This window comes from Pithys albifrons, chromosome 4, assembly GCF_047495875.1.
Source record: "Pithys albifrons albifrons isolate INPA30051 chromosome 4, PitAlb_v1, whole genome shotgun sequence".
Taxonomy (NCBI): Eukaryota; Metazoa; Chordata; class Aves; order Passeriformes; family Thamnophilidae; genus Pithys; species Pithys albifrons.
The window spans coordinates 26924454-27068632 of NC_092461.1; the positions used below are offsets into that span (position 1 = coordinate 26924454).

Sequence of the window (144179 nt, forward strand, 5' to 3'; positions counted from 1 at the left end):
CAGGCTGCTTGGAAAGGACAGTGGAGCTGGAAGCCAAGAGCCACAGCAGGGTGGGCAGGGCATGGCTCTCCCTGACAAGGACACAGTCCTGTGGCCCCTGAACAAAAAAGCAGAGCAGGTCCATGACAGCAACCATAGCCAACTAACATAACAGAGGCTGCCAGATAGGCTGTAATACCAGGGTAGATCTGAGGACATGCCAGAAAGACAGGTCAGCAAGGCAGACCCTTAAGTGATGAGGTTAACCAGATTGACAGGTCAGGGACTCTCAGGCAAGTCTGTAGTAATGAGGCAGGTCCAATTCGAGCTGCACAGTGTTCTTTCAGCCCAGACCCCAAAACTTCTGGGAGAGCAGGGTTATGCACTCTGGGCCCTGACATGATGCCAGAGTTCTTACAAAACAGAGCTAGAACAACAGAAATACCAGTGATGGCCAACATCAATTGCTTCACTAACCGTAATTGGTGTAACTAGAATCACCAGTGTAGAGAACTGTCCTTTTCCCCACTACCCTCATAGAAAATCACAATCTGAAAAACTGTGCATAGTTCACTCACTGAGAATTACCATCAGGTTTGACATCTCCACTGTGTCTGCAGCAATGATGGTACAACAAATCCACTGTTTGAAAAGTGATATTTGAAGTACATCTGGCTTAATTCTTAGTGTGAATGACTTGCACAAGTATGAAGGATGTGCACTTCCTTCGGAGAGGAAGGTCTTGGTGAAAGACACGAGTCCACAGCAACTTAGAACTCCAATGAGCATCTGGAGAATCTCCTGGAAGCTGGAGCATGGTGCTTCCATGTTCAATAAAGAACACTTGAACCTTTCTCTTACTAATTTATTATCATGACTAAATTAAAAGTATTTCCTAGAGAAGATTTCCACATATTTAATTTGTTTCACTATGAGTTATTTAAAAGTAAATAATTCCAAGAGAAAAAGACCTCTACAACTAGATTTCCTTTTTCTTTTTTTTTGACAGAAACAAGATTCCACCTGTTTTATAACTGGTGATATAGATACAGATGGAGATAGAGATTAGATATAAATATGGCTTTGCGAACGAAAGTTTGGGAAGGGCTCTACCCTTGTGGGTGTGCCCTTCCAGCCTGTGCAATGGATTTTTTAGGTGAGGCACAGCATGCACAGAACTGGCCCCACCCTTTAACTCCTAAGGTTCATCTGCCATGGCCGAGTGAGCTTGGATGGTGACAGTGAAGTCCTTGGGACTAGAACCTACAGCCCCTGGTATTCCCAGGAGGTCTCCCATCCAAGCACTAACCGGCCTGACCCTGCTGAGCTTCCGAGATCTGACAGGATTGGGCGTCAGGGTGGAATTTAACTGCATAACTGGTTTTACTGTAGGAATAAATGCTGAAGTCTCCCTGCATTCATTTGTCAGAGAATTGAAAACAGCTTCTCCATTGCAGCATTTATGAATGACAGATGCACCAGGAAAGCTGCCTCCCCTTCTGCAGTAGTCATTATTGGGAATGACTAATGGACCACTAAGATCCACAACCTACTGAACTCAGCAACAAACATACACTGATTTTTGATGAATAAATAAGTGTGCTTGATGTGTGAAGCCAATAATCTCCAACTAAATGGAGCTTCTATTTCTCTTTTAAGATGGATTTATACATGAAAATTTTTCTATCTAGCTGAGACAACAAAAAGACTGCAGCATATAAGTAAAAAAAGGAGAAAGGAAAAAAAAATCACAAACCCCATCCACTAATACCTTGATGAAGAATGACTCAAATCTGGTATACTGGTACACAAAAAAAAATTATGTCATAAAAAAGATAATAAGAAATTCTGGCAGCTGTCAAATGCTTGTTTTCCTATGTAATAACACAATGAAATTGTTCTCCAAGTAGTGAAACAGGTGTGACATTTTTCCAGTCTCACCTTCCTTATTTAGATATCAAGCAAGCTAGAAACTATCAGCTAGGAAATAAATTTTGGAACACCATCTTGAGGAATTTTACCTAATATGAATGAACAACTGGGCTTAGCTTTCCATTGACATGCACACACAAAATTTAAAAAAAAAACTTTGCATTTATCTACTTGGAGGTAAGTCCTGAGATAAGAATATTTCCTACCAAAAATTAACAGCATTCAAATCAATTAGTCTTTATTTAAGGTAAAATTAAGCACAAAGGAGGAATGCTTATGCACACATAGGAGATAATAACACTAAATAGTTGTCATGATTTGATGAAGCCATCAAACAATACCACTCTAAGATACAGCATTCATAAGCTTATTGAGTAGAGTTTTATTGAGAATAATTTTCTAAAAATACCATAATGGAGTCTATGCCTTAGAAATAATATTTTTAGAAGTGTTCAGTTGTATACCTAACTATGTATTGATCTTTATGCTTAAAAATGGAACTCTTGGAAACTTTTTTTCTTTAACATTACTTGACATCACACAGAAGAGCCACTCCACGCAGTATCCAGTGCTCTGGAGGCTGACGAGTTTTCAGATCTATAGCAGCAATGTAATTCATGTCTGTTCTACTGGTCTTTTTGTAGATTGGACATGAATAGAGACGTGGATCTTTTGCAGCTGAAAAGACAGATGAGACATAAAAAGCAATTAAACTAGGTTAACAAAACAGAACCCTATGGGACTGGTCATAAGGCAAATGGAAAACTGAATCAAAGGTCAGTAGACACTGCTCTCTATCAGCAACAAGAAACACTTTTACTTGATTCTCACACTGTTCATTTTTGCGCTATTGCCAGTTGAAGGCCATATGGAGCTTGATATTTCTGTAGGTTTAAGGTTTAACGTCATCAGATTGAAACTGAATGCAGCAAGAAATGTAAATGGACTCTGCAGAGTAATTAGTGTTCTTATTAGTTCAGTCTTCCCACTGAACATTACTTCTTATCAATGAATTATGTCCAAAAAAAGTCCTATTTTGAAATGCATTTAGTTTTTGAGAGTACAAGTCATCCATTACTTCACTGCAGAATTAGAACAGTGGTCTGGTCATGGTCAATACTTCAGTGTTCATTATTTTGTATCCTGGATCCTGGTTATGCCTTTTATAAAAGATCAGTTATTCAAAATATCATGTAAGCAAGCTTTGCTTTTAGAGGTAGAATGCTTTTCAACAGACTTTTCCAATTTTATGTTCTACAGTGGACAGTTCTATCTTATTTTATCTCCTTATTCAACAGCATTTCGTATTCTATATGCAAAAAGCACCACATTAAAACAAACCACACATTTTCACATAATAGGACTGTCCTTCAGCCCCACAAATTTCCTTTCCATCCTTACATTCCTTTTTTGCCTCAAAGACAAATCATTTTCGACCATCTCACTCTACCTCCTGCTTGCTTCTATTAACTCCAAACCTATCTTGTCCAGGAAAAAATGCATTTTTATAAATATACACGTTACATATATAACATGTTTTCTATAAAAATCTTATAAATATAAATACTACCACATTTATCTCTTATACGTTGTCCATGCATGGTTATATGGTTTTTTATATACATTTATAAATTACATTCATTTTTGGCATGTAGGAAAGGAGTTATTTTGGTTTAGGTTACAGAGGCTACAGAGGTTACAGAGTTTATTCATATTAATGCTGATGCTTTAAATCTAGGGCACATATTGTCAATATGTCTCATGTGCCAATATGTACAACTCACTTGTAAGTGGGTTAAAAAATTATTAAAAGTATTAAGACTAGAAAGTAGAGACCTATCTAAATATTAAGGAGAAAAGTGCCCATTATCAATTATCAAGGAAGTTTGCAAGCATATTCTAAACGGAAGACTGGGAAGTCTTTCTCATCAGAAAAGATTTGATATGTACACAATGAATAGCAATAGCATCTTGAAATCCCTACAGTGCAGTTCAGTAAAACGTTACATGGAATTCTATCAAAATAACATCCTTTACAATACAATTACTTACTGTTATTCTCTGCATATATCCTTATAACTGGCATCATCTCAAAGAGCACCTTCGGCTTAGATTCAGTCAGTCTCATGTTTCTTCTGTCCCAGCCAGCTCCTTCCAAATACAGTCCATACACGTAGACACCTTCCAAAGGAGGGCTTGTGATATCATCCTTCATCCATTTAGTGACTTCATTGCACAGCACTACGCTGTCAAGAGCCCATCCTTTGTTAGCCCTTGTTATTTCCTGCACAAATCAGACAAAAGTTGGGAGGTTAGATTTTCACATGTGCACAGAGCCATTTTTCCCAGTAAATATTAGCAATAAATCTGTATGGCCAAAAAATATCCTCTTCAGTACAAAACCCCTCAACTTTTTATTATATCCATTTTTACAGTAGTTTGACTTCTCTCTAAGGCAGTGATGGCATGGCACTACAAGAAAGCTTTCAATACTTTATCCACTATATTTGACTTTCAGTCTTTCTATTGTATACAATACCTTAAGATTGTACCAAGTAACACAACCACTGAATGCCAATGGTAATCAGATCTTGGAATTGGAAAATTTCACAGATTTGATGAGATGAGAACACATTAACTGCATGTGCTATTTTCCGGAGTTAACTTCCTTTTCCTGCACCTATACTCTTCATAATCATTGTATTCTTATTAATGAGTAAGAACTCACTCAGCTCTAGAGCTAGGTAAAGAGACTGGCAAAAAAACAAACAACAACAACAAAAACAGAGAACACTTGAAGATAAAAATGCTTAAGATTCATCATCTACTTCAAATTTAGTCTGTTAGTTAATACATTGGACAACACTCAGTTCCCAGTTGCCCAGATCCTTCCTATCCCAGGTCATTAAGTTATGGAAAACCAAATTTTTATCCCAGTCTTGCAAATGTTTTCCAAGATCTTTGTTTGAAGTCATTGGATTCAATGTTTGCCCCATACTGCAATTAATTAGATACTTTAAAAGAACAAAAGGGTTATGGTTCAATGATCATTCTGGTTCTTCATCTTTCTCACTTCTTTTTGTTTCACCACATAGCAAAGCCCAGAAAGTCACTTTGGTATTTACTTGGGATATTAGGTCTTTGTGTATCCACAGTCTCTTTTTATGGAACCAGAAAGTTATGTAGATTCCAACTCTTTTGGATCCTCCTTAAACCTTTTCCACAAGCTTAGTTGCAAAAGAAAATCCGGGGTTAGGACTATTTACTCAAAAGAAATATCTTGTTACATAATTTCCACTTGGTGAAGAGACTGAATCAGCTACTGAACTGTAGAAATGAAATTATAAGACTAATTCAGAATATTTTTTCAGGCCAGTCTCCAGACAGGTAAGTACTGAACATAGAGCAAAAGAAAAGGGGAGAAAAAAAAAAAGAAAGAAAGAAATTCATGGTCTTAACAGCCACTGTCAGGGATATCTCAATGGAAACATGAGACAGTAAGTCAACACAAGAAATGTATTTTAACATGTTAGTGGTTGATATACTGAAAAAAATACATGAAAAGGAAGAACAGTTCACTCAGGAAATGTTAGACAGTCACACATCTTTCCTGCTGACACAATGGAGTCATGGGTATAGACTTCATTACACAATATATTTTAATTTTAAAAGCATGTCAAAAAATAAGCAGAGACTTCAAACACACTTTACCTGCCTCATTGCAGTTAAAAATCCTTGAGGATTAAAAAACCCTGCCATCCAGAAACAGTTTGGTCGACTTTCAAAAATCCACTTGTAGAACTGGTGGTTTCTTTCCAGAAGTTCAGTAAACCAGAAACCAAGAGTACTGGAAGCCCAAGATGCCTGGATAGAGTAAACATATTTAAAATAGCTTATTCCTATCAAGAAAAGGTAACTCCTCACATCGTAGTAAACAACACAGTATTAGCAAAGTATATTAAAGGTCATCTTTCATATCTTAACTTTTAACCTGATGCTTAAACACTGCATATTGAAACATGAAGCAAATTCTTTCTCTCTTCAAATTCATGCTTACTGTTCCATTTATATTTGCTTAATGCTGTCTGTGATAATTGTCCATTTTATGACATTTTTTCAAAGTTAAATACCTGTTTAAACCAGGAAGAAAAATTGTATACATGTCATTTTAATTGCAAGGTTAATACATCAAGATAACATGGCTTCTGTCAAAACTATTCAACTTTTTTATTCCTCTGGAAAAAAGCTAAGGAAGATTGAGCTCAGAGTATGTGAAGATATATTGTGATTTGCCTCCTGGAATAGTTGCACTGTGAGGCATCTGCTTTGGTCTAGTAAAAACAAACAACAAAAACCCTTCTCATTTTCCATTCCATCAGTTGCCATTAACAGCTTTAGTTGTCCCTGAAACAACTTCTGTGGGGAGAGGTTGAGAGCTGGCATTGTTTAGCCTGGAGAAGAGAAGTCTCAAAGGAGAAATAAATATTTATACCTTGTGTGTAGAGAATGGCAGATGAAGCCAGATCTTTTGTCAGTAACAGGAGAAAAGGCAGTGAGCACAACACGAAATGATAGCAATTCCATTTAAACCTAAGAGGTTTTTTTTATTTCATTGTCTGCTGGTTGATTGGTTGTTTTTTACTGTGAAAGTGATCAAACACTGAAATGGGTTGCCCAGAAAGGTTGGGGACTCTTGATTCTGGAGACTCCTGGTAAACCTCCTTTAATTGACGCCGCTTTCACAAGTGTGGTTAAACTAGGCTATGTCCAAAGGTCCTTTCCAGCATCTACTATTCTGTGATGATGTGATTGCAAGTCTTATAGAATAGCACCACTGTATTAATCAGTTCTCTCCAGCTTTTTATCCTGCCAACATGCAATAGGCCATTAAAATGGGAAATACCTGCAACCCCCACATTTATTTCTATTTTTGTAAATGAAAGAAGGCTTGTTTTGACTGTGTTTATTTTAGCACAAAATCTATTCCAGCAGCTGCACACTTCTGGTTAACACTTTTGAAACAGCGATTGAAGCACAGTATTTGCTCCAAGTCTAGCAGTTTAATCTATCTCTTCAGAAATAATTTTTATTTCTTTCCACAACAAGTGATGTACACCTACTTTTTTCCAGCTAGCAGGAATCCTTCCATCATACATGCAGTCTAAAGCATCCCTCAGATTTTCACTCATAACTATGGTCCCATCAATGGCAAGTTTTAGATCAGTCAGAGTGCTTCTCACCAAAGAAATAACTCTCTGCATTTGTTCAATCTCCTGTCGCAAAAATATGTTCATAGGTTGAAAAGGTCCCATGTTCATAAGTTTTTCTTTTACCTGTAGGTAGAAAACCAAAGATTCTTCAATAGAAGTGAAAAAACAAGATTGTCTTTATGTCAAGGTTAGGCCTCAATATGATTTTTAGGACATAACACTTTTATTTATGAACTTAAACAGTCAGTTTGGCACCTCCCTTGAATCCTCTGCAAGACAGAAACATGGGATTTTTTCCAAGAGAAATCTATGATGCTGAGACTGGCTGTGTTTTTAGTCCAACTCATGATTTAGTCTGTACATTATTCTATGAGCTAATGCCATTTAAAGAGCATGTGGGCTGTTTACCCTCTTTCAAGGGATTTAGCTTTTACAGTTCCAAGGTTCACTTTGCACAAATCAATCATGAGAAATTGCCTCAGCTACTTTGCCTCAACATAGTAGCATTATTTATCAGCAATGCTTGGGAACTATCACTTTACCAGGCAGTCTAGTACTCTAACCAAACTCACAGATAAATTTTTAATTAAAAGTGTAAAGTTAACAAACTAACAACTGTACAAACATAACCAGAAATTTTATAGTGTCAATAACCTCAGTTAAAAACTGATGATCCTACAAATAGTACAAATGATCTCTTAAGCATTAAGTAGTTTAATATTTTTGAAAAAGTTCTTACAAAAGATTTCAGCCCACATTTAGTGACTTCATTATAAACATTAAGAGTCTGGTCAGACTTCTATAAAATATGTTTTGGAACTGTTGCCTGTATGAATGAATTCAAATATGCTTTTAGAAAAGTTTTTTGGGTTTTTGTTTGGTTTATATATATACACACACACATAAAAAGCAAGTCGGAACAAATGTTTTTGACAGATTTTCATTAACTCACTTGAAATGGTGCATAATCAGCTGGAAGCTTTTCCAGCATATCATCAGCCAGTCTGGCTACAATTGCCTCTCGGGTTTCACCTCCTCCAGCAGAGCTATCTTTAGGCTGAATACTGAGGATGATGTCCAATACATCTTTGGAAACTTTACTTTGGTAAGTGATGTCTGCATTGGGGTGCAAACCAAACACCTCTGGTGTGTCATAAGCAGGAAGGCTCTACATAGTAAAATATAAAAAGAGCACAATTTGAGATGGATTTATAAGCTAATCATAAAAAAATCTCCCCCAAAAACCCCGACACACAACAAAACTAAATACCAAAAAAATAGCAAAAAACCCTTATATTGTAAAGTAAGAAGCTAGATTACTTCAGTCTTAGGCAAATAACTCACTATGTCTTATTTGTTGTGTCACAGCCCAAATCACACTAAACAAAAGGAAAAATAAAGGCAATCAGGAACTTTGAGAAACAAGTGATTAGGTTTCATTCACCAACCTGTATGTACTGAAGGTATTCATCTACCATGGTACACTTGGGTATGCTGTATCCTTTGTAGAAGCTGAATTCTTGACTGAATGTATTTTCACTGAACCAAACCTTTACAAAGGTGTTCATAAGTCTTTTGTCGTAGTCATCTGTCACGCGACCACCATACTGGATCTCACCTATCATGTAACAAACAGTATTCCAGGAGACCCCCTGAAACCAAGCAGAAAGCACTGACTTCAGCTAACCCTCCTTCTCCTCTGTTTAGATCTCCTTTAGTAAGAACAGCTAATGTACCAAGTCCTGCATGTCTATATCTTTCTGAAGGAAGTTATTTTCTTACTACTCTTTTTTTTTCCTATAGTCCTGCATTCCCAGAACACCTTCAAGGCTTTCTCAAAATACGATTAATTGACAATAAATTCAAGGGCATCTTAAAGACAGCAAGAGGGGTAAAGTTAGATTCCAATCCTTCTTTCAAATTCACTCAAAATGCCAATCACAAATTGACCTGCCACAGACCTCTATATGACAACTCACTATATGAAAGGGAGGAACATAAGAGAAATTCTTACATAATCAATTAAAGCCACTCTTAAATTCATCATGCTGCCAAGATAGATTGGAAGAGACAAATCTTACTGATTTTACTCAAAATAGATCTAAACAAAGAGCCATTTTTAAATAACTGATATAATTAGCATTGAAAAGAAGGTCTGTATATCTAAGATCTATAATTCTGAGATGGCTGGGAGGTTTTTTGGGTTTTTTTTTAATGAACAGGTTAATATAGAAATTTAACATGCACAGGGTTCAAAATCTAATTTAAGTACTGCTCTATAAACATGCATACTTGTAATATTGAATGCTTGAGGGGGAAAAAAAGTAAGTTAAAATCATGCTTGTATTTCAGTTATTCCACTACTAGAAAGATCCATCACCTTAACCCACCTTCCCCACAAAGGCAGTGATTACCTTCTTGGTATCCATGCGATTCAGGTGGTTTTGAATGAACCGCACGGTAGCATTGAAATCAGCTTGGTTAAACTCGTAGGGTATATTCCAGCCCAGAGATCCAAACTTGCGTCTTTCTTGAACGGTGGAGTGCAGAAAGGCTACAGCATACAACATGGGTTTCCACTGCACCATTTTACTGGCATCTAGTAAATCCTGGCTGACACCTATTGATTGCAAATGGACTTAATAAAAATCACAGTGATAGTCTTTTTTAAAATCAATTCTGTGCTAAAATATCATCCTAGAGATATTCAGCTCGCTCTCTGCCTCTCCCAAGAGTTTAATTATTGTCCCACAAAGTGTTCTATGCTGGAGACACTTTATAGCATGTTATAAAGTTGTTCAAATTAAAGGAGCAAACTTCAGGGGAAAAAAATCCCACAATTTACTAATAGCTGAATTCACAAAAAGTTGCTTTCTCCAGACTCTTTGTCCTTTATTTTATGTAATATAAAGAGCACTTGACAGCTAACAAATATTAACAAGCAATTTTTCTGCCAAAAGACAAAAGATTGAAAATGCAAACACTTTGAACTAAGATACTAGAAGTCAACTTTTGAGAAAAGAAAAAGCATTTCCTGTTTGGCAACAGAACTTCAGAAGATCTTCTCTTCTTTATAATTTTCACAACTTCTATCTCAAAACAAGGACCAAGACATGTCCTGGCATCATTGTGATCAGTCATTTAAACTAACTTGTGGCTGTAACATGACCATATAATAACACCAAAGTCCAAAATTTAGTTTTAAATCACTGCCATTCTAGCACTCACCACTATATGTTCTCTTTAGTCCAGCTCTGAGCCCTTGTGGTGGTTCATTGGTAAACTTAATAGACATTTGAAGAAGGGAGATGGGGAACTGTTTGTGAATGTCAGTTGTCATCCACAGCCGAAAGCTTTCATGGACATTCTCTGTCTCTATTATAGTGTCCATCAACTCATTCAAAAAGTCAAGTCCAAGGTGGCAATTTTGCAGAAGTGCCCAACCTCCCTAGTTTAAAACAACAGAAAATAAAGTTATCAATACTGCTAACAAATTGAAAACACTCTTTAAGGTCAGCTAAGCTGTGGTCTGTTCCTTCTGGAGGTGGTGGTAGCTTATTTGCTTTTTTCATGTAAATAAGTGGTCCTTACTTGTCCCATCTGGTTTTCTCCAGAAGTGACTACCTTTTGCATTCCAGTATATTTAAAATATACCTTGTCATGACCGTAGCGCTGATAAACAATGATAAATTTTGGCTTACATAAGGGTGCTCAGGAGTAGCTCTATAGAGCAAACTCTATAGAGCAAGCTCTTCACAAGGGTTCCAGGCTTGGGAAATAGTGAAATATACATACTTCATTAATCTCTTGTTATCAATCAATAGGTATCAAAGTTTCTCATATGAATTACCATGCTACATATAGACATATCATCATCATCATGGTTAGGCTTTGCCAGTGAAGATTTGGGAAGGGTTCTACACACATGGGTGTGTCCTTCACGCCTGCACAGTGGATATTTTAGGGGAGGCACAGTGTGAGTGGAATTGGCCCCCCCCTTTAACTCCTAAGGTTCATCTGCCATGACTGAGCGAGCCTGGACAGTGACAATGAAGTCCTCATGACTAGAACCTACAGCCCCTGGTATTCCCAGGAGGTCTCCTATCCAAGTACTGACCGGGACTGACCCTGCTGAGCTTCCGAGATCTAATGAAATCAGGTATCAGAGTGGCATGGACATAGTTCAGACATCTCATACACCTCTTCATTAAGAGGATATGTGAGACAGTGAGTGAAAGTAACTGCATTTCTCTTAACTAAATAAAGAGTGCTCCTTTTCCCTATTTTAGAATGAGTTTCTTCTCATCTGATCTGCTAATTAGCTCTTTATGAGAAGGTGTTAAAGAAGAATCTGAGGCGGAAGTCAAAGAAAAACAGGTTTTACAGACAAAGATAAAGCTCATAACACAGGAGTGTAAGAAACAACCTTTTCACATCAGCCTGCATAGCAGTACTATCACCCGATGGGCAGAGCATGCTAATTTGGATCATTGCACCTTTTCTTCCCATACAGGTAATTTTGTTCTTTAATTCCTCCAGGTTTCACTTGTAAAAGGCCTGTGCTACCAGATTGTGCCTCCCAAGTCCAAATTCAGAGTACAGCAATACAAAATAGTGTGCTATACAACCTTGTTTTTCCTCAAGTTTATGCAGCTATCAATAGCATATTTGGAATTAATTTTCTTCATTTAACAAAACGTGTTTGCATTACTAAAAATACAAAACCAAAAAAATGTTCTGAAATGCTTGCTGAAGAATGTTATCTAGTCATGTAATCCAGAAAAGAAAAAAATCATTCCACTAAGTTTATCAGTCAGAAAGCTACAACAAAAGCTCCATTTTATATCACCCACTTCATACCGCCTGTAACACATCAAAAAGTTTGTTATAGCCAGTTAACTGTGAAAAAAACAGTTCAATTGTTTAGGACACTCATTTATATAAATAAATATATGTTCTTGCCTTAGCATTAACTGCCCACCAAAGAACTTTATTTCATGACAGGATTTTTGATTCCAAGTGTGTAATATAGCTACAAAGAGCACTCAGGTTTTTGTTGCTTACATGAGCCATTTTCTGCTGTAGAAGTTTACGAGCATGGATTTCTTGTCCCTGGCCCATGGAAACACAGCATGTTTCTGTCTTTAGTCTTTTTCCCAAAGCAATAATTGAGTCCGTAGGATCAGAGCCCATGGAAAGAAAGCATATGAGGGGAGTACGTGGATCTGACTCTTCCCACGTTTTCTCCAAGTCCAAGATGACTCCCTCTGTGTATTTCTCCCCCATAGTATCAGTGATGTATTTTCTTGCCTATATTAAAAATGGTAAATATAAACCATGACTTAACCATTTAATACTTTTCTTCCCACCATAAAAACAACCCAGAAGAGCAAAGGCTGCTAAAAATTTGTACCAGAAATACAACTACACAACAAGTTTATTTTTACATGTCAACACATAATATTGCCTCTGAAGGTGTTATTTCTTACAGCCTTATAAGACCAGTCAAAATTTTTAAAATAATTATTCTATTACATATATCTGCATATACTCATATATAATACCTATAATTTCAGTATAATAAAAATAATAACCTCTAAAACTTCAGACATTAATTATTTAATTATTTAATTCTTTTTTTCTAAGAAATAGAAAGGGCTCTTTCAAACAGTCTGAGATGATGCTTCTTGTACTCTCTCCTGGTACAATGCTTTCATCTGAGATAAATCTTCCCCTTAATATCTCTGGGTTATTTCCCAGAGACAAAAGATATTCAGCATTAAGCATATGATGAACTACCAGTTTTCATAAAACCATCGTAAGATGTAAGTGTCTCTTGCCCCTATTAACAGCAGTGAGAAACTAATTTTGCATCTGTTTCAGACATTAGCACACATCTCAGCTACATTCTTTATACTGTTTAACTTATTGAGTTCTCTTCCTATTTTATTTCTCTGAATCCAATCAAAATGTCTAAAGATGTGCATCCATGAAATTATTACCATGCTTTTAGTGATACATTTCAATTTCAGTAAATTGTCATTAATTTATCTGAATTGCCAGCAATTCAATCATTTTTATTCTTTTGCAGTGGAGAAGAATATAAATATTAAAAATAGGCTCCTAGAAGTTTTTTTTTTTTAAAAAATAGGTCTAACCATTTCATAACCTTCAATTTTATACTTTTCTCCTTTTTAAATAGATGACTAAATTAAAACTTTTGCACAGACTTTAACATAGATTTTTCTAAAGTGGGTCCAATGCTTCCATGCAGGAAACAATTCCTCAATTAAATCGTTTTCATGTTTCCTTTTGTCTCAGACAATAGATTTCACTAAAATATTCACTAAAATGAAGACACTTCTAAAATTCCAGTGAGTAAGCAAGGACAGTCTAAAGTACCTTCTGAAAGCAGCTGTGGACAAAAACATATGATTCCAGGAGAACTCCTATCTCCAAAATGAAATTATTGGATAATATTTGTTCAGTATATTGCAATAACTTTGCTAACATTCCCCTTGTAACAAATGCATAAATTTTCAGAAAATGTAATGCATGGTCCATTACAGGAAGGTGTTTAGCATTCCATAAAATAGCATTGAATTGAAACTTGGTAACAGTTCTAGTGATACGTAAATAGACCATGTTGGATATATAACAGTACCTGAGCTATGGTCCTGTCAGGACACCAAGATCTGATAAGAAGAAGATGTCTGAAGCAGTCTAGAGATTGGCCATAGCCACAAGGAACCAACTCTTCTTCAGGATTTTTACTATCAAACCAGATTTTCCACTGCTTCTCTTCACTGGAAATCTGCAGTTATACCATCAAAGCAATAAATCTCACCAAACCAAGAAGTCATATTTGCACTCTCACTAGGTCATAAACTTTTAATGAGTCAGAGACATGCAATCCACACACAGGCATTTGTTTAGCAATATTTAGCAATATACAGATTTAATATGGCTATTAAAAAACAATTGGATAAACTCTCAGATTTTAAGTATGGCATTGTAGAATGCAACAACACCCTTATGCATTCATATTCTGAAACAGAGGCTACTACTCACTATTTTCCATTGATGACATAATAGCATAGCAGTATCAGAAGACAGACACATAGGCACAGACACAGCTTTGAGAATGCTGGGTACCTAACTGCTCCACACACAAATGTACAGAATGTTATCTTCATATACATCAAATGCTATTTACTTACTTAGCTCCAATACACTTAGCATCCACTACAACTGTTCACACATGCCTTAATTTACTGAACACTCTTTCCCTACGTGTTACTCCATGTAATCAGAAAAATATTGGAACAGGCAACAAAATACATAGTGTAAGAAAGTACAACAGGGAAGCAAGAAAATCTAAAAACCAAAAGAAGATTCAAACTACAATACATAAATTGGATACTACCAAGTTGCATCCCAATCTGAAGATATTTTAATTCTATACAGTGTGAACATTCTACTTTCTTCTTATTTTCACAGGGAGGTTTAAGTTCTTTTACCAACACAGGTTGTTAAGAAGTCAGGGCCACAACTATGGGTATCAGTTTCATTCTGTTCTAGAAAATAAACCAGTTTTTCACCACATAGTTTGATCACTATCGAACAATCACTGTCAAATAAGAAATTAATTTCAAAAATCTCTTACATACTTGATCAAGAATATCTGAAAATTGTTCATGTTTACTGAGCTCCACCAAGTTCAGCCACGTCATATCCAGAATCCATTTAGCTGGCTTAGGAGGACAAGCTTTGAGGTCTAGGGAAGCACCACCTGCAAGAAATTGAACTTAGTTACAATTAGAACTGTTGGAGATGCACAAATACAAACAAACAAACAAAAACCCCAAAATAAATAAACTATGACCTATTTGGAAAATACAAACTAGATACTTCAAAACTATTTCACATTATTAAGTCTTCTCAACCTGGAAAATGATTTAATAACTAAGAAAGGTCATAAAGAAATTTCTGAGTTAGGTAATGTGCAAAATTTACTTTCAAATCTTATGTTTCATCTTTATTTAAAACATTTTTATTCATAATAGCTTCTCATTACAAAAGAAAATCTATTTTTTACTGCAAAAGATTAAGCTTGAGTTTATGGAGAAAAAATAGAAGTAGTTTCATTTGAATGTTTTTCTCTTTGATTTTTTTGTTGATAATGCAACAACTTGGCCAGTATATACCCTTACCTTCCTTGAAATTCAACTGAAACTATAAGAAAGGAAAAAGAAAATATGAGATATAAGATCCAGATTTTTCAGTCATGAGGTTACAAGGATTTTCTGCTTTATAAAGTCATGTCATATTTGATGAAATAGAGATTTTAGTTTGGTTAGTTTATTATATTTATATTATGTACCTTAAATATAGTCTTTCTTAACCGATTTATCTTTCAAGGTTTTAATGGGGTTTTTTATGCAGTGTGCCTGGAACTAAATGTTTTTTGGGGAAAGATATTTGGAAGATTTCAAATGGGAAAACTCACAGTTATAAGCCATAAATAAATGTTACCTGGAAAATGAAGTCTCTCAGAAATGTAATAAGAAAAAAATCCAAACTTTCAAGTGAACAGAGTGTCTGTATACAGTTAAGAGCAAAGCCATGAACTTGTCACATTCGGCTAAGATTCCAATACTCTTTTTCAACTGTTAGCATCACTTTTTGTTCCTGTTTGCTGCAGTTACCAGACAAACTAAAATATGTTTATTGCAATAATAATTTTTCTAAGTCAAACACATACCTGGTGGTATTTCAGCAACAGATACAAACTGTGAAAAGATACTTCACAATATTCTTTTTAAATTCTCATGATTCAAAAGATATATTTACCACTATTCAGTGTGCTGCTATAAATTACAACTACCATACAATGTTGGCTGTCACCAGATCAGAATGATAAGCACATATTTTTACCATTGACTGGCTTCTAATGAACAAAAGAAAGGACCATGTTGGCTTGGAGATACAACTACATATATTTTCTATAATAATATATATGCTTTACTTAAAATTGTTCCATAGTTCCAACCTTTAATAAGCATCAGAAATTCTTCATGCTTCACTCTGTTTCTTTGCATATCAATCTTCAATGTAAGCAATAACGTGAAAAGAAATTTGTGCTCCTCATAGAGTCCTCGGGCAGCATATTTGAACACTTCATATGTCATATGTTCAATAATATTGGTAATCCTCTTGCTGGTTACAGGGCTCTTCGTAGACCTGTCAGAAGAAAGGTCTGCAGTTGAATGTTGATTTGCATAGGCTTTGTAAAAAAGGAATACTATGCAAAGGACAAAAAGCCATAGCTCTGTATTTTCAAAACATGAAAGATAACAGATCACAAGCACAGAATAACAGACTGCAAGCCAGCAATAACTTTCAGATGGAAGAAGCAACAAAAGAAAAAAAGCCCTTTCTCATCAAGCCTTTTTGCAACACTGAAAATCAATGCAGTAATGGTTTTTAATTATCTAATACCCAATTTTGAAGGACTGTATGTACATTAGAAAATTCTTTGCCTTTGTAACTAGCAGACAAAGTCTTATGTGTATTTAAACTGACAATTCATGATCAAGATTGCAAGAAGCAACAGCCTTCTTTCTGAAATTAGCTTACAACACATCTTTACTGTACTACAAGCATCTACAGGATTGGGTAAATACAACTTATTGTTAGCTGAATTACCTGGCTAGGGAACGGTCAAAAAGCCCCAAAAACTGCCGAAGTGAAGTCTGATACATGACATTGACCATGCTCATCTCAGTAATAAGGAAGTACAAGATGCTTCCTCGGGTGGCAACTGAAGAACAGGAAACAAGAATGTGCTCAAAGTAGAAATGCAAAGCAGAAAACTTTAGATCTCTATAACATTTACAGTGAATACTAATGATAAGTGAAGTTCCTTGAGTTGTTCTATTCTTTACTGCCCAGAAAAATAATGAAGTCATTCACTGAATCCTCATTTATACATCAGAAAAAAAATCTTTTATTCAAATAATGCATATTATGCAAAGTCTAGTTCTCAAATATGAGTATATGTGGAGAGCAACTGAACTGTACACTGCAATATTCAGATCATCAGTAGAACACATAAAAATTACAGTTGTTTGAAGTACTGAGTGTCCAAGCAAATTTCTCTTTATAGACTTTTACAGGACTCACATAAAAGTCAAATGAACTATATTGATTTAACTTACCCAGCACTGATTTAAATTACTTCAGCAGTCATTAAATACAAAGGTTTGACAAAATCTGCTAAGCTTTCTAATACACCAACTGTACCATTTTATACGATTCCTAAACTGCAGGTAATTCCAGAGAGCTTTCTTTTTTTTTCTCCACTCTTTTCACATTTTCACCTGTCAGTTAAAAGCCAAAAGGCAGATGAAATGTGCTGACTGTAATAACCTAAGGATAAATGATGAAGCATTCATTGGAACAGCTATAAAGAGGATTTACCAATATACTGGCCCTGTATAAGAATGTCAACATGCTGAACTCAAACATACAGTTACCTAAACACCCTAACTGGTACACGTGTTTATAAAGCAATGGGAAGTCTACAAACAGAACAGATGATTCCATTTTATAAATTCCACATGAACCATAACATTGACTGTTTTCTCCATAGCTGCTCAGTGTGACATTTCCTAGATACATTTGACTCATGGGAAAAGAAAGATTCTTCCCACAAGTTATGGTCTTCCTGATCTTATCCTACTATTTCTCCTACTTTAAATATTGATGTTTTACATATATGGTCCAGTCATTTGTCTTTCATCACTACACCTTCACTCACCAGGTCTATACTCTTCACGGGCTGAGTTGATCTGTACTTCAGTTTCAGCAGAAGTTTGCAGTTTTTCTGTTACTTCTTCAGCAGTTTTCTTAGTGTTACTCAATACAATTAGTAGACTCTCATCATCTGCCAGAGAACTCTTAGTGCTTGTAAGTCGGAATAAAAGGTTATCTTCTAGGTCCTTAATCCTCCTTTTGTTCATAGTCACATCTTGAATAAGATCAGTTCTTTCTTTCTCTAATTCCTATTGGAATACACGGTAATATTTTAAAAACAGAAGAGCAATCAAAAATAAAAACAGTTTAATAAAACACTGATCCTACAAAAACAGTGTAGGTCAAGAGTAACTGCAATGATTTGGAGAAAGAATTCCAGTAGTATTTCTGACACAAGGTCTATTATCAAGTTTCTGAACCTGCTACATAAGAAGGCAGTAACAAATCATCTCAATTAATACTACGAAACATGCTCATATAATGCCCTACAAGAAAAAGACATTCAGAACAGTAATTGCTTTTCTTTACTTTCTGTTTCAGAAAAGACAAGTGCAAACACTTTTCCAGACATGGAATTTTTTTTACTTCATCTAATATTACCCTTATTTATGCTTTGTTTTTCAATTTCCCTACTGAAAATTTAGTCTGTTACAATGGCCATTCTTAGTCATCAAATCAAGCAACAAACATTTCAAGAAGTGCCTCTGAAAATACTCCATCAAACAGGGATATAAAATGTTTCATTGATTAAGAATGTATGTAGAACTTGAGTTCCTTCACTATAAGTATTTATTTGATTAGTGTTAGTAATAAAATCTGGGTGTTTTATGTACCTAGTTTGCTTTCCAAGATGGATAACTGATTATCAATATTAGATTAAAAAAAAAAGCAAACCCGTTTGAAATATCTAGAAAAATGTTCTTCAGCGATAACAATCCTTTCAGTTCATTCTTATAAATATTTTTAAAATTAACCTTTAAAAATTTAGTGCAAATTAATCAAAGATAAAAATCCTCTATGTTTTTCAATACGGCAAAGTAAAAAGTAAGAAAAAGGAGATGATGACTTAAGAGTCTTTCATAAAATAAGGATAATATGACTGTTATGAAACAGCAGTTAAGTGAGACAATCCATAGAAATATTTCATATGCCTACAGAAATATTCCTTCTTTGTTTACAAAGGTCTGGTGAATACTTTAACAATGTCTCTCCAAACTTGGAAGTTGTGTGTTCACTCCAGCCTTGCCAAGACCATTTCTGCACTGCTGACTGGCTGCTAATATTCCAAAGAAACAAGGATAATGCCAAGAAATACATGACCTCTTATATAGCACTAGAGGCCTAATAGATCTATGACGTTAGCAAGGCTTAAGGAAAGGGTTTACCCCCATATTGAGTAGCCTTCATTTATACAGATTGCAACACTGTTACAAGTTTGGAACTTGCTATTTGCTTTTCCTATATGCTAAACTTGTGGTCCTCTCAACCCTACGATCTCCTTACATTCCTTAGTAATTCAAGCATTTATTTCTTTTAAAGCATGCCCTTTTATCTTAAAAAGGAAATTAAAAAAAATCATCTTACTAGTATCAGATTTAGGGTTTTTCTTGTCACTTGTACAAAAGGTATATTGAAACATCATAATCATCATCAGGTAAAAAAGATTATTTTGCAATCATTATAGAATAATGTAGATGCCACAAAACTTAGAAGATGTGCATACAGATTCAAAAGATTCTGACAAAAACTGATGAAAACAGACAAGAAAACTACAGTTAACTGCATTTTAATCAACTGATGCCTCATGAAACTAAAGAAAAACAGGGAGTAATTTTATGAAGCAAGAAAAAAATAATGCAAGTTTGATGAATCAGAAATATTTTTGTAAAAGAACAGCCTTAAAAGAAGGTTAGTATTCCATTAAGTATAATAATTAACATGCTGAGCCAAATTAAATTTCATGTCTTGCTGAGTTCAGTTTAAAAGGTTAAACATACTTTGGAGTGCAATGCATTTTAAAAATGGAAAACTGTTTTCCTCACAGGAAGAGCCTGGGATACAAGTCGGAAACAGAATTACCAAACTAAAGTTTCGACCTTAGATGAAAATCTTAGTGGGGGAAAAAAAAACCCCATCTATTAAGCTATTAAGCTCTTATAATACCTTTTTCAGATCAGAAAGTGTACACAGTTGAAAGTTTTCTTCATATCTTCAAAATTTTCCAGTCAGAACAGTAAGGATAAAGAAAAACTAAGCTAAGTTACCATGTACAGAAATTCAAGAAACTTACATGAAAGAGGCTATTTCAAATCCAGCTTTATGGAATTCTTTTCACAAGCAGATGACATTTTACAGTCTATACCAAAGAACACTAGTTCTTGTTAATATTCATAAAATATGAAAGCTCCTACATAGCTTATATCATTCTGTCACAAAATGATTCACAATTACAAGAATTTGCATCAACTGTTCCTTACAAAACCTGAACCTTTTTCCAGCACAGATCTTGAAATATGAATGTGAAAATTCAAAAACCCATGAACAGTTCTTGCATATTATAACTCCACTACTAATCTGACATATCCATGACACTAAATAAACAAGTTTTTTGACAAATTATTTAAAGCAAATACATCAAAATAATGGTATCATTAAAACATCATAAATTACACTACATTCAGACATATATCAAGCCTCTCAAATCCATTTATTTCATGAAATAGAGTAGAATTAAATTTATTCTGATACACCAGCTACTCTTTGACCTTCTTATGCTTTACTCACATCTTGGAATTGCTTTAACATTCTGATGGAAAAGAAGAAATCAGTACCAGCATTTTTAACAGCAATCAATTCAGTTTTGTAAGATGCAGCTCCTACTAATGGGCACACCAGACAACACAGTAACAGAGAGTTAGACGTCGCAGAAACTTCAAACAACATGCTGTAAACATTCCTTTCCTTTCTTGCATGTCTAAATCTCATTCATTCTAAACCCAGAACCATATCAGAGACAGTGGAATAGCTGCAAGGATAGAAATGTGCGTACAAACCTTGAAGAAAACTAATTTCAGACAAATAATCCGTTTTTGTGACAGACATATACCTTCTAACATTGCATATCACCAAGCAGTGATACTGCTCAAATCACAAGGCAAACTGTCTCACAGCTAAACAATTCCACCACCTCCCTACCAAAGGGTACAAAAGGTAGCAAAAATCCAGACACTTAAGAGAGGAATATCCAAATTCCCAAAGATGAGTAATTAGATATCATAGAAAAAAAAGGTTTTGGATGGCAGGATATGTTTAAATTGACTCTTCAGGAAACCTTAAACCACAGGATGCATAAACAGAGGTCAAGTAAACTGCAAAGTGGTAAAGTATATTCTATGGTACTCCTCCTACCTGTCAAGTGGTCAACTTGTTATTTACCTGGCAGATATATCCCCAAGTGGTCTCAAAAAAAACCCACAGTAGTGAGAATCTGGTTCAAAAACCACAGTATACCCACTCATTAGGCACTCCCTGCTAGTGGCAAAGAGACCATCAAATAGTATAACAATTTTAATTTGGAAGGCATCTACAGAAATTAACTAATTCAATCCCCTGCTCAAAGCAGGTCTAAGTAGTTCAATTGCTCAGGGCAACGTCCAGTTGAGTCTTGAACCCTTTCAAGAATTTAATTCCACAAAATCACAGGGTAATTTGTTCCTGGGTCCCTGAATAATCTGTTCCTCTGTTTGACCACTCTCAATGTAATTATTTTTTCATAATACCTAATCAGAACTCCCTGTGTTCCAACTTGAGTCTGTTACTTCTCAAACTATTGCTTCACACCTCCGACAAAAGTCAAGATCCTCTCTGTGTCCTCCAAGCAAGCACACAGAAACCACAATGACTGGAGGAATTTGTTGATAAACTGACTGTCATCTGAAGGAATGTGCTGTGTTACATGCCCAGAAAGCGAAGTTTGGCATAAGGCTTTGTGAATACACACATTGTAGCATGTTTCAGATAAACAGGGATCATTTCATTACATAGCGGGTTGAAGCAAAGCTGATGGTGCAATGAATCTATTTGACAAAATATGGACCTTCACAGAGTAAGTGTGGCTTCTCTCATGAGAGCCGTGGACTGTTTGGGAATGACACGCAACCACTCGACAACATGAACAAGATGACTGAGGCCACTAATGAGAAACATCTTATATTTTGGGGCAGGAGGAAGGGGATGGTGTTGAAAGGATGGGAGAACCTCCACAGATGCTAAAACAAAGGAACAAAGACATTCCTCTCATTCCTCTCAAGTAAAGGTAAGGTGGAACTGTTGCCAAAATCTTTGTAAATACACACTCTTAGATGCATCGTATCTCTTAAGACATCAACATTGCATGACCTCATAGCTACGGGGATTAGGTGTTAAATAGTTTAAAAAATACCAATCAGCCTCCCTCCAGAACTTCTGGTGGCATTTTGATTGGGATTATCATTCTGAACTTAAGACTTCCTCAATGAATATATCTGTAATGTCAAAGTAAGTAGGTAGCCCATTTCCCCTTGGAGCAAGGAAATAACTAAGTCTGAATCCTTTACACCTAGTTATGTTGCCATGAACTCCATACCATATAGACAGAAGAACATCAGTTTTATTCCAAGCTATCTTCCTTTTCACAGGCCATTCTCATGAGGTTATAACTCATTGAGATAGAAAAAAATAAGGTGAACATGTTAAGCTTGCAAAAATAAAGAGAAATACAAACCTCCACATGAATGAGTCAATTGCTTCTGTGCCAGCTTTTAAATCATCACAAATTGGTTATATTAAGAATAATCACAACAGAGAAAGTCAGAAAGTTACCTTGCAATATGGGAATAGAAAGAAATTAATTAAAGTAAAACATTCTACAGGTAAATGTAAGAAGTACAGGCAGGAAAACAGATACAATTCCCTCTTTTACCTGTTTCTCTGTGAGAATGACTCTGCCTAAGAGTTGATTTTCAAGACCTTTCACGGTCACAGTAAAATCAATGATGGAGGTTCGAGCACTAATTTCAGGAGAGTAACGCGGATTTGACAGTTTTGTAGTAATGTAAAGTCTGAAGCCATCCATAACATCTACTTCCTTATCACCAATTTTCACCTTACGAAAAGAATTTTAAAAAAGAGTCTTGAGATATCAAGAACCAGTACACACTCTTTCAGATACTGCATATAAGAAAAAAGATCATATTTTTCTCTTTAAAGGCATAAAAATACAGTTTTAAATTATACATCTGATGCAAACAATTTGCTGAAAATACCTATGGATCACTTAAATGGTCCACTCACAAATTATTTTGATTTTTAAAAGTTGTCCTAAGCAAAAGGATAAGGAACTTTATATGTTAAGTATATTAAGCATTTATGATCTTAAACCTAAACTCTATATTTTTTGTATGAGTATTAGTCAAATTTAAATGACTTAAATCTTCTATATTCCTATATTTATCAGGAGTTATTTTGTTAAGGCCAAGGGCAGGGGGAGAGGAGAGAAGGAATATTTCCACTTGTTTGCCCATTTGATTTATTTTACCTTGTTAGCTGAGTCTGTTTTAATGATGTTTCTTTCCAAAACATTATCAAGTGCTGGGTCAAGCTCTTCTCCAACATCTTCTACTAAAAGAGGTCTGCCCAAAGAAAGGCTGTCTTCTAAGTGATTTCTAAAATACTTGTGATTCAAAGAAGTGATCTAAAATATAAAGATAGACCTATATATTATGACCAGTTACCAAGGTTTTATTTATTTCATATTTATAAATTATTTAATTTTATTCAAAGTACTGCCAAAACCAATGATCCAATTAGTAGACTAGTATTAAGGCAAAGATTGTGACCACAAGAAAAGGTAGCATCAACTGACCATATTCTTCCTCAGCTCTCACGGAATGTGAACTTTTATTTTTCCACTGCAAAAGTACAAGCAAATCAGCACTTGCAATGCTGATATCCTAAAAGTGCAACTACTCAAGAATTTCACAGCAAAAATTCACAGGAAACTTTGAGCAACTTCCATTTTATCTTGGATAACAAATCCAAGTCAAAATGCATCAGGGTCAATTCCAAGATCAGGACTCTCCTGGGTTTTTCTTTTCCTCCTTGAAAATTAGGGGGTCACATCAAACAAGACCTTAAATAGTCTTTGCTTTAAAAAGTAGTCCTCAGTATAACTGATTAATTTTCAACAAATGCACATAACACATTCAGCTTAGACTTTAATAAAGCTATAAACAAACTAGTAATAATTTTTAACATTACTAGCTGGGCAGCTAGTTCCACACCTAGATAAAATCAACATGAAAGTAGTAGCAATACTCTCAGAGGCTCTCTATTATCACCCCACAAACTCTACTTTATGGTTTTCAGGGATTTTTCTATCTAAGGTGGTTTATGGATGTCATCATAGCGAGTAAAGAGTTTCTATCTCATATTTTCATGTTTGCACTGAATTGATGTTTCTTGCCTGAAACTGTACGCTATGGTAATATTGTCTTCCCTTTTACTTGCAGAGTACTTAGTACCTGACTTCCATAGTAAGACAAAACAAATTGACAATGATTTCTGATTGAAAGCTGATAAAAATACCATGCCATGAAACCTTCATTTTAAACATTTACCTGAAATTGTATTAATCAACTAGTTGGTGTTTTCTTCCTAACACTTACAGTATCTGGTAAACATGTCCATCCAGCCTATTTTCCAACAGTTTATGTTTCAGTGAAATAAATTCATTAAACAAATGGACTCACTGGTTCTAACAGGCTTCAAATGTACACTTGCATATTTAACCAAATCTAAAATCTACCAAAATATATCTGTGATGCCATTTATATCCAGACTAGACATTTTATATAAATGGCATTTGCTAAGCATTATGTGAATCACTGAATTGCAATGTTTTGTAAGCTAAGAGTTTCTATCGATTATGAAAGCACCACCATTCCTATTACCTGAAGTTCATTTCTGCCTTCCTTATTTTTAATCCAAATTTTACCCTGTGCTTGTGGATCAATTAATAAAGGATAACGAGACGCCTTAGTGACAATTATTCCATTCTGTATGGATAAGTCATCATTTGGCAATCCTTGCAGGTTCCATTCACTTATAGTTGGAGCATCAGTCAACATTTCTATGAGGTTTAAGTTGTCACAAAAGGGTATTTTTCGGGTTTTCATTTCTTTTTGCCAGTCATTCAACAGCAGACTGCGGAACTCTTGGTTAAAAGGACCAGAATAGGACAGAAAAGCTGTAGCCAAGAGTACATCACCTTAAAAAGAAAAAAAAAAAAAAACAGAAACAAAACCCAAAGCATTACCACTTTGTGAATTCCATTAATGAATGAGCTGTTCCCTTCTCTAGTTGTTACATATTTTAGCTGGCAACTGAAGAACATACTTTGACTCCTAAAGAAGGCAAAACAACCTTTTTTCCCAAGGGTTATTACATAACAAGACAATGTTACATTTCAGTAGATGCCACATGAAGTCTACCCTTACAGTGCAGCTGTAGGGATCAAGAGATGGACATCTGGAAGCCTGTCAGAATCAACCCAAAACACACGGACACACCTGTATTGCAAACACCAGATCCTGCACAAGCAAGACACGGAAGCATAAACTTACTCATAAACTTCCAATTCTATAATTTCCTTGCACAATCATGAGAACATGCTTAAATAATAATTTTGGGGTGAGAAAAGAACCCTTATTTATAAGTACTAATTCAACTAAATTAATTGTAAATCAATCACAAGTACTAACAATAAAAATTGTAATAGACATCATTATGGAGGGACTAAGTGTCACAGGTTTTAATTTTCTCTTCTGCTTCAAAATTGTCCCTAGCGTTTCATGACACCATAGCTTGGGGGGGGTTGTACCTCTGAAGTAAAAATGCAAGATTCAAATTGGAGAAGATATTATACTTTTATACGGAGCCCCAATACTTTTTAGACAGTTTCAAGTTATTTGTAAAAAAAACATGATGAGTTTGTGGGGAAGGTAACATGCATTTTAATAAGTTACTATACATATACATATTACACCAGCAAATAAAATACAATCTAGCTATTGTAATACAACCTATACAACAATATCTGATTTTTACCAGAAAAGAAACTTCAACCCACAATAAAGAGCAAGACAAATTTAACTTATTGACCTAACTAATAAACTAAATATTTATTACAAAGTACTTTAGTTTACAAGTACAAATTTATAAAATAAAAATGAACTTCTAAGAAACACAGATTTTATGAACCACAGTTAAAAAGATTAATTTCTATCTATCAATGTCAGTGCCTGAATACCAGTCTTCCTCTCCTTCATATGTATTCTCAGTTATACACATTTTATTGGCACTTGTTAGCATATCACTCTGTTCGGACTGTTGCCTAGAAGCACCAGTATGTCCCACCACATTCACAAAGTCCATTACCTTTTCTTTTTAAATATGAACTTTATCCTTATATTGTATTTTTCACACAACAGTGCCTTAGCAAGGAAATTAAAACAACTACCCTCATTTTAGAAACGGGATCTAAACTACAAAAGGAAAGCTTTAAATTTTAAATGTTTTCAGTTCCACTACCCATCACAAGTCAAGCAACTCACTTCCAAGTTCAAAGATGAGGGCAAAAACTTACCAACTAGCCTCTTGGTTTGCATGGCAAATTCTTTACTCTGTTCTGTCCACCTCTCTTTTTCACCAGCTAAACCACTTATAAGACTCGAGGCAGTTTGCATTTTATGCCGACAACGCTCAGCATCTTCCAGCAAAGTCTAGAGAAAACCATACAGTAAGAAATATGGCTTATAGTCATGTATCTGACAGGCTAGGAAAATATCTATATCTAATTAAACCAATAGATAAATGACACCTTAAAAATATATTCTCAAACATTTATATCCCTATGCAGAGAAGGAGAGAAAGTCAAATGGAAAAAGTGTATCAGGATAAACTATCAACATTTGTCAGAAACACGATTGAACTTTCTAATATTTCTGTTCTTAACTCTCATTTTGGCATAGTCATTAAATAATATGTAAAATTTATGATACCTTTTAATTCTGGAGTATTCTACCCTGAGTTTCAAATACATTATACACCTTTTGAGGAGGTAGGGGGGAAGAGGAGAAAGGATCAGTGGCAAAGGAGAGAGAGAGGAACCAAAGATGCAGTATCCAAAAAATATCTCTTGTCTGTAGTCCATCAACACCCTTTCCAAAGAATAATAGTGAAACTGAAAGAATTTGTTAAGCATTCCTTAAAATAAGGGTAGAAACTTCTTTCCATGAGGAGCAGTTCACCTGTTTTTCTCTCATTGCATTTTCATACTCTGCCTGCACAATATCTAATTCTTCTTGCTTGGCTCCCAGTTCTTCTTGAGCTTTCTGCAGATCCAGCATAGCAGTGGTCAGGCGATTCTCCTGAATTGCTAAATTAGCCTACAGATCACACAAACATAAAAGTGTATTCATAGATAGAGAATCCCAAAGCTCTTGCTATAATGTATTTCAAAGAGTTGTCCTGTACTATATTTCAAAATAAAACTGTTCTTTAAAGACTTCATCACTCAGCAAAACCTTCTGTTTGAATTTTACAACAGACTAACTTCTCTTGCAAATAGCTGCAGCTAAGCAGTTGGTTTAACATCAATTAGAAAAAAAATAATTAGAAACACTTCCAGGAATACCAGTGATTCTTCATCTGACACAAAAGTTAGTCTGACCTAGCTTGCAGAAGAGATGGATGCCACTAGAAGTCTATTTGATATCTTCAACCAATATGCCTTATCTAACTACCAATCTTGCTTCTCTCTTGGTCTTTGCTGTTCTAACTACAAGCTATTCTGTAATAGAGCTATGCTTGACCATGTTCTTCCTGACTTCATTCTAACTATTAGGCCTGTTTTTCTCTAAATAACACTGATGAACAGAAGGTCTGTGCAGTCTTTTTATGAATAGAGATCTGGAACATTAAAGGAAACAGATCTCGAGGCTTTTTTTTCCCTACTTAATCCTTAATTAAGATAAAACAATTGCAATAGCAAATTTAACTAGATGACAAATTTTCCAGCCCCCTTCATAAGGAGTCCAGAGGCATAAAACTCCACAATCTCTTTCATAATTTTGACAACTTACAAGTGTAAATACATTTGAAATATATTTTATTGTAGAATTACAATGTTCAAAACAATGAATGCCTATAGAGGCAAGCACCAGCTCAAATAAAGCAGATGAGGTTTCCATCAGATTAAACCCTGAGAAGAAGGAAAAAAGGGTGCTTGTGACTGGCTGTAGACATACCTTTAAAGGTAATACTTCTTTGTTGATGGAAAAAAATACAGCCATAGCTTTGGTCCATGAGCAAAGGCCAGCAACATTCCCACATACTCTCTTAGCTGTCTCAATATTGTAGTCTGCCATTTCAAAATAAGGGCTCAAAAGTTCTACCACTTCCTCATTAATTGTGTCCTTTGGAAATTGCTGGAAAAAATGTTTAAAAGTGCAATATATATAAAGTGTGTAATAAATGTAAAACATACACACATGCATTTCAGAACACATGGAACACTATGAAGATCACAAGTGTTACTGACAAACAATTAATATGAAATTCTTTGTCTCATACATCTTTGAGAGCTTTACAAAGTCATTTGACTCTTCTACACTCTTACAAAATGGAAAAGTTTGCCTTCATTTATGATCTTTGCTATCTTACACTCACTATTACCATTATACAGCTATTTATTGATACCAAATTTCACTAATTTCCTGCTTGAAGTTCCATTTTCCTTAGGGCAGAATAAGTGCTTAGCAATCTTCAAAAAAAAAAAAAGGAAAAGCTTAGTTCTGCTTCATAAATACACATTCTACAAGACAGTCCTTTCAAAGGGCAAGTCAGCTGTCTTATCCTTAAATTACTTTATCTCATTACTGGAATGTATTTTAATTTAAAGAATTTATTTCAACTCTGCCTTTTCTCAAATAAAACCCCATATTTTCCATTTTTCCTCCTCAAAAGCTCTCAATTTTCTCCCTCAAATTTATTTACAAGGTCTAATGAAAGTCTATTGCTGACGAACTTGAAAAATAGCTGTTCCCTGAAGCACAAATAGGTTTAGTTATGTACAAGCAAAATGAAAGGTTGAAGCCCTTCAATAAATTAAAAACCCTTACAAGTAGTTGCAATGTGAATACTACATAAATAACATTGATGGCACAACCATACAAATCTGGCCAAGCCTGCAACATGTGATTTCCCGCTAGACTAGCAACAGGTTAAGTAAACTCAAAATGTAAAAATCAGTGATGTAACATCCAGTAGGGCAGGACAAGGCATCATTTATTCCAACTAAATGAATTGTCATTGTAGTTTAAGTAATGAAAAGAATTTGTTTATTAATCACTTTTTCCATTTCCCTAGACACATGTTGTGAACCTGAAAATCCCAATATTTAAAAAATTCTGCTTGTATTCACCCAAATAATCACCTATTCTTTTGCAAGCAAGTGTGTGAGTTGCAATGTTGAAAATTAACAAAAAGTTAGATAACAGAAAAAACATGTTTTCTATCAGCTTTAGTGAAACAGATAAGTAATGGCTATTCAAACCAAATGCTTAAAGATTTCATTGCCTTACTTAGGAAAAGACATTATTGATTTATGGTATGAGTTTCCCAGAAGGATTCAAATTTGTTTCATTATGATATACTTATTTTTAAGCTGTTAACATTTCAGATCTTTTGTGTGTCTGATTCCCTTTGCACAGCTGTCCTTCTGGACATCAGAGAAAACATCATGCCTTATTTTCCTATATTAAAAGTAAATGGAAAAGAAGGTTGCAGAAGCACCTGTAGGTTCTGTAAGAAGTTCCCTGCTGTCATCAGTTTCAAGGATTCTTGCCAGGATGGGACAGCACAGCATTTTTCCTTGTCAATTTTCACACTGCTGAGTTTTCGCTGGAAGAGCAGTAACACACAGTCCATGATGCGCATGATGAGGTGAGGAGGCCGTCCCAGTGTGCGGACAGTGGCAATATCCGTAGGTTTTATTGTCTACGCAAAGCAAAGGGCAAAGCAATTACCTTTATTGTTTATTTAATAAGACATAGAGCACAAGTTAAGCAACAGTATTAATATATGATAGAAAAAAAAATTTTATATTATTTTTACCTCTAAAAAATCTGAAGCTAGAAGGACCTTCCAACCAGATTTTACCTACTAACTCCTATCAACTACTAGGAAACCTCAGCCCAGCACCCCCACAGCAGCACCTAAAAGCTTAAAACTATCACGCACAGTTTTGACAAAGTGAAGAGCAAAACAGAAACCTCTTGATATTTTACCCTTTTATTTTTTTTAAATGCAAATGTATTGACCAAGAACTGAGTCTAGAAAGGAAAATACGTTCTGCTGGCATCTGGCAAATAAAGGTGAATTAAGGAAAACAGTGAGAAGGCCTGATATGCATACAGATTTTCACCTTTTCATCCATCTTACTGGGAGTAATTCCTGGTGCAGAAGCAAGTCTGTGAGAAAAATAAATTATGTGTGAAAGCCTAGACCCTACTAAGTAAGGCCAAGTAAGCCCAAAGTACAAGTCTAATACTATATCTCATAACTCTATCATAGTCATAAATGAGAAAGCCTATCAGAAAAGTCTACTAGAGATGTCTCCTTAGGGAAGAATTGAGTGGAGCAGTAGTGCTCATTGCACCACATACAGAGCAAAAAACACTGAACAGTGGTAAGTGCTGATGGACAGACCCACTCCTATAACAGACACAACTCCGATCTGAAGCTTTGCTTACTCACAGGCAGTTTAATTAGTTCAAGTACATGACAGTGAGAAACAGTAAGCAACAGGTTACTGCAAGTGTTATGACATCTTGCTTCTAGCCTAACACATGCCTCATGGGGAATTCATGAAGGAAAATTTAAATTACTTGTCTCTATACTTCAATAAAGGGACTGTAAATTATTGCAGATTATCCTAATCATTTTCCTTCTGACAACCTTTTGTTTCCCTTGAATGTTTTGGTGCTTGTTGAGTTCAGTGCATACCAAATAACTCATCAGAGGTTTTCCAGATATCTGTGTGGAAGCTTTAACTTGTGTTTATTAGAGACTGTTAGGAAATTTAGCCTAGCCTTTTTTTGCTAACATCTAAACTGTGGCAATTTTTTTTATTTAATTTCTATTTATTTACTTACTTATAGTTATGTATTTAATGCGCTATTTTTATTGCAGGACAATGTGCATCTAAGTTTTACTGAACTTTGACAATTCTTCCTCAAACTTTAAAAAATAATCTCACTATAAGTTTAAAAATGCTCATAAACTGTTCTGTACCTACCTGTCTCTTCATGTAGCATTTGCCCATTCTAAAATATGCAGAAAATGGAATGCAACAACTAATCGCAGATTTATTTATTTCATCTGGGTAGTGACCTTTGTATTTATCAAATGTTTGAATAGGCCTTTGTCTACACTGCAAGCAGAATTCTACTATGGGAATCCCTAGATGGAAATTTGCAAACCTGTAATGATTATGAGATTCATTTTTTGAAAGATGCAGACTCATGCAGAGAATTTGCTTGCTTAAGGGAGCTAATGAATGAAGGAACGAATGAACGCATACTGAGAATACACATATACATGCTGATAGGCTTGCTTTCATGATAGTTTGCTGCTCCCCTTTAAACATAATCAAAGAAAAGGCAAGAATGACAAGATTAAGTCCAAATACCTTTCACCATTGTGAAGTTTCAAAATAATACTAGTGTATCTTGTTCTTAAAATTGGGTTTTCGTTTGTTTGCAACCTACATTTCAAGAAGAGCAGTATTGTTTTGGTTCAGCAGTTTTAGTCAAAAACAGAAAGCTGGAACAAGATGCAGGACCAGACACAGAACACTGGTGTTATCTTTAAACATCAAAAGTTGACCATTGCTTGTTTTATCACTTGTCAGAATGCTTGCCCACCACTAGGTTAGTTGTTTTGTTGTTGTCTTTTTAACGTTTTCCTGTAGCTAAATATCAGGATCTTATGATACAGACCCACTCTCTTATTCCACCCTTACCAGCTGTCATGTCATCAGCCTGCATTTAGACTTCTCCACTCTGCCCCTTAAGAATCACAGTAGTCATTGTTAAACTTCTCTCCCTCAAAGTGAATTCATACATTCAGAAGATCCAAGAAAACTTTTCTATACTAGATTTCAAAGACTATCCCAGCATTCCTTCATATCAGTCTTTAATCATCACAACTGCTGGCAGCCTCTTAAGTGGAAAGGAAAACCTTCCAGTAAGCCTACATAAAAACTTTTATCTATTGTTTTGAGGCTTTTATTTCTGGGTCTTCCCCTTTATTCTTTTCAGGTTTTTGAGATGCCAGCTCCCTGCTACTCTCTAATAGGTGTACTTCAGATTCCACTGCTGCTGCTCATGGCAAAATGCCTTGAGAAACATTCAGCTAAACAGACATTAAAAAAATACTATGCAAGATCAACTAATAGCAATCTTTTTTCCATCTTAAAGATAGGGCAAAGTGCTATCATTCTATTAAACAAGTTTTACAGAAAGAATATGTTGAAGGAAATGAAGTCCCACGGTAAATGCTAGAGATCTTGGTAATGCCACAATTCGTAAGAAAAAATAATTTATTTTTCTTTTAAGACAGAAAATAGTGGACCAGAAAACTTAGTCAAAATGCAATTTAATTGTGAAAAGTTAAAATAGGAACTTTTAATTTGGATTGAATTATAACAGGTTATATACATGGAAAGCACTTCTTTACTCATTGCACACAAGCTGTTTAGTATCAACATTCAGTTACTGGTCTAATATTGTAGTAGTTTTGGCTTTAGTTTCAGTATGGGTCCCATTTAGGCCTCAGTTTTTAGCAGGCCTCAAAGGATGTGACATAGATTAGAAGGGACAAACATCACCTGACTTAAGCAACCAAAGAGGTGTTTCATATCATCTGACATCATAGAGAAGTGTCAAGGGGTATAATAAGAGAGGGAGGAGGATTTTCTTCTCTTTCGGTCCCTGCTCCTGACCTGAGAGGATCCTGCTGCCCTGACTGCTGAAATTAGGCCGTTTCATGCTGTTGTTTATCTAGGGAGGTGAACGTTTTCCTGTTAATGTCTCTCTCTCTTGCTGGGAGGTTTCTCAGGAAGAGTTTTTTGGGAGGTTTTCTGGGGTTTGGGTGGTTGGAATCTGGGTTATTAACTTGGCAACTCGGTGGAGGTGTTGTTATTTCTTTTCAATATGTGTTATATCATATTCTGCTTTAAATTTTCTTTTTTTCTGTGTAAATATAAAACCCACCATTTCAAAGCTTCATTTCTGTTTTTTTTTTTCCCTCACTCCTTTTCCCTGGGAGGGGACCCTTCGAGACTCTGTACTAGGCAGTTGGCATTTTGCCAGCTCAAACCATAACAAATATCAACCTGCAATACATCATATATCAATTACAGTTTCTAATGAAAGTTAAAACTTCCCCTTACTGAAAACTTCCTATTTGGAGTTTGATACTCATATGAAAAAAAAACCACAAAACTGAACCTAAAAGCCTCAAAATATATATTTATATATTATATATTTATTTATTTGCATACACCTTCCGTCAAGTGACGAGTTATGCACCCGCAGTCTTTGATTTCAAAGATATCCATCTTCTTAGTAGTAAAATAATGTACATGTTTCAAGTACTAACCTGTAAGGCTGCTTCTGCCTCTTTCAAAGCAGGCTTAGCAGCTTCCAACTTCTCTTCAGCGATGGCTTTGTCAACTGAGATACGGTCTACAATAGCTTGAGCTTTGTCTTTCACTTTCTGAACTTCACCCTTCACGTTCTCAGCAGCCTGTGCTTTTATTGTAACTTCTTTCAATACCTAGAATGTGAGTAAACCCACACGCCAAATATTAAACACCTTGTTAAAAGAATGCATTAACTTCTATTGTAAAATTATCAGTTCAATTCCTAAACCAGAAAACTCAAAGAGGATTACTTTCTCCAAGATTCCTTTTTCCCCAAACACTTAACTTCATTTTACTTGATTAGTCTTTTCAAAATACAAGAAATAAAAGGAGGGGGGAGGAAAATCAAACAGCAACACACATTGAAGGCTGTACATACCATGTCAGCTTTTTCATTGGCAATCTGAAGTTCCTTTTCTTTTACCTCCAGCTCTCTGCTTAGAGCAGCCACTGACTCAGAGGCCTCTTTCAATTTTTCCAGTCCAGTGTTTATTCTGGAGTTAAAAAAAATAAGAAGCATCTAATCCTCTATGTAATTTACATTCCATTTTCCAAATTATTTCATGTATAGAATGAATGCCATCAATCAGAATGAACAGGAGCAAGTTTTACACCGAAAAAGAAAGACAGGAACATTCACGCAAGTGTCTGATGTATTCAGGATCAATAAAATGAACAATAAAGTACATGAATAAGGTCTGTGGCTTAAAATTTTACCCACTTCTAACTCAAGCTGTATGTCTTTATCATTGCAAAAAAATCCTATATGTTGGTTCCATGTCTGTCACTGTCCCTGCGGAGCTCCAAGCTGGCCCTCAAAGGACTGAGTTCTATACAACAGAAAGCATTTTCCCATCACTAAAATTCTGAGAAATATGTCAAATCACTGTTTCTTCTTTGAAGGGGATACTGAAAAGAAACCAAAACAACCAAAAGAGAGTAACAGAAAACAGTATTGCAGTAAGACTTCTCTAACTCAGCATTAAAATGCCTCTTCAGCAGTGCTTTTTTTTCTGTCAAAGGATAAGTCTTCACTCAGGACTTTTCAGACAACTTTAAGTGGCCTCTACAGAGGCTGCTATTGCAAAGGATAAGCAGTACTTGGAGAGCTAAACAAATACAGGAGAACAGACAAAGTGCAGCACCTACCAAAGGAATTCACACTGTGCAACCAAGGTACTAAGGTTAAGTGAATCAAATTGCCATTCATGAACTAACCTGGTGCCTTTGAAGATAGAAAGCAGGACCAGATTCCTCTGTTTTATAAGTCTTCACCCATAAGGTAACTACAGATTTCTAACTCAAACTGACATTGAAGTCAAAGAATGTTTCAAAGTTAAATAAATGAGTTTGAGCCTTTCTTAAAGGTTTCCAGCTCTTTCTGACAATCTTCCAAAATTGAGAAGACAGTTTTTCTTAAGGGTGGTACCAGTTGATACACTAAATGCTAATTTCACATTATAATTGTTTCTGACATGAAGATATATCTGTATATAGATCCCACTAGTTTAATAAAGCATCTGAAAAGAGCAATGAGTATATCAAAACCACTTTAATAATCTACAATTATTTAAAAAAGAAGCTCAGCAGTCTACGTGAGGCTCTATGATCACACAACCAAAACCACCAAGGGTATTTCTTACATGTTCATATCAGAAGGATAAAATGGTTCAGCAAAAACCCCAAAGTTTCTGTCTGGTTAATTAAACGCTATTGTGAATACATTATGAAATTACATGCAGATGTTTTCTTTTACTCACTAAAAGTATGTCAGAATAATTTATATTCACCTCTTTTCCCACAACCTTAATTTTTTATATATCACTACTCTTTTTCCGCCTCCAAATATATATAGGTTTTAACTTAAATGACAAGAGCAACTTTATGGTTGACCAAGTTATAGTTTTACACAAACAAAAACCTTTTGCTGTGCAAAGAGACAAGCCATGCATTGAAATGAGGCGTATCAGAATACACCTACTTGGAGAAGAAAACCACAGAAAGACAGTCAGACTACTGAGTAGTTTACCTGTTTGCTAATGTTTGCACTTCAGCTTGCTTTTCTTTGTATGTGGCTTTATATCCCTGAATAAAGGACAGGTAGGATTTGGGAGTCACATGTGTAGAACGTCTGTATCTTTGAAAGTAATCAGAACATTTCTCTGCCACTCCATCCTGGAATGAGCCCATACACTGCACAATTTCTCTCTTTGTATCAGCAGTGCAGTCCATATCAAATGAGGACAGGAAATGTTCAGATACTAAGGAAAGAAAACTTAAATGTAAGCAAATATTCAGGAAAATGCCTTAGCTCATAAAAAAGGCAATATAAAACAAGTCAGTATGTATTATGTCAGCTTTCACTCAGCTTCTGAATGCCCAGTCTTCTTTACTCTTCACCATCAGATCCTGAATGTCATTCCACATTTCTTGGTAAAAACTATAGTCAAGGATCTGTCATTCTTTCACCTCCAAAGTGTGCAACTGGTTTTTCACTCTGAATCTGTCCAACTGCTAGCTACCAGGGACTGGGTAAACACAGCCTTCCTCTGTATGCCCTATCACAGGCACAGTCTCAAATAGTCTCTTCCCCTAGTAGCATTTTTGCCTTCTTTACTAACACCCTAAAGCCATCTTCACAGAAAATATTCCTTCAAACTGTGTTCTACATCTTTCTTCTGTTAGAAATATTTCAACAGCTTAATAAAGCAAGCTTCAGAGGAAACATCTATATAACATTTATAACAAAATAATTTTCTTCTGGCAAAATTCAGCACTATTAAAACAACTACATGACCACCAATCAGAAAATTATGTCTATAAAGATAAAACCTACGTGTACCTGCCACTAGAGCATCCTTAGGCCATCGGCTGAACCAATCAATAGTGCATCCAGAAATGAGAGCAGGGAACTTGAGGGCCCTATTTCGGAATTTTTCACCTACTGGTGAAAAGCAAAGAACTACATGAAGGTTCTGACGGACTCTGGCCATGAAGTAGTCATACAGAGCCTCACTGGTTGGAGGTCTACGTGGATGCTCCTTTCTGAAGGAGGGTATGAGGTCACTAATTATCTCATCAACTTCATCCCGTGCAAATAAGTTTGACACCTTTGAGAAAAAGGAAGATTTTTCAAGCTTTATGAGATGATTCAAAATAGAGTACGTAGCATAAGGCTCATAATACATAGCATTGCAGAAAGTGACATATGTCTCAGACCCTGATGTTATTAAGACCTACCCACTCCTTTAAACCACAACTTTTGCTGAAATGATTCCATTAAACACACTGAAAACTATCCTGCTGTAACTGTAAAGCCTCCTTCCCAATGGACTTGATTTCTTCTCTTTATATTCTAATAACTAGCAGTAATTACTGTGAAATATAACCCTGAAATAATAAATAAATTAATAAAATCAATAAAACCCATCCCATCCATTCTGAGCATAACTTGACCATGTAAAAATTAAATGTTCACTAATGAGACAGTTAATTTGACAGACGACTTTTTAAAAAGTCAGTGATGTTCCCCAAGTCTCAATATGTTTTTTAAAACTATTCTCATGTCCCTGACAGCTTGTCTTTCTTTAACCTAGTATAATGGATTGTCTCCATTATTAAAAACACTCTAATGATAAAAAGCACTTGAGTTTTAGTTTTTGAAAGTGTGCCCCTTGATATACAAAATAATCAAATAAATTGAGTTATTTTACTTTAGAATTATACATTTTAAAAAGCAGAAAAATGATCACTGGAAGGCATTATACCTCTCCTGATGATAAAACGTTGTTCAAGTATTCCAAGAAAGACTCATCTTTGACATCATTGTCTGTAAAAAGAAAACAGATGCCTTTGCCTTGAAGTCCTGCTGTTCTGTATAAGAGTTTCAGATCTTCCATCAAGTTTAAAGTGTTGTATGACCTAGAAAAAAAGAGTTGAATATTCACTCCTTTTTTAAAGAAAGTCTTCTGATTAAAAGGAAAAAAACAACTAACCAAACAAGCAAATTTAAGTAAGAAATGATCTTTTGCAATTTAAGGCCAAAAGACACTTATTTCAGATAGATCCTCTCATGAGATCCTCACTAATATGCCATTCCCACCTGTGAATCTACAATTTCTTCTGTCATCAACATAGCTGCAAAAGATTTAAAATCATTTAGCTTCTCTAGAATGTCATCTGATTTGAGTGCCAAAAGTATTTCCTGATCATTGATTTGTCCTACAGATACTTTGGAAGGCACTCATTCTAAGACACACAGAGAAGAACTAATAATTTTTTTTTACTTTATCTTTTATGAATTATTTGAAAAGAAACCACATTGGGTAAAACAATATGAAATAAGGCAAAATATACTGGGAAAAGACAATCAAAATACTGATATATACATAAGATCTACCAAGTTAATGGACAGAGATGAGGATTCAGCCTCCTCACATAGACAGCATTACAAATATTACAAGACAAACTCATAAAGGCATTATGGATAGATACCACCTACAAATACTTTCAGTACAGTTTTATATACTGTGTAAAGACACAAAGATAACTTGGCACTACCAATATTCCTTCTCATTCTGTGAAACACATGAAAGAGTTTACTACTCCAATGGTGGTAAAAGTTCATAATTTTGTAGAAAATCAAGCATATTTAATAAGTCTAAAGGGCTCTTTGCGTCTTTCCACTCTACATAACAGTGCTTAGACTATATTAAACTTGTTTCTCTCACTGCAGAGACTGGGAACCTGTTTCATTTATCGAAAGAGGTTAAACACAAAGTACTTATTTACTTAAATTTCAGCTAATGCTCACCTTGTTAACATTATCTGGAAGGTATCATAGCCAGCTATGAAGGATGCCAGTCTTGTCAAGCTCTGCTTTCCTGAGCCACCAACTCCAACTAAAAGAGCATTTCCACGAGGAGTGCGAATCACACGAGAAATCTGAGTAATATACCAGTAATTTATTGCTGCAATGTGTAAAAGTTACACATCCAAAAATCCTATGCTACTGCATTAATAGAGTGACATCATAAATTAAGCAAAACCAAAAATGTTAAGGTTTAATTAAGGGATTCTACATTATTATTGATATATTCTTTGGACATTTGTACTTTGCAGTATTTTCTGTAAACCTTCCAAATAGTATTGCAACCACTTGATTCCATCGCTGTGAATGTTCAGTTTTACATCTTACACTCCCACAAAGTACAAGTAAATCTCAACTGTGATTTCTTAGTGATGTGTTATCACAGCATGACAGATTATTAAAATTGGGAAAGAAATAATAACTTCCTCAATGCCATGACCTCTGGATAACTTTGGTAAGACTCAAGTCTCCCGGTCCTTTAATCGTGACCAGAAAGACAAGATGTCCCAGGCATGTTAAATTCAGGACAGTCTTCAGAATTCTCTGCAGCAGGTAATAATACTGCCTTTATAATCAAACTTGTTAAGCTTCTCATTTACTTGACTGTAAAAAAGCACAGTATCAGTATGAATATTTGATCGCAGTGAAACATCTCCCAATTAGACCTCCATTTCTTTCCCACTTCATTATTTATGTTTTAAATTAAAAGGCAGTAGCTACCAACTATTTCTCATTTACCTTCAATTCAGGACCATGCAATGTAAATAGACCCTTTATAATTCAGAGCAAAAAGATTTTCAGCATTAACTGTGAACTGCATACAGTACCTGTCCCACTGTCCACAAGCAAAACAAAATGCCATGAAACACAGAAACAGGCAGAAGATGCTACCTGATGCTGAGAAATTACATCTTTACGCACAGGAGACAAACGTGCTCCACAGCCCAGCAGTTGCAAGTGGACAGATACTCACAGTACCCAGAAGAAACTACATTAATACCCAGAGTAGCACAGAGCCAACTGCCTCTCAAAGGCACAAAAATACCAACCAGCTGGTTAGCAGCTGGACCCCTCTGTCTGAGCAATGATTCAGGGTATTGGCTTCTGTTCTCCATTATGCTGAACATTGCTTTGATAACCCTAGAAATCCATCATGTCAACAAGCAAACTGGCATACCTATTTACTTGCCTTTACTCTAAATTACTTCTTTTCAAGCTATCAAAAATAGTCAGGACAATTGCCTTCAATTTTAAATCCTTTTATTATTTTATACTGAGTGTAATGTACTTGTTATTTTTCATAGGTTAATGCTTTATAAGCAAAGACAAAATCAAGCATGGAAGGTTACTATAAGCATACTTAGTATTTAACTGGAGAAAGAAAATTTAATTTGCACATCTCCCTTGGAATATTGATGATCATTTCAATTATGGCTATTAGATCTTTTCCAGGCAGAGGCACACAAACCATAAATTGAAAGCTTTGTTCTTTATTTAAGATGTCCCTAAGCTTTGGCTCCTTCAAGCTCAGATTAAGTATTAGCTTAACTGTGCTTATCTGGCTTTCTCTTAGAGGCCGTCTCAAGTCTACACAGTTCTTGCTGCTTTCAAGAATATAGAATCACAGAAGCACAACCTATTTACTTGATTCAAATGAAGACTAACATAATATTTCAGGTATTTACCACTTAGCTACCCAAAGAAGAGATTCCTGATAACAGAGGGGGCTGGAAAGCAGAACTTTTTCCATTTTGCAGAGAAGAGCTTAGAAAGAAAGAGACTGATTTTGTGAAACAAGAATCCAAGCCAAAAATTTTGAAAACTGTAAATGTAATGGATTTGTCAACTATAATTAAACTGATATTGTTTTGATATTTAATACTTTTTTATCTATAATTTCATGTTCAGTTATTAATAATTTAGGAAATACAGATAACCTCACTGTACAACAGAGACAATAGGAGGTATAGTTAAATAAAGGAGAGAAAGGCTCTCTATTGTATGAGGCCTATTCTGTGTGGATAATTCTATCAAGCTGTGCTGTGCTAAAAGTTATGGTCAGGTCCAATCCATATTCAAAGGAATTTTAAAAGGAGTGAGCATACTGTGGATCTACAAAAGAAGTTTGGACTACATTTATTCCTACTCTGCTGCATATACTCCTTCAGCAGCAACCAATTATGTCTTCACCTGAATTTCACTTGACTCATTCCAAAGAGAGGAAGGGCTCTCAGAAGAATTAACAAGAAAGGTTGAAATAGAGTTACAATAGCTAGCACCATGATCCCACCAGACACAAAAGATAGATATAACAGAATAGTTCCATCCAGAGCATTTTCACTAAAGTTTTTAATAGGTTTTAACACCTAGTCAGAGAGAGACAGATCAAATATTTTTTAGCAATAAATTAGTTGCTTCAGTTTTAGAGGTAATTTACCTTGACTCATGCATACCTCTACTCATAGGAAGCAAGGGCAAGCAAATAACAACAACAAATGGCAATCCAGTAAGACTGTACCTTAACTAAATGAATCATAGCATCCTCAAAGAAAACCATGTCCATTCCAGAACCACGAACATTCTCATTGTACATTTCTAAAAACTTATTTAAATGATTCCGTAGCTGATGGAATGAGGAAATTGGCTCATAGATTTTGGGAGTATCTAAATTAACTTCCTCTGGTTTTTCACCTAGAACAAATAGCAAGTAACAAAACATTAGCAGTTTAAATAATTGAAAAAGGCTGTCTTGGGGATAAGTAAGTGAAGATAATTAGAAGTCTCACCTCATAGAATCAGGTTTATTATACATAATATTATATATCTGATGTAATATAAGAGCACTGAGTACACCCTGCCTACAAGGCATCAATGTAGAAAAGACAGAAATATAAGTCCGAATACATACTCAGAGGGTAAAGAGTGACCTTTAATATGAAGATTTAAATCCACACAGAAACCATCATGTTGAATTGAAATATAAATGCAAAATGGAGAATGTATTTCTTAAAATGACTTGCCTTCCTGGTGACTGTTTAAACGTACCTGCCCTGTAATGTGCCTTTTAGCATGATACTTCATCTAAATACAGAGCAGGATGTTTGAGCTATTTAATCTTGAGTTATCATATATTTATCTCAGGGGAAAATATGCTGTGATTTTACAATCCAGAGATAATAGAGGAGTATATGAAAACATATCACTAACCTGAGCAAAGGGCTGTTTGAAAGTGCAGTCAAATGTAACTTTTTCATATTTAAGAGCTCAGAAATCCAGATCCTGCTCTTACACTTCCAATATAATGGGCAAGACTTTGGTCCATTATAAGGACAATTAAAACAGAATTCCACTTGTTATTCTGTACACTTAAAGCCAAAAAATAAGTGGGTTCTCAAGTCTATGACAAACATATTGTGGACAAAGCATACCCTTTCTACGTGAGGGCCTCCTACATTGCAGTTAGATGAAGTTTCATGCTAAAACACATATTATAGGGCAGGTACATTTAAACTGTCACCAGGAAAGCAAGCATTTTGAGAAATATATTCTTCATTTTGCTTTTTTTTTCAAATTCAACATGATGATTTCTGTGTGTATTTCAATTTTCACATTAAAGGTCACTCTCAACCTTCTCAGTAGGTATTGTTACTTATATTTAAGTCTTCTCTACATTGCTGTAGTCTAGTAAGTTATTTAAGAAAGTAATTGTTTACTTTCTCAGACAACTTTGTTTTCTATTTGATTCCTTCCAATCAAGTGTTTCCTACCCTTTACTCTCTTTTTCTCACTGCATTCTTACTACTTCAATTTTCCAAGACAAGATACAGTGACTGCCTCCACTATCCATCATTACAGTGATACAAACACAGATAATTGAATCATCCAATGGCTTTAATAATGATCTTCCCTAAACTCAAATAACTGTCTTCTGTTCTTTTGCATCAAATAACAAATATTCTCGGGTCATTTAGTGAAGTCAGTGATAACGTGCTTTTGTTTGTAAGACGTAAAGATGTTGGTATAAGCCATAGGGGTTATTCAAGAGATATAACTAGCACTCAGGAAAAATTGGATTAATAGCCATTCATTATAAAATGATGTAACAGTTATTTCCCAAGAATTATTGGATTAGCCCAGAGCCAGTACGTTTTACCAGTTTCTAGGGCATGGTAGCTACATTGCTATCCCTTATCTAGTACTGCAACTCCTCCACTTCAAGTCATTCATACCACAATTCTTTGATCACTATTTGTCAATCTTGTCTATCTGCCACATAAATGTAACTGGAAGTAAGGCTCTCCTAAACAGATAACCTGGATATAAATATGGACTTAGAAATCCCATTAATATAAAGAGGTGCCACAGCTGGTAACACAGACTATGTTCAATGTCACTGGACAAAACAGGCACCCTTGATGCAGAAAATTATTCTGCATTTTTAAAAAATACTTTTCTTAGCAGCTATGATTTTCATATCCCTTCCCAGTTCTTGTCATCTCCATGGTTATCTGAGTCCATCCTTACCAGTTTTTGCAGGTGTATCTCTCAGGAAGTCAACAAAGAATGCATCTGTTTCATGATCCAGCAAAGCTATTGTCCCTTCAAATTCCTTCTCAATGAGTTTTGCCACAGCTGCATGAAACCAATTAACATCCTCAGAGGTTGTGAAACGATCAGCAATAACACATTTACATTCATGCCTCCACAGTTTTATCAGCACCTATATATAAAAAAAAAAATCAAACCAAAATATATATATTTTTGCCTGAGTAAGATTTCCAACATTTCTCTCAGTTTCTTTCACAGAATCACAGAATTGGTCAGGTTGGAACGCACCACAGTCAGTCATCTGGTCCAGCCTCCCTGCTCAAGCAGGGTCATCGTTGAGCACATGGGAAAGGATTGCATCCAGATGGTTCTTGATGACCTCCAGTGAGAGAAATTTCACAATTTCTCTAGGCAATCTGTTCCAGTGTGTAATCATCCATACAGTAAAGTCTTCCTCATATTCATATGGAAGTTCATGTGCATCAGTTTCTGCCTCTTGTCCTATTGCTTGGCACCACCAAGAAGAGCCTGGCTTCATCCTCCTGACAGCCCCTTTTTAGATATTTATACAAAATAATGAAATTCCCTCTCAGGTTTCACTCTCAAGGCTGAACAGGCCCAGCTCCCTCAGCCTTTCCATGTAAGAGAGATGTTCCAGCCCATTCATCATCTTTGTTGCCCTCTGCTGGATCCACTCCAGGAACTCTATGTCTCTTGTACTGAGAAGGCCATTAGACTTGCAAACAAGCTGTACCAGCTTAAAAGCCCTGCTTAATTTCTTTATCTAAAAATCATGTCAACATTAGAAAAGAAACCATTTTGTGGTTTCTTCAGAAGACATACCTTGAGCTTCTTATTCTGCCCAATAGCAATTTCAACTTACATTCATTGCGGAAGAAACCTTAATCTAGCATTCCAAACTGAAGTGTATTTACCAATAAAGATTTTTTTTTTCCCATACTCACACCTGCTAACACATATTTTTGTCCTGATAAACTTTTCTAACAGGTCCTTAAGTGGAAGATGAGTGGAAATAATTTCATGCCAAACACAGATGTCACTACTAATACTACAGCCAAAGTAGTTAGAGAATTAAAAAAAAAAAAAAAAAAAAAAAAAAAACAAAAGTGTAAGTGTTTATAATGATCCTTCTCTAAATTCAACATACCTTTCAAGTCCTTCAGTTTGGTCATAGGATGGAGAAGGAAAGCCTGTCAGGTTCTCAATACCAGCAGCACTGTTTCAAAAAATTCCACCTACTCCTTTAAGACTTTTCATTTCAGCCTACAGCACTTTGTGCAAATGACACATACTGTGTCAAGTCTCAGAACTAATATGTAAATTTATACAGTCATATTTTGGGCAAGTGTTTGTTATACTTCAAAAGATATTAATTGAGATTATATATACATATAATCATCTCAGTGTTCTATATTTTTAGCTTCAGAAATTAAAATCCATTCAAAAATTTAAATTTTAAATGCAGTAGAATTCAGGAGCTTATCCAACAAGCAGGGATGTACACTGAAGAAGTGATTCTATAACCCAAAGGTATAACAAATTTTCCATGATTGTCATAAACATTGTTCTTCCAGCACTTCATGTTTGAGAGCCCAAAACTCTAAATTACTTAACCTTAAAACAATTAAAAAATAAAATATGTTTTTCTGAAAGAAAGATGGATTACAGAAAAAAATACATCACTATGACTTGTTCCTACTTCTGCCTTTTAAACCATAAGCCAGAAATCTTTTGTTAGACAGATACAAGGTAGTGACTGAAAGCCTCAAGACAATAATTGGGAGAAAGAACTGTTTAATTTTTTATCAATATATAAGCATTTTCATTGGATTAAAAGAAATTCTTTTGTTCTCAAAATTTTATCTGCTCACTTGTTTCAAACAAACCAGCATTTGTCAGCAATAGAACAAGTAGAAAGATACAAAGTCTCTGTGTCAAAACAATCAGGTTTGTTATAGTTTTGAAACAAAGTTGTCATTTCAATTAGTACTATGAAAGCTAGACTAACACATCTTTGCATCAACAAAACACTGAAATTGCATTTTTTTAAAGCAAACTCAAATGCCAAGATTGACTCTTCATTCTCTTTCCTACAGTAATTATACACTAATTATAGCAGTGTCACTGATGTGCTGCACGTACCTTTGGTTCATTGATCACTTCTGATGTAGTGTTCAGCATTCCTTGCCAAATCCTTGAGAGGTCTCGAAGGTTGAAGACATAATGAAACTTGGCTGGTGTGGGCAACATTTTTAGCTTGGTAATTTGCCACAGTCTGCGTGTCAATGGAACCAATTTGGCTACTGTTTTCTTCACATCATCTGAAAAGCCCCGCTCACTGCAGTAGTGCCCTTCTCCAATTACACCTGTGAAAAAAAAGAAAATTGCCAATTTAAAACCACACTAGAACAATACCAAGAGCAATAATCATCTGAAATTCCTTTTTCCTTTATTTTTTTTTTTTGCAATCCTCAAAAACTTTTCCAATCTGTTGAAATGGCTTTCCAGTCCTTCTTTAAACCTTGCTTCACCCGTTCTTAATACTATTCTGCCACCAGAATGCTCACTGGTTATTTACTTTTTAATTAACTGTGCATTAAATTGTGGGGGGTTCTCCCAAAATAGCTCCTACAGACTTCAAAAAGTTAATCCCTTCTCAGAAACCAATATAAGCCTCCCCTTTGAGAAAATCTAGTCACTAGTCACTCATTCTTAGCACCACTAACACCTGAGCAATTTTCAGCAATGTCAGTAAAACAATGATACCTTCATGTCATTCTTACTAACACTTAGCATATCGATTGATTCAGAGATGTGACTGGGCCTGAAAAATTTACATGAGGTTGCATGTAGAGAGTGATTAGTGAACAAAAATACGCTGGTAACCAAATCAGAGGTGGATTAAGCCTTGATTTTAACCATAATGTTTATAAGTAGAAGGGTTAAAAAAATAAACTACTATTTTCAAAAATGGGATTGGATACAAAGCTAATTTCTCTTTACCAAAAATTTTGTCAATGGAAGAATTAGAAGGCAAAGTACAGTTGAACACAGAAAATTGTCTCTTCAGCCTCTGTGGAATATCATTGCGACCTCCTCCAGGATGGATCATGGCAGCCAAAAACTGAATGTCCTCAATGTTGGTAAATTCACCAGGTTTTTCCAGGTTATACAGTCCTTTCTGTTCCATCAGTTGCCTAACTATCTCATTAGTGGCCTGTGAAATAACCAGGTTTTATACAACAGAATATTATGCATACAACTAAATGAAATACAAAACATACTTATACACTTTACAGACCTAATAAAGAGTGCATCATTATTTTTCCCCAAAGCCCCTGCTTATTTGCTTCAGAATACAAATGCATTGCTAGGAATAAGCACATTTCAATTGTCCTTTTCATTGGTAACATCTACAGACGAAAATCCTGGAAGTAGAGGGGAATCCCTAGTTTAAAATGAATCATTCATACTATAATTTACTCTCACTTGAATGCTGCATGATTTCCATTTATGCTGGAAATACTTCTCCCTCATAACACAAATTTTCCAGTTCGTTCTAATCAAGCCCAAACTGATGTATCTTCACCGTGTTGCATATGATACAAAATATTTTTATTAAATTTCCATCTGTAACAATCACAACTGTGGTTTTCAAGCTACAAGCATAGAATTAGTTCCACATAAAAGAATGTTAGATCCATTTTTTTAGCCATAAATTAACACCGCGCTTTGCTGTGTGAGCAGCTGAAACCCCCACTGTTAGTACATTCTAAAACTATACTTGTATAGAAATTGCAACATTAGTTTCCAAAGCAATATACTTCAAAACATTCTTGCCAGTGTAATAAAGATTACTTCCATTCTTTCTAAAGAAGAGAAGACACTCCTTACCTCTCAGGTTTCACAGTATTTTAATTATTGTTCACAATGCCAATTTGCTATCACAATTTGTATGCCAAAGGCTTTTTTTTTTCCTTAATTAAAAAATGAGCTTTCGTAAAAACATTAAAATTACATAGGTGTGTTTTAAGGAGTACTCAAACTGCTTCTTGTAGTCAGCATATTTATTTTTCATTAATTCATGACAATGTAATGTAGATGCATCCTTTAAAATGACTGTTTAAAGATAAAATACTACATATCAAATTTACCCTCTTCCGACTGATTGAGAAGCCAATTTTATGGTGTAGCAAGAAAAAAAAATAAAAGATTTTTGTCTTCTTTTACAAACTAACCTGATCTCCCCACTCATTTACTGTGGGCATGTTCACATCATCAATGAAGACAGTCATCTTTTTGCCTGCAGGTGGCCCATAAGTTGTGCCCATGCGCTTATCCACATAACTTTCTATTGTACGCTGTTAAAAGGCAATTAGCAGCATAGTTACAAAGAGCACTTCCTTTCATACATGTTTCAATCATTTCAACATATTGTTGGTTCTGTTACATAGACATTGCACAAGACATCTGCTGGAGGTAATTGCACTAGTTGAACTAGAATGTCTGAAATCCCCACTATATAGCACTAGGCTGCTATTAAATATGACAAATGTCTAGAATAGACAACCATGCCTAACAGTTTCACAAATTTGAATACATTAGAAAATATTCTTTCATTTATCAGCAAAATTGATCATTACTAGCAATAAAGATTAAATTAAAGATGTGATTTTAGGAGACCTTTCCAGTGGGTATCAATGACAATTCATAAAAGCAAACCATGTTAATTAAGCTGGCATACATAAATAGATTTGATGCAATTATTTTACCTAATAGTAAACTTACCAGTACTGTTTTTCTCATCATCTTTCCATTTCTCTGTTCTTCTTAAGGTCCAAATGAAAGCTCACTTAACCATACATAATTATTCTTCAGTACAAACCTAAATATATCCATTATTTCACTGTGCCCAGGCTCCTGTCTTCTTACAGAAGTGGCATCATTTACACCAAAATTTTAAAAAGTCTGAGTAATAAAGCACATGTGTCATAACAGACAATGTTTTGGTTTAGATTGTCAGCAGAGACTTGACTGTAAGTCTTGCACATCTATTTCAGATGTCTTGATGATCAGACTCTCACCTATCAACAATGAAATCTACATTTATTTTTTAAAAATATGTTACTTTTTGCTTATAGCCCAATCAATAGAAGGAAAAATACTAAAGAAATTTAGACCAAAATTATATACTTGTATATTAAATAGGTTAATAGTTTCTACTATACTACAGAGCCAGATGACAGGTGATGTATCAAGCTTATTGACAGCACTTCTGATTACAGTACAGACAGTACTTTTGCTTGGCATACCAGACTGCTTTAAAAATATTTCCCATATATATTGCCAGCAGGTTAAAGACACTTGGAATAATTGAAATTAGCTCAGTAGAAATTTGGATGGGCAGTATAGTTCAGGATTTAAATATTCATAATTGCATTTAGAGAAGCCGCATTGCATGTGTCGCTTTTTAATGAGTAACTGAATTTACTGAAATTTAAATTGCAGACAGCACAATTTTTATGACAGATTGTTGTGGGTAGCACTTATTTTACCCATGGTGTTTAGTGAATTATGACAGTTCTCCTCAGTTAGTGAGAACTGATACATTTGACATAAAAACACTCCATGTGATGAAGAAAATAATAAGCATGGTGTTTCACTAATCCAAGAACAGCTCAATAATTGTGGAAGAAATTGAAGAGAGCATGTTTTTTCACAGAAGTCTTGAATCATGTGTTAGGACACTCAGACCATTTGAGCAGATGCTTTTTTGTTCTTCACAATCACTTTCAAGAACCATCCTCCTGGAAAATTCTCAGAATTTTATCTGAATCCAGGCACATTGTATTAGATTAATGACTACTATACCTGGAAAATTAATGGGGTAGTTGCAGATGAAAAATTCAAACTCTTAGCCACGTGACTTTCAGGGTTATATTTGGACATAAAACCTTTGATGATAACAGTCTTTGCAGTTCCTTGCTCACCAATTAGTAGGACAGCCTGGACAAAGATAACATTGAAATAAGATGAAACACAAGAGCTGAGAACCTTGGCAAAGGCTCAAAAATCCTATTTATCTTCTAAAGTGAAAATAAAGTGAGTTCTCAACAAGAGTTCAGAAGCAAAACAGTTAATGTCTCAGACTTTTGCAGTCCTGACAAGTTAAAAAATATTTGCAATTAATGATCATGTCAGTCAGCCCAACCAAACAAACAAGGAATGGAGTCATAAAGGAGATGACTATTTGAAAAAGGGTGTATTGTCTAGAGACTCAGTATCTGAAAGACTTCAATTCCTTATGTAACACAGTTTTGGTGAAGAACAGGGTTGCATAACTTAAAGCTACATAAACTCTGCAACTGCCCTGGGCTGGCAGAGTTTGTATCAGCAGAGGCTGAAATGAGTCTGCTGCCTTACGTGCTCCTCTTTCTCCAACAGGTACATGAAAATTTGATTCTGCACTGACCTGATCTCAGTTGTAAATACAGTTATTTCCACTACAGAAAGAATGAGTGAAAGGAAGACAAAATGTCTGGAAGAAGTATTCAAGAATTAAAGCGTATTTACATGAATGCAGCTTCTGGAAGGACCATTTTCAATTACAAAAAAAAAAGTAGTTCTTCCTTTCAATAACATAATATTTTCACTTCTAATTGAAAAACATTATTATGTGTGCTGTTGGCACTATTTTGATGTGAAATATAGAAAAGGTACCTTGCCCTGCTTTGCGATGGTTTTGATAAGGAAATCCATTCTCACATTGTCAACATTAGGTACAAGAATGGAGCCGTACTCTGGCATACCACTACTGGGATATACATATTCCTCAACCTGTGTATTCCAGTGCATCCATTTACCTAATAAGAAAGAAATTAGATTAATGTTTTAGAAATACAAGGCTTCACCACTTCCTTTATTTTCCACTGAGTTGACTGATCACTCAGTGCTTCTGTCTCACATACAGCAATCCCACTCTGTATACTGAGACCAAAATTACAGAATCATATAATCATAGAATATCTCCAATTGTATCTAAGAGGCTTAATCCTCTTTATTACATAAATTAGAACAAAGATAAGGACTGTCTGCTTTTGTTGACTTGACAATTCATCATCACAAAGTCCACCCAGCTTTCTGTAGCAACATATCCACATTCCGACTTCTCACTGCAAACAAGGAAAAAGCTTAACACAACATCACTGATAAAGCATAGCTGTAAACCTAAACTTGCTAAGGGACACAAAAGAAAATAAGCTACAAAATACTTCTGAATTAATTCTTTAAAAGAAGCACAATTTGAAAATAACTTTTAAATTTTATCCCACATGACCCAGCTGGGTTACTAACCATCAGATGCCACATAATAATCAAACATTGTATCTTCACTGCCTTCTGGGATACAGGGAAGATCAAGCTTTATTGTTGCATGGTTTCGAAGCCAGTACTCCATTTTGCATCTGTCCTCCAGTTCTAGCAATGCTCCTACACTCCACATGAGAGAGAAGATGTACAGCCTTTCCAAGTATTTTGGAGTCAATTCTCCACTTTGCTCCTGAAGGATTGAATTAGGGTTTTATTTCAGTAGCCTGAAAATTCTACTTGATATTGCCATTAGTAACATCAGGTTAAAAGCCTTCAGCCATATTTAAATTTCCAGACGTTTTCAATGAACAGACAGAGTGAATAAAAATGGATAGCAATCCACAAGAAAAAAAAAAAAAGAAAAAGAAAATTGCTCAAGCATGCTATATTCTAAGCCATCAAAGAATCTCCTGTCTACAAAACTCCATGACTTAAAATTATCTACAAGAGATTAAGCAGATATAAAAAGTTACACACTACTTACTTTAGGTGGGATAAGGCCCTGCAGAATATTAATGCTCTGCATAATCACAAAGGCTTCCAGCATCTCAGTCTTGCAATGCAGAGACTGAATGCTGAAGCGGTATAAGTCTGGGAAGGATGATGAATACAGCTGACGTAGAACTTCAGCTTCTTGGGAGGAACATCTTTTCAAAAATCCCTGTTGCAAAGTATGTCAAGAAAGCAAATTTAGTTCCCACTGGATTCAAATATAGTAATTCAATAGGTTCAACAAGTGGGGGGAAGCAGAAGGAGGTGCAGGGGTATGTCTCAGATTCCCCGCCTGTTGGGCAGGGTTTAACTAGCTGAAGGTAAAATTTTACCCAGGTATGCATAATTCCTACTGGATGTTAAAGATGGACACTGAAGAGTAAAAGCATTTCATCTCAAAACTCAACAGGAGGCAGATCTCAGCAACCTGCTCTGATTCTGCTTTGAGTGAGCTATATTCAACCACACCATCTCTAAAGAACCCTTCCAACTTACACTGTTTTTTGTTTCTCATTCTTTTCTACACTTTCTACTACCTTAATAATATTCTCAAATTCTACATTTACCTTTTCAAATTAAATAAACTCTGGGACTGGTTACAAATAGGTGTGTATAGATATGAAAAATTTTCTAGAAACAGGTAGGTAGAAAGCAAAGTGCTAAAGATTAACTGACAGAAATACTCAAACCAGCCAGAATTTCACTGATTGTTTAAAAAAAAATATTAGGGGTAAGCATAAAATCTGATTAAATGGTTTTTTCTTTGGAGAAGGTTGATAAGTAATGGATTAAATACCTTTGACCACTTCGCAAAATCTGCTTAAGAAGCACATTACACAATATTACAAGTTGGAGAGCTATTTCACTGAACTTGGAAGTTGCACATGTCATAATAATGCATCCCAAGAGGCAGCTATATTTAGTTGTTTAAAAGCCATAAGGATTAAAAATCTAAGTATATACAACACCTTCCATAGTTACCCATACTTGGCTCTAATTTTTTCCAAAGTTTTTCACATATACCAACAAATATATTTCATTCAGCATCTGAGAATTATGGAACTAAATAAATAAAACTCCATTTAATTTTATTACAAAATTAAAGAAATCCTCTACTAAACAATGTGGGATTAACATCTACCCTAACCTGCTGGAATATATTGCATTACAAAATAGATTTAAAGGGAGGTACACTGAAAGAGCCATCAAGATACTTTATTTGTGAAGTAAGAACAAATGAAATAAACAAATAAATGTTATTGGATCAAATTATAAATAACTACAGGCTGCAATTTTAAAACAAATTTTTTCAAGGAGCAAGGAAACAAGGTTGGAAGGGTGGTTTCATGGTGAAATGAACAAAATTTGTTTCTGTTACCCAAAGACAAAATCAAATAAATAAAAAGTTTGTTTTCCTTTATACTCTTGCTACCACCAAAATAAGTTAAAAGTAAAAGGTTATGGATTAAGGGAAACTGCTTTCATACAACACTTACTTCAACATAACTAAACATAGTCTGCATATCACTTGAAAATGAGGAGATAACTCACGACTGATAATTCAAAATAAAACGTTTTTCTTTGTTTCTGCTATCTTTACAGATAAATTTGTAGCACAATTTAAACTGAAACATTAAAAAAGTGGTTTTCTGCAAATATTGGCATAGACAAAATACAAGGAGGCAGAGCTGTGAGAACTTAACATCAGTAGGCCCCTATGCAGTGTTGTAGACAAAGAAACAGCAAAAGTGGAATCTCATGGCAGCCACTGTCCTAGATGCATAATTTACACTTACACTTTCCCAAGTATCCATATCAATAAAAAAAAAAAAAAGATAAAGCCTGGCAGTAATATACATAAGGCATTTGTGTTGACTGCATGTATTTGCATTGGTAAAAGTGAAGTTTTACCAGTCAAATTTCCAGGAAACCTATTGAGTGTGCCTTTTCATAAAAGAATTACAAACATCTTGGACTTGGAAAAGTAACTTACCAAATGAATTAGTGATGATTCTAAAGTATTGCTAGGAGCTATCACTGAGCAGACAGTTCCATGTGATTTAATATCATTCTGAAAATGAAAAGCTCCAGACACTACTAGGGAAGTATAGCAACAACCCTCTGCAGCAACCATCAGCACTTCACATCAACAAACCTCCACAGGCAGCCAGTCACAGAACACAGGTGCTTCTGGCACAGGAAGGAGTCTCTTATGACGAACTCCACTTCTTTTCCTCTTTATTGGTTAAGTTAAACTGGCTTCTGATGCCTTCCCTAGTGGGACTTGTTGCTCCTCACCAATTTTCAGGGTGTTATACCTGACCTGCCATTTCAGATCTGCACACGGAAAAATAAACCTTGTCTCTGTTGCCAGAAATCACAAGTTTACATCTTATTTGCTCCAAACGCCATGTTCTGGGCACACTTTCCCCAGTGGGCTTCCACTGTGTCCAAGCCTGAAAATGTACCAGGCACTGCCTGGCACTGAAGCCTTGGACAGCAGCATGCTGTTTCTTCTGATTTATGCCTGTGGTGAAACCTCTAATACACTGAGAGTGGTTATAGGCAGAGCCACAGACTATGACCTGTGGCAAGTCAACTTTTTCTCCAATCATAGAATCACAGAATCAGTTGGGTTGGAAGAGACCTCTGAGATCATCAAGTCCAACCCTTAATCCAACTCCACTTTGATTACTAGATCATGGCACTCTGTGCCACATCCAGTCTCACCTTAAAAACCTCCAGGGTCAGAGAATCCACCACCTCCCTGGGCAGGCCATTCCAATGCCTGACCACTCTCTCTGTAAAGAACTTCTTCCTGATATCCAACCTAAACCTTCCCCAGCAGAGCTTAAGCCCATGCCCTCTTGTCCTACTGTTGGTTGCCTGAGAGGAGAGACCAATCCTCCCCTGGCTACAACATCCTTTCAAGTAGTTGTAAAGAGTAATAAGGTCTCCCCTGAGCTTCCTCTTCTCCAGGCTAAACAACCCCAGGTCCCTCAGCCTTTCCTCACAGGACTTGTGCTCAAGTCCTTTCACCAGCCTCAAGGATTTATGGACAAGGAATCTGGTTATAAACACACAAGCTATATAAAACTTACAAGCATGAGAACCTTTATGGGTTAAACAATAAAAAAGCTGAGAATAACACAGACTATCCATTATAAAAAAGCAGACTTCTGAAAGTCAATATGTATAGGGGAGCCCCCATACTGAGCTGGGACTGATGGCCAGAAGAGCTCCAGCACAGCAGTCATCAGAAGGCTTGATCAGAAGGCTCACAACTTGGAGAGTTTATTCAAGATAGATTAACAGACAGTTCTTCACAGCTCATAGTAGAAGTTAGTTCCTAGAAGTTCCTATTACACCATCTCACATCCTAGTAGATCTAACTCTTACACAGTAATATCCACACCTTTTATGCACTCTCACATCCAACATGCTACCACATAATTGGTTAACCAATTCACCTTGCATACACCACAGGCTCTCGTTGGTCACAAGCCACCACACATACTCCAGGTAGCCCTATTCTCTTTAAGGTAGAACACCAAACAGCTTTCCTTAAGGGATGCACTTAGACTCACCCCTACAAATATGAAGCTGAATTTTCATAGGGCTAGTTAAGCAACACTATCTAGGTAAGGATCGGTTACATTTACCACAATTTTTCTATTTGGTTTGGAAAGTGAAATGACAGAATGAGATTGTGAAACATTAATCTTAAAAAATTATTTATAAAAACTTGCTAATGTGATAACTGCTAGAAAAAAGGACAGCAAAATTTAGTTTGTTAGCTCATAATAACCTATAAAGCTTTATTCTCTTGAGTCTGAAAAGTAGGGGGATAAATACACTACAAGGGGCTGGATGGTGTTCTAATTTCATAAACAGGAAATTATTGCTAGCTTAAAATTAAAGTTTAAAACCCATATAAAGGAATTTAATTTGGGATTATACTGAAGAAAGCTATATTAACTTGGTTTACAGGGGAAAATTAAGTAATTATCTACACGATCACAGGAATCAGTGTCTTAACCACACAGAAGAAAGTTTTCACTTTTGATACTCTTGAGACAGTTCGTGTTTTATGAAAGCAAAATAATGTCAACGAGAGGGACTAGACAAGAAAAAGATACAGAGAAAATAAATTGATATTTCTTTTAAATTCATTTTTTAAAAAAGTGTTAATCCCAAGAAGTCTCCTTCACTGATAAAGTTCTAAAGCAATATAGGGCTTAAGAAAAAAAAATCAGAAACAATTTTTTTTTTACTGGTATTGTCTCTGTTGTTTTCTTAAAAGCTAAGAAAACTGTAAGTAAATGCTGCAAGTGTTGTTGAAAGATATTACGTTAGGTAGATTCTTGGGAACTCATATTTCATCTTTACTGAGATTTTTGCTACATGGCAAAAAAATAGTATGCTCAAGTCTCAAAATGTATCATTCACTATATCATTACCAGCATTCAATCAAGATTAGGATTGATTTTCACTGGTTTTTGCAAGATGATATATAAAAGAAAAAGACTATAAATCACTCTGATAGTTCAATATGTTATATGCTGGGTTTGACTCCAAAACACACCAAGAACATGTTCTAGTGTTCTTAGTTATTCATTCTACGCCAAAGAGGCAGCAACTATTGCTTGGTTCTTCAGCTATGTTGCTTCCAGAAATTTTAACAGATAACCAAGTAAGAACATCATTTTAAAAATTACCTACTTCAGTGCTGCATTGACTTTATTTCTGGTTCTAAATCCCAAATGCAATTAATTTTAAGAAATATCAAGAGAGTTTATATTTTCTTGGGGATTTAAAGATTCTTGAATCAGTTTACTCTTTTTTCTTCCTTGGTTTGAAGTCTTACTAGGGGCCACCAGGTAGCTGATATTTTGACAACTGAGTTGTTCTTCAACTGCATAAGTACTTCAAATTACAAATCTGTCCCAAAGTGAGTCATGCTTTTTACTATGTTCTGTGTTGACAATGTTCTGTAAAAAATTATTCACTCTTGTATAAACTACGAGAAACATTGTATTTTAAGTACTCATCTATGTTTATACAGTGTAAAAGCTATTTCATAGCAAAAGGCACAAAAATAGAAATACATCCTAAAGTAACAACTGTGAAGTGTTGAATAAGAAACCAGTAAAACTTTAAATACATAAACAATCACTTAGGTATTGTACCTCAAGGATAGGACTCCAGTTGAGAACTGATGAGCTCATGAATACCATCCCATTTCTTGAAACTGTTGCTGGAGAAGCATTATCAATATTATGAGGTTCAAAGACTATTTTGCAATTTGGCGCCATAGGTATCCGATCACCATTTGCCAGGGTTAGAGTTCTGTTGTCATCCAAGACAGAATTAAGGTTCTCAATCCAAATAGCATCAACTGGACCATCAAGAACTATCCAGATGTGGTCACCTATAATCCAGAATAACAGAGGAAAAAGTCAATGGAGGAAATTCTAGTTTCCTTCAGGGGCCAGTTTCGTGTCTCTGCAAAGAAATTTTGAACTAATTCTGAATTTATGCACGCAGCTAGAATCTCAGATTTTAATACAATTACTATTTCCATCACTCAATTTCAATTAAGTACTTCATGTTGTCATCTACTGATAATAATTATCCATTGTTCAGTATCTAAAGTGCTATCAGCATAAGTCACCAGTTTTTAATAGTCTGGAAGAGTTTTATAGAGCCAGTCTTCAAGACAGTAATAAATTAGGTTTATTTCAAGTTACATAAAACCACATAAAGAAGACAACAGCTATAGAAATATTTAAATTTAAGCACCATTCATTTGTTTCCAAAGAGTTCAAATACATGTAGAGGAATTAAATGAAAGGAACACTTGAAACATTCTTTCAAACAGTATACTCACTGTCATAAGTAACAGAGGTCCATTAGGGAAAGATTCTCATTGTTTTTTCTGCTCGTAAACTTGATCCAGCTCCCTTTTAAGATTTTCCTTCGCTTTCCTTTTAGTGACAAAAATTGATCTTAAAGCCTATCTCTATCTCCTAGGAGCATCTGGGTCTGTTCTGCTCACCTCACTTGAGCACTGAGTAACAGGCCCTGGCTGGAAGGAAATCCCACCTTGGCTTCTGGCTCCCATCAGTCCTGCTGTGCATTGCTAGATAGCCCTTTAATCAGAGTGAATCCTTACTATCTAGGCCTAGATGACTTGGAGCATTGCCAGGTATGAACCAAGGAGGTTCCAGATGATAAACTTTTTCTATTTAGAGGCTTTTTAGAGCTACAGTTCAGGCATCTCAAGCATGAGATGGTCTGGAGTGTGATTTATAGAGACATGACAGAATTTTTGCCAAGAGCGAATCTGAGGAATTCATAAGTGTGCTCATTTATATTTCATCTTGAAATGAAAAATCAACAGTTAGTCCTATACTACATCCTCTGGGGTGCTACATTCCTAGATTTGAGGCAATCCCCAGCAAAACTAAATTTAAAAGTATTTTCTATTTTAAAAGTATCTGTATTCTTGAAAACTAAGAATTTCTGTGCAAAAATAGCGCAACAAATGTTAGGGTTTTCTTTTTCCCTTTTTTTTTCTTTTCCCCTTTACTGCTTAAGACCTCATAATAAGATCCCATACTAATTTTCAGACAAAACAAGGAAGAATCTGTCTAATATCAAACTACCAAGGTCACTCTTTTACTTAATATAGCACTCTAAGAATATATGTCAGTATTATTAAAATAATACTCAAGGCCTAAAGGCAGAAATTGGTTGCCACAATCAAATTCTCTAGTGCCAGTTGAGATAGCCTATGACATGTGCAGGGCTAGCTGGTATGACCAACTAATGGGACTCACTGCCTTTCATTGTGGCAGCTAGAGAATAGGTAGAAACCAAACAGCACCAAAATTTTTTATAGACTATAACAGCACTGGGGGAACTGACTCTTAACTTCCACTTTTCTTCCATACAAGGGCTTAACATTCAAAAGAGAGGATTCAGCAAATTCAGTGAAGTAGTATTTGTTACACTACACTCTTTGAACACAAAGCATTTAGAAGAGAGGCTATACAAGGGACAGAAGTTTTTGCAGCAATTTTGCAATGCTTCCATGTAATAAAGAAAAAAAGTCTGCTAATGCTTTACAGAGATGTCCTGCACCTTGTTTTTTTCTTGTTTTATTTTGTAGGGAAGTGCTTTTCATTGTACCTTTCTTGGCTCTTAAAGTTTTTCTCCAGAGAGCTGAAAATATTCCATCTGTCCAATCATTTGTTGCCACATCAAGACGCCCAAACATTTGTGAAGCAGTTATAGCTTTAGGATTCATTCTCATTTCACGATGTGGCTGTCCACAATCTATGAAGGCAGATCATCAGTTAGGTTTTTGTATTTCTTTTCAGCAGTCAGGGAATTTTGACAAATTCAAAATCATTACACCCAAATGTATGCTTTAATATGTATCCACAATTATGAGATAAAGGGTATTTACTTGGAAAACTTATCTCTTGCTATACACCAACATTTGTTAATTGGAGCCATCAAAACAAAGTAGAACAAAGTCCTGAAACTTTTGAAACTATAATTCACATTTCATAGCTTCCCTTGGAACAGAAGTACAGCAACTTGAAATTTATCCCAAGTTTAGCTTAACATTTTGAAGACTTATTAAACTATAGAGCTTTAAAGCCTTTGGTTTGGATGCACATTTTTAAAACCAAATGACTAAATAACAGACAGACACTTCACATGATTGATCTTTTTTTCTTATTTTACCCCACTGTGCACTTGCATACATCTTGGAATAGGTAAAGTATATGATATTGGCATATCCCTGTGAATTCTCTTAGGTAGCTGAATTCTATCTAGTCATACCATGATCATATAAACTTTATTTTTTACTCATTAATAACAGCATAAAAACTCCACACATCTTTAGAAAACACAATATTAAACTAGTCAGGAGCCAGTAAAGAGATGTTGAAAGAAAGATCTAAAAAAGGACTAATTTTAAAATTTTAAAAGATCTTTCTTTCAACATCTGATTACTGAGTTCACTAACATACAAGATATGAAAAATCATGCAGTTCAACATTTCGTGAGGCTGTGTGAGAATACCAGCTATGAAAAAATTATTGTGGTGGCTTTATCTTGGTAGCAGTTCACATCTAAACGTCAGAAAAAAACCCATAGAAAATTAGTATAATGCAACTATCTGTTCTTTCTGCATTTTTTTCCTAAATGGAACAGTTACCTCTGCTGCAATATAGACCTTACAGGGTTTCTTAAGCACAGTAGGATACTGCATGTATTGCTGCACTATTTTTTATAGAAGATAGCCATTTCTGGAGAATTGCGTAAGCCACTTGTGAAACAGGGCAACATGATCTTACATCAAAATAGATGAGTTTTTATTCCCCCAGCTACGACCTTTTCATTTAATGAGCTCAAACAGACATTTTTTTAACTAATACTTATGTTTAGAAATACAGAGGACAAAAAACCCACACACTCAAGCCTCCTGTCAGGACACAAAATGAATACCCTGTAGGACTTTTTCACTACATTAAGCAGGAACTATTTCCTAGAAGCAACAAATGATGGAAATAGTTATTTCATACTACAGATAGACCCCCAGAAATAAATTGCTTTCAAGATGTTTTCCACCTAAACGTCCTGGACTCAAAGATGCTCGTGCATTCCTTTCAACTCATAAGATTCTGTGATTAGGGAAAGGCTTCAGCACTACCTCAGCCAAATCCAGGAGACACTTCAATCACTTGTCTGAGCTGCCTGCCTAGACAGTACTTGTCTTGCTCAATGTTTCTAGAATAAGAACTTCTAATATAAGTACCATAACATGGAAAATAGGGCATGAAGTGTATGAATTTGAATGCCGGACATTTTTGAGTTTTTAAAAGATACTATTGCAATAATTAATATCTCAACACACAAATTGATTCATGCAATAATATTTTCTCACAGTGAAGCAAATGAGGGTTTCTGAAAAGAAACAATGTGGTTTAAAGTTTACAATTTAATAGTTCAATAAGACTTTACAAGACACATACATACCTGTCATTGCTTTAATTAAAGTGTGGATACAAGTAGTTTTTCCTGCACCACTAGGTCCTAGTGTCATCAATCCATGCCTTACTCTCTGGGTTTCAAAAAGTTGCATAACTTTCAGTTTCCAAGGAGGATGACTGACTAGTCCAGCTTCCTCCACCTAAAGATGGAAGTGACAGAAAATCAAATGACTACTATTTTAGTGGACAAGATATTTTGATGCTTTAACTAAAATATATATCTTCAGCAGAATACTAGTCTTTGTAAAGGTTTTGTGTATATAAAAAAATCTGTTAGAAAAACAAGAAATATTTGGCACTCAAATATGTATTCAGAAAAAATAAAATAAGATAAACATCCTTTTCCTACCTCCTTTTAGGATTAAAAAAATCAATTCAAGAAAAAGTCAAGGATTTTAGAAACACCTTTGCTAGTAATGTCTTTCATAGCTATACAGGATTTTCCACTTGCTTTTCTATTTGCTTCTCAGAAGAGCTGCCTTTTTATGATGATGATGACTCGTGTTTCTAAATGTAGTGGTTTTAGCTAGGCCTCAAATTGGCAGGCACAGAGAATCTATGTGGATTGGGAGACAGCTCTCACCTGACTGGGTAACCAAGGAAGTATTTCATACCAGATGACGCAAACTTAAGATATGGGGCAGCAGTAGGAGGTGTTAGATCAGTTCCATTATGGCCAGAGTGCAGAGAAGACGTGCTGCAGTTGTTCTCTTCTGTTAGGCCCTGCCCCTGCTGCCGCTGCATCGTATTTTGTTTTAGTTTCAGGGAAGTAGAAACATTTTGTTGTTATTTTTTATGTTTCTTGCTAGGTGTCTTTTAGAGTGGTTATGAATCTAGAGTAATGGGCTTTGTATTAATTGGGAAGTGGGAAGTTATTTCTTGTTATACATAACTGGTCTAAGTGTGTTATATTGTAGTTTTCTCTTACTTTTTTCTGTATAAATACATATAGTTAGTTTCAGCATAAACCTAGTTTGGAGGGGGTTTTTTTCCTCTCCCTCTTCTTTTTCCCTTGGCTGGTTGCAGGGGGAGGAGGAGCCCTTTCTCTTTGTCTTGGACACTTGGCGTTTTGCCAGCTCAAACCAAGACACTAAATGTTTAAAATAACCAAATATTTTTCTGTAAAACAGCATTAAATATTTCTTAGTATAGAAACAGATCTTTGAGTAGCTCCTTAGTAACATTCTTCCAAGAAAAATGATGGGTTTTCTAGAATTAAGTTAATATGCTTGTTAACATCTTTTAGTTCTGAACTGGTAAAAAGTAGTAATCTCCCTATAATGGCATTGCTTTTGCTTGTGAAAATGACTCTGATTGATGTGAATGAACCAATAAGTATTTAGCCAGTAGAGAAAAGCTAGAACTGTCTCCCAAGGATTCATAGCACACTATGCTTTTAACAGTCAAATTTCTCAAACTTCAAGTTCATGTCATAAAAGTGAATCTCTCAAAATAACAATATTTTAATTCCACTATAATTTCCATTCAACAAAGATCTCCAAAAGCTGTTTTCACCAAAAAGAGGACTAACTTTTTACTAAGAGGATAAGACTTAGCTTTTGCAATTAGTCATGTAGTCAGTTAGAACCATCAAACTGGCACTACCACTTGCTGTATCACTTGCATAATGAAGCTCATACCAGTTCAAATTATCTCTTTTTGCAAGGAAGCTAAGAACAGAAGGCAGAACAAGATGAACTCAGGAACAACAACAAGGAAGTCTATGCTGTCACCAACTACTCACCACCATGAAGAACACCAATGTGGAAGCAGCGGAGTTTGAAAAACACAATAAAAACATCATATGCCCCATTTTCAAGGACACACAATAAAACCGTTATCTTGTACATCTTAAAAACTCTCATAGCTTACACCAAACCAGTCAAATTGCCTTTCTTTCCAGTATCAAATACAGCCTTTTGATTTGTTTTTGGAGTCAATATATATAAAGTAATAGATCCAAAATCTGATAGAACAGAATGCACCTGATTTCTTTCACACATAAAACAAGATGGTCACATTAACTATTTCTTCCCTCTTATACAATACCATCAGTGGAGACTTTTCTTAAAAACTTCTAAACCCCATGAATTTTATAATAATCTTGTGAACTAAGTATTTCCTTTATCAATAAGAGTGTGGTCACAAGCAGACTTGACATGTTCTCAAAAGATCCCCTGTTAACAGTTGCAATGTATAGTGACTCTGGTTGGGATGGAGTTGATTTTCTTCTTAGCCCACGTGGGCCCAAGTTTTAGATTCGTGATCAAAACAGCATTGATAAAAACAGTGTTTTGGCTATTTCTTCACTGTATCTCACAGCATCAAGGTCTCCTTTGTTTCTCACTTTGCCCCATGCATGAGAGGACAGGTGATGTGCAAGAGGTTGGGAGGGAACACAGCTAGGACAGCTGACGGACTGACAGAAAGGATACTCTGTACCATAGAATGATAGAACAGTTTGGGTTGGAAAGAACCTTTAAAGGTCATCTAGCCCAATGCCCCTGCGGTGGTAACATCATGATCAGCAATAAAACTGGAGAAAAGTTTCTCCAAAGCAGCCATTGCTCAGAGACTGGCTGAAAATCAGTCTGCTGGTGGTCAATAACTGCTTTCACATCACTTGTTCCTATTTTTTTCTTCAGTTATTAAACTGCTTTGATCTAAACTCATGTACTTTTTTTTCACTCTCTTCTCCCCTGAATCTCTCCCCCAGTCTCCTGGGGAATGTGACTGGCTGTTGGTTAGCTGCCAGATATAAATCTATTATATCTATATTAGATATATTGTTTTAAAATAGATTATACACATATATATACACACACACATATACATATATATATGCACACACACACACATTATATATATAAATAGATATCTATTGTATATGTATATAAATTACATTCTTAAGTTGGTCCTAATGAAATGCTACAAACATCTAGTGGGAAATTAAATAGAAGTTTCATTTTAGGTAAATATTTTCTCAAGTTAATGTTCCAATTGTTCGACTTCATTCAAATATTTAATCCTGGGTCACATAAGGCAAACTTATATATGTGCATTTTTCAAACAGGACTCCGCAAATGACTCCCAAGAAAACACAGGACACCATAATCACAATTCAGTGACTTCATGAAGAATAAGCTTAATAGTAATATGCCAATGGTAAAGATTTATAGAAAAGCTTACTGTTCTTCTAAATAATAAAACATAATATTACCAGCTGGATAGATTTAACATCAATAATTTCTTTAGATGTCACATCATAATAGTTATGCCACAGCAGCACAGATCAAGAGAAACATCACCTGTTTGTCAATGGCAGCTTCAAGTTCAGGATAGCCAACTTTATCAAGCTGGATATCTGGAAACAGATCTTGAATTAGACTCAGGAATAAGGGTTCATCTTCATCAATCTAATGAAAATCAGGGAAAATAAAAAGGCACACAGATTAAAACATATTTTATTTCTTTTATCATCTTCTGAAAAACAATCCCAACTCCTGCAGATCTAAAGAAATATTTGACAGCATAAGGAACCACGTATGGTTATCCTCTAGGTATTAAACACTAGTGGGACACAGCAGAAAGAGATCACATGATGCTTCCATTAACTAAAAGATACCACTAACATACAGACTGAATTTCTTAAGTAGATTTTAGCAAGAATATTATTTGTCTATAGTATAAAAAAAAAATAAAGGAGATAAGGTATCACAGCAATAAAAGAGGGTTTGTTAGCTGTTTAGACAGGTGAGAAGGTACTCACTACTGTGAAGAACAGATTATTTCAAAAGAATGACTAGATACTTAAGGTCAAAGTTTCTAAAGTTACTACACATTTATAGATTTTGTCACTTATTTCTAAAGGTAGAAGGAGACATGTGGAAAAAAAAAACAACCTGAAGAATTCAAGGTTCAACCCGATTATGAACCCAAGCAACACACAGCCCCTCACTCACTTGCTTCTCATCTCCACACAGGGTACCGTGAACAAAATTATCTCTATCCCAGCCAAAAGACTCCACTCAGACAATGAAACATTTCCAAGCTAGCTTCAGTGTAAGGGTTACACCCAATCTTCTACTGATCACATAGCTCCAAAGGGCAGTTTAAGCCATTTATCAGGCCCTCATAACTTACTAGTTTAGACAGGTTCATATCTCTCAGCACACGCATGACAATGGTAGATTCAGTGTCTGTGGGATTTGCTCTTTTTGCTGCTCCTAATGTACGTAGCACAGACAGTATATTCCTCAAGCCAAAATCATAATGCACCTAGAAGATAAGTGAAGTTTGGGAAAATTTTTCCCAAGTTAATAGGGATGAAACAATGCTTATTTACTATTAAATATATAGATGCATATGAGAAGTGGCACATGTGGTTCAAATACCTCCAAACATCCAGTCTGTAACTGTATGACTATGGGTGACTTTACTCTCCAACACTGCTACCACCTACTAAACTGTAAGATGTGACAGCAAAAAGAAATGTAATGGTAAGTCTTTGAACCAAGACAAGGTTCACAAGGAGTATCAAGAACTATTCCATCAGTATTATTTTGAATTCTCTGTGATCCTTGGAAACTGACTTTGCAAAACATCTAAACAAGGGAGTACAAATGAAATGCCTCTCAATACACTCTATAGGACCAATAAGCCCTTTATTTGCCTCAATCATCACCATTCTTGAAAGCTAAATCTTAATAATCAGCAGTATTCTGAATGACAGTCCCATTCTTGCACAGGCAACCTGTAGCAGGACTTAATCCTCCAAGACAGCAGACGGTTGCATTACTAAACTGCAACTGTCATTTAGCTTACTTAGTGGACACGAACTTTTCCATTTTCTTCACATGAATACTTTGTGACATTATAGATTTTTTCCCTAAAAATAACTTTCTTTCAGATGAACATAATCACCTGTTTTGACAGTTGTTCTTCACACAGCTTGTACAGCGTAAAGAATTTCCTTGCCAATAAAACATTAGCAATGAAACCACAACTAGCCAATTTAACACGAATTATGATTTGACGATCAGGAACCATCATAGCCACTGAACGGAAATTGATCTTCAAGTTTTCAGGAAGTTCTTGCCGTCCAGCATATCCTGGATTCTGTAGAGAAAAGCAGGTTTTGATGCTGATTGCACCTTGCACAAACAAAAGTATCAACAAAACAATGTATAATCTGATTAGATAAAAATATTTTTTTGTCTTTAAATCACTCGTAAAAATGAACTGCCATGTAGATTTACCACCAAATGTCTACAGAACTTTTGTCTCTTTTACATCCATGAGATATGAAAAATTTTCCACCAAAACACTTAAAATCTGAGTTTGTTTTATAGGGTCTATTTTTACTGACTCCTTCTACCTATACGTCTATGGTAATTTTCTTGTAGTTTAAGCAAAAAGCATACTTTGGGAACAAAAACTTGGCACGCAGAAGCAGTCTGAAACTGAGGTATTAACTTGTATTTATAGTGCTGACTGCATTTGTTAATAGTATTTGCCTGATATAATTGAAACAAGATCCTGTAAACGGTCTTTGTAGTTATGTTCAACATTCTCAAACTGTCAATAATTTTGTTCTAAGAACTGACTGATGTAAGAGTTAACAAGTTCATTTAACATACCATACTTCATTATTGTCCAATTATCACTGGTATATTAGAAACTTACTGAATACCTACCATGGTAAGAAAGATGCCAAATTCTGGGTTCATTTCCACATTGTCTCCGTCCGTAAAAATAAATCTTTTTTTACGTTCCTTCTTACATGTCAGCACAATTGCTATTTGCTGTGCAGCTACTGATAGTACTGGTAAATCAATACGATTGAATTCATCAAAGCAACCCCAGGAGCCAGACTGAGCAAGACCTTCAAAGAGAAAAGTAACTAAGCATATGATCATTGTGTTGTTAACCCTTTTTTAGTGCAATTTACAAACCAAAAAATCAGGTTAATCTACCTCAGGACAAATTAAGTTTCTATTTTCAAGGGTTGAGAAAGAGACAAAGAGAAGAGTTTTAATTCTTTTCTAAGCAAGAATTCACAATGTTCCAAAAGTATGATTGTCTAAGACACTACATCCTTTGATTTCTGCTCTTTTTCCTAGTATCTTGAATGTTTTCCTGTTCTTCTTTACCCCAGAAAAGAATCCTGCAGTGGGTTTATGAAAATAAAATATATTGTCAATAGCTTATTGCACGTATTTTAATGTACAATACAGGTTGCTTTCATGAGAAGAGAAGTTAGGGGTCAGTTTGTGCCAGAACTGCATTCTTTCTTAGATGTTTGAGGAAAACAAAACAAACAAAAAATGTCACGAATACAGTCATTTGCAACTATACAATAGTAAAGAACCTCCATTTGATCTCTAATCTGACATCTGCCATGACTGACAGGTGCCTAAAGATGTCATCTGGGCCTAAAACATATTCTATTCATGCATTCGCTTCCACTGATAGGAACTTTGACATTTGAAGGAGCCAAAATACTGAAATTGGAATTCAACACATTCTACAAGTTCAGCAATAAATTTCACAGCTTTTTCTTTTTCTTCCTGATTATTTCAAGTGACTTGATATCTCTCTTCATAAACCTGTCTTATGTTTTTAGACATTTCTATTTTTTCAAGATAATGCTGCAACTTGTATTTTATATTCATAACAAGATATTAGTTACTTGCATTTATTAAAAGGCTGAAACCATCTGCTGGGTATGTGTCAACCTTGTTTTATAAAGATGTTCTAGCATTTGTAACTTTCACGTAGTTCATGAAATCATATAATCATAGACTATCCTGAGTTATAAAGGACTCATGAAAGGCAACTATTTCAATTCCTGACTCTACACACGGTTACCTAAAAGTTAAACTATATATCTAAGATTGTTGTCCAAGCACTATTTGAATATTGATAGGCTTAAGACACTGATTACTTCCTTGGTTTGTTCCAGGTTTGACCACACTCTCAGTGAATATCCTAGTATCGAATCTCAGCTTCACCTGGTGCAACTTCAAGCCATTCCCCCATGTCCTATTACCAGACCAGAGAGAAGAGACCAGCTCTCCTCTGTCTCCACTTCCCCTCATGAGGAAGGTATAGACAACAATGAAGGCATCCCTCAGTCTCCTTTCCTCAAAGCTTATCAGGCATAGTATATTCAGCTGTTCCTCTTAAGTGACGCCCTTTAGTTTTTTCACCATCTTTGTTGCTCTCATTTGGACACATTCTAGTATTTCAATGTGCTCTTACGTTGCAGGTCCCAAAACTGCACAGACTACTTGTCTAGTGAAACAATCCTTTCCTTTGACCGGTTAGTTATACTGTGCTTATCCCAAGATATAGCTGACTCTTGGACAACATCTTTACCTTTGGTCCACATCTTACCTTTGAAGATTCTCCCAAGTCCTCGGAAATCCATCTGATCTGAACAGTTGAAGACCACTACATATTTTCCAAGGCACCGTCCCATATCTTTGATGGTTTCAGTTTTTCCAGTTCCCGCAGGTCCCACAGGAGCTCCACCCATGTTCATGCCCAAAGCTTGAGCCAAAGTGATGTAACATCTAAAGGGCAACAATCAATCATCACTTAATGCATTGCCATGCAGAGTTATCTGTATAACGACAGAGGAACTTACACAAGCAAGGCTTGATTTAAGGAGAAAAGGAGAGTCCTGAAATATTTTATCTCTTGGATATACCTGAGCATCAAGTATATTAGCCTCACATACATAAGAATCAAAGTCACATACATCATGTGAGTGGGATTCATGTAGTTATGTTTCTGAAATTAAACTGGAAGTTACTCATATTGTAAGGCACAGAAACAAAAATACTGAAGTATTCCATGTAAAAGTAATGACTTTGACAAGACTGTGAAGGACAAACTCTGCAGAGATCAATTTTGCATCCAAGAGGAATAACTAAATTGCTCTTGTAAAAGCCTGGGTTTGGCAGTAAAGAATAAAGGAACAAAATTAGTCTTTTTCACCTGTCTGTAAGAGGCGTTATGACAAGCCTGTCAGTACAGCCCAAGAATTCATTCTGGTATGTGAAACTCACATCAGTGATCCTAATCATCATTTTATCAAAGTCTTCTTTAAAATAAAATCTACACTGTTTCAGCCACTCAAAGTCCGTAGGGCTCTTGATACGCATGCAACACTAAGAACAGAGGGGGGAAAAGGGTGCAGTATTCATGATTAACATTTACGTTTATAATATATCATTTAAGTAGTATTGCAGAGGCAGCAGTGCAATCACAATGACACATAAAAACCCTGTATTGATTTTTACCACAAAAATTTCTAATGTCAATGCTGAAACCCACATTAAGGCAAAGAAAGTTCAGTCTTTAGTGTTCAGTGTGTCAAAATTCTAAGTACAAATAAACAGCCCATAAGCCTCAAACAAGTCATTAGGTTCAGTTTAACATTAAAATTGCCATTCCTTTTAGTCCTCTCTACCACTTTAGTTTTACATGAGTATAAGACACATAATGTGATACTTGATTTTAAAAACTGCCATAAAAATTGTATACAACCACATGCAAACTGGGCGGGGGAAGGTATTTCAAGACATGATGCAGGTACTATTTCAGAAATTCAGAGCTGGGAATAATTACAGTCGATAAATTTGAATGTTAACACAGGATTTTAAAAAGTCCCATAGGTTTTTCCTAAAAATTATACTGTACATAAAAGGATTATAACCAGAAACAAATGATTATACAATGAAAATATTAGTGCCTGCCTATCAGCAATGAGTTAAAACTCAGTAATGGTTTTCTCAGCTTGGTTTCAGAAACAGGTCCAGGCTTGGTATAGGTAAAAGAATATGCTACCTTTGAGTCTGATTAAGATAAATGCTTTCATTTTCCTATTTTTAGCATCCTGTGTCATCATGAGAAGGTGTGAACTGAATAAATAAATCTGTAAGTAGGAATTAGATATGCTATTCCAACTAGAAAAGAGGGGATAGCTGCTTCAACCAACTCAAAACTTTCTCCTGTGCTATAACTCTGTATTAATTTTATTTACTCGTGGAAACTCACAATACAGTCCAGAGAAAGGATAATTACTTGCAATTAAATGAGTGATGAAAAAGAAATCCCTAACTGATCACGCAACAGAAGTGTCTAACTTATGTGGACCAACATGAAACATTACAAAAATTCTACTACTTCTTGGGGGAAGGGAAAACCCACTGAATTATTTAAAAGGAAACTAAGATATGGTTTGAAGTAACACTGGCATTTTTATAACACTCCAGGTCACATAATCATTACAGTTCTGAAATTAAATATTTCCCTTATGAGGCAGGAGTTCATAGGTATAGTAGCATTTTCTTGTTATCATTTCATATTGTTTTACATGGAAAACATTCAATAACTCATTGTAAATTTTTTAGTACTTACAAGACCATCAAAAATGTCCCTCTGATGCACATGAATAGTGATTAATGTCTCATATTTAACTCGCTCAACTGGACTAAGGTCTTTTGTTGTCATGTCTATCAGCATGTTTAGAAGATCCAGGAAATACTGGTTTGTTTTCTGCATAACTTTTTTATCATGCTTGGCATTAGTCAAAGCTTCTTCTGAGTCTCTTGTCCAAATCATTTGGATCCCCAACAATCCAACCTTAGAAAACATAAAAGCATATGCTTCATAATCTTTTATCTTTCATACCTAAAATGTACATTCACAAACACAAATTAATGAAAGAAGTTATTCTCCTACTATTTATACAGAACTATTTTTCACATATATATATAGAGAGAGGTCATTCAACCTATGCATTTGTTTTGTGTGTCCCAACTCCAATCATAAATGCATAGTTAAGCCCACATTTCAGTCTTGTGCATACTGCTTATGCTGCATTGTTGATACAGCAGTTCAATATAATTTACAGCATATATATAAATACCCACATATAAGTGTTTATGAAAAATTTAAGCAATTATAATTATATTTAATTAATATACTATATATAATAATGAACAGTGAATAATCAATGTTTCAAATTAAAACATTTTTTCAGTAATTCACAAACTCTTTATTCCATCTCCAACAACATTCCTGGTCACAAGTGACAAATCTTCTAAGAAAATAATTTCCCCTCAGCATTACTCTCAATTTCAAATTTTAGCAATATATAATGTTAGCTTGAATACATTAACAATCATAGAATTTTACTACTTTTCCTTCAGTAGTCAAGCTTGTTAAAAATTGTCTTAACTTCATTACATTAATTTATTGCCTTCTGTATTATTTTTAAAAAGAGCTTTGGGGTAAGTTTTTTCTTTTGATTCCAGACAGGAAAGTGAAGTGTAACTTAAAAGCCTGAGGTGATTAAGGTAAGTGTAAATGTTGGGTTTGCATTTATAACACTGGTTGCAATCTTGATTGTAAAGACAAGAAAAAATCTGATACGTATCTGTGAATAATTCTTCATTAACTTCACAAAGAGGTTACCTGGGCTGGGTAAGAAGAAAGAAATTCAGTAATCTGGAAATTTGTTTCCTGGATATCCATAGCTGCCTGGCGAATAACATGATGCAGTGAAAGCTGAGATTCCTTCAACAGAGAGCTGAGCCAAACTTCCACATTTCCTTCAGCCATTACAGGTCTAGTCAGCTCTACAGTCTCACCCTCTTGTGAGCTAATCGACAATATGCGATCATATATCTAATAAAAGAAAAGCAAAAGCATTTTGTGTTTCCAGATATATTTTTATCTTTACAATAACTACCATATTTTTCTGCAATCACTCCATTAAACTTATTTAGGTAGCTATTAAATTATGCCAACTTGTTCGGTGAAATGTAAAAACAATTAAATCATTACTTTTGTTATGCAAAAAAGATTTAAACAAAACACTGTCAACTGAACAAGGAGACAAACTCCAATATGTTGACAACTCCTGAATTTCACTTAAGTTTCAATTGCCGTTCTGTGCAGTTTGCTCTAAGATGACCCTGCTTGAGCAGGGAAGTCAGACCAGATGACCCACTGTGGTCGCTTCCAGTGTTACCCATTCTGCGATTCTGTGACAGTCACAAAAATAAAGGAAACCTTTCCCCATTACTGGTGGGTTATTATTCTAACAAAATTTGCAGCCTTAGAATAAAAAAAAATGGAAACAGAAAAGTAATAAGAACAATTAAAGGAATTTCAAAAGCATACAGAGGAAATTTCTAAGAAAATGTATACATAGAAATGGAAAAAAATATTGCTATCTGTTCTTGTAAGAAAAGTGATCTGTAAACACTGTGTCTGAAGACATGGCAAAATAGTTGAATGCCTTCTGCACCCAAGTATCTTTCTTTTTTAACAAGTATCACACACTGTTAATGTGAAGAAACATAACGCTGAAGTGTGGGCAGCACGTACCCTTTCGTGGAACCTGACAGTTTTGATGTTGTCAAAGACGTTCAGCAGATGTGCCTGTATATTGTGAGAGTCTGATGCCTGGCCAAGAATTTCTAAGAGTGCAGGATCTGACACAAAGAAGAATCTTGGAAATAGAAGACGCTTTTTCTCCAGGTACCTACATTTTTAAAAAAAATTGGTGAAGAAGCCAGGAGGGAGTAGATTGTAAGTGAATTAGGTTAATTTATACATCCTTTAAAGTTGGTATTTCTCACAATTTATCATTCCAATTTTTAGCTGTGGCAATGACAACTTTTATCCATCATACCTTCATGTTAAGCATCTGCTTTAAAACTTCTCACTTAGCATCAGAAATCATTTAACAGAAACTTTATGTTATTTAGTATAATCTAAACACCAGTAAAAAAAAAAAAAAAAGAAACAAAATCAAAATGTTTTTTACAAGAAGTCTGCTACTAGCTATTTAGAACTCTCATGCTAAATTTCTTCCTGATTTGTGAAAGGTCTGAATAGGATGTACAGATCTAGAGTGCCTTCTGGATTGAAACCAGGCTGGAAAAATCTTTGCTTTCAACAGAGAGCGAGAGAGTCAGTGCACTTAATCACAAACCAAATACTTAACAGTGAGTTGCTTGCAATTTCTCTGGAGGTGGTGCATCCTCCTTCTAACTTGTTTGCTCAGTTCAATTGAATTCATAGTAGAATAAGAATATGATCTTTGCAAAGTTAATGGAACAGTACTCAAGCAATTGCTCTTTCCCTAGCTACACAATGCACAACCATCTGGCCAAAACTGGTCTGCAGTTATCTTACCCTGTGAGTGATTTCTGACAGATTTCAAGTTGTTCCAGTAAATGTGGTAATAACTGTCCCATAATTTCATCTCCAACACAGCACTGAACAACATTGGGTGTTTCATGAGCTCGTGTCATGATCCTTACCCACGATTTATCAATGTTAGAGAAACGCTTTGCTTCCTGTTGAAACATGACAATGAATGTGGAATGCAGGAGACAGATGAAGGAAGAGAGAAGAGGAAAAAGATGCTTGCAGAATTGGCACCCAGTAATCTCACCAGTCATCTTCTCACTAGCAATCCCATACCTTCTAGAAATTTTTCACCTTAGAAAAACACAATCATTTCTGCTTACACAATACAGCTTATTTCATACTTGGCTGTTCAGCTACCTCTCTACTTTCTCTTACAATTATTCTTAGAGAAAAAGACAGAAAACCCATTACGCTTGAATAGAATTCTTCAAACATGATGCTTTTTTTTCTAAAAACCAAAATTCATTTTTATTTTTAAATGCTATACAGGAAAGTCTAAGACAAGGATTCCTGGGTTAGGGTTGAAATCCTATATAGGAAGTTTAAGATAAGGGTTTCTAGGCTAGTGGTAGGCTAGGCTATGTAGGCTAGGCTACTAGTAGACACAACATGTGAACACATATTGGTTAACAGTTTTACAACCTAGAAAGACCAAGTAGCTCGCACAATTTTATTATTCTTTCTAACACAATACCTTCCATTGGCATGGCTTACCTCATTTCTTAGCAAAGTTAGTTTTTTTAAGTACCAAAAAATGAAGTTTATGTTACTGCATCAGATATGACATCACAGTTAAGTTTTATTCTTAAAACATAGATAACTAAACTGAAAAAAGGCATGTGTAAAAACCTTTGGAAGCTGCTTTGCTATGTCACCACCAACAAAAACAGCTTCTAAATAAATCCACAAGTTCTGCACAGTCAGCCAGTTCTCAATGATATCTGTTGTGTTGGAAAGATACTGCACCCATTTCTGAATCTGTGTCTTGAAGGGTGTGTTGTATCTACAATTATTAAAAAAAAAAAAAGAGTGAGAGAGACTTGCTTTATTTCAATGAGAAAACAAGATTTGTGAAAGCCAGCATATCACTCACAAGGACGAGGAATAATTTTGCTCAATATATTTTTTTTCAAGTGGAAGTATAAAAATCTATGCTCAATGCAGTCATTTGGCAGCTCTAAATCCAACCAGCTCCAACTTGCTGCTTTGTACACATGGTGTATAGCACAGCTCTGATCCAACAGGAGCTGAACAGGAGCAAGATTTCTATTTCACTCCAAGGTAAAGTGGTTTCAAAAACGGACTACACATCTTGAAAGCTGCAACATTCCCAGACTTCTTGAACACTCTTGAACCCTTACTTTGAACATCTGCCTGATGATCAGGTTCTGTGGTTCTTATTTTATCTGTGTGCTCTGGGCATACACAACCAGACAAACTGAAGCTCCTATTAACTGGGATTTCAGCATATTTGGCACGAGGCAATGACCTGTCAAAGGGGCAGAGTAGCAATGCATGTAATGCCCAAAGTATGCCTGCCACAACCAGGGAGTGTTCTCTTATGTTCCTACTTATATAAATCAATGAAAACTCTCCAGGTTTTTATTCAGGAGCTCTGAACTGCAGCCACATGCTCTCAAAAGAACTTGCTGGGGGGATATACACAATAAGAACTAGTCCATGAACAGTTCAAGGACAAGCGACTTCTTAGCTTTTATCTATACATTTATTTTCCTTCTCCTGTGTGATAGATTTGTTCAATAAAACAAATATTTTGCTAATATTTTAATCTCTCCGCTCACTCCTCCCCTCTCTTTTCTGTTACCTGTTACTCATGAGAGAACCAAGAATCATCAAGCTGTCCTCCATGGTAGCAATTGTTTCTGATGTGCTGTCACCTCTTAAAAGAAGTTCCCCACGGGTTTTAAAGTTTGTGAAGATAAACGTTTTGTTATCCCATTCAGCTATCACTTGTTTTAACTTCTGCTCTATGTCTCTCTCCTTCACAGCACTTATGCAGATATCCTTTGAAATAGAAAGGATGTCAAAATAAGCTATGAATGCTTTAAGTCTTTGATATACAAATGTAACTCTTATTTCCTTTAACACTGGGTAAGGTTGATGAGCAAGTATTTACCAAGTTGAAAGATCTACAGGTATATATAAACACCATATCTGTATACCACACCATGACATAGTCAACTTCAGGGGGAATAAATAACATAGTGATTACGTTTCATATCTTTAATGTTGCAAAGCCTTGCAAATTAACTCCTGGGCCAAGTTGCATGATTCGAAAAAACGAAGTTGACACCACTATGTATTTGTGTTGTTTTATACAAATAGCTGACTTGACAGTCCATTTCTCTGTTCTTTCTTTCGTCATATTATGTTTTCCTTCTCGCTCCCATTACTCCTATACTATTTGAGCAGATTGTTTCATTTCATACATCCATTTTTCATCTTTCGCAATACCTCTATTTCATCTTTATATCTTAATAGAGGAGCTTCCATTATATTCCTCAGTTTGAATGTTTCACTTTCCACATCAAATCTGTGTCCAGTGAGATCTGTAATTTGTTTCCAGTGCCGAGGCATCATCACTTTATTTGACATATGCTCAAGCAATGGGCAGCACTCACTGAAGTCCTCAATGGTCTTCTTTAGGTCAAAAAAGGCCTGCCATTGCTTCACACCATGAGGAAGTTTATGGCACCTACACAGAGATAATGCAAGCTTTTTCAAAACATTTCAAATATTCTTTCTTTAAAAGAATATGTGGTTTAAACAGCAGAACATATAGCTTCCAAATTCAGGTTACCTCTTTGAAACTTCTGTATGTGAGAAAATCTGTTTCCAGTCTATTTCAATGACTGATAGCTGGGTTCTTAAGGAGTGTAGGTGCCTAATTCTAATATACTCTGTCCAACAAATAAAACCACTCGATTCAATCTTTTGATGAGGCTCAAAAGATGCACTTCTTTCTGTTCTGGAAAAACCCTGTTCCTCAGAACATGCAGTTTAATTCTTTTACCTATTTCATTCCTGGTTTGATGAAAAGTTCAGCTTCTATGCATGCAATAAATCCCATTTCATAGAAAAACTATTGAGCAATAGTTCACTAATTTTCCTTAGATATCTAGGGTAAATCTGTCTCTCATGAATAATAATATTACAACAAACAAGTGAAATTTCCCTTCATGAACAAAATAAGTAGCAATTTTAACATAGATTCCAAACTCAGTAAAAAGTTAGCCAGCAAGCTCTCTAAGCAACAATAATCCTGAACATTTAGGATCTAAACTGGTTCCTTTATTTTATGAGGCTGGTAAAGGATATATTTTTCATTAAAATTCACATTTTTCATGTTTCAATGAACAAATACATACTCAGATATGAATATCGGTGCTAACCAATAACAATCATATTTAAGAAATAACAAAAATACTTCAGCCAACTTGATCACAGGAGTAGTTTCTCACCTCTTCTGAAACTCCAGAAGTTCACTGTTAATTTTTTCAATGTCTAAATCTGACCAAAGAATATCATAGTAGCCATTGATTGTGTCAATGACACTGTTATATAGATTATAGAGTTTCTGTAACATATTCAGTTGCTTCTTTATTTCAAGAAGTTGAGGATACTGAGTAACTGGTAAACCAAAAAGATCTTCCCCACCTGTACAGGTAATATATTTCCGAAAAAGATTATCAAATCGATTCTAAGAAAGAAAAAGAAAAAATATTAAAATAAATAAAATTAAATAACTAAAAATTTGAGATCCAGGATTATGCTTAGAGCTCCGTTAGAGATTAAAATCCGGGAAATAACAAAAAGGTATACAGAGATAATAATAGCTTACACTGCCAACAGTTTTGTCAACAATTTTCATAAGAAAAGTAACTTTTAGCTATCTTGGAGGCACATCTTTAGAAGTTGACAGGAAAGCCATTTACTTCATGCAATGCAGTGACAGAATAATAAATGCTAAGATTACACTTTAAAGAGGTGGACTATGACATGCAAAGCTAAGAAAGGTAGATACGGCAAACTCTACCTCTGCAAGTATGCTGTGCAAATCTTTTATTGAAGGGTTCAAGTAAGAATTATTACCATTAAAGCAGGAAATAACACATTTGAATTGTCAATTGCAATATAACTTAAGGAACATAGTAGGAAGTCAAATGAATAGCACTATGGGAAAAGGAAAAGCTTTAGAAGTCATCATTACAGGAATAGATATTAATCATGATACAAAAAACCACTTCAACAGGAACAATTGCTAGTTTAAATGAAAACATTTAATTCTATTGGAAAACAACCCTAAACAATCAAACAAAACTTAAAAAAAAAAACCAACACAATAATGGACACAAGAATGGCCTATACTCTAAACTCGAGAGTAAGCTCTAATCAGGATATTTGAATCTAATAATCATTATCTATGCAGCCTTTCTCTTAACTCCAAAACAACCAGCATTGCTTGCAAAAGCATAGAAAAATTTCAACTTTGCTTTCATTAAGTTCAAACATACTTTGCCAAATCAGTAACCCTATGTATCAATGAAAATTAGTTCAACTACTGTGATTCATTCTCAGAGCCTTCAGGTGTCAGCTTATTTGTACTAAGTTATGCCTTAGAATTAACAGTACCTGAAACATAGTAAGCCTGTCACTGGCTTCCTGAGGCTTTAAGCCAACCACCATTGGCCCATTCTAAAATGAAACAGAAAGAAACAAAAACAACAAAAAAAGTGAATTTAGAGGGTGAAAAGAGCCATAACTTACTTGCAATCAGCATTTTCTGAATGTTAAATATTTTTGTAGTCTCCATATTTCTTCCCTGCATCAGATAACAACTGAACCAAGAGACCACAGTTGCCTACTAGAATAAGCACTTATCTAAAAAGAATTAAAAAAAAAAGAATACAACTATCTTTATAGTGTAAAACCTAGGCAATCATAGCTCCTTTTTTAAGTATAAATAGGCAATACTTGAAAAGATGACGCAAAGTTAGTTCAGCTTCATTCATTTATATTTTGTACTTATATTCAGGATCAGAAAACACTTCTCACATTGTAACATAATTTCTCATTAATCCCAGTCTTAACATCTGCTCATGCTAACTAGCTATCTCAATTCCTAACCCCTAAGAACTGATTACCAGCATTACATACTTCAGTCACATAAAAAACAATAACCAAAGCCTGCCCTGCAGTGAAACTCACATACCACATTAACAAGAATAAACATATTCAACAGCAGAGGCCGATCCCGTCAATTAGTCAAATCCAAAATCTTTGCATGCTCCCACTGTTCCTCCAAACCTCTGTTATTACAATAAAATACAAACACTTGCCTGATGATAGTCTGAATAGAACTGTGCACAGTCTTCAGTAAAAGTCTTCACAGCACTAATGAGCTCTCCTCTGAAGTTTGGCTGCAAAGCAATGAGTTCATTCTGCACTTCATTTGCACGGATTAGCAGCTTTTCCCAAGTGTAGTGCAAAGTGTCCACCTTCTCTGTCTCTTCCTTGGCAACAAGCAGATCATATTTGTTCAACATAGCATAGGATTCCTGTCAGAAGTTTGGATCAAGATACATAAAATGGTAACTTAACTTGATGTACACGTATGCTAACATTTTAAACTTTTAAGAACAAAGAATGATATGTTAGAAAATCTGTTCTTTTTACATACGTGTTAGTGCAATCTGGTAAACCAATACCAAAGTGGAAGAAACACTACATTTTTATTTTCTCAGAACATTGAGAAAATGTATGAACACTCCACATACTGAAACCCTTAGTCAAGTTTCACAAAAATAGGACCAAAATTCACTTTCTGCAAATTAGTACAGAGTAGGCTAGCAAGGAACCTGTGGCATAACAGTTTCATTTGAAAAATTTTGCATGAAGTGGAATTATTTTCATTTTTATTTTACGGTTTGATCAAACTGCAGTTAAATTGCAAAAATAGAAACATAACTACCTGACTGCCATGCCACTGTGTGGAAAATACGTCAATCTCCCTTTTCAAAAACCTGAGGCATGACTTCTTGTGCCTAGAGACTCAAGGCTCCTGATTGCAGAACTGGAAGCTTACAATAAAATTATGGGCAATCAGGAATCATGAACACACCTTAGAAAAAAGAATTCTACTGAACAACTAATCAGTAGTGCATTTTGCCACATGATAGCATTCTTAAATATGTACTCTGGTCAGGAATGCAGAGAAACAGTCACCATCAGGTTTTAATTCAGCCATCTGTCAGATGTTCAATAAATATATTCTATCATATTAACTTCTTTAAGGAAGTCGATTGCTCATGTTTATTTCAACCTTTGATATAGCTATTTCAAGCAATCACTCTTGAACATTCTTGTATAGTCTGCCTAACATTAGGATTATCCTCCTGTGTAGGCAAAGCTAAAAAAAATAAATTATGAAACTCATTCCTTTTCATACACAGACTTCTACAAAGCATGAAAAGCTTTCTTGCATTAAATAACTGTATTCTCATCTTTCTTTTACCTACATCACTCAATTTCTGCACTGTTCACTGAACCAGTGCTCACCTCAGCAAGTTTACATTTGTCCAAATCAGAAATTCACACAAAAAAATTTACAGGAAGACAACAGGCCTATCACTGTATAGTCAGCACATATTAAACCATACATTTTCAGAGTGTATTGTTAAGTTTTAAGTCAGAAAATAACTGCTCTGTCAAAACAGTACCCATAGATGCAACATTCCCACTAGGTACCTCAATGGGCCCAACTCGAGAGTCTATAGAGATCTGTAGTTCTCTGATCTCTTTTAAAGTTGCCATGGCAATTCTGATATCATCCAGGTCTGTGATGCTGCGATTCAACTTCTTTCCTGTTTCCTCTATAAAGGTCAAAATTGCTTCCATCTCTGTTCTGTACTTCTTATTACAATGATACCCCAACAAATTCATCCAGGCTTTGGTTTCTGATCTCAGTGCTAGCTTCAGATCAGCTGAAAACATTGAACAATTAACAGATATTAGACACTGTAGATATTTTTAATATGAATTTTTAATCTGTTTGACAATGTGTGTTTTCTTCAGCGCCCGTTCTGGTTTTTCAGTCTAACCATCCATGTATAGAGAAGATGAAATCATATGGACACCTCTGAGTGGTTTATAAGATTCCTTGCAATTCAGGATTACTTTTCCCCTAATCTTCTCAGAATTTGTGATCTTTTATACTGGAAAGATCAGCTAAAAACATTCAATGATGAACAGATATTAGATAGTGTAGATGTTCTTTAGGATGTTGTCCTATTTCAGCAGGTAGCACCAGTTTATCACTGTGTGGGGGTGACCAAAGCTGTGTATTCCACACCCTCTATTCATTTCCCATGAGCTCTTAACAATGGACCATTTGCAGCAGCTGCCCAGGGCACACCTGACCCCTCAGCGTGTGAGCTGGGTGTGAAAGACACCTGTGAGATAAGAGCTGTGATAACTCCCCTCCAGGAAGTCGTTAGCACCTCCATACCCAGCCTGAGGGGGCGTGTCTGCTAATTGGCCAGCAACAATTCCAAATATCACATGATTCACAGAGTCAGATCACCCATTGTGGAACTCCCTGCCCTGGGGGAGGTAGTGGGCATGACCACCTGGACCAGAGGGTATATAATCTTGGGGTTTGAAGACCTCAGGGAACCACTCATCAGACCTAGAGGAAGATCAGAACCTCAACAAGAGGAGACCACCACTCTTCACCAGACTGCAACCGTCATCTGCACCAGCAGGTTTTTCACTTCCTTTTGCTTTGGACTTGGGGGAACCACGTGGGTCTCAGCCCATGGGCTAACAAACACCATTGTGTTTGTGCCCCAGGGTGCTGGGTTATACTTCTGGGTTTGGGGAGTTAAAACCAATTTCTCTTTGTGTCGTTGCATTTTTTCTAATATTGTTATTAAATTGTAACTCTGACTTATAATCTCTCTTGTGTTGAGTTTGTTTCTTATTTAAACCAGCACAGATGAACCTACTGAAAAGATGAGGCTGGACTCCATACTTGTTGTCTTGTTCATATGTCATTATACAAATTTCTGTTCCATACATCACTAAAAAATTGATTAATATTCTCATCTAAATTAAAATATTTTCAGAAATTAATCTTCAAAGATGACATGGGGGAAAAGTAATAGTCTGATTATGGAAACTGAAGAAACCAAAAATTTGATCAGATATTTAATGAAATCAAGTGGTCCATCAACCACTTAGCTTTTTTAAGTTTATCTGTAGCATCAGTGGAACCAACTAACTGCTAAATACAAGGGGTTTCAGCTGTCTTATTGCATGCAGCCAGGCAAGGAGAAAATCAACATAAACTTAGCACCATGAAACATGTATCCCTGGCAATCAGTGACAGAAGGATAGGTAAACCTCTACCCTACACCCCATAAGTGAGCAGAAGTATCCAAGTGGGGGGAAGCAACTCCAGCTGAGCCTCACAGATATCCTTGAGTTACTGTTTTGTTTGCATGTATGTACAGCCCAAACAGCTCTCTTTCTTCTTCCTATTTTAACATATTTTACCCATCCACAACTAAGCTACATTGCTTCTTCCTACCAGAGTCAGAAAACATGTCTCTAGAGAGAAGTGAAAAGTTGAACTCTACCAGTGTACAGTGCAATAGCTCCCACACAGATGTATTCAGGCTCAGAATTGATTTTTAGCTCCAAGTCTTGGAAACGCAGAATTTCAGATTCAAATTCAGAGAGTAATGGGTTTCCCATCAGCAATTTATCAATGGTTTCCTCCTTGTCCTTCTGCCAGATGTGGTGGTAACAACTAAAACTCTCCAAAGCTGTAATAACCTCCTGAAACACATCAGAAGTTCAAAGAAAGATTCTCAGCATCATATGTATAGGATATATATAATTTCTTAGCAGCTGCTTATTAGAATACATTAAGGACTCCATAGTGGAGCAGGGTCAGTCACATCACTAAACAGATGGCTGCTGGTATATTCATGCAAAAATAAGTTCCATGAGGGATCACAAGTCATGCCAGGAACTGCATGCTAATCACATTCAGTTCATCAGATCAGTTAAAGCATTTTACCAATTAAGTGATTCTTCAGTCAATAAAATAGTAAGAACCAGTGTGAAGTAAAACACTAAGACTAGGATACAACACATTTGTTCTTCCTTACCATTCACTGGGCTAGCAACTAAAACCTGAGCTCCAAGGCCCAACATAACACAAACAATTCACTCCAAATAATGACATTGAGAGACAAATTTTTTAACACTAATTTCTACACTCATTTCCAGTTTTTTTGATCTGAATATCATTTAAGGAGTGTGCAATAGAAATATTTTTCTAGTTCTCAGGAGCTCAGAAAAGGGTAAATCATCATCACTGCCGCTAATAAAACAAACAAACGAGAGATGACAGCTACAAGAGATAATCCACATCATGACTTAACAAAAATGTACTGTTTGCAGGTATTTAAAGCTAGTTAAATGATAAAAGTTTCCCATTACAAAATATTGAGTATTAAAATGCTAAGATAACTATTCACCATGATCAGCTTCTCCTTAGTCTTCAGCACAAGCCTGTATGTCATTGTGGTAGTTATGCTTTAGTACCACTGAAGTTACAATGCCTTGAGTAACAAATTTTCACCTGGTAAGGCTCTTAAAAGGTTGGAGCAGCCCCAGAAGAAACTGGCACAGAGTTCAATACCTACAGTTTATTAAGGATTGCATAGAATAAGAGAAGGGCAAAGAAACTATCCATATCCCTTAAGCTAAATCCTGACCTCCACTAGCAAATCTTGTGCAGCACTTCACAAATTTCAGGCTAACAGACAGTTTTCTTCCAAAAACCTTCATAAACTCTTCGAAATGGGGCAGAAATAATGCTGGCTTCATTAGAATTCCTATGTGAATAAAACGGTATTTAACACACTTGTATACACACAACTCAACTATGCATAGAGTTTTTTATGATGTTGTAATTTATGTAATATTCAAAATCTCGCAAATTTTGTAACATGCACTAAGTGTACTCTGTTCCACTTCTAAAGCACATTTGCAAATTTTAAGCCATGTTTTCCATCCACTATCCTACACTTTTCCTTAACGCCTTTAATTACAACTTTAAATACCCACTCTTATTGCCCAAGGATATTAAAAGTAATACTTTACTGTCCCTTGGACAGTGATATGTAATTAATATCTTGATTGTCTTACCCTCTTAGTAGAATTAACAGCACTGCTGAGTAAAGATACTAATTTAATTATTTCCTTGTTCTCTGAAACACTCTTGAAATAGTTTTGACTTTGCTCTGGATCAGATGAACTGAGTGATGCTGCATCTGATGCACTATCTATAAAAGCAGATTCAAACACAAAAGCAGAGTTAGGACAGATATACTGTTTAGGCCAAGTAAATTCCTTCAGGCAAAAAGTAGTGACGCACTTTTCAATAAACACAAACTTTAAAGTTAGGTGTTCTTATTAATCAAAAAGGCAACTAGAAGTCTAGGAAGCCACATTTAATTGCTAAAAATTCACAATTTCCTCTTTTTTAGGAAATTTGCTTTATCTCTGTACACTGTCAAATTTGGAACAAATCCCTTTCCAATCTTTTAAACATAATCTTTCTTTGTCTCTCATGCATTCACAAAGTTTATTCTGTATACTTCATCTAAGTGATTTATTTTACATCAGCACTGAGCAAATCCATAACTATTTTTTATTTTCTGAAATAACCCACAATTGACAATTTGATATAAAAATTAACATTAAATCTGAGAAAATGATCATAGCCAGTCCTCAAAAAGAAAGATAAAATGAAGGTCCCTCAGTTAGCAAATATCCACAAGTTGAGTTTAGCATCATTTCTTTCATCTCACGCAAAAGAAATTCTTAGTTTTGAGAAACTAATTTAATTTCTTAACCATTTCAAGTATTACAGTCTGACTTTTTAGGTGCATAAAAGGGAACTAACCTAAAAAGACTCAAGTGTACTTTTACGCACCTTGCATAAAATACAGCACAATAATTTGGCTTGATTATAAACCATTTCAGAGACGAAAAATCCAGCAATGAAAGATGCCATAAATTTCCCAGAACTAATGCCCTCAATAACTTAATTCAATCTCTGATCACAAAACAGATTAAGATAAAATCCTTTCAGAAATTCTAGTCTATTCAATTCTCTACGCAATCCTCTCTCCACAAATGTTGCAACTTATACAGAAATTTCCAGTACCAGGTTTTGTGTAAGTTCAACTTGCCCTTTAAGGAATTTCAGCACAAGTTTTAAGATGCTATCTGAATATTCCAAGGTACAAGTCACACTGGCAAATGATGAAAGATCTTTTGTGTAGCAATAGTGACTATACTTGTTTCCTAAGCTGCCCAGACTGGCACCCTAACAACTCTCCACTTGCCACAGGTAGAATCCAAAGCAGTCCAACTCTCCAAGAAGAAAAAAAAAAATCCCTTTACTCAAAACCACCCAAGGACAAGTGACAAGCTCAAGATTTCTTCTCTGATGCAGTTTAAAATCCACGAGGTAGTTTAAAATCTATGAAGTATACTGGGTTTTATGTATTTTGTGAATAATATTCTTCAACACATTCTCTATAAATCACATCTACCTACACCTTCAAAGTTAATGATGTCAGAGTTTATCATTACCATAGATGTTTTTCTTTCCTGCCTCTTTCATTTCATCATCAGTATCGCTGTCTCTGCTCCCATTTTGCAACAGAGCAACTTTCCTCTCTGGCATTTTCTTCTGAGGAAGAAATAATATTTATTTTCTAATTGCAGCTGTTTTGAAAGATTAGTTTTAAATAAGGCTGTTAAAGACACAAACCTTGGATCTTCTCTCCTTACTCCACTGTCCCACTCCTTTCATTACTTCCACAATACTATCTACAGCTTTATTAAGAGTCTGCTGTACCTCATCCAAAGAGGGTGTCATGATGATATTGGGGATAGATAGGTTAATACTGGTCCTAATTATAGGATAAGCAGCTTTTTTCTGCTTAGAAGCACTGTGATTTTCTAAATGAAAAACAAAAACAAAAAAGGGTTGTTCATTTTTTTTTCAAGACATCAAACTAGGCATTGTATTGATATAAAATTATGTATATATACATACTATATATATATATACACACATACATATGTATATATGTGTGTGTGTGTGTGTATATATATATATATATCCTAGTGCTGAGCATTGAGTGTAATTTCCTAGGGGGTAAAAAAGATTCCTGAGCAACTTATAAGATGCATTGCTAAATTCTATAGCAGGACGAACAAAAACTAAGTGCCAAACTATTTCTCTACAAGTTGTTCTGTGCAGCTAAACTTTGTTTAGTAGACAGTTTTGTTATGTGGCTTGCAATCCCAGTCAGAATACTAAATTGGGCACAAAACCCCCTTAGAATCTCATAACACTGTATGCCTTATATGCTATAGAGACCAAAACCAATTTTTATTTTTGTTCCTTAAAGTAACATAAGAATATAACACTTCAAAAGACTGTTCCATCACTAGGTATAGAAATATCTGAGGGCAATTAGGAAGAGAAAGAACATATCCCTTTCTGTACTGTTTTTTATCCATAGTTTTATGTAACAGCTAAGGTCAAAAAGGTAAGCACTTATATCAAGTCCATCTCCAAATACAATATCCAGCTTCAGAGCACTACAGTCAATGCTAAGAGAAACAGCATTGCAATGACACATCCCTACCATCACAGGAAAAAAAATTATTTTGGAAATATATGAGATGAATTTAACAAAACAGCTTAATCAAACTCCCTTTGTTTTCTTGTCTTCTCCACTTGTGACTCTTTAAATATAATTAGGGGATATTACATTTACTTATATCTTTGTATAGCCCTAGAAAGCAATGTACTGCAATGTGGACACCTAGGAAGTTGACTGTGGAAGATGCATGGATGCGCTTGCGTAGGGCCTCCAGAGCGTTTCGAATGACTTTCAAAAGAGCATCAAGATTACGATTATTGAAATACGAAAGCAGTTCATTGGCTTCTTCCTCTAACTTTTCAAAATCCATTCTTTTCCTCTTTGCTGTAGGAGACAGGCCAGCCCATATCTCACTGGAGTTTTGGAAGGAATTCAAACTTTTTGATCTTCTATCCTCTTCTGTTCCTAAAACATCATAAATCTAGTTAGTTAAATTGACTTAAAGGACTTAAAAATGCAATAGAGCAACACCTCCTCAGGTGTCTGAAATTATTTTAAACAAGTGTAGAATTAATAATTTGTCATCTGTACCTCAGAGTAACCGTCTTTTTACTCCTATTCACCTTCCCTACTTGGTACAAACTGGCAGGACTATCACCAAAATTCAGGTACTATTTCTTGTACTCTTTCCCTAGGAAGCACAGCTATTAACCAAGGCCTGTAAGTAGCTGCTTCTATGGCATTACAAGTTACATGTACAAGTTAGATTAAAAATATTGACCCATTTTGCAGATAATAAATGATTGCTAGATGAGTCATTATCCAGGAAAATTCAAAGAAAAGTCTTTAGACATTAGGTACTCTTCAGTACTTCAGTCAGCCAAGCCTCAATATCCCCCTTCCCATACTATCAGCATGAAAAAGAAACAAAAGCATCCAGCTTCAATACAATCTTCTTACCTGTATTTTTGACACTTCTTTCACCACTGGGTACAACTGACTTGTCATCCTCTTTACTGACCTCTACCTCGGTGTCAAGTAACATGTTAATCAGATCATTAGCAGCGGCTTCCACCAGTGAGCTTTTTAAATGTAAAGTCTGAGAACCTTTTGTACAGAGCTCCTGTTATCAAACCAAAACAAAGATAGTTCTTATCTTCACAGTTCTCATGCCAATTTCACAGTCATAGCAGCCTTTATTTACACAAATGCCACGGCCCAAGCTTTGTGAAAAACAAGATCAATAGACATTATTTTTAAATTGGTTTGTTGCAAACTATTTAGCGTTGGATTCTTGGTTGTGTCAAACAAGACATCATAAATGTCTTTTGAAATTGCTTTGGCTTGTTTCCTAAATCAGATGATTCATCCATAGTTAATATGGATCAACATTTATAAAGCCTAATTCCACTAAAAGGATCCAAAAACCAAGTGTCTCTTAACTTTCTTAACTTTCCAATGTAGACATGGAATATTTAACATTTTTTTTAATCACTGCTATTTTACATTAACTGGCTGTGCCATAATGAGTATTAGCCAATCATAGTTCCCATTTACAGCTAGACAGGAGAAAAAAAATCTATAAAACTGTATATAATATTAGAATAAACAAGAAAATTATTGACTGGAGAGAGAAGGAATCAAAGAATGAGATTTAATAAAATCCAAAAATCTGTTACAGTATTGTGCATCTTTCTTTTTTTAATACTTACGGTAAAATTCATCACATATGCTTAATCGAACTAGAATTTTTAACTGTAATGGAGTTTTAACTTTTTCTTCTTTTTATCTTGTATTTCTTTCAGCTTAATCAAACCTGGATACCTCAGTTTAATTAAAAGCCAGTAATTGGAAAAATTAAGACATTGGCAAGTTTCAGTCATTTCCAATTTTTATGACACAATTTTTGACATCTCTAATGATTCTGTCTAGTTGGGAGAGAAGGCAGATCTGATTTAATATCACAGCCACCAGTAAAAGTTCTCTGGGATTTTTCCACTGGATAACTACTTTTGTTGCAGCAGTTTCTTTAGAAACTGAAAGACACCTGTTAGGTGATAGAGCTTCTTTCTAGTCCCTTCTAATTAAAAACCACAATAAGCTTTAAAACCCTGTTACTATTTTCATTGCACCCATAACTGGGGTTTGTATAGCACTTACTCTGCTAACTCAAATCAATTGACTGTTGTGGTGTTGTAACTGCCATGTAGCAGTTCAAGCTTGCAAGTTATCACAAAGAGCAGAGCAGTTTTTGTACTCACTCTCACATATTTTACTTTAGTGAATTTACATTTTAGTAGCTGCCCAGTCAGGAAGGAAGCAGCAGGATCAACAAAAACAACTATGGATGTGAGACTTACAACCAAGCATTCATTTCCACATAATATTATTTTAAATTTTACTTTGAAATTAACAACAAGGTGAGCTGTTACAAGGGTCAAAAGAGAAAAGACCAAAGAGTTAAATACATTAAGAAAAGCAAAACTTTCATTTGTAGTATGTAGTGCTTCAAGATTTTCTACATGATTTTCTATACTCTTTTTTTCAAAGCAAAGTTTATTTCAGGAGAACAAACATTAGACATTATAACCTAAAACGCCAGAATATCTCACTATTGCCTCATAAGATAATTCTGACATTTAATTTTATTATGACTTTAATCAGCTTTCTAACTAACAATTTACATGCTTACAGTTAATTTTTTTCAACATAAAAGTATTTTGATGGAGTGAAGGAAGGGGCTCTTTCCAGGACACCTTCACTCAGGTACTGCTGCATATATTTTACACATGCCATTACCAACTCAGGATAGCTGAGAATAACAGAGATACTCAGCACACAGTCATTTCCACAGTATTTATTCTCCTCAGGCATCAGATGGGGAATTCCCTTATTTAGAGGCAGTAACAAGGAACAATGACTATCACAAAAGTAAAACATTTGAGTGATATCAAAACATAAAAGAAATATCATAAAGTAGTTGGCATGACATTAATAAGCTCAGGAAAAAAAATCTCAGCTCAAACCTCTTTGTATTTGGTAATTTTATTCCTTTTTAAGGTCCCAGCCAAGCAAGCAGAGATTTCCATGGGTATCCCATGCATGCTTCATTAATTCTCTGTTCAAAATTTTTTGTCTCACAGAAAAAGAACAGTATCTGAATTCAAAATCATCAAACTCTTCTTTATGAAACTGTTATCTAATAACCTTAGTCTTTTGCAGAAATTCCTCACAGCTCAGTGGTTCATCTTCTGGCAGCTTACAGAGTGGCACTCCATTCATTTCTTGAAGGACGGTATCAATACGAAACTCAACCAAGTCATTCACTCGATCAAGCAGTAACTCCAACCCAGCTTTTGAAGCAAAAAGAAGATTGAATACTATATTGTATATAAATTCTACACCACAGAAATCATAATTATGTTCTTGTCTAACATATGCTTGCCTAGTATATGCTACCTGTATGTTAGAAGATAACTACAATATTATATAAATATAACCAATTGTATAATTATTTATTATGTAACTTTAAATGTATTTATATATATATATAATATTAACTTAAAGTATACAGATTTCAAATACAAGAAATTGACATTTAATTGAGGGCCAAGAATATTTTGCCTTTTCCTACAGCTTGAATGACTTACCCCTTGGAGAACCTACCAGCAACCAAAAATTTTGGCAAATAAAATCTGTGTGCTTCAAATGTTAGAAGCCAAATAATAGTTAACAGAAAGCAATCACTAGAATTTTCACAGTTTAATAGCAATCTGCTCTAAATGCTGAAATTGAAATAGCAGCAAGGTGCCTGTTCCAGACTCAAACTACTTGTATTATTCAAAATTAAATTGAACATAATGCCAGGTTAGCATCCAAAATGTATTTTAATTTGCCATTTCAACTAAAGAAAATTCCTCCTCTAACTATTTATGTAATTTCAAAAAACCAAAATCTGTTTGATGTAGTAATTAAGCTGAAGCAAAAGTAATTTGGTATCTTCAGAAAAAAATACAGATCTCAGTGAAATGTGACAATCTCTCAAAAAGTCTACAAGCTCACCTGTTTCCTAAAGCTGCTGTCCAAGATGTGCATGCATTCAAGAGACTAATGTTAGGAAAAAAAAAGAATATGAAATGCTGTTGAGCAATGACAGTGCCAGCCTAGTTGAAGTGCTATTCTGTGACAAGTTGTTTCGTATATCACAGAAACAAAAAGGCAAGACTAGGAAATGTCTGAAACTTAGGAGCTCTTTGAAAAAGTAGCTATAGTTCTTGGTATTCTGAATACACAGGACATTTTACACACTCCTTTATGCTTGGTATAACCCTAACTGCCATCCCACCCATGCTGGTAAAAATTTGACAAACATGTGAGGCAAAAACAAGGCGATGTTATTGAACAGAGGTTTCATGAAGTACAAGACAGGTTAAAAATTACCTACCAAGTTTGTAAAATACTGTTTTAATGTATTTCTCAATATTCAAGGAAGTCCAGGTCAGCAACACTAGACCTGGCTGGATAGCATCATCTACACTTGCTAATCGAGGAACCAGCAGTTGTTCAATAGGGTGCTGTATTTTCAATTTAATTCTTTTGTATTCTGCTAGCATCAGCTGAAATAAACAGAGAATGAAAATATTAGGTAATATACACTAATTTGAATCTCTTCATATACACATGGATGTACATTACTGAAATCCTTAAGAAAGGATAATTGTTTGGGAAATGTTTTCATTGGTTTTGGCAGAAGTTTACCATTTGTTGGTCTTTACATTAATGCAAGTACTACTTCACATGGAACTCAATCTTCATAGGCTGATCACACTGATTTTGGTTGAGATAGAGCTAATTTCTTTCTTAGTGGCTCACACAATGCCATGTTTTAGATTTGTGACCAAAACAGTGTAGGTAAAACATCGATGTTTGGCTATTGCTAAACAATGTTCCTACAGCACTGAGGCATTTTCTGCTTCTCACACTACCCTGTCAGTGACTAAGGACACACAAAGCTGGGAAAAAATACAGTCAGGACAGCTGACTCCAACTGACTAAAGGGATATCTCATAGCTGTGGCTTCATGCTTAAAAAAAAAAAACAACTGGGGGAAGAAGGATGAAGGGGGACATTCAGAGCTGTGGTCCTTTTTTTCCCAGAGATGGCTGAACACCAGTCTATCAATGGGAAGGAGTAAATTAATTCCTTATTTTGCTTTCCTCATGTATGCAGCTTTTGCCTTCCCAATTAAATTCTCTTTATCTCAACTCAAATGTTTTCTCTTTGAACCTTCAGATTCTCTCTCCCATCCCACTGAGGGGAGTAAGGAAGCACCAGTGTGATGCTTGGCTGCCTCCTGGGCTTAAACCATGGGATAGAATTTCTCTAAATGGGTGTTACAGAAGACAAAAAGCTCAAGGAAAAAAATCCCCCTCAGTGAACTTTGCAGCAGTTCTAATAAGATCAGCCTTACCAGAACTTTAATACAGTATTTGCTCTCTAATGCATCTTTAACCTGTTGATCTAGTTTCACATGTTTTGCAATAACTTTATGACTTAATTTTTTTTTTCCATTTTAGAATCAAGAAGTCCTTTAAAGCAATTTTCCTGGGCACCTATCTTTGAATCTCCATCTTGAGTCATCAACAACCTTCTGTTCATAAGCAGACAAAATGAATCAAAGGATTTAAAAGATGAGAGAAAGGGAAGTTTTGGCTTCTCTTTTTTAAGCTATTCCACAGACATCTGTGTAAAACACTGGTGCCTGAACAAAGCTGCTACTTGCCAGATGCTTTACACTTTTTAAAGTCATACCACCTGTTCCTCTCTCCCAGCTATCCTCTCAAAACAAAGTCTGCCCAATATTGACTTCATTATTGGATGAAAGAGAAATTTCTTCTCATTTAGAAAGCAGGCAAGAGTATGAGGCATCTTGTAAGCCTTCTTTCTTCTCCATCCTCATCTCTCTCCCAAACTCTGCAGAGCTTCCCTAAACCCATGCATTTGAGAAATGACTTCATAGAAAATATAAAGCCCAGAAATTCTTTTTTAAAGTGCCTCAAGACAGTCATACAAATAAAAAAAACTAGATTTGCCAATATTATCTTAGTGCATAATAGTTGATCTTCATTTTTCCTCTTCCATGTGTATAGAGCCTAGACATCTTAATGTCCATTAAACATACATAAAAATAACTAAAACCCACATGCAAATTGTTGACAATCTTCTTATACCAATCTCTCTGATGTTGAATAACACTTGCAAATGTTGGGACTTCAAGGCACATGTGAGCCATGCAATCTGTTTCTCTGATTAAAATTAATATTTGAGGGTCAAAATTCACAAATAATTCTCCTGTTTCTGGAGCTTTTATCAAAAGTGTTGCCTGAAGTCCTCTTTTAGTTAATTCAATCTGCAGGAAACAAAAGTCATAATTCCTGATCAGACAAATCGCTACAACAAAATACTTTGGTATGGACATAAATATCACTTTGGCAGATGCTAAAATCAAGATTGCTGACAATAAAGATTGATACAGTATGAATCCACAATGAAAACTTATTAACACAATCTGTATGTACCCAAATGCACAAAAATTGAACTTCTTTTTATCTGACAGATAGTCTTCTATTTGTTCAGGGATACCATAAGCTGCATTCCATAGTCCAAAATCAAATCAAAGCCATAGACTTTCTTGCTTTAACCATCTTAAATCTGAACTCTCATGTCCTTAGAACTTAATACAAATTCTGCAATAAGGCTGCACTCAACCTCCTTGATGAACTGAAGTACTTTTGGATAACTTCTTCATGTATCTTTTGAATAAACTTATCCCCATTTCTCCTTTCACCTCTTTTCCAATACCTAACAGATATAGTGTGCTCCAATTTTAATGGTACTCCTAATTATATCCAACCTCTGGCTAAATCTTTTTAAATATTAAAATTAATGTTTATTATAGGGTGGTTTGTTGTGGGGGGGGGTTTGGTTTTTTGATTTTTTTAATTCTTAAAAGGAAAGCCTAATCATGGAATTGGTTTAACTGCCTTATTTAAATATTAGAATACCATTTGTTCTCTATATGATTAGAAGGGAGAGCATTCATAAGACCATCACAAATGGAAAATTTGGCTGATAGCAGGAAGAAGTCCTTCCTTAGGCAGGGAAGTCTTTCCTAAATTAAACACTTTGCTGCTATTCTATTTTCCAGTTGTCCTTTTGCTCACATAATTTTATTGTTTTTTATTCACTCCTCAAACTTCTTGTATCACGTTACATTGAGATGAAGCTTAGTTTTAGACAATAATTTCAAAATCATTGATGTCTTTCAGTGTACTTTTTTCTTTTTTTATGGAACACACAGAAAATTCGCATTGCCTTTCAATGTCTAAAATAGAGTTGAGTATACTGCTTGTTTCAGCTGTATAATGTATTACCAGAACATTTTTACACAGCAATTTTCAAGCAATCATATCATATTTTGTCAGGGAAGTTTTCATGCTCTACTCACTAATCTTAAAAAAAAAAAAAAAAAAAAAAAACAACTCCCTTAAATAGAAGCTCATCTTTTTTCTGCAAAATTCAACAGCAAATCTTACTGCACTCTTCTTTGGACTTCAGAGTCATAATTCCCACTGTCAGCTCTTCCTCTCCCATTTATGGTTTTTTCCTCATGCAATTTTCATCATTAATGTAACAGAAATTGGTAATGGAAATAAGCAGTAGGCTGAACACACAAATTTTATGCTGCTGAAGAACTACAGTAACTTTCACACTTGCAAGTATTTTATTATTTTAATATGTTGAAGTTGAGTGACGTGCTATAGCATAAAAATAATGGCCTTAAATCTTATGCTATTAAGAAAAAAAAAACCAAAACAAAACAAAAAACCCACCTCAATAAACAAGGTAGTAACCATCCAATAACAAACAGGCAAAGGCGAGGATAAAAGTCTTGGAAATCTCAGAAAGTGCCACTAAGCTTAACTATTTATACTGTATAAAACAATACCACCCTATTTCTGTTGCATTTGCTTTCCCCAGAGGACACTTGGCAACCACCCTCGTTTTCTTTTGCTCAGGAGTAGAGCAGGAGCTCCACCTTGTGTTCGGTCACACTCACGTCCACAACCATCTACACTCTCCTCAAGACACGAGACTACTGATCCATAGTACATTTTTTGCCATACCTGATAGACAAATACATTGATGATAAAGTGGATATACTTTTCATACATTTCAAGACACGTGTACCTTTCAAAATTGAATATTATGTTCCACCTTTGTTTCCACCTAATGAGTATAATGTTGGGGCAGGTTTAGTAAGTTTATATGGCTGCCAAGTGTAATTTGATTCTGCTATAGGAAAAAACAGACAGTTGCTTTTAGCACAGAGCAGGATCAGAGCACAGATCACTCAGAGCTTGTAAAGAAAGGCATCAGCAGTGAAGGGGAGATGCTTTGGATGCTATAGTTATCTTGTAAAAGATGTGCTTGACTGCTCCATCAGGACATGGTACGTGTCAGAAAATCTGGTAGTGATAACACACTAATGTAGTTTAACACTGCTGCACAACATCCAGGCCTTCTTTTGTTCTCACTGTGTCCTCTGCAGTGACTAGATCGGGGGTGGAGGGCAAGGAACTAAGTGTGCAGGAAGCTGTGAGGGGGCAAAATCAGGCAGGTGTCATGAAATAACAAAAGGATGTCACAAAATAGGCTAAGAGATATTCCACGTCATATAACGTCATGCTCAGCAATAAAAAGGGAAAGGGAGAGGTTGAAGGGGTTAGTATTGTCTGCTCTGGAACTGGTTGGACATTGGCTGACACATGGAAGGTGATGAGCAATTGCCTCTGCCATGCTTTCTTTCTTTTCTTTCTCTCTTCCTTCATTTTTCCTTCATTAACTAAACAACTAATCTTGACCCACAAGTTTTCTTGCTTTTGCTTTTCCTTTCCTCTTCCCTGTCTCACTGGGGATGTGCAGGGGGAAATGAACTAGCAGTTGTGTGGTGCTTGGCTACCTACCATGGCTAACCCACAACAGGCTCAAAGCACACTTGTACACAGCCTACTCTATTATCTGCTGAGACTGGGTGTTTTTATACATACATCCACAGAGTCTACCCATGGATAAATGCTCAAAAAACCAAATCTCTATGGCCCAGACCAGAAGACTCTGTGTTGGCTTTCACCTTAAGCCAACCAGTTGATAAAACTCCTTTCCCCACACACAACGATCTTATACCAGAGTAAGAAGAACATGGCAGAGACAGAGGGGCAGCTAGGCCTACCACTGAAAGTTCATTATATCTTTCCATAATAAATATTTTTCTTTCTAACTTCTTAGTTATAATGAAGGTCTTTCAGTTGTTCCTAAATTCACCTACAGGTGCTACAGAACCTGTTTCTTAACAGGAACAATTTCTTATAAAGTACCTTTTCTTATTCCATCCCTCACTTAAGAGTTATCCTAAGTCTACAGTTTAGCAGACCTGACTACTGCTATTCACCAGAGATTCCTTCACACTGCTGTAACCCAGCACTTCACCGAGGCCTGACACAATGGGAATCCAATCTCGTCTGTAAAGTTAGATGTTATTAATTTACCAACAACAAAAATCATTACCTTTTTTTTTTTAAGAAATACCCCAATCAGAATCAGATGGCTTACCTGCTGAAGCCATTCCCTGTGGTAGATCACCTCAAACTTCATAAGAACTTTGGCTACTTTGTTGTAGTTGTGGATTATGTGCTTGCCATCTGGTGTTTGCAGAACTGCAGGGTACCTTTGGAAAGTCTCCATAGGCTCTTGGATCCTACGGAATAGGTGGCGTGCCCACAAGATCTTACCAGCTATTGGAGGCATATTACGAGCCAGTGGAGGGTCCTGCTTGTGCCTGGTGTAGATCTTACAGACGGTTTCTATTTCATGGCCATAGTTTTGAAATATTATCTGATAGTTTTCATCAATGCCAAGATTTGGGATTTGTAATCTGCTTAGAAAAATAATAATCATGGGAAAAAATTCCTTCAACCATTCTAAAATTCTTCTAATGTATTGTTTGAAAAACAGTCATTCTATATTCCCTTGCATGCTTTAGAAAACTACTTGAGCAGCACTGTTTTCAGCTGTCACAACCTGATTTCAAGCAACCAGGATTTAGACCAGATGACAAAAGATTCCTAGTAAGTCTACATATTTTCTGTTTTGTCACTGTTTTCAAACACTGGGCTGAAATTATGTGCAGCAAACTGTAACCAATTCACCACTAGCAGTCTATTCCATTAAACAGATTATAATAAGAAAACTGACAGAATAAAGAGTGAGGCTGCTTTGCATCAATGTTAATTTATCAAGACAAAAGTCACTGTTTCCTAATAGAACCATTTTCCTCTCTCCTAACTGCACAGTGGTAACAAATTAATGTCACTGTTCAAGCAAAAAGCTAAGGCAAATAAGATAACAGGCAAAGTATTCCTGTACTTATGATAATTCTGAAAGATGAAGAGTCCATTTACACTCTGAATTTTCTGATACAAAAATTATGGCTGTTATTCATTTAAACTACTGGGAAGACAACTCTCAACAGAGCTGAACAGTTGAGTGAGAAGAGGTTGAGTTGGTTTTGCTTGCATTTATGGAGATGCCTCCTACTCTGCTCCCCCCACTTCCCACAGCCCTCAATGCCTTATTTCCATTGCCTGTCAGTTTTAGCAATCCACTGTACCTTTCAAATTTCTGCAACACATTCAGTGCCCTTTTGGTGCTCAAAATACTTTCAAAGGTGATGTCCATGAAAATCCTTAATTGATCCTGAAGAAGAGCAAATAATTCTTCATCAGAGAATTCCAAAACATGCACACCTCAAAAATGTCAGGTATTATTTGAGAGGATTTATCACTCAATATATTAGAAAAGCTAATTTGTTTATGTGAAACCAATCTCAACAATTATTAATTTTTCCTTTTGAGATCTGCATAATTTCTTTGGTGGCAACTCACATGGAGATAATTTTGTTTTCATAAGGATTCATCAATAAATTAAATTCTTATTTGAATCATAAAACCTACATGAAGATCATTTATCTCTCTGCAAAACTCTTCATAGTCTTGGTCAAAATCAGTCTTCCGCTGATCCAAGAAATTGTAATGCTTACTCTTCATGTTGTCAACAATGCTCTAAACAGTTTCACAGAAAGAGAAAATTATCACAAAAAAAATCTTCTTATCAAACAGACCTACCAAAATATTTAGCACAACAGGCTGTGCACACTCACATTTTACCTTTGCTATTAACTCCCAGCATTTGCTGAGCAATAGAGGCTAACCACTTAAATGACATATTTGCAGGAAACAAGTTGATGTAATGGTCATGAATTTTATTTATATTAAATAATATAAATAAAAATTGACTTCTGTTTTAAGTCAGTTAGAACTGACAGAAAATTTAGACTTTTGCTTTTCATCAAAGACATTTGTTACCTATTAAACATTCTCTCATGCAATGTTGATTTCTATGTAAAAGTTAAGAAAGTTCAACACAGAAAAATATTTTCACATTATTATTTTTTGTGTCTTGAAAACAACTGATTTAATAGATAACCAGACTATTCAAAAGTCATAGTAAGATGTAGCACATCACCAGCCCAGGACTTAGTATTCCTGGCTTCTCTTATACAGCTGCTGTCCACTGAAATGAAAGTACATCTTAATCAGCATCTCCCTTGAGCTGCACACAAAGTTAAAGGATTTCTAATGATTAACTACTGTTCAACAGCCTTGTAGTTTACCACAGTACAACCACAAAGCTCAGCATATCCTCAGCACAGCAGGCTTTCACCATTTTATCATAAGTCAACTGAACTTAAGTTTCATCTCATTGCTGTAAATAAAAATTCCATCTTTTCCTCTAACAAATGGCAAATCCTAGATACAGACTAAGTGGTAAAGCATAAAGAACTGCAAATTAGTAACTTCCTATTGTAAAAAATTTTCAAGTCACATAAGTTATGGTCTGTGTCAAACACTTCAGTACATCAATTTTTGTCACTGTTAAAATACAGTCACTTTTCTGCCGTTAATATATGCTATCCAGAACCTTCCACATAGCATTTTTTGTCTAAGCATATATAATTTCCTCTTATCCTCAGCAAACAAAATTGACTTCAGAGTAGCTGAGTCTCACACAAAGTTCTTACTTTAGGACTTGGGTGCTGCAATGGATAATGAGGTGCATCTGCACAGAGTTTGCAGACTGCAGCACAGTCTGGGCTAATGGTCACAGGCAGCTTTTCAAACACAAATGCCTAAAATAAACGAGATTCCTGTGTTCCAGCCTACCAAAATAGTACCTTTAATGCATGATCTGAAAACTCTCAGCAACTCAGGTTGTTGAGAAGCCTGGTGGCACAGCTCTAGAGAGCAGTTCTTGGAAGTATAATTTAGAGCAGTCCACACCTGTCCTGCCCATGTGGAAAACTTTTGGACCAAACTGTCCTTCCAGCTGTGCCCTGGTTGACTCTCAGAATACTACAGAAGAGAACAAAGCAGAAAGCTGGCTACTGTGATGGATGTATTCAAGGAATCCAAAGCCCAGACTGCAAGAGGGAGTAAATCAAATCAAGAAGGACCATAGGATACTCCAGTTTTGCCCTATAGTTCTTTAACTAAAGCAAAGTGATTGACTCATGACCATAATGAAAAGACAAAGGACAGGGTAAATCAGACTAGAACATCACATTTGCCTGTACAGCCATGGTCCATATGTGATCTCTAAAAGCAATCTATAAAGTCCACACATTGAATACTTTTGATTTAATATTTACAACTGCTATAATTATGATACTGCACTACTAAAGATCTATGATAAAGTAAGCTGACTCAGGTTCAATAAAAGTAGGGAAGAGTCTACTTGGTAGAATGGCAGAAAGAAGGAAAGAAAAGAACATGATTTAGCATATTGATATTCTTAGAATAGCTTCTTGTTGTTCAGGGATAACTTCTACTAAAAAAAAAGGATCAAAATACTGCATAGTAATGCTAACAAGCAGAGAGATTTTGCTGTTACAAAAGAAAGAAGTCTAAACTTGAAGAGCTTCACAAAGCAAACCAGTGAAATCCTTTTTCTTCCTCTCTTAGACTAAAGTTAGCCATTTGTGAACTAAATTGTTCTTCCTTCCTAAAAAAGAAAGCTGATGATTGTTAGAATACAGGTTTTAAGTAAACTTTATCTGTTTTTCTGGAATCGAACTCACTATTTTTTTAATGAAACAAAATAAATCTGAGTCCAAGATTTTTTTTTTTTTTTTTGGGGGGGGGTTGTTTGCTTTGGTTCTCTTTTAGTTACTTCTATCAAGAAATCAAATTTATATTTGTTTTTACTTATGCAGCATAGAAATGTGGCTTGTTTAACCCTGAGCTGCAATGACAATCTGACTGCAGCACGAACCCATATGGCAATGGAGCCTCAGTGGCAGGCACTGATCAGCTACGCCTGGAATAATGGGCAAAAAATGAAGACAGACTGCAATTCCAGTCACAGTACACTCTCACAGATAGCCCAACATTTGCAGAGACAGAAATGCTGGACTTCTCACTCTTACTCCTGATCATAGCACAAAATCATGACCCCAGCTACTCCTGTTACAAAGTCCCCCCACCTTATTGCTTTTGTCAAACAACTTTAATTTTAGCATACCTCTTTCACATATTGACTTGCACTTTTTAACCTTGTCTGTTCACTTCCCCAGAAATCACATACTTAAATTGCTATTACCCTGTAATTTTAGTACAATTTAAGAGTTAATTTTTCTCTTGATAACAACTTCTCGTTTTCATAATTATTTATTTAAGGTTCAAGTTAGACTGACACAATACTCAAAATCTACTGTGTACCTCATATTTTGTGATCATTCCTTCCAATCCTTCTATCTTAGATTCCTTTAGAACAGAGTAGGTCTTCACAGTATTGAAAACATCTATTATCTTTACCAGGCGACGATGAAATGCTTCAAATTTTCCAAATATATACATCTCACTAAAATCAAACTGTCTTCCAGCAGGATTTTGTTCCAAATTCTCTTTTATCTTGTAAAAGCAATTTTGATACTCCTTAAAACAAATAATTTTAAAAAAGAATTTCAAGCATATAACAAAAGGCATTGTCTTTAGTGAGAAAAAATATTTACACAGTCAGGTATTATCCTAACTTGATAGCAAGTAGAAGATTCATCAACAAACAATCATGAGCACTATAAAGACAGTAACAGAATTTGCCTCTGAAAACTAACCCAGCAATAGCACTAAAGGATCACACATTTCATTAAATGAATGAACAACACAAATATGTATTTGTACGCATCCTTAGCTGCCATGAAATTACGTTCTCTCTTTTTTATAGCAGGATTTGATATGTTAACTGAATAACCAAGCTGACAACATAGATTTCAGTTTCCAGAGACTGAAAATGATCACGGCACTGAGTAGTTTTATTGAGTAATGATGGTTCAAAAATCACTTTTGAGAACAGAACCCCTTCTGAAATTAGAAGGCTGCTCCACAGCATTTTCCAGTTTTTATTCTGCTTTCTTAACTGGGCACAAACCTTACTCCAAACATATTTAAATTATATTCTTCCCAAAGTCAGATTACATAGTTAACAGATTTTCTCAAAAGTTTCTTTTAATAGTAGCTTTCTTTATAATATAATGTTCATTATTTTTATCACATTTATGTACAAATAATCTTGCTTGGAGATATCAACACAAAGGGTCCAGGTTTTCCTAAGTTTTCACTGATTTGAATTTTAAGTTTTAATCTATTTTTTTTTCTGAAAGCTCCTGGAACAGATAAGACTCAAAAACCTAATCTTTCAACATATTTTTTTGCAGCAACCAAATAATTTGATATATCTTTAGAGAAATACATAAATGTAGTACTCATTGCTGATGGTAAGATGTCACAAATTTACACTAACTTGTGCTAGAACTATGAAACATTTGTTCCTTCAGAAACTGTTAGGATAATGTTCTAGTCTCCCAAGCATAACTTAAGGAATCAAAAATTAATACTGGAGGAAGCCTACTATGAAGCTCCTGATATGTACAGGGAGGTCATCAAAGAGACAGAGTTAGGCTCTTCTTCACGGTAACAGAAGCCATGATGCAAAGGGCATAAATTGAATCATCTGACTGGATATAAGGAGAGAATTTTTCACCCTAAGGAGAGTCAAACAGTGAAAGGTTGTTCAGACAGACTATGCGGTATCTCTGTCCTTGAAGGACTTCAAGACAGGACTGGATAAGTGACTGGGCAACCATGTTTGTGTCAAGCTGCCCCTGCTTTTGCTTTAAGCAGAAGGTTGAACTAGATACCTGCTGAGAACACTTCAAGCTGACATGTCCTAAAATACTGTGCTTTCAAGGGAAAAAGTAAAAATAAAATTCCAAAATGGTCACATAAGTGCATTCAAGAAAATAAAGACTATCTTCCTAACAAGTCTACAAAAACTGAACGGCTGAATTCTCCTCAGTTCACAAAACTGCCCTTTCTAAATGTAGACTTTTTCAAACATCTTTGGAACATATTCAGCTCAATTACTCCCTCTGGTTTAATTTCTATTGCACATCCCTCCACATCATGCTAGAAGAAACTTTCTAGACAAACATAGGCATGAAAATCCAAGTAATTCTCTTATAAGAGGCATAGTTAAACTAGATTAAGCATCAAAGCTCTGTTTCCAGAGTATCAACAGATATTGGACTAAATTCCTTTTCAGGCCTAATATAAACATTCCAGTTACAAAGAATGTTTTACAGTCGCCTCATTTTCCTTCACTATAATATTGCTTCCTAATATAAAATAAAGGTTTCCTATTCGCACCTTCCTAAATATATTATATTCTTATATTCTGTTTTTCATACACTCTTCCCACCTACCTGTTTAAGTCTAATAGCTGCTTGTAGCTTTTCCATAACTCTCTCCTGCGGTTGATTCCAGATGGTGGCCGTATCATTGTTTGCAATGTAAGACTTACAAGCTGTAATCATCTGATTGGTCACCTAAAAGCAGTATTAACTTTATGAAAATAATAAACCATTTCAAGATAAAGCAGATTTTGCCATTCTCTCAGTGTCACCACATTCTTCTGACTCCACCAGCCTAACACCTGAAGAATAGCAATATCACATACCAGCCACACAGACAGTCCTCCTTGCAAAATCTAGTCTCCAGAATGTGATACCACCAAAATGTTGTGGATTATCTATGCTCATACTAAACCTAAATACATTGGACCAACCTTGAAATGGCATCAAGGGCTATGAAGTCATAAGACTGCGTCTCTTCTGAAAGCCAAGGTAAAATCAAGAGCCCATGAAAATATAAATATTAAATAATAGACTACCTTCCCAACTCCATTTCCTTCTTAATGCAAACATATGGAAGTTTAAGGACAGTATGAATTTACATAATTGGTTCTACAAAAAAATGTTCATAACAGGAAAAACTCACAACAAAAATCAGTCTATTCACATTAGGGGTAAGATTTAAGTCCGAAAACTTACAACTCCAAATTATAGGCAGTAAGATAAGTCCTAAATTTGAAGCCGTTTACCACTATTTCCAAGTATCTATACATTCAAATAGCAGCATTAAATTGACTGCAGTGCTGCCTCTTCAGTTGCTTGGTCCCTTTGTGTTTTCTCTCTCACTCCAAAAACATCTCAGAAAACAGCCTGTGAAGATTTCCTTTCACACTGAGCACTGACCTTCACAAACAGTGAGGAGATCTTTTCAGATGTGTTGTAATACTGAGAAATACTCTGAATCATTTTAATTGCATTTATTAGTCCTGGAATAGCACCCACCATGGACACCTGGAAAGAAACACACAGTCTGAACTCTACTCAGTACCTCTGCTACCATACATTACCTCAACACCTAATTAATTATTGTAGGAGCATTATGAACATGGTCTTCATAATGTCTCTCCCTCTGTCTCCCTGGGCCCCTCCTGCAGAGCTGCCTGTCCTACTTTACTCCCCAAGCTCTACAATTCAATTTTTTCACTAGAGACTTGGCTTGAAGAATTCCACTCAGCAAGTGAAATTTGATAGAAGTAAAGACCTCTTTGAAGGAGCTCCTTTTCCACAAGAAAGTATGTTTGTATGCTCAGGTGCTAAACCTGATGTAAGCTTGCACATAAAGAGAGCCCAGAAATTGCACTTAAGCCTCATGGCGCCTATGTGAATAAAGAAACAATGAAGAACAGCTTTGCTATAGCACTGACAATAAATAATAAATTATATACAATAATAATAAATAATATACAATAGGTGTCTGGAAAGAGGTGATTGTGTGACTCTTTTGGGTGTAGGAGCCCTGGTTTTGGCAGCTGAGGCAGCTCCTGTATGGAGGCAGATCCAGCCGGTCCCAGAGGCTCCAGCGGCCCCAGCGCAGGGCATGGCTGAGTCCCCTCAGCCACGAGCGGGCTGGCGGGCAAGAGCTCCGGGGAAAGCCTGGGCAAGGCAGGGCAAAACGCTGCCCGGCAGCCAGGGCTGAGCGAGGGCAACCGGGGGAGAAACAGTCCTGCAAGCCCCGAGGGCAGAGTGGGAGGAGGAGGGAAGGACGGAGCCCGACAGGGATAGCCCTGCGGTCTGGGACAGACCCCGGGAGGGCAGGTGTTCCCGTATAGCCCAGGGGAAGGACCCACATCATAGCAAGGAAGACTTTTACAGGAATACAAGCAGCAAAGAGAAGCTGTTACAGGCTGACTACAGACCCCCATCCCCCTTCACTACTTGGAGGGAGGAGAAAGAGAGAAGCAGAATGAAGGGAAGATTCCTAGTGACATAGAGATGTGGTTTTAATTCCCGATTTTGTCACCATCCAAATACATTTTCACAGTCAATAAAGGCACTTTTCCCCAACTAGAGTCTGTTATGCCCATGATTATATTAGGTAAGGCATGGCCCTACCTTTGAAAAATCCATGATTTTTCATACTGTATTCTTATCCCATCCTATTGAAGAAGAGGATTGAGAGGGTGCATGGTGCATAGCCAAGGTTAACCCACCATACTCATTTTAATTCTCCCTACCCTTTGTGGTTTTCAATGAATCTTGTGTACAAGAGAACTGCTTTTTACTAAATACTTTGAAGAAAAGGACCATGTCAAAAGTCTAGCAGTCCTGCCTTCAGCCCATGAATGGGCCAGACAAAGGTTATACAGACAGCTCTTCCTCCTGTCTGAATTCCCCAAGGAATGACAGTTTTACTCTACTGAGAAACAGGTTCTCAAACTTTTACAGGTAAATATGAATAAATTAAAGGGTTTATATTCCATGACTACATGGCTTTCACTCTAAGTGCTACACCATCTCAAAACTAAACATCTCTGAAGCAGGCACCACTTCCTCCTTGGTAAAAACTCACACTGGGACCACAAAGCAGTCCAAGTTTTTTGTAGGTTTGTTCCTTTATAGTAAAAATTTTGCCTTCTCCCATAGCACAGAATCCAGACTCATCATCAGACCAAAGCTTTACAGATACTACAGTATGAAAGTAACAAGTACTTTATTTTAAAACCAGAAATTCCCATTAAGCCACTTTCATTATAACAGCACAAAATCTGAAACTGGAGATGCATATGCCACAGAGTCAGACTATTCTGTGTTGGAAGGGACCCACAAGGATCAGAGTCCAACTACTTAAGTCAATGGCCCACATAGGGGATTGAACCCATGACCTTGGCATTATTACAACCAAGTTTTAACCAACTGAGCTAATCTCAGGGTAAAATGTTCTTTGTGTTATTTCCTAGCTGATACTACATCATACATTCATGTTGGTTGTCTCAAAACATTTATCTTAAGAATTTAAAGTTCTACTTACAGGATCTCTGTCGTATAATGGGTTGTAATATTTTTCCAGATAATATAGATACTTCACATTATCTTTAGCTTCATTTGCTGCATCTGTGATACGAATATCCAATGCTCGCCATTTCTAAGAATAGAAAATTGGAAAAAAAAATAAAACCACACATTTCAGAAAAAATGTTTTGAGATCACTCAGTTGTGTCATTAGCTTTTAAACATATTTGAAAGCACAGATCTATTGCTTCAGAGTCATACTTGTTCACTCAAAATGAGGAAAAGGTCCTTGTTTTCTGGCAGTAACTTGACTGTGAACATATACTTAGTTTAGACCACTCAGCTCAACAAGTTGTCAGTAGTAGTGTCCAGTCAAGCTGCTGTAAAATATATGAATGACAAATATATCACTATGTATTTGTTTCACATCTCTTTTTGATGATCCAAGAGTTTTTGCTTTATTTACTTATTTTTCTGTTTGTGATGAATCTTTAACTTTGTTGTATCAATGAAAGTAGTTATTTCACAGAATATTCTGAGTTAGAACTGTCCATTGAGTCAAACTCTTAAGTGAATGGCCCATACAGGGATTGAACCCACAGCCTTGGTGTTATTAACACCTGCCCTAACCAACTGAGCAAGTCTCAGGGCCACAATCCCACAAGCACTGTAACAACATCAAAAAGAGGTTTAAAAAATAGGGATGGTTTAGGGGGAGGGTGTAATTTTCTTTCATTTATTTCTGTTGTGGGTTTAGTATATTATTGGCCTTTAGACAAAGGGGAATCCCATTCTTCTCCCATAAAATAAACTAGATTTAAACTTTCTCTATTTCTCAGCTTGAGTAGATAAAGACAAAGAAAACAAAAGCCAAAGATGCTTAAATGTTTTCCCCACCAGCACTGTTACATGCATCACCAAATAAACTAGGGTATAAAGAGCATTTTTAGTCTTTGCATCTGTCAAACCTTCAGCAGTTTGGACTTGGCAGCAGTGAGTACTCCAAGCACTGCCTTCACATCTGGGCTCTTCAGCTGCTCCATAAGGTAGTTGAATTTTGACAATTTCTTTTTCCAATAATCAAGCTCTGCTCGTGGTCCAAGGTCATCAGCTTCCTTTCTCACCTGGTCATTTTCTGCAAGAACCTTTTACCATACAGTAATGTTAGTGAGTGATGTTAATATTTTTTATCTGCATGGAGAGCAAGGATTAATTCTATATTTAATGCCCAGTATTACCTAACTGCCACCACCTCACATAAAAGACTTAATTTTGCTTGACCCTTTTATTTCCAAGTTGAAGAGGAGATACTGCTCCTTACATTCCAAGAGCGCTGTTACAGACAATGTTTTCTGCAAATAACTTGCAAAGCACATTTCAAAGTACAGTTGTGACCACTGAGAATAGTGTTCACTCAATTATTGTGTTCTTTTTTCTTTCATTAAGTCCATTAACATCATTACATTCACTTCAACAGTAGTGTGATTACCAAAGACAGCCTAATCTTCCAAAGACATGTTTTTACTAGAAGATGGAAAAGTTCTCAATAATATTCTCATTGAGACGTAAAAGGATATGAAACATACCAACAGTACTTTAAAATAAAGAGGTGGATCACATCCAAATTTGTAAAAAGGAAGCTATAAGACCAACAGGATTAAACCCATCTACCGATATGCAGATATTGCCATATTTCACATTTGCCCAGTGTATCACCTGCTCAATTTGTTTGGTCCATCCTTTCATGCAGACTTCTATTTTTTCAAGAGCATCTATGTTGTTGGCAACCATCAAGTAATCTGAAGGTCCTCTTAGAGTTCTCAGGTTATATGTTTCACATTTCTTCAGATTGACCTAAAGCACAAGTTAAAAAAAAAAAAAAAGAAATGCTCATGAGAAATAGTCCTGGAACTTTAAAACATAAGTGCTTTCTCTGCTTGGTGTTTCCCACTTCCTGTTCCCAGTTCAGTCTAAATGAAATTGGTATGAGTCAGAATTGGACTTCAGAACCTGGAGAATTCACCCACCTGGAAGCTGTGCTGTCATTACCTTTCCTTCAAAAAAGCTGAGTAGAAATCGACAGGTAAAGCAACAGTTTGTCATATATGAATCATTCTCTGTTTAAAAGTGACCACAGCCATTGAAGGGTCAAGCAGTTAATAGCTCTAAAGAACTGGCTCCAGAACAAACAAGGACAGAAGCACTTGCAGAACTGTTAAAGTCACAGATCAGAGTATAACCAGTTTCTGATGACAACAAATGAAAGTGTTAAATTTTTCTCCAGTTTAAAAACTAATTTTTATGAGTAATCTACAACAGCAGTTAATTCAAAAGCTGCAGAGCCAAAGATGTCCTACAGCTATATCAGTTTCCATTTGTCACATGAACATACTACCTTTTCCAACAGACTTTGCTGAGTTCCTGATAGCACACTAACAAATGCTTCCAGGGCATGAAGGAAGTCGTGCTTAATACTGGAAGCTTGTTCAGGTTCACCAAGTTCAATCCAACCGCGGTCCATAGTCTGTAAGGCTGGAATGAAGATTTCTGATATCAAATGCTCAACACTTTTTAATAAGCCGTCTCGATCTATATTCATCATATTAAAAGTTACTTCCTGTAAAAGAAACACGGAGTCTTTCACCAGTACATACTTGTTTAGATATAATTTACATGTATGGTCTCAAAAGTAAAATAATTTTAATATGTTTTTCTAATGGTTTAGTGAGAAATTATTGAAATTTATCATCTTATTATTTAGGACTTGACTAATTACCCTGCTATTATGGATTGTCTTAAATTTTCTTTCTTGGCATCATTTCTTCATCTCAATGATACACTTCAAGTTACTGCCACAAGAAAATGTCAGTTTTTTCATTCCAGTCCTTTATTGTCCTGTTTCATTTAATCTGTGCCCTTTTGCTCATTCCACCATGTCAACAGCTGTCAATTTATGTGCTGAGAGCAAGTACTCCACAGTGAAAATGAATTTTACACAAGATTATGTACAGAGACCATCAGTCACCTACTCTTACCTGATAGATATTCTCAGTTGTGATGGGTTTAGAAAGACCAGATCTAATGAAGAAAACACATACACCAGTTAAAGCAACTTCTTTTCCTTCTGTCACAAATACTTTCTTCTTCTTCACCAAATGAGAGTTCATTTCTGTTCCTGGAAGGTCAAAGTGCTCTATAGATTGAAAAAAAAAAAAAAAGAAAAGCTTAAAACCCATTGATTATTTAATCAAAGAAAAGCTTTCTGCACAAACAGTTCATTCATTATTTGTGGATCTCTGGGTCCCAGTCCCTTGGAGGCACCTCATGGAACTATCCATGGACAGCATGCAGCATTCAGACTCTTCAGGGCACAGTAAGAACTATTTCATCTGGGTTTTACATTTGTACATCAAAAGCCTTTCATTTTTATTAATTTACTTGTTTTCTATTACTTCCAAGGAAAGGTTCCAGCTCAAGATCCTCTTATATGGCTCTATGAGGCAGCTGCAGATAATGCTCCATTGCTTGAAAAAGAAAAATTCAAGAAAAATCAGAATATGTAGTAATGTAGTTTATCTTAAAGGAGCTATTATCAACTGCCTTTCCTTAACAACATGTTTCCTAACATAGAAAAAAAAATAGAAATAGAATGTTCATGGAAACAAGGAAAGAGAGGCTACACAAAATATCTTGTAGGTACCCTTCATGGGATCACCCTCTGCCTGAGCAGAAGTGTTTGCTGATCCAAGTAGGGGTCAGAAAACCAGCTTGTATATGAGATGGCTGTAGTAAGTGCCCTTGCCAACAAGATGCATGTAATACACAAAAAATCACTTAGCTTTATGGATTACTAACTGTTATCATAACTTTGACTTTTGCTTTCCTAGCCTGTGAGCCACAGCCCTAAACAATCAGCACAAATAATTCTTTTCCACCTGCAAAGGTAAAACATACAGCAGAAGTTGTACACTGTGATGGTACTACAAGTAACTTTACACTTACAGATGTGAACAAAGGCAGTCTTCAATCCACCCACTTCATCCCACTGTCTTCTCCTTGACCACATTTTCATTCTTTTTCCTCCTATGTGCATTATCTTTTAGGGACTTGTGCTTATTCATCCAATGCACATGTTGCTGAGAATTTGTTTGCCTCATGGTTTTTATCTACCACTTTCCATATTACCTGCATTTAGCATCACATCCCAAAGGCCAAAGGCTACCACAATCGTACTGTAGGGTATCTGATTGGTTTGGGGGTGGGCAAGGGCAACTCTCATTAGATTTCTAGGCTTTGACCTTTGCCTCACACTCTCTCCATCATATTTTCACCACTTCAGTTCAGGCTTGTTAAAACTGGCTCTGATTTCTAAATCAGTGCCCAAGTTAGTAATTTCATTTACTTTTATTTCTACATGCATTTAAACTTGTTTTATTAAAGTTGCTTGTATCATATTAAACAGTCTTTCCATCCCTTTTAGATATGTACATGCATATATACTGAAAATACATGAAGTATAAATACATATTTGTACATTCATCTCGGTATATTTTATCAACACATTATACAAATATACACAGAGATGTTTACAAAACTCTCTGTGTACTGCCAGGGTAACCAAGTGGGGTGAGCTCCCACAAGTCACAGGCTCTTCAAGCTCACAAAACACTTAGCTAGTCCCAGAAGCAACAGCACTGGCAGCTCTGGGACAGAAGCCACAGGCAAGGGGAGGATGTCCTTGTCACAGGGGTCCTGAGCTGCTTCAGGGAAGTGATAAGAAGGCTTCCCCCAGAAGTGTGGTAACACAGGTGTGCTGAGGAAAGGGATATGTGCAGAAGACACTTCTGAGACAACAGCCCTTCTGCCCATAATTAGGGGTTCACACAGTATTTGTCATGTAACAGGATCACCTGGCAGGATGGCTGTGTGCCAAGATATGTGGATGGCTTCTAGGGCCAACTGGTGGTGTGATTGGAAGAGAGCAGGCAGAGCACCTGTCACTGCTGACCTTGGGTAAAAGTCATTTCTTAAGTATCAAAACCATTTTCCAGGCCCCCAGGCAAGAGTTGGTGAGCTCACCTTGCTGCTTCACACTAGCAATATGCAGAAGTGCACTGATAAGCTTCAGTAATTTTATCAGTCCTCATTTCACAAGCAGGGATCGATGCCCCAGTATGACCAAACTAGACTTGCTTTAAGTCCTAGTTTATATTGGTTGCTTTTTCCTTGCACATTTGCTCAGCACAACCATAACATGTCGCAGGAGAACCTAAGTTGCTTTACCTGTATCCATTACCTCCACATCTTGATAGTAGAACATCAGATGACGCAGACCTCCAGGAGCCAGGAATCTGTCAATGCGCTCTATCTGTTTGAAATCATGTTGAGATCATAATATATAGCATTGCCACTATGGAAAGTTTAACTTGCTCAGAGTTTTAATAAATGTCTGACAAACACCACTTCATCATTACTCAACAATAAAATCCTATCAGGCCCAGTTACTACTCCTCAAAAAATAATTGGGTTGCCGGTTCCTTTAGAAACGCACACCTACTTAATTGAAACATTTCAATATTTTCATGTAGAACAGAATTAAATATAGCCAAATCATGTTTCAGTTTACTGAAACCACTCACTGTAGATGCTGTGTATTCTCTCAACCCGAGGGCACAAGACATTTCTTCACTTACTGAAGCACAGCAGCACCTCACTGAAGTACCTCACCCATGTTATTCTGACTGCTATTGAGCTAACTGAAAGCAGAAAACACATAGTTGCAATTATTCCATAACAACTTTTTGTGGCACTAGTGCTATGGCTTATTTAACAAGGTAGTGTTCAGTCAAAGGCTGGACTTGGCGGTCTTTTGCAATCTTGATTCTACGATTCATATCATAGTACCAGAGGAAGCCTCAGGACAATTTCACAGTTCTCCATCAATCCAAGGCAGCTATAAAGCATGACTGAAGCATGCATTGGAAGTGCACTCCACAGATTCCATGTATAGGCCATACAGGCTGAGGAAGAAACTTAATTACTCGATGCTAGTATGCAGATCCATGTTTCAGCACTTGAAATCCTGGCCTAATCCATTATTTTTTATAGATCTAAGAATCACTGTTTCAAGTAGTCCCTAACTACATAGCTATCTTCAGCAGAAAAAGCTTCTTCAAGTTCATCTTCAAAAACATTTGCTCACCCCATTTGTGCTTCCCAGTGCACAAAAAAGACTAAAAGATCACCAGCAGTAAGAAGAAAGCTGCAATTACCCCCTCATCCATTAACAACAGGCCTCAGTTACACCAGGATGTCATAAACTGCTATTCCAAAAAAATCTTGGCTGAGCCCTCCAAGATGAGGTCAAAACAAGTATTACATTTTTCTCTTTCCAAGTATAGCAACTGCCAATATTTTCTGCATCTGACAGCTATTCTCAGGCAATGTAGTTTGCCAAGAAACCTGTTTAGAAATAGAATGCACAAAGGCTGAAACAAATTCTGCTTTTTAACATGCACGACCATATTCTGCACAGTTGATTTGGTTATATCACATGGTATCACAGAAATGTTGGAAGGGACCTCTGGGAGATCTCAAGCCCAGCCTTCTATTATTAACAGTTCAGGTCATCCACAGCTTTTCCTAGGCTGAGTGTCAGAAATTACAAGGATAGAAATTCCACAACTGACTTGAAGTCATGCTGCATGATTCCCATGCTGCATTACCCTGCTGGTAAAGAAGGGTCCCTTAATGGCCATTTTGCAAGCTGTGGCTCTGTCTTCGTTGTTATCACCTGTAGCCACTGAGAATAATTCAGCTCTGTCACCTTTGCAACTACTTTTCAAGAACTACAGGCTACTATTTGACTGCCACTCAATTGCTCCTTCTTTCTCATCTCACACTTCACATGCCCTACATCCCTGTCTGTATTCATAGTCTTCCACTGGACTTCCTTCATTTTATCAACAACAGTAGCACTGAAATGGAATGCAGAAATTGAAGGTACAGAGATGAAAAGAGAATACTAGAGAAAAACAAAAATAAACCCCAAACACAACCATGTTTATTTTAGTGTAAAGAAGTAAAACAAGATCTACTTCCTGGCTACCTAGGTTTAAAAAAACCCATGTAGTCATTCAGATCACATAAGCCATTCTATTTTGTCAAGTAGTTTCCACCTATTTAATTTGCTAAACTAGATTGCAATGCAGTCTCACAAATGTTCTCGACAGCCTTATAGAAACAATGGCTTGCAACCTGCTGTGCACAGGACTCTTGAATCTATATATGCTGTACATTCAAGGACTGGGAGACTTCACACTGTGGTTCCACTATGACATGCAGTCACAGGTTTCACCATATTATCTATAACCATTGGAAAGCAGAAATTCTAATCCATTTATAAACGAATATTTTTACAGTAGGTCCTGGAAGCAAGAGTGCTTTTGTTCAACTTAATTACAAAATGCTGAAAAATAATTTTTCAGTAAGAAAACTACAGTAATCTCTGACACCAAGGCTGACAACTATCTCACCAAGTATTTAATGCCAATATCAATTCTAAAGATTACCTGGTTACCATCAAGGATAGCATCTTCGACTTCTGCTTTATCCAGATTCACACAAGAGGCGACAGTGTCTAGTAAGTAATGATGCCTGCCATCCAGCCCAGCACGTTTAGCCTCCCTCTCTTCCTTTAGCTTTTGCTGTTATAAAAACACAAAGTGGACAATGAAAAAGTCACAATATATTTTGAATACAAAGATAAAGTAAGCTTTAAAATTTATTTTAAAAAATAAAGACCTACATTCTTGCACACTTGTGATTTATGTTTGTATGACACTCAAATGAAAATTTTAGAACCTGCCTGTGCTATGATTTTTCAGTTGGATTCTGGTGTTCTATTTTCAGATATATCAAAACATTTCTATCATAAATAATGTTGTACAAAACACTAATTTGTTGAAAGGCTCTGTAGGAAAAGAAATGTATTTTATCTGTATGGCTCCATTATTCTGCAAGTCGACTTCAACACCCTAAGTCTTTAGTCTCAGGTTTTCAGTCTAGTCACGTATAACCATCAAGTCAAGACGGGATTCTGACCCATCTTTGTTTTTCATGGAAGATATTGTAAGCATTCTCTAATAAAGACAGATGCTGCTGGAGGAAGCTAGGGTTTTATACATTATCTCTTTAATATAATGAGAAGTAAAACAAACCACAAGCCTCAAGATACACAAATGTTTACAAATGTGCTTAACTATGGCTATGATACCATACTTCAAGCAGTATGCCTACTCTTCTAATTAAATTGAATTCCCATATGTAACACACCTCATTACATTATAGACAAAATAGCCTTCTGGAATAGTTACTGGTATTATTGTGCTTTCAGATTACAAGATTTAATATCATTTCATTTTCAAAAGAAATCTAGAATTATGTTTCATTGGTGGTAAATTCAATCCTTATTTCCCCAGTGATCATGAGAAAACTAGTAACTCTATAAAGTATGCACAAGTGATTTATCCACTAGCTTTTGCAGAGCCAATAGGACCTGCATAATGTACTTTATACCCTTATGTAAATATCTTTCCTACTTTCTGAAAGAATGTTCAAATATTTGGTCAACTTGTAATTACTAGCATGCCTTCATAAATGCTGAATACATTAGAAATATTTTTCCATGTAAAAGACAAATACACAAACCCTGCCCTTTACACAGATATATTTGAAGAACACAGTATCAGACTAATTTGTACATGTCTCTTATGCTATTTTACTTCCTTCATCTCCTAACATGGTCTCCAGTGAATAGTCATCACAGGATTCACCTCTCCTGTATGTTTTTAAATATGAGTAAAAATTTTATTCCTAGTTAAACATGCAAAAAACAACCATTTCTGGGTGAATCAGTTTCATTCACACTAGATGATAACAGTAGAATCCTCAAAACTCTCATTCTGGTAATTTGAATACAACTGATAATGCATCCTTAATAGAAAAAAATACAACCAATACTCTACCAATTAAGTTTCTATTTAATCCAGGAAAAAGCCTATTCTTTTCTTTAAATTACAGAAACCACTTTTGTACTCCACTTGTGTCTCCACCATAGAACTCAAAATATTTTGCTACACAAAATTCATCTTGCACTGATTATTACCAATTCCATCTATACAGATAATTTTGATATGTTCATAGCCTCCATTTCTTCTGCAAGTTGCTCTAAGTAGACTGAAATCACGAAGACCTTCTTCTCAAACTGAGCAGTTATACCCTGAGGTTTGTTTCCAGGTTTTTTAATGTTTTCCAATCCCTTAATTGCTGTATCTCAAGGTGTATAACAAATATATTAACTACAGTGTATAGTTGTTCATGCAGCATTGGACAATATTTGATGTCTAAGTCCCGTAACAAGAGTACTCACTTATATGTCACAAAACTTTAAAACTCTAATTAACTTAAATTATTTAATGAGCCATACCTAAAGAAAACAGGAAAGAATTAACTAAATGGTAAAGCTATACCTTCATGAAGATTAGCACATGGGCTTGCATTTATTACATGTCACTTCTGGAAGGCATTTGCTTTGATATGGTGGATATCTCCATAACTAAGGCAAGTTTCACACCTTTTTTCCCTGATAGTTGCTACAGTGCAATTCAAGAATACACCATGCCTGTCATGCTTCCGTATTTTGATGATCTGCCATTTCTGCAGACTTCTCTTCCTGCTTAAATGAAGTGTTGCTCAATCACAAACACTCATATCAGTTGTCGCACTCATCAGAAGAGACTTCTGCATCACTTTTAGGACCAGAAAAATAGAAGAAACCTAATTTCAGTGCTTTCAATAGCACATAATCCATTTAAATATATAAAAACCCTCAGAAACCAGACTGGAAACTGTCTTCCAGTCTAGCTTCTGAGCTTCCCTTTGCATACTACAAGAGGAATAAATTTTAAGATATTCTTTACTTAGGATTAGGAATCTCAGAGAGTGAATTACAAGAAAACATTGAGCTTTCTAGTTCTTATTCTTCCCTTCTCCCCTTTAGCTACACTCACATCTTACTTCCAACCAGTATAGTGGTCACAGCCTAGGAGTTTTGTATATTTTACATCCTGCAGGATTCACTACAGAAGTACATAGGCCTAAACAGCATCTATACAAAAAATACCCAAGAATAGGCAGTTTTATGTAATTCACAATTTCATAGCACACTGAAAGAGCAAGGTTGGAACATGGAAGGACACTAAAACACACAAGCTATCATTTATGTAGGTAATATTGAAATTGCTGTTACATGCAGTAACATGCATGCAAACCCTGAAAAGTATCAGCAGCCATTCTGATCAAAGTCATAATCTATGTCTTTTCCCAATGTCCCATGATGTAAGAGGATCCAGAAGGAGCACTATTTAGAAGAGATAATCACTGCCTCACTCAGCTATCTGGAAGGATTGTCCAGGTTTATATATGGCACAGTCTTACCTCAGTTTTCCATTTAAAGAACAAACAAGTAACACAGCCAAGTTTAGTTTTGGGTTTCTTTTACCACTCTTAGTTACAAAGGTACAAAAGGTGATATGACACAGTTCCACAACAGATACAAGTCAAAGCTAAAATAATTAACTAAAAAGTCCTCTTTGATGGTTAGTACAGTTATAACAAGTAGCTTATTTTATGTTACATAAAACTTTAAAATTCCTAATACCTAAATACCAACAATTTGGCACAGGAAGTTAATTTCAACAGATATCTTCTCCTGTAACAAGATAAAAGGGAGATAGCTAAATCCCTCTTAACATATGTACCTAAACCATAACTATTTCACTACCAATCTGAAGCAACAAATGGGGAATAAGTTGAAATCCTAAAAAAAAAGAAAGTTTTCTAACTGCTACAGGAGTATAAGTATATATATTTAAGCAGCAGGTACTAAAAGAGCACAAGTCAGAGACTCCAGGGGTCCTTCCTTGGGAAACAACCAGCTCAGAAACCAGATACTGACTATCACCAGTTTCTCTGTTACAGACTGTAATTGTCAAGTGTCTCCAGATACCCTGAAAAGAGTTAGCGTGAATGTTATTTAGCATGCAAGTCATAACTACACAAGATAAAACTTTTTCTCAACAAAATTTATCCAGCAAATGACGCATTTTGTTGTCAGAATACTGTGCATTGCTGAATTTAGACATGCTCAAATCAAAGTCTAATGGATGAACATTAGTTTACTGAGAAGCTCAACAGTGACAGAGTCAAAAAGTAAGAAGGTTCGCTTGTTAATTTACTGTCTTATCCAAGACTGGTTTAACCAATGTGGAATTCCTCTGTCTCCTTTAACTTGCTAATGTTTATATCGTATAAGCCTTGCTCATGAATTTCGCTGCAAAGGTAAACTGCAAATCGTTTTCCACCTTTTCAAGCACCCTGAGTTTTCAGCAGACAAACACTTTTATTTTCTCTTTCTAAAAACATCCATACCCTAAAAAATTCAGGCAGTCCCCTTAGCTGACTCTTCAACCTCAAACATCAGAGCTCTGTGCATTTGTTATCACACTGCATTAACTCAGGAGCAGTTTGCTCAAATAACCAGTTTTTGAAATTAGTCTAAGGAACTTAATGACTTCTATGTTTTGGCTTTTTTCTCAATACTCAGTATTGTCTTCCAAATTCTATTCCCACATTACAAATATGGGAAGAGTGAAGTTACACTTCTATTTTCCTGGGTGGTAGAGCCCACCTGTTTTGGCAACCTGTTTTGCTGCCAGATCTAACATCAAACTCTTTACTGTACTAACATAACATTTGTGAAATTATACCATTACCAGACCCTTGCAACAATCTGGGCAAGTACCACTAATCAAATGCACAAACGTCTTCCAATGCAAATTTGCCTTTAAAAAACAATTGTGCCACTAACATCATCCACTTCTACCTTTTTTAAAACATATTTTTCTACATCCTCTTGCCCTCAGTTCACACCTTGATTCTAATTACATAGTTACTAGTCTAGACCTAGTCCAAAATTCAGTTTTCCTTACCTTTATCACTCTGCCAATGCTCCGTTTCCACAATCGCTTTCTTCCAGCTCTAAACATTGTACTATTCAGTATAAGTATCAAGTACTATTTTTCAGCAACAAGCCCTAAACCATGGAGCAAGCTTCTAGATTCATCATTTTGCACTCTTCCCCCAACCTTTTGTTTCTACTTGTTTCATTCCTTTTCCATAAGGACACCAAGATAACTCTGGAAAACAGAGTAAGGACCTAAAAAGCCAGGAACTATTAACCTTATCTCTGTATTTAAAATTCAGTTCTTACGTGCATTCAAATTGCTTGAAAACTAAATTGCACTACTTTAGAAATGAGAGGTCTCTAAGCACCAGCCTTTACTGCCTATAGATTAGGCATTGAAAGTTCCTGCTACCAACTACAGTGTTGTTAAGGTGATACTGTTTACATACAAACACGGCTGGATACAATTCATCATGCTCAAGGGCAACATAACTATTTGCAGAAGTCAATTTTATAACTACTTGCCTGATTTGTGTTTAGCTTTCTTAAGTAATCCTCATGTCAACAGACATCATTGTTTTCTTGTCACAGATGACTGTTTGAATATATAGCAACAACATTCAAGCAACTTTTACCTACAGAATAAATTATGGCGTTTTCTACTCATATTTTTTATACAAGTACGTTCAGTCTCACTTATTTTTCAGTCATACAATGGTTGCCTAATACAGCAATTTTTCATCAGCAAGGAATATTGAGTTTTTTCTTCTTAAAATAGCCTTTATTTTTTCCAATTCAGTGGCAGAATACAATCTGATCTGCTCTTGAAAATGCCAAGAAAAACAAAATAATTATCCAATATTAGGAACAAGAAAAACAAGACATTTTTACAGCTATTTCTGACTTAAAAAGCCCCTAAATATTTCTGCTTCCACTAATATCCATGTGAATAACGTCTAAAATCACTTGACAACCTTAGCGTTGCTAAAAATTGCATGAATAAAAACCATTTTCCCCACATTTTCTGATTTCTCTACACAATTTTCCCCACATACTAGAGTCAAAGCCATTTGTGCATTCATGTTTAAAGACTGAAAAATTGCATTTAGTTTAAAAGTAAACCTTCATAGTTTCCTCTGACCCTTTACAGCATACTCTTTGAAATTTAAAATGCTATTAAATATTACACATATAGTTAATTTCTGGATATATTCAAACCACTGAGGAATTGATTATTTACATTCTCTTGAAATTAATCGAGAGGAGAGCCACTAAGGTGATCACAGCACTGGAATAGCTTTCCTGTGAAGACAGTATGAGAGAGTTGGTGCTGTTATGCCTGGAAAAGACAAGGCACCAGGGAGACCTTTTAGCACCTTCCAGTTTCTAAAGGGGGCCTGAAAGAAGGCTGAAGGGATCTTTCACAAGGACATGTAGTGATGGGACAAAGGGCAATGACTTAAAACTGAAGGAGGGTGGGTTTAGATCAGATATTAGGAAGAAACTCGTTATTGTGAGGGTGATCACGTACTGAAATGGGTTGCCCAGAGAAGTTGTGGATGCCACATTCCTGAAGGTGTTCAAAGGCCAGGCTAGATGGGGCTCTGAACAACCTGCTCTAGTGGAAGGTAGCCCTGCCCCTGATAGGAGTGGCTCAGAACTAGCTGCTCTTAAAATTTCTTCCAACAATAACCATTCTATGACTCTATACTTCTTCGCATGACATATGTGATTTATAATGTAAAAACAGCCCAACAGACTTAACTTTGCTATGCAGCAATAAAAGCTGAAAATAAGGAAGGAAAACCCTTAAATAAATCTCTCAGAGCCATCTAGGAATCATGAAGGTTTTTCATAAAATAAAGTCATAGCAAATAACTTAGAGAATCACAAAGTTAGGAGAATTTAAAGAGATATCCGAAAGTCATCTAGTCCAGTCTTTTGCTCAAAGCAAGCCCAGTTACAGTGGGTTGCTTAGAGATGCTTGCAATTGAGTGTTGAATATCTGTAAGGAGAGATTCCACAACCTCTTGGACACTATAACAGATTCTAACTGAAATCTTTCATGTTCCAGCTTGTGTACATTGGTTCTTATTACCATACACCTTCAAGAGTTCTCTTTTCACTCTACCCTCCCATTAGAAAGTTTTCTTCCTGGAGTTCAACAAGTACAGTTTTCTCAGTATCTTCTCATACATCACACACTCTGGCCTCCTGTACATCTTGCTGACCTACTGCTGAACTCGCTTTGTCAATCTGCTGGCTATTTCAGCCCTGTCTGTGATCAGCATTCTTTGCTGTGACATGCATTACTGGCTCCCATTCAACTTGGTGATGAAAAAACCCCTTCAATTCTTCTCCCTAAACCTGATATGTAGCAAGTTGAATACTGGCGTGCACTGTTATACAAGGTTATTCCATCCTAACTGCAGGACTTAGCTTTTTCATTTATTGAATTTCTTGAGATTCTTTTCAGTCCATTTCTCAAACCTGTTCATGTTTATTTGAATAGCAGCTCTTCCCTACACATACCATCCTCTCCCCATCAGCAGCAGCCTTGCAGAGAGCCAGCTCTGTTGCATCATTCACATCATCTATGAACATTAAACAGTACTAGCATTTGATTCAATCCATGAGGGACATAAATAGCAACTGCCCAGTAGTTGGACTGCTTGAAGCCTCTTTGCCTAGACAATTTTCTACCCAAAAATGAGCACATGGTTTTTCAGTCCATATATCAGCAGTTTGACATGATTGGACACCATGTCTAACACCTTGCTAGAGTCACCACTGCTCTTTTCCCCTTGTCTGCATAGCCATCCAGCTCACCATGGAAGGCAATCAAGCTGATGGTAAAGAATTTGACACAGGTAAATGATGGCTGTTTGCAATCATTTTCTTGGCCCTTCATGTGCCGTATAATTGTTCCCAAGGCAGTTTGTCCCATAACCTCAACAGGGCCTGAGGTGCAGCTGACTGGAGTGTCATTCCTTGGATCTTCCCTTTTCTCCTCTTTGAAGACAGGTGTGACATTTCCTCCCTTTTCCAGTCACTAGGAACCTCCTCAGATCATCATGGCCTTTCAAGATGAGATGGGCCAACTCATGAAAACTGAGCTTAAAAAGGCACTGAAAACTTCAGCCTTTCCCATGTTCCTTAGTCCCCTGTTCAGCTGAGCAGTGGGCCTACATTTTCTTGTGCTGCCAGCGTACTTTAGAAATGACATTGTGATTTCCCTTCACCCTCCTCACAAGTTTGAACTCCAGCTGAGCTTTAGCTTCTTAACTCTGTCTCTGGAAACTCAGGCATTGTCTCTACAATCCTTTCTGGGTGGCCCATCCCAGATCCTGTTTCATCCCAAACTTCTAGGGAAGATGGCATGTTTGAGTTCAGACAGGGTCTCCATGTTCATTCATGTTGGCCTTGTACAAGGCTCCCTCCTCTTACTTCTGCACATTGAATGTCTGTATTCCAATAACGCTACTCTTGTAAGTCAAGCAGTTTTCTTCATCCCTATTACCCTGTAGCGATCCTTCATGGGATCCCTCCAAGCAGATTCCCTGAAGTCTAAGACTGTGACACTTCAGGTCATCTTGATCACTTCTTTCAGTGCTTTCAGTCCACAATCTCATGACCTGCAGAGCCAAGTCTTCTCTCAATATCTTCAAGGTTTTTTTCCAAGCTTTTTTTAATTTGTGAATGGCAAGCCCAGCAGAGCATCTCTGTCACCTCATTTATCATTGGCAAAAAGAAAATCTCCAAACTCAAGAAATCTCAGTCATTTAAGTAACTTGGAAAGGCACATTTTTACATTAATTAAAGGCTGCAAAAATTAAAATTCCTTGCAATCATGACAGGGAGTATTCTAACCCATGGAGTGGGCCCATATATATGTTAATATCAAATAATCTCAAATCCTTAACTTACACAGAAAACTGCAGCTGTACTATATCCTCAGTCAGAACCTTTTAAGTAGGTTATGCCTATAGCACTGGATAATACAATGATACTCATTAGAGTCATCCAAAGACTGTTGACATTTATGAAATTCAACTTCCTGTGATCTTCCATCTCATTAACTGTTAAAACGGAAAATTGAAAATAACTAACTAGTTGAAACAGTACTTAACTGCCACCATCAAGTCACTACTGTCCTAAAGTCAAAAGTGAGGCTTCCAGCAGAGCCAAGTTAGCACATCATTAATGCAACCAACCCAGAAAGCTAAGATGCAACCTTTTGGTCAACAACCATCTGCGAGACTCTTGTAACCTGTACCTCTTCTTTGCCACACAAGCCACAAAAACAAATAATGCTCAGCCTTAAATATGGGATAGTTGATATCTGCTTAAACTGCTATCAAAAGACTCCTTCAAGAATTTGCTTTACATCCACTAGAGTATTAGATTGAATAGGATAAAATGGCTATGCAGGTGGGTCAAATAATCCAGGTTGATTTTTAAGATTTTTGACCAGAACAGTTCTTCCTGAGGCAGGACTTAATAAGGACTTCTTGTTTTATCCTAGTATCAGATTTTACTTACATAAACATTTTATAATTTGTGGGGGGGAGGTCTCCTACAGATTTTAACAAAGTTCTTAAAAACCCTGCCCCTCTACCCTTTATTTTATTGGTGATCCACAATCAGATCTGTGATTTGAAGAATACATTTCCTCCTCAGATGCTTCAGGAGTGCAAGATCCATGGTGAAGATATACTATTTTTAATAATTCAACCTATACATTAACGAGAATACCTAATCTTGTAATATAACTCAAAATTGTCAGAATAATTTCAGTCTGCCATATGTCCTGGCTAGTCTTGACCCTGTTTCACCATCCTACAAAGCATTAAGTCAGATTTCAGGTAAATCACCATTTGGCAGATCAGTAAAACCACAAAGCTCTGCATTAGAAAAACTCCTTTTAGATTAAAATACTGATTTGTCATAATATTTTAGGAATTATGAAAGTTCATTTTACCATGTCAAAAGTAGTAAATGAGTTTACATCAAGCTGACAACCAGTCAATAGTGGGGTTCCACAGGGCTCCATCCTCAGCTCTGCTCTCTTCAACATCTTTACTAATGACTTGGATGCAAGACTTGAAGGAATAATCAGTAAGTTTGCCAATGACGGTAAATTGCGAGAAGCTGTCGATTCCCTCTGAGGCCCTACTGAGACACCTCAACAAAACAGAGGACTGAGTAATCACCAACCATAGGAAGTTCAACAAGGGAAAGAGCTGGATTCTGTACCTGGGATGGGGAAATTGTGGTTGTGTGTATAGATGGGAACAAGAGGCTGTAAAGCAGTGCCATGGAAAGGGACCTGGGGGTTCTGGTAGATGGCAAGCTGAATATGAGTTAGCAGTGCCCTGGCAGCCAGGAGGGCCAACAGTGTCCTGGGGGGCATCAGGCACAGCATCGCCAGCCTGTCAAGGGAGGGGATTATCCTGCTCTGCACTGGAGCAGCCTCACCTTGGATATTGCATGCAGTTTGAAGCACCACAATAAAAGACACAAAGCTACTAGAGAGCATCCAAAGGAGAGCCACAAAGGTGGTTAAGGATCTGGAGGGGAAGCATTATGAGTATGACCTGAAGACACTTTGGTTTGTCCATCCTAGAGAAGAGGAGACTGAGGGGAGACCTCACTGCAGTCTTCAACATCCTCACAAGGGGAAGCTATCTCTTTATTCTCGTGACCAGTGACAGGATTCAAGGAAACAGCATGAAGTTGAGTCAGGGGAGGTTTAGGTTGGGTATTAGGAAAAGGTTCTTCACTTAGAGGGTGGTTAGGTACTGGAACAGGGTCCCAAGTGAAGTGATTACCACACCAAGACTGTCTGAGTTCAAGAAGCATTTGCAGAACGCTTTCAGGCACGTGGTGTCACTTTTTGGGATGGTCCTGTGCAGACCCAGGAGTTGGACTCGATCCTGCTGGGTTCCTTCCAACTCAGCATATTCTATGATTCTATTCTACAATTCTATGACTTTTTATTAGTGTTACATTGTGCAGCTTTAACAACCAGCTTTCTTTCACTGTGGGCAATTAGTAGTAGTAGTAGACAGTAGTTAGCTACCATCTAGTGGTTAAAAGCTGAAAGCACACATGACTTTCATGCTCTTTTTCAGAAGATCACAAAATAGAGCCTATATAAAATCTGAGAATTTAAATCATCCTTTACAAAGATGACCACTTACAAATCACTTGAAAATCTGCACTGACTAGAAGTGGAGGAACTCAAAGAAATGGATATCCTACTCTGCTGCATTCTCCTGATACAACTGCAATGAGAACAAGCATCGCTAAGGGCAGACATTATTAACTTGAGCTGCTTTCAAAGGTGAATAACACTGAGGCTTTAATACCTTTAAGGCAAGGGTTTTTAACTGTTTTGCTGAGAAAAACTAAAACTTCAACATATTTAGAGATTTCCTGCACTAGCAGGCATTTGGGTTGCTTTTCATTCCAAAGAAAATGCTTTCTGTCTTAAAACATCAGATAAGTCTACAATTTGTCAGCCACCTAATGTCTAGATTTCAAACACCAAAACAAAACAAAAAAAAAAGAAAAGCTATCATAGTTGAAAATTACACTTCTTACTTGTTTGATGAGGCGATATTTATGACATAAGATTTTAATCTATAATAATGTTATCTTGCTGTCCAACAAGAATTTTATGGTGAAAATTAACCTGTGAAGCAGCAAGTCCTAATGTTATTCTCCATATTGCTTTAGTCAAAACATTTGTTCTCCAGGTTGTGCTCATATATTTGATCCACTGCTAAGAAAATAAAATTTAAAGATAAAACAATTGTAAAGTTCACAGATACACAATCAACCTTCTGTTTACCAGGACTGACAGGATGTGCGAGTCTTACCAAACGAAGAGATATTATTGTGAGGACAGACTATTGGAGATCGAGTAACCACGCAAGTAATACATTTTACATTTTAAAGAACTACTAATCTCACACCTTCTTTGCCCTTTTCTATGTCCAGTTATGTGGCTACTGTGCCCATCAACTTAGCCAGGGTAAAGATTAAAGACAAAAATAGGATAACCAAAACAAGTACATAAATGCTTATAGCCAAACAGGAAAAGTCCTAGAAACAAAGTTGGGGGAAACAGAGTGCTACCCCTGAACAAAGTGCGTGCTGTAATACTAGCACTAGACTCAGCATAAAGAAGGTATCATTGGTACCTTGAGCCATACATGTAGGTACTTACTACACAGGAAACATGGAAAAGACCACACCACTGTAACAGAGGTCAGTGTTCAAACACCTTAGCAAGCCAACCAGAGCTCAACGGCATGAAGTTTCAGTGATAAGATAGACATAGCATATGACATTACTGTCTGCCTAATTAGGCTGGAAGTATTGACTATGACATGCTGATAATGATGAGGGGGGCCTCCATGGCAGGGAACAGAATGAGCAAGTAGCTTCAGCTATCTCTGCACACACTCGGGAAATAGCATTTCAGATAGTGATGCTGATACTAATTTTCTTAGACATCATTAACAGAAAGTCTATAATTAAAAAAAAAAAAGAATACATAAGGGCAAGTGACTCCTGCCTCAATCTCTAAAATTACACCATATCAGGTTCAAATAAAATACAAAATTTAACAGCCTCATAGGTGTGGAGGCCCAGAAAAGCTGACTTGAGTGATAGGATGCATTGTAGTAGTACATCCCTAATCCCCACCAAGACCACACCATGATCTGAGAAATGCTTTTAAGGCCTCAGCCTTGACAAACTGCACTTGGACTAAACCTCTCTTGAGCTTATCAGAAACACTATCTGTTCCCAGAAACTAACAGCTGTCTAATGAACACCTGTTTTACAATGAACAGCCTTGGAAAATTATTTTTCTTGTTTGAATAACAACACACATGGAAAAATATTTTTGTTGTTGAACCTTCAAAGAAAGTTACTGACTCAAATTGTGGCCAGGATGGAAAATTACTATGACTAAAGGCCACTGTCTTATGTAAACAGCAGTCCAAAGTGAGACCCTCCAAGCTCTCGATTATAAAGTGCTAACGTGTGTGTCTCAAACACCTATAGCCATATGGCTCTAGAGCCAACCAAGGACCATTAGTAAAACCAGACAAGAACTCTTGGCAATAACCAAGGACTACTAGTATTAATGTACCATGAGAAAGAACACAATTTGGCTGGAGGACAAGGGCCAGGTAGAGATAAGGAAGCACTTTTCCATGAGAAACCACAACCCAGTACAGCACAGACACAAAAATGAGTGGCAGGAAGTGGGCATGGATGACAGGGTGGGACTGAGCCCTCCAACCTATTTTCAGAAAGGCCTGAAAGAACTGATAAGTAATTTACATAGAAAGTGAGAAAACTTTTTATGGGCCTTTATCTGCCCATATAAAGGTACTCCCCTCACTTCCCCCCCACCGAGTCTGGTCAGTGTCCCCCAGGACCCTAGATGCCTCATCAGCTGCACCAATGCAGCTGGATCAATGCTTTATCAGCTGGCTCAGCATCCCCTCAGGTGGACTGATGCTGGAACTATACTGGTGATCTCTTTCTCTCATTTTCCTCTCTTATTTCTTTCTGCAATTCATTTCTCCCTCTTTAAATTCTCACTTCCCTTCCACTCTATCCTTTTATCCAAACCCCACTGCCATGTGCTTATACAGTAGGTCAGGGACTAACATACCAATTTCCCTGCAAAGTGTGTAATTTACTAATAAAACTTTCTGATTGTTTGTGGACCCTCTGATTTTTGTCATGCCTTTCAAACAATGAGCATTTACAAATTTTAGGTGCCTCCTTCCCCTTAAGGATGGGTCATGACAGCACTAACAAAAGTTTAAAAAAAACCAATGCTACTTCAAAATGAGGAACCATATAAAGCAAAAAGGTAAAAATAACCACTCAAAAGAGTTAAATCTTTGTGGACAACATACAAACTATTTAAGAACATCATACTGAAAATGCAGAGCAACTGCACAGCTTCTGTCATGAAAAACTTGAGAAAACTCATAAGCCGGTCAGCAGAGCTAAGGAGAAGAGTAAAAGCCAGCAGGCATCCTCCAAAAAGCTGGGACATGAATGATATGCAAAAAATCCAGATGAATTGTGTCCTGACAATTTAGACAAAGATACAATAAGGGAAGGTGAAGTGGACTGAATAACAGCTATTGAGAAATACAAAGTGCTGATAATAAGGTCCCTCCCACTGTGCACCACAGAAGTAGGAAACTTCTCAGAACATCTTCAAAAAAATCATGGCATGGCAAGACTAGGGAGTGCTGGTGGATGGAAGGCTGGATGTGACCCAGCAAAGTGCACTTGGAGCCCAGAGAGTCAGTTGTATCCTGGGCTGCATCCAAAGCAGTGTGGCCATCAGGTGGAGGGAGGAGATTCTGACCCTCTGCTCTGCTCTGGTGAGACCCCACCTGGAGTGCTGCATGCAGCTCTGGGATCCTCAGCACAGGAAGAACATGGACCCGTTGAAGCAAGTGCAGCAGAGGGTCACCAAGGTGATAAGTGTGATGGAGCACCTCTCCTACAAGGAAAGGCTGACAGATCTGGGTTTGTTCAGCCTGGAAAAGGGAAAGCTTTGGGGTGACCTAATTATGGTCTTCTAATAACTGAAGAGCGTCTACAAGAATGATGAAGAGGAACTGCCTGAAAGGGCATGTAACAGGACATCACATAATGCCTTCAAACAGAGTAGGTTTAGATTAGATATTAGGAAGAAATTCTTTCCTGTGAGGGTGGTGAGTGTGAGAAAATTAATACTACCTCAAAACAAAGTGGGCAGGGAAGGAAGGGGGACAGGGCCACAAAGATGAACATCTTTACAGCCCACCATTTGGATTTTATAGTAGCTCAGATCGTGCTGGAATTCAAGCAGTGATTATTAATTTTTTTCTGTTCCCTTTCTTTCTCTCTCTCTCTCTTTCTTCTCCTAATTTCCTCCTCTTTAAATCTGGGTAACTTAAAGTTGGATGAGTTAGAGTTTGCTAAGTCAATGCCTTGTAAAATGCTTTATTTCAATTGAATGTTGCTTTAAAATTTGTTAAGTACCCTTATTTCCTAAAGTTTGTCAGTAAAAGTTGTTTAACCTTCTGAGAACATTGTTCCATTTCTCCCATGCACTCTCAGGGTATGAAAAACTCTAAGCCCTTTTAAGAAAGTCATGAAGCAAGTCTAGGGCTTTACAGTGAAGCACTGGAACAGACTGCCCAGAGAAGCCGTGGATGCCCCATGCTTGGAAGTGTTCAAAGACAGACTGGATGGAATTCTGAGCAACTTGGTCTAGTGAAAGGTGTCCGTGTTCATGGCACTAGGGTTGGAACTAGGTGATCTTTAAGGTTCCTTCCAACCCAAACCATTCCATGATTCTGTAACAATGCAGTAGAAGAGTACTAAATTTGTATACACTTTTGCTGCAGAAAAATTTAATACTTTCTTCATAGAAATCTCCCATTAAGGAGGTCAGCAACATATTAGGGCCAGAAGAAGAGTTTGTAAGCTTAAAAAATGCCTTTCTTTTTTTTTTTAATCAGTGGTAAGTAATGCATCAGATGGCTAGATGCCCAAAAATTGCAAAGGAACTCAAAGACAAAAGAGTAAAGCTTCTTAATGTGACATGTGCTCTGCATCAGCATCAGAGGACTGGGCACTGGCTAACGAAATAAATGCACACCCTTCAGTGCTAGCTGAACAAGAAACAATTGATGATGAAGCCTAGCTAGGTAAAATAACAGGCATTATATTAAAGAACAGAATTAAGAGGCCACTCAGATAATATAATTTCCAAAGGAAAAGTCAACAAGGTTTTTGTGAAAGGGAGAAACACTCATCATGAACTGCTGAAGTACACAAAGGGGTTAATAAGCATTAGTGTAAAGAAGATTGATCTACATAATATGGATTTGCAAAAAAGCTTTCAGAAAGATCCACTGCCAAATGCTTTTAGGAAAAGCATAAGGGAAATGACCTTCAAAGATAAAGACTTGATTAAATGTTGGAATGGACAGGATTGGAATAAAATTAATAGTTCCTACAGGAAGAGTTGTAAGGTGTAAGTGGAGCTCTCCAGGCATCTGCATAGTCAGGTGAAAAGGGAAAAGCTACAAGAGTGACATCTGCAGACAAAACCATGTTATTCAAGGCAATAAGAATGCCCACAAAGAGTCACAGAACCTTCCAAGACTTAGCAACCACGATGTCTTAGAAGGGCAAATGAAAATACAGCATAGGCAAATGGGAAAAGAAAAGCCTAAACCTAAATTCACACTAAATTATGGTCTCTGAACTGACCATTACTAACATGAAGTCTATTCCTACCTTTGTGAGAAATTGGCTAACATATAGAAATTAGTGATCATCCTGGATATGGGCTCATGATTACTACTAGTTAAAACTTCCCCCTTTCATTAAACCTAAGACAAATGCACAGTCTAAAAAATGTAAAAGATTCCAGGAGACAAGTTTTAAAAATTACAGTGTTTCCATTTTAGACAAATTAGATGATGAAATACAAATTTGTGAAAAATGCAAATGTCAAAAAATATATTTGTACTTATTAAGAATATACCCATAATAAATAGTCTTAACTTCCAAATTGTTGTTCTGTTGTTTCTGTTCTGCTCTCTATTTACTTTACCTGGAAGGAAATTCAGCAGCACAAGTCTTAAAGATTCATATCTGAATTTTGCTGATATGCAAACCACATAGAAAAGTAATTAAATACAATCTTGATTGTACTAACCTGAGGTGTTTCTGGGTAGCTTAATATTAATAACAAAATTTCCATTTGGATAATTTGTTTTCCAAGGAACAGCCAACAAAAACATTTGTCAATTAAAAGCTCACATTTTTGTCTGGAAATCAATGGTAACCACACAAGGCTGTTTGATTCAAGCCCTGCAAGTTGTTCCATGTCCCAAAACTATTTTCAGCACCAAAAGCATACCTGGATTCACACAGAAGCAACTAAACACATACAGAAATTTTTGTCCCTTTTAATAAGTAATATTAACATGGGGAGGTTTTGATTGCCTGGGCTGAATTCAGGCTTTTTCACTACACCTGTTTAGCAGTACTTTTGCACTGCAATCAACTGTTATTACAGTTGTTTAGACACAGCTGAACTAAATAGCTCTAGAGCTGTTTAAGTCCCCACTCACAGCTGCAGTGAGCTCACAGGAGTAACTTATCTGACCTGTGGGTCATCAGAAAAGCACTTCTTACACTTCAGATACAGATGCCAGCTATGCAGCTAAGACATGCTGTATTCATACCAGGAAAGGTATAGAAGCATTTAGGCTGGGAAGGACTTGAAGGAAAGAGTCCAGTCACAAATCTTGAAGTTTGACTATACAGCAAACAGGATGCAAATAACTTGTGCCCAACATATCTATGCCATTACAAATTTCAGTAGAAAGGTATTTCCACTGTACTCCATCACTCTGTTATATGCAACACATTCATTAAAACAGTTCAGTAACTTGGTGGTTTTTTCCAGTCACTTAGAAGTTACGTAAATCTCCAGCTGCTCTTTGGTTCATTCCTAGTAATCTTAGTTTGATATGGACCTACCACACTATCTTTGAAAAGAACTAGATGCAGTAGCTAAAAATAGAACTTGCATTTCACTTCTTCCACAGTAACTCAGAAAGAGCTATTTGTTCAGCTGTATTACTAGCTCACACAAGAAGTCTCCAGTTTGAAAACACTGAAAGTAAAATATCTTCCTTGTTTCCTCTCCCTCCTCATAATTTACTAATATATGTACAATTGAAGGAAATTAACTCCTTCAACACATACATTTCAAAACATAGAAAAATGGGGGAAGTGTTTCTATTTTGTAGGGTTATGATATTTAAAATCAATATTTATTTCCAAGTAGGCTTTAAGAATGCCTTACTCATTTTTCAGTCTATTGGAGTTATTTAGCAGCAAATGAGATTCCATTTAATGCAACTTTTACCTACTCATTTCCTTACAATTTAAGTTTGATAAAAATTCAATGAAGCAGAGCTGCAACAACTAAGTATATTTGATTTAAGCTACCCAGTTCTTTGATGAGTTCCAAAAAACACCCACTGGCAAGTTTTAATAGTAGTAGCTATGGCATGAAAAACATAACACTTGCCAAACAGCCAACACAATAGTGTTGGCTTTCATACCTTTTCTTTTTCTCTGGGAAAATAAAAAGATAATTAACACAGACCATAGATTTGGATTTCTTTTCTACAGTGTAATGAATTTCCCCCCCCCCCTCTTCTCTGTAAAATTTTTGACTTTGGTTCTTTCTGAAGCAAACCATTCTCTAACGAGGCACTTCTTCCTCTAAGACTGTGGACACATTTATTGATTAATCTAAAATGTAGATAACTACATTTACTGCACCTTCAGAGGGTCTTCCTTAACATACTACTGTATCAAGACTCTTGCTCTTTTTCTTAGCACTTGCAGTGCCTTTTCTGTCCCCCCCCCCCCCCCGTCCCCCCCCCCCAAGTACAGTCTTATGACTGCTATACAGCAAGCTGGGGCAGACAGAAATTAATGTCCAAACTCCATTTATTCACATTTTTCTCAAACTTTAAAAGGGCACTTAATTGAATATTCTTGAAACAGTGCTCCTGAGAAAACAAAGTAAGATTTCAAAGCTTTTTCCCTGAAGCTGCTGCATTGTTTGCATGTGGCTAAATCAACACTCCTGAAACCTCTGTTCCTCAGCTTTTGGCACGAGTTTCCTCTTCACCATAGTTAAATAATTGTCCAGAGTCCAGTTGGTATCATTTGGGAGGAACATAAAATAACCCCACCACAGGTGAAGGTTAAGCTCACATTTTTCTTGAGGCTGTAATAGTCCCGTGATGTACTTCAGTAGATTTGAACTTCAGCTTTTTAATTCCAACCAACCTAAAAATATCTTACTACACAGTACCTCCAGGTCCTTTAACCTCACTAATGCTAAAAGCTTGCAGCTCTGTAACCTTGCACCCAATCTGTTTTCCAGAGCCTCTGAGGCAGGTTTTTCCCCTTTACTCTTCTGGTGCTGATACTCTTGTGCTGTTATTCCCTATGGCCTGCACCTGCAAACCCCTAAAGTGCTGTTACAGGGCTTCTCATAGGAAACCACTCCCTGTGCAAAAGGATCATCCTTTCCCACTCCCTCCTTTCTCTGCCTTTTGTCTTTGAAGATTTTAATTTTCACTAGAGAAAACAAAACAACACATAATGAAGTAGAAAATAGTCACAGAGCTGCTTAAGAACTATTATTGGATAACATGTATTCAAGGAGATTTAACAATTGGTGAGAAACATTTATATTTCATTAGCATATTCCAATAAGCAGCAATGATCAATAGGGAGTTTGAACAGGTCCCAGGGAAAAGACAGAGCAGAGTGTCATCAGCTTCCTCATCTTTATCATTGCTACTCACTGCACTGAAGCCACAGATAGGCCAGTCCAAGAGTGTGCTCAGCTGGGACCCATTACCTGGCCACACTGGAAAGAGCCCCCTCATGTTGGTTTTCACTTTTCCCTCAAAAAGAAAAAAAATCTTTCACCATTAGAGGCAATGAATGCTATCAGCTACAAATTCTGCTACTAACTCCTTGTAAAATGAACTTCTTACTTATACATTCTTTGTACAAACTCAAAATTTTGTAGAAAGTTAAGCAGAAAAAAATTATTTAAGGCAGAGGAGTTCTGTGCTTCTTGACCTGATCTATACTAATAAACAGTTCACCACATATAAGAAGCATTTTTCTTGGAAAGGCCAAAAACCTCAAAAAGAGAAAAATAATTCAGGGCAGGAAGAAGGCAAGTTTTATTTCTTTTTCAAATGCAAGAACATTAAAAATAGACATGAGAAATCCCAGTTTCCCAATTTTACATTTTCCTGCCTTAAAATATGTCAAATTAACTTCATGAGAGGCATAACATATTTTCTCCATGCTAGATATTTAAAATGCTGCTGGTAAATAGATTTTTAGAAATCAAATGATGAAGAAAAAGAACATATTTGTTACTGCCTTGAACTACTGGCACCTGATCATCCAAGTTATGGTCTCATAATCAATCAACCTTAGCTTGAATACTCCATTTCTATCATCTGCTGAATAAAACCCTTTTTTGCATAGTAAAAATCTGATTGTTCTTTAAATTGGTAGTGTTTATATGTGCTACAGAAACACTTGATACATTTTCTTTTATAAACTACTATCTAACATACAAAGGCTTGAGTCTCTGATTTCAGTCATAAAACACCAGATTCTTCTGCATTCCACTAATGAAAGTGAAATCAATTAAGTTACTCTAAAATTTGCTATTTACACCATTCTTCATCCTGCTGTAACAACTATATTCATGGGTGCAAGGCCCAAGAAAACAGCATGGAAACATGAAAAGGAAAATATGTTGTGGTACACAGATTAAAAGACAACTCCAACATTATGAAGGATTTATTGCTTCAGGAACCTGAAGTTTCTAATATTCTTCATACAACATACTAATTTTTTTTTTTGGTCATGATACTTCAGCAGTGTCTTGAGCTTTTCTAGGAATCCTGAATGCTTCTGACATTTTCACAGAGGGCACCTCCTTTCTGTTTCCTCAGCCAAGCAGGAAAGACAGCCAATTTGAGTACAAATGGAATAAATACTCAAGGGCAAATCTGTACTCAAAATATTAAGGAAGTGAAGAGGGTTGGGATTTTTTCCTACAATAACCTCCAAGAAGTGTTCTGTAACTCAGCCTACCCTTATGGATCTTAGAAGACATAAGCAATACCAAGTGTCATTCTCTGCATTTGAACATTTTGTTGACTTTTAATCCAGTCCTCATAATACTCAGTGTGCTGGGTTTGGCTGAGTTAAATTTCTTCAGAGTAACTGGTATGGGGCCAAGTTTTAGATTTGTGCTGGAAACAGCACTGATAATTCAGGGATGTTTCAGTTAGTGTTAAGCAGTGCCTGCCCAGCACCAAGGCCTTCTCTGCTTCTCACGCCATCAGCAATAGGCTGGGGGACCATAAGCAGTTGGGAGGGAACACAGCCATAACTGCTGACCCAAGTGATGTTCCATACCATATGGCATCATGCTTAATATATTAAGCAGGGGGAGAAGGAGGATGGTGGGACATTCAAAGTGATAGTGCTTGTCTTCCCAAGCCACCATGACACATGGTAGATCCCTGCTCTCCTGAGGAGGGCTGGCCACACACCTGCCTGTGGGAAGGGGGTGCATGCATTTCTTAATCTGTTTTGCTTGTATGCATGGCTTTTACTTTCCCTATTAAAGTATTTCAATCTCAACCCACAAGTTTTACTCTTCTGATTCCCTTCCCCATACCAATATAGGAACTGAACTGCTGTGCAGGGTTTATTTGCTGGGTTAAACTGTAACACCTTACAATCCACAGAGTATCACAGGAACAAAAGAACATATGAAACATGCTGTTATTTCCCAGAACTGCTGGAGGTATCATGTCCGTTTTTGTTGTGCAGTTAACCTGGACCAGCTGCAGCCTTTCAGCTTCAGCAGTCCAACTGCAGAGAGCCAGAAAGCATTCAGTGCCTTCTCCTGCCCTGCAGTTCAATCCCAGGTCATTACCCCAACACACCTTTCAGGTATTTGAAATGTCTACTCAAAAACCAAGCAACAAAAAGATCTCTTTGCTAATAACCAAGCATTTCCCCTTACATGAGTTTGACAGAATAAGTACAGATTTCAAATCTCAGTGGCAATAATGCAAAGTTATGAGTTATCCCGGGCTATACATGGGCAGCCCATGTCCACGTGGTCTACCTTCCAACCATGTCAGAGAGGAATTTGCTCCTTGGTGCTAAACAAGACCTTTCTGGAAACAGCGCCACTGCTACTGCCTGCTTAACACAAACACAGTAGAAAGCTGAAATTGTTGCTGAGCAACCAGAGCTGTGCCATTGCTGTGTACCCAGCATGCCATCTCTCCCCTGCGCATTCACAGTGGGGGAGGTTGGCCATGATGCCCTGTAGCTGCTGGATATTAAACCTCTTTCTGCTGCTGTGGAACATGATTGTTATTTGTCAGGAAATGCTATCATTCTTGATGTGTTTGGAGCATGACACATTGTCTGATCTAAATGAAGTGACAGATGTCTTCCTTACCTGTAAATCCTTTGAATATTAATTGTAATGATGGCATACTTACTCCTTCATTACCAGTCACAGTTCTTTGGAAATGTTCCTTATGTCTATTAAGCAGCTTCATATTTATTATTTGGCTATTGTAATTAGTAAGGACCTGTGACATTCTTTTAACCAATCACAGCCTGATTGTGCCTCAGAAAAATACTTCTTTCCCACCTAAATATTTGATGTCAAGCTTTGTACAAATATATTTAACAAATGCAATGCATATTAATTTATTGTTCAATTGTCCCTGTATTCTAAACAAGACAGCATTCCTGGCCTTCTGGTTTTTCTTTTGATTAGAAAGGCCTGTTAGTAAATTCATTAAGTTTAATCCTAGTTCTCATCCAACTGCATCAGTTCCTCTCTTCATTGCTGCATATTCTTTTAACTTCTTGTAGTATCCTACTGGTGATGAAAACAAAAGGCAGCTTTTTCTGTCTTCCAGCAGGTTAGCTATCTTCACGCTTTTCTGAGATAACTTCAGCCACTCTACTCTGCAGTAACAGCCTGTCTCATGCAATATGCTGCATGTTTTGATATTCAGTATCCAATGGTTTGTCTCTCACTAATAAGAAGTGGATACTGTTTAATCTGATTAATTTGACAGTCAAAAAATTCAAACCCAAGAATCAGAAAATTTCTGTCTTCATTGGACGTGCAAGTAGCAGTTCCACCTTTTTATACACTGTTTCTTTTAGTTCCTACACCTTAAACCATCTCTCCTTGCAGCTTTGCATGCTTCCTCAGAAAAACTCAAATGTTTCACTTTCTGTATATTGATCAATGCTGGATTTTTCTTAGCAATGACTTGCTGGCTTATAACTACTATAAGCATGTGTACATGAATTTGATGACTTACAGCCATATGCCTCTGGCAGAAGCTGAACCCATGCCCACTTTATTTTTTGCCTATTTAAGAAAAGAAACACTAATAAAATTGAAGCATGTTTTTTTTCTATCAGGATGATACCAAAATCATGGCATATAGAATTAGGTTGAAATTTTATATCATTTTGGAGAGGAGAACATTTTGTTTCTTTCAATAAATTCAATGAAATTATTGTAAAACAGTTGTCACAGTCAAACATTTTCCCACACTTTCACTGACACATCAAGTATTTTCCCCTGTTTGCACTACTCTGCACCTAGTACTGAGCCCTAATTTTGTTTTCCTGGGCAAATGCCAACACCTCAGATATGTTTGTTACATATTTTCCATTAGCATTTTACAAATCCACTGTACATCCACTGGGGAGGCAGTGGAAAAGGAATCTTTCTTTCCACATGGGCTACTGCACCTGAACATCCCAAAATTTACCGTAGAAGTGAAAAGGTTAACAATTATGTTGATCTGTTTAATAAAAGCTCCTATTAAGGCAGGTTACACTGCACAAGAGTAACACGGCTACTTTCTCATCCTTAGTCATTAAACTGTGAATTGCTCAAGTATGGAAGAAGTTCTGCTTCATCTCTATCTTCATCCCATTCCTTGCAAAACATGTGCTCAAAAAAATGTAGGACATTGCACATTTTTGATCATTAAGAAGTTAAATTAACAAACCCCATTCTACAAAAAAAGAAAAACAAAACACACATGCTGGTTACTATAATTTCTTTTCCAAGTTGCACAAAAGTTAAGTTTATAGCCCAAGAAGGTGTAAAATGATAAATGTAATCAACTATACACTTTTAGAAGAGTTATGAATATTTCCTCTCATATCCATGCATCCATGAAAGCTAAAGTGGAAAAGGAGCAAATTCACAACTGCAATTGTACAGAAGTATCAGGCCAAACAGTTTTGGAACATGTCCTGGTAGGTACTGCAAAATTCAACAGTGAGGGACATTCCTACTGCTTTAACATTATGGAAACCTATATGGAATCCAACCATCACTGGGATACATCAACCACACATCCCTTCCAGGAAAAGGCAGCTAAGTTCACTTCCATTAACAGTGACAGACCATACTGCAAGCTTCCTTGCTTTTAGATACATTGAGGACTCAGCCAAAACAAAGGGAAAACAAGTAGTTTTCAAGAAATAGTTTCATTAACTGATTTAACCCTTGAAATAATGTTGCAAAACTCTGTTTTGATTCAACGAAACTAGTAACAATCAGAGTGGAGCTGAAAGCAACAGACTTCCAATGTGAGGCAGGAAATGGGAATCTGCATTATATATTATTGCTTTTCTTTACCTCTGGACTAAAGAGCATCCTATGACACTGATACTGAAAGATGAACTTTAAGTATTTTCATACTTGAAGTCTTGTCACAAGACATGACCACTAGAAGCAGCTGCCTTCTTTAAACGCACAGTTTGATTATAATCAACGAAAGCGTGTGAATTTTACCACAGATAAAATACCTTCTCGGAGAAGGCAGCAGGGGAACTGCCCCCAGTTGCCTTCTAATGTGAGTGCATAACCCCCCAAAAGAGCGGACTCCGGTCTCGGCCGCCCCGCACACAGCGGGTCCGTGCGCGCCGCCACCGCAAGCCTTTCGGGGCGCCTTTCCCTGCACGCATCTCACGGAGCAAAAGGCACCACAGCAGCCACTCTCCAACTCCCTTTCCCACGCAGACTGCGAATGCAGGAAACTCTTACACCCTCACGAGTGGCCTGTCCCGGGGGTCCTGGCCACCCTCCCTCCCTGCTCGCTCCCCGCCTTTGCGGTCCGCTCCCCGCACCGCCGGGGGAGCCCGGCCGGCCCGGCCGCGCCAACACCTGCACCTGCGTGTCCGCGCCGCCCTCCGGCGGGGCCGGGGACCCGGGGGGCTGCGCCGCGGAGCCGGGACAGGCGGGAGCGGGGCCGGCCGGGCCGTGCGGCTGCCGCGCCCCTGCCTCCATCGCCCGCCAGCGTTGCCGTGGCGAGCGGCTCCCGCACCGCCCCCGCGCCGGGGGGCGTTTGGTAACTTCCCCTTCCAGCCCGAGACCAGTCCCGGCTCCCCATGGAAACAGGCTGCTACATTGCGCGCACAGCCAGCCCGACGTCAAAACTGCGGCGACGCCAAGTTCTCGGGGCCGCACAGACCCTCGGAGCACCCGCAGACCCCTGGGGCATCCGCTGATCCCCGGAACATCCGCAGAGTCCCCGGGACATCCAGCCCTGCCCGTTCCCCGTGGCCATCTCCCTGGCGATTCAGGGAGTCCCCAGCTCCTACACCCCTCCGACCGGGGGTCACGCCTCGCTACCGCCCTAAAAACTGAAAACTTGTATCGAGTCTGTCCTTCGAACTCCAGACATAGCGAAATTATCTCACCTTGAACATCTCGTTCTCATGAACTCCCAAACGCATGCATTTATGCAGCCCCCGCACCTAGCATTGCTAGGGGAGGAGAGAGAACGAAAAAGCATCAAACGCCACTGTTTTAATGGCATGAAAAAAGAGCAATGACATTTAATACAGCCAGATACTACAGGTGCACATAATACACCTTTCTCCTAATTGGATAACACAGAGGGTTGCCCTCTTAAATGACCACAGGATGTCCTTGTTATCAGGTTTCCAGCACTTTCCCTCTCCCAGACTGAAGCAGTGAAAATAAAGAGCTTGCTGACAGTCTGTTAGACATACTGATCATTCATGTATAAATCAAATTCTAAATGTGTTCATAAACAAATCTGTCCCCAAGAACGTTTCTTTCTCTTTAACTCTCACAGAAGATACAAGTCGGGGCGATAATCACACTGTAGGAAATGGTTACAATGCATACACCAAAGTACTGAAAGCTGTCTGAGATTAAATATACATGAAGGACAGACTAAATATGTACAACCTGACACTGAGGCATCAGCAGCTTTTGTTCACTCACAATCAATGTCAACACATTCATGGGAACATGAAAGCTAAATACTAGTACTAAAACATGGATAATTCAGGAGCAGAAAACCTGAAATTCTTCACAGAAATGTGTAAGAAATCAAATGCCCAGGCTTGAGTTAGGTAGTTCACTTTGGAGTGTATTTCTCTTCTGCTCCTTTTGATGTAATTTGAACTCTGGACCGGATAGTCTCCTCCTAGTTTTTTATGGAAACACATGTCTGCAAATGATCTGCAGAAACCCCATTCTCAGCCCAACAATTCCTAATGATCTTCTAACATGATTTTTTCACCTGGTCTTAAAAATCTCTGGAAGGCAAAGTCTACACAAACCTCTCAAGGGGCACAGTTAAATTCTCATTTATTCATTTCTTTTTCTTTTTTTACTAATATCAATTATTACTTCAAAGTACATTTTGTCTTATCTATCCTTCAGTGACTAGGCCAAAAAGTGACCTTTATAATAACAGTTTATTGTGGATTTATATTGACAGACAGCTGATCCACACAGCTACTTGTTCACCTCCCCTCAGTAGGAAATGTTTTCTCCCTCAGTTTTTTCTCTCCTGGAAAGAAGATAATTGTTTCAGATAAAAGCTATTTATTTCATCATTCCCTTGGAATTCACAGATTCTGTCATTTGTGATTTTCCAGTTTGTCTGTACTGTTGCCAAAATGTGACATGCAAAACTGGACGTAAAACTCTTCTAGTGGCCTTAGAAGTCACAGAGCAGAAAAGGAAGTTTTCTGCTGATGATTTGAACAGATATTTTTACAATGCTGCCAGACAACATTTATTCTTTTTGCTCTGGATTGTTTAATGTTTACTTTTTCACCCATGGGATCTCACATATTTTCAGATACACTTTTACATATTGTTACCTATTGCCTTTTATACTTGTTCATTTGACTTTCTTGAGTACTTTCCTGACTTTCTGAGAGTTTTTTATGTTCTGTTTCTTTAATGAAAACTAGTTTGAGTTTCATTCCCATCCTCTGATCTACATCTGGATCAGCTCTCCCGGCCTGGTAGTGTATGTGAATACAAATTCTCAATTCTCTTACAAAGTATGTCCTGAAAGCCAAACTTCTTTAAAACTTCATGCAGTATCTTCACACAGATACTCTGAAAATAATTTACAATTTGTCTTGAGCACAGTGTTTCAAATTGCTGCTGACTTGCATCATAATAATTTAAACTAGATCATATCTGTCTCATTTCTTAAAAAAATTATAAATGTGTCAGAAACTGCTAAAAATTAGAGGTATGCTTTAGTATTACTTTCCACTAGGTGAATATATGACTGTCAAGCCAACACACTCTCAAGGAAAGTAATAGGATTGATTTGAACAAAAATTATTTTAAAGTCCATGAGGTACTTTTCCTTCCCCATTCTTGTCCCCTCAACTATTGGTAAATGATTGCATAATAATTTGTTCTAATAATCTTGAAAACTCTTTGTCCCTCATTTTTAAGGAAAGGTGCAGTGTCTATGACCCTAAGACTCTGCCCATCATTAAGTAGTTCTCAAAAAAATCTTATTTGGGAGATTGCTCTCAGCATTCAAAGGTATATTTCAATTCCTGTTATCTTAAGTAGCTCTAAATTATGTAAATATTTCAGTGTTTCTTAATCTGATGGTTTCCTATTCTTTTTATTATTTTTTGCAGTCTTGTCATATATAGCACTTTATAAAGACCAACAAAAGTCACTAAGCATTGTGGTCTTCCCTAGGCTTCCCACAATTTGTTTACTCTATCCTTTACTCATTCTGCATGACTCCTAATTCTATCCCCCAGGTTTGCTTATTATAGACATCTCTGTATTTTCTGCTCATCCTTAGAACTAATATTCTCCATTTTACTGTTTTTTTTTTCATTTTCAGGACAAACATATCTTACCAAAGCCATCTCACTGAGGTTTTAATACCATTAAGGATACTGAAGGTGCATGCCACTGTAACACAGAACCGTAGGAGAGCTGAAGCTGAAAAGGATCTCTGGAGATCATCTAGTCCTATCCCTGTTTAAAACAGGATCAGCCTGGAAAGGTTGTCCAGCACCAGGAAAGTTTTTAATACCTCCATAGACAGAAACCACAACTCTGAGCATTCCATTCAACTGCTTGTACACCTTGAAGGTAAAATATTTTCCTGTGCTTTAGTGGAATTTTCTGTGTTTCAGTTTGTGTGCAAGCTGTTGGGCTGGTTAAGCACAACTTCCCCTTCCAAGCTGAAATATGACAAAGGCACAGAATTTTCAGGTTTTCAGAACTGATAGTCACTGTCATTAGGTAATCTTTTTTCAGCAACGTAATTAGTACTCACATTTGGTATATAGAAGGCTATTTAAGTGAGTGTGTTCAAGAGTACCTCAGAAAGCCTCAGTCTCCATCACACCACAGTCATTAGTCACCTCGTCCCTCAGTTTTCTTGAACCACTTTTCACTTCTGTTACATCAGTTATTTACTTGACACTGTTCACCTCAGTCACTTATTCAAGCCTGCCTGTCACTTTCAGTAGCCACTTCAGTCCTAACGGCATTCAAGTTATTCAGCTCCTTCAGGTGGACCTGCTGGGCAGTCACCTACTGCCCTCAGCATCTCTCTCAGTTCCACTAATGACAAATGTATGATAGAACTGGTGTCCAAAGCAATTTGTACAAAAATTTCTTTTGAATTTCAGATTGTCAAGAAATATGGAAACTTATAAAAATAGAAAACCATTTCACTGAAATAGTTACTAATACAAGTTTTCATAACGGAAGATTAATGTGCATTTTTACAGGTATTAGCTATATGAAAATTTAGCTTAGCAGTGTTTTCTGTTCTTAACTTAAGCTATAGCAAAAACAGCATTCCAGTCCAGCTGTTGCTTGACTAATTCTGTTCAGAATAAAATTATTATTTACATGTCATGCTCTTACTTGTTTGTCTAAATAAATTCAGGGGAATGCTTTTGGGACTATCTCCAGAATTTGATATACTGATTCCAAAAGTGGTCACAAGATACCTCAGGAGAGAAAAGAAGAGGGCGAGCTTATGAGATATTTTTGCAGAATACTACCCCAAGCTCTGACCATCTTCAGTTTAGGCAATTTTTAGAGCTGTCATGAAGCAATATGACACATGAACCAGGACACCAAGGCTCCCCAGGAGGCTGATGGCAGTGCCTGGAAGCCAAACACCATCCTGCTTCTTCAGCCAGGGCCTGGACAGCCCAGGGGCACTGAGGCACCTCCAGTCCTGGCACTGGGCACCTCCCTGGAGACAGGGATTGGTCAAGGCCAGGTTTTGTCTGTGTAGAAAATCACAGTGCAAGACTCTTCCAAATCCTTCTCCAGCCTCCCGCTAACCCTATGTAAAGTTGTTTTGAATCCACAGTGTTGTTCAGCAAAGGGATCCACAGGTTTTCCGCCTGCTAAGTGAATAATATCTTTCAACTGTTTGTTTTGAACCTGGCTCCCACTATCTTCAGCTGATGGTCCCCATATGTGGATTTGAAAAACATGATGAACATTCAGTCCCTATCCATTTTCTCCATGCCACTCATATTTTTGTAGATGTCTACCATATCTTGCTCTGCAGAAACACCCTTCATCAGCCAACTCAGCCATTCTCCTTATGGAAGCCATTCTAGCTCTTTGATCACACTCCTGCCCATCTCTTCCCTTTTCTAGTTCTTCCATCTCTTTTTGAGATGAAAGAACCAGAGCAGCACAGGATATTCAAGATGTGGGCAAACAATTTATACAGTGTTGTAACTACATTTTCCATTTTGCTATTTCCTTCCTGAAAATTTATACTGTTCTTTGTTTTGCTTACTGCTACTGAGCACTGAGTGGTGTTTTTGTGCAACTCTTTATTATAATTGCAGGCTCTTAGTTCTCTGTGATAATGTTTTATGATCCAAAATGTTTTTAAGGACTGATCTTGGACAGCAGATAAGTCTTCTGACATGATAACACAAAAGTATCATATTGGTGGCTACTGCCTTGCTTGGTAGCATTGAAATCCATTCATCTTCCCCTAGCAGTACCAGCAGCAGTCATTGTTCACCCAGCATGGACAAAACCCATATCAACACTACCATGTCTTTGTAAAGTACTGAAGATAAATTTTGAGCAGTACCAAATAAAAATGTAGATCACAACGGGATGAAAGAAATATGTTATTTTACACATCCGAACCCAAAAGTTCATAGTTTTATGAGTTAGCCTGTGATGTATTGGATTCAAAAGTTGGACTTAAAGATCTCAGAGGTCTTTTCCAACCTAATTAATTCTGTGATTTTATATTCAAATCACTGTCAAGGTTTGAGAAAATCAAGAATTTCAAATCTTATTGTCATTTACAGTAAGGCCCTTTTAAAAAAATCCATCACAGCACTTTGGTCACTTCTATCTGACTTAAAAGATTCTATGAATCCCCCCCAAAATTATAGTAAAACTGTGTAATCCCAGTTTTCATATTTTTGCATAAACCAGCCACTAGAGGGGGAGATAATCCCAAACACTCAAATATAGCAGAACTTCTACATTTGAGACCACAAGTTCAAAATATTTTATTTTTTATACAGTACAATTATTCAGCTACAATGAATTGCACTGAATTATTTGTTATTAGGTTATTATTTGTTATTAGGCACAGCAGATGAATCAGGAGTGCCTTGCCGGAGCAAAGGTCTTTCTTTAGAAGGCTCTGTTTATTTATTCAGGAATCAACAGATCATTTTAAAGTTGTAATTTCTATGTAAAGGTGACCTAATTTTGAGACCATAAAGTTCCACAATTTTTCTTTAGTGAATCTTAAATTTGTAGCACTCATACACTAATACCTTACCGAGAGAATAAGAAAATATATTACATATTCAAGCAGTTAGATGATGACACTTAGAGCAAATGTCAGTTTATTAACTGAACAGAAAATCAATCTCTGCTCTGCATTGTGAGCATAAAAATCCCAGTGAACTGTTAATTATCATAGTGACAGTACTGATCACTCCACCTTCACTCAGGTCAGTGTCCCTACAGCTGTTGGTAGCCCAGACTCAAAGGAAAACATACTGTGTTGTATCACAAAGCAGTCAAAACCAGTGGATGTCCATAGTAGAGGAACATAGTCATTATCCACATCTATGATGTAATAAACATTGTCAAACACAACCCAGCTATGATAAAATCATCTGTGGCAGCCATGGTCACACTTGATTATGGGAGGAACTACTTTGTATTTCATTTTGTTTTCTTAGGCAAATTTGTGAGGCCAGCATGAGATAGTATGTTATTATATTTCCAAAAAGGCAATCGGTCAAGCAAAACTGGGGAAGATGTGCCCCATCACAGACCTGCACATCTCTGTGCCAGGTCCAGGAATTCCCTGGTCTCACTTGTTTCCCCCACCAATAACAGAGGGGAAATGACAGGCCTGCAGAGACTGATTACCCACGACAATAGCAATTATAACCAAGGTGAAAAATAAAAGAACATTTTGTTTCTTTTAGCATTCCACATGGGTGGTCAGGAAGAAGGACAAACTGAATTGTTATTGGTTTGTGACTTTTTTCCTGGGTTATGTAAGCACCCAAAACTACTCTATGGTCTATCTGGGCATAAATCAGTAATTTACAGAGGGATTAATATTATTAAATAATACATACATATAAATATAAAAATACATTACAGAAATATATTCCCTTGGGCATGGCTGCCAGGTAACATAAACTAGTGCACATTCATTTCTCAGGAGAGAAAAAAATCCATATTGAGAAAAATGACACATCAAGACAGGAGGTCTAAGTAGTAATCATAAAGAGATATTATAACCGTGATATCAATCAAAAGGGCAAGAAGGGGAAACTGGAAATAGAAGGTGTAGTGGTCAACCTCAGAAACAGGAGTTTTTCAATGAAGAAAATTTAGGCTTCCAGGGAGATAACTCATAGAACATATTTTAAAGAAAAGGAAACTAAGCTGTTGTTAGTTATCAGTCTGACCTTTTTTAAAAAAGCAACAAATGAAAACTTTATTTCAGTTTTCTGAAGGCAGGAGATCAAGTGACCAGTTTTCCCATGCCCTTTGGTGGTGATGTATGCTATGCTGGGCAAATTTGACATTGTAGGAGTGCAGAGCATTGATAACAATTTAGAGAAGCAACAGTGCTGTGGGAACACGTTCTTCTGTCTCTGCTTATGAATTCTCTGCAAAGGAGGAACAAACTGCTGAGGGAGGAGATGCAGTGGAGCAATGGGGGCAGCAGGGGAGGACTGATCCAAAAGTGTTCATGCTGAGAAAGTGAGAGGAAGACTTGAAATCAAACAGTATTGTTAATAAGGGGTGGAGATCCTTTTAATTGGGAAAACTGTCTGGTAGCTGTAATGGCTAATCTTATATAATATAAGGGTCTGCATGCAATTGCTTTCCAGCTGCTGAAGGAAATCTTTAAAAATGTAACGTCAGATTTTAACAGAGAAAATGATTTAAACACTTACATGGCTGTGACCATACAAACAAAAGCCACCACTAAAATCTCAGATTTTCATTGCCAAGGAAGGTCATACCAGAACAAAGAAAAGAGGGCAAGGTACTGGCTAGACTGAAAATCAAGAAACCTGAAGAAAGTTAGACTTTAACCAGAGATAATTTCCAGAAAGTGACAGAAAGGAGTTCATCTTTGAGAACTCAGACTGCTTTTGTAAAATATAGTTGGGTAACTATGCTCCTAATTTACCTGGTCTTTTAGAGCATTGCCTTACAACCTCTTTAAAAGGCTTGTTAAAGACCTCTTTATGAAGTAAATAATTAAATATTGTAAGGGTAAATTATTTGCACAGATAAAGAACTAGCTTGGCTATGGAAGGCAGAGAGCACTAGCATAAAATAAGAGTTTGGGCTAGAGAAATATGAAGAGCTGTGTGCCACAGAGACCTGTAATGGCTGGAAGTGACTTCATTCCTCACATGCACATCTCTGGCCAAGGCAAGGGAATGCGGCTGTAAGGGAGCAGAGTCTGCTCATGACACATAACTGGGCAGAGATTCAGCAGAAGGGAAGAGTCATAAGCATCAGAAGGTCTTGAACACAGCAAGAGCAACAGAATATGAGTTAGTGTGCTTGAATTGGGAGAAACAGTATTAGAGACCAGACAAATAAAAAGGTTGTAGCACTTCCTCGACATTGTATTTCTTACTGATGTTTTAC

General features: G+C 36.5%; 1 protein-coding gene across 1 annotated transcript; it reads right to left on the reverse strand.

Annotated features, from left to right (window-relative positions):
* Positions 1–1514: 1514 nt before the first annotated feature.
* DNAH5 (dynein axonemal heavy chain 5) lies at positions 1515–118883 on the reverse strand. Its single transcript, XM_071554231.1, has 80 exons — positions 118802–118883; positions 118505–118566; positions 111519–111653; positions 109231–109315; positions 106983–107140; positions 106343–106564; positions 105664–105801; positions 104916–105092; positions 103967–104080; positions 101842–101949; positions 101011–101133; positions 98969–99184; positions 96146–96253; positions 95803–95888; positions 94746–95067; positions 91276–91482; positions 89518–89689; positions 88281–88426; positions 86034–86196; positions 85296–85538; positions 84230–84420; positions 84049–84148; positions 82594–82730; positions 81012–81213; positions 79120–79355; positions 77712–77930; positions 77005–77067; positions 75834–76072; positions 74827–75067; positions 74177–74376; positions 73201–73354; positions 72334–72497; positions 71521–71677; positions 70603–70815; positions 69544–69768; positions 68119–68291; positions 67513–67691; positions 65811–65998; positions 65038–65232; positions 64258–64392; positions 63423–63530; positions 60101–60254; positions 58238–58384; positions 56233–56474; positions 51036–51212; positions 50537–50741; positions 49904–50046; positions 49055–49189; positions 47422–47544; positions 46187–46400; positions 45326–45549; positions 43139–43334; positions 41133–41305; positions 38558–38688; positions 37512–37665; positions 36587–36854; positions 35774–36005; positions 34124–34238; positions 33702–33878; positions 29832–30035; positions 28286–28465; positions 27287–27424; positions 26623–26758; positions 24929–25245; positions 23515–23670; positions 22900–23082; positions 17944–18187; positions 16830–16944; positions 16174–16364; positions 14792–14913; positions 13786–13935; positions 12186–12431; positions 10350–10569; positions 9536–9741; positions 8570–8773; positions 8074–8289; positions 7032–7244; positions 5623–5775; positions 3964–4195; positions 1515–2589 (listed from the first exon to the last, which is right to left on the reverse strand). The coding sequence occupies exons 1-80, from the start codon at positions 118881–118883 to the stop codon at positions 2438–2440; spliced, it is 13974 nt and encodes a 4657-aa protein (XP_071410332.1). The 3' UTR covers positions 1515–2437.
* Positions 118884–144179: the final 25296 nt, after the last annotated feature.

What these genes read in the sequence shown, in the direction of transcription:
- DNAH5 (XM_071554231.1), bottom strand. Translation starts at nt 118,883, where the DNA reads ATGAAGGGCCAAGAAAATGATTGCAAACAGCCATCATTTACCTGTGTC. An exon ending in ACGTTTTATCATCAGGAGAG is followed by an intron (nt 36,855 to 37,511) that starts GTATAATGCCTT and finishes TTTTTCTCAAAG; the next exon opens with GTGTCAAACTTATTTGCACG. An exon ending in GTGCAAACATTAGCAAACAG is followed by an intron (nt 34,239 to 35,773) that starts GTAAACTACTCA and finishes TTTTAACTCCAG; the next exon opens with AATAAACACTGGACTGGAAA.